Source organism: Urocitellus parryii, chromosome X (assembly GCF_045843805.1).
Source record: "Urocitellus parryii isolate mUroPar1 chromosome X, mUroPar1.hap1, whole genome shotgun sequence".
NCBI classification, from domain to species: domain Eukaryota; kingdom Metazoa; phylum Chordata; class Mammalia; order Rodentia; family Sciuridae; genus Urocitellus; species Urocitellus parryii.
This window is the reverse complement of record NC_135547.1, coordinates 42,007,119-42,129,014: the sequence shown is the minus strand read 5'-3', so window position 1 is coordinate 42,129,014 and position 121,896 is coordinate 42,007,119. Positions and strand designations below refer to the sequence as shown.

General features: G+C 36.7%; 2 protein-coding genes across 4 annotated transcripts; one reads left to right on the top strand and one right to left on the bottom strand.

Moving 5' to 3' along the window:
- The first annotated feature begins 5,579 nt into the window (after window positions 1-5,579).
- Tbc1d8b (TBC1 domain family member 8B) lies at window positions 5,580-79,194 on the top strand. The gene is made up of 21 exons (XM_026402668.2): window positions 5,580-5,807; window positions 29,486-29,596; window positions 31,834-31,952; window positions 33,094-33,319; window positions 34,027-34,267; window positions 37,917-38,124; window positions 39,068-39,229; window positions 48,452-48,601; window positions 49,087-49,237; window positions 49,745-49,959; window positions 58,652-58,769; window positions 60,040-60,325; window positions 61,234-61,363; window positions 61,943-62,041; window positions 67,787-67,855; window positions 67,997-68,237; window positions 69,015-69,080; window positions 70,524-70,607; window positions 71,516-71,572; window positions 74,833-74,930; window positions 76,752-79,194. Exons 1-21 carry the CDS (start codon window positions 5,678-5,680, stop codon window positions 77,145-77,147), a joined length of 3,357 nt encoding a protein of 1,118 aa, XP_026258453.2. The 5' UTR covers window positions 5,580-5,677; the 3' UTR covers window positions 77,148-79,194.
- Window positions 79,195-107,575: 28,381 nt separating this feature from the next.
- On the bottom strand, window positions 107,576-111,247 carry Ripply1 (ripply transcriptional repressor 1). Of its 3 annotated transcripts, XM_026402665.1 has the most exons (5): window positions 110,940-111,247; window positions 110,322-110,462; window positions 109,548-109,623; window positions 108,872-108,936; window positions 107,576-108,312 (listed from the first exon to the last, which is right to left on the bottom strand). In XM_026402665.1, the coding sequence occupies exons 2-5, from the start codon at window positions 110,459-110,461 to the stop codon at window positions 108,036-108,038; spliced, it is 558 nt and encodes a 185-aa protein (XP_026258450.1). In that variant the 5' UTR covers window position 110,462; window positions 110,940-111,247; the 3' UTR covers window positions 107,576-108,035. The 3 variants fall into 3 exon arrangements, with proteins under 3 accessions (XP_026258450.1, XP_026258451.1, XP_026258452.1); XM_026402666.1 differs by having other exon boundaries at window positions 109,569-109,623; window positions 110,322-111,247; XM_026402667.1 differs by lacking the exons at window positions 108,872-108,936; window positions 109,548-109,623 and having other exon boundaries at window positions 110,322-111,247.
- Between the last annotated feature and the right edge of the window lie 10,649 nt (window positions 111,248-121,896).

Here is a 121,896-nt window from a genome sequence, read left to right as displayed (position 1 = left end):
TTTGCCCTTGTTGAAATTTTAACAGCTGTATTGATATGTAATCTACATAACAGTGTACTCATTATAAATGTGTTTAGCAAATGCATAGAGTTATACAACTCTCATCACAATCCAGTTTTTAAAGATTCCATTGTCCCAAGTTCCAAAATGCCATTTGCAGTTAATACCTGCTCCCATTTCCAGCCCCACACAATCAATCACCAATTCTGTGACTGGTGAGAGACTTCTGTTCTCAATAGATTTGCCTATTCTGGACATTTCATATAAATAGAATCATACAATATGTGGCCTTTTGTGACTGGCATCCCATTGGCATAATGGTTTTGAGGTTCCTCCATGTTGTAGCATATATCAGAAATATGTTTGTTTTCATTGCTGAATCATCTTCCATTACATGGATTTACCACATTTGGTTATCCACTCATCAGTTAATGAAATGAACCGTTAGATTATTCCAACTTTCTGATCATTATACATAATGCTACTATGCACATCCACATACAAGTCTTTGTGTGTGTGCATATGTGTTTTGGATTCTCTTGGGTATATAGCAAGTAGAAGAAATCCATGCCACCTTGAATTTTCTTACTACCTCTCTTTTATCATTTGATATACTTTAGCTTGACCATCAGACTATTGTATACTGTCACATAATACTCCAAGTATTAGCTGATTCTTTTACCTGTGGCATTAGATAATATTTTCCTGTATAGGGAATTGCCAATTTAAGAAACATGGGGTTTTTTATTTGTTCATTTTAAATATACACGACAGTAGAGTAAATTTTGACATTATGCATACATGGAGTATTAATTTTTCTAATTAGGATACAATTCTTGCGGTTGGACATGATAAGAAAAAACAAGAAAGGGTTTTTTTGATTATCTGTATGTTTAATGGAACTCACTCAGGTTTTGTTATCTTAAAAACACACATGGTTTCCAGGTCATGCAGTAAAAGTATCTATATAGAGACAACTGGAATGCTTTGAGCATTCCTTATTCCCCCTACATGTAGTTTTTATTCATTTATGAAATATTTTAAAGAACTTAAAGGATCTTAAAGAACTTAAAAAGATATATTTTTTTAGTTTTTTACTCTGCCTATTGCTTCTATGTGAAGTAACTTTTTAGTATTTTAAACACATTAAACAATATAAATTTTTTTGTGGTACTAGGGATTAAACCCAGGACTTTTCATATTCTAGGCAAAGAACCCTACCATTAAGCTACATCTCCAGCCCTTTTATTTTTAATTTTTATTTTGATATTGTCTCACTAAGCTGCCCAGGCTAGCCTCAAACTTGGAACCCTCCAGCTTCAGCCAGCCAAACAGCTGGGGTTACAGTTTTGCACTGCATGCCCAGCTAAAATTTATATTAATATACAGCATGAGAGTAAAAAATTCATTATTATGGTGAGTACTTTGACCTCTAGAGATATTCATTAGCCCCTAATATCACAGTTAATTTGGTTAAAAGGTCAAGAAGCACTTACTAGTTCTTAACTTTTTTCTATGTAAACCAATCTCATGAATGTGAGACACTCATAGGTACACCTATGAATTTTAATAGCTAGAGAATATTATAAACAGGTTTTGGTATGGTTGGTTAGTGTCAATTTCCCTTTCTAGCTGTTTCCAACTGATATCCCAGGTCATAACCAATGCATTGTAGAACTTTCATGAACATGTCCTGATATAAACTTTTTTTAAAAAGCAATTCAGTCATCTAAAATTTCTTAACAGCTTATTTTTTACAATGCCTATGTGGGTCTTATTGGAAACATGATTATTACCCACAATTTGTTGGAGCTTGATTTTCTAATTTGGCTTAACTCAGTGCATCTAAAACTTTAGTGTTCCTACAAATTACCTAGAGACCTTATTAAAATGTACATTTTGATTCAGCAGGTCTTGCACAGGGTTTGTGATTCTGGATTTTGCGTTAGCTACTTGGTGATCAGATGTTGCTGCTCTAAGATTCTTAGCGAAGCTTTGAATGGCTATTCACTAGCAGTACTTAAACACTGAAGTTTACTGCTTCTAAATCTGCTGCAGACTATAAAATAATCATAAACTAAGCTAGCTAACTTCATTTTAAATAGGAAGCCAGTAAACCACCGAATGACAGACTCTGCCTAATATGGGTTTGGAATTACTATTTGGGGTTTCCTTACACCTTTCCTCATAGGTGATTGAGCTGGATGCAGTCGCACATGTCTGTAATCCCAGCAGTTTGAGAAGCTGGGGGAAGAGAATTTCAAGTTCAAAGCCAGCCTCAGCAAATTAATGAGGCCCTAAGCAACCTAGCAAGACCCTGTCTCAAAATAAAAAAAATAAATAAAATAAAAAGGGTTGGGAATGTGGCTCAGTGGTAAAGCTCCTCTGGGTTCAATCCCCAGTTCCAAAATAAATAAAAGACTGAATCAACTGGAAGACTGACCTCTGGATAAATGAGGTGTTATTCATCTCCACATGGGTACTGAGCCCATAAACATTTGGCTTAAATAAATCAGAAAACAAGAATGGAGGCAGATGGACGAGTTGGGAAGCCATTATAATAATATAGTAAGGAAGTGCTGTCAGGCTAACCTAAAGCCACAGTAGGAAGATGGCATGGATTTTTTAAAAGAAAGTGGGGATTGGAAGAGAGAGGTTGGTGGAGGTAGGGGAAAAGGAGGTGATGAGAGAAAGTCTAAGATTATTCCAAGATACTTGGCTTCAGCAATTTGGTACACAGTAGTGCCCTTAAATAAGAGAACCTAGTAGGGAAAACATCAGTCAGGTGGGATTTCAGAGAAATGAGTTTGGCTTTGGACATGTTATGTTTGAGGTTTCTGTGGACCATATACACGGACAGGATAGTGTTTTGGTTTCTAGTCAAATATATCTAGGTTCAGATTCCAGCTCTGCCATGTGTTTAACTGTATGCTATTAATCCAGTAAATTCCAAGGTTTTTTTTTTTTTTTTTTTTTTTTTGTACCAGGAATTGAACTCAGGGGCACTCAACCACTGAGCCTTGTCCCAGCCCTACTTTGTATTTTATTTAGAGACAGGTCTTGCTGAGTTGCTTAGCGCCTCACCCTTGCTGAAGCTGGCCTTGAACTCTGATCCTCCTGTCTCAGCCTCCTGAGTCTCTGGGACTACAGGTATGCAACACTGAGCCTGACTAAATTTGAAGTTTTCAAGTCTGTGACTATTTCAATGAAATTGACATGGGTGCATTAAAATAGGTGAACACCAGTAATCCCAGCGGCTCAACATCAAAGCCAGTCTCAAAAATTTAGGTAGGCCCTAAACAATTTAGCAAGACCATGTCTCAAAATAAAAAATAAAAAAGGCTGGGGATATGGCTCAGTGGTTAACTGCCCCTGGGTTCAATCCCCAGTACCAAAAAAAAAGGTTGGAAATCATAACCTAGAGCTTATATTATTATACTGATTAATATTAATATTACATAATTATATATAAATTACAATTATAATAATTATTGCACTATATTGTTGTATTACATAATCATATTGTTATAATTTTATGATTATATATTATGTAATTATGTGTATATTATATATATATTTAAAGTTTTGTACATGTTTCACATCTGAGACAATAAAACAAAATTGGCTTGGAAAGTATATTTTCTGAACCTTCATCTATAAAGTAAACATAAAGAAGTGTATTATTAATGAAAAAATAAATGATATAATATATATTAAGTATCAGTACAATACCACCAATAATATTCAAGGATGTTTGCAATACAGGTCCTTCTTCTTAACAATTTACATTAACATGCACTATTGAACAATAAGGAGTGATATTTTATTTTCAAAAATGCTTTTGGAAAAAAATATTTATATATTTTGGTGGGTGAGATGTTTATTTACTAAAGCAGGAGCTCTCTGAAAGCTCTGCTGTGAACTGAAAGTAGGCCTGATCCCAAAACAAGGAGTCTGTGGTTATATCTGGAGTAAAAAGTAAAAAACAACAACAACAAAAAAGAACAGAACATTCATTTCTGCTCACTTTAACTTTTAAGGATATTAGAAAAGAATGTGGTTTGATGAGGAAGGAAATTAAAAAGGGAAGGAAACGTAAAAGGGAAATAAGAAACTTCACATCTCTGCATTTGCTGTGTTTGCTGATTTTTTACCAGAAAGATGAGAAGAAATGATTTTCCTTATTAACATCCAAATTGGGATGGCTTTTCCCAAGGATACTTTGCAGTCTGGTCTCTGGGAAGATTGCCTCTTCCCATATTCTCCAGAGAGCTGCCTTAAGACTTCTTAACTGCCTTTTTGTGGAAGAGAATCCCAGATTGCACTTTTTCTCACCCACAAGAAAAATTACTGCTTGCAGCACGCTCCCACATCTTGGGAAGGCTAAACCAGAGACGACGCTCCTTCAGGGTAGAGTTCCTGGGCTCCAGGACTTGGCATCTGTGTATGCCGCACCCCACAGTTTTCTAAGCCATATGGCCTTTGAGGATTCATTCCCAAAACACCTTGCCAAGAACTCTGGTTTGTACATTGTCTCCCAAGTCCTTCCTTCCTGTAAACTTGATTCCCCTTTTAATGCACTCTTTAACTCTGGGGGAACTAACTTATCATAATAAAAACAACCCTCACAAATTCCTCATAGGTATGTCAAGCAGATTACTGACCTCTTTCACCTTAGTGTTGAAGCTATGTGTTGCCAGGATATAATAAAGAGATGAAGGCTGGCCTAAAAGGGTTTTTCCCCCCTTAAAAGAGTATAAGAAAAAAAAACAACCAACAATAAACCTCTTTATAAACTGCTTGGATCTTGAAAAGGAAAAGTGGTCTAGAGAGTTTCTTTGGCTTATTACAGTAATTCAATAAACAAGGTCGGCAGCGAGGAAAGGAAGAGATGCGTGGGAGAAGGAAAATGTGTGGCTTATGGAGATTTTATATTCTTTTAATATGAGCAGTTAGAGCTAGCTCAAGCGGGACAAAATTTTGAACTTCGACGAGGAATCATAGCACTGTGTGACCTTGGATAAGTCACCCACACTTGTTAATGCTTTCATTTATTGATGTGGAAAGAAGATGTGATATCCTGAGATCCTGAGATCGCCTAAGTACACAATACCAAGCAAGGAGCACTACTTGTCAGTTGCTGCTACTGCTGCTTCCCAGAATGAGCCGTTACTACAAAATTCCGGAAAGTTTGTTTTCTACAAATTAAAACCCTCGCTGTAAAAGGATGAGGTGCCCAACATCTTTATACCCAAGGTTAACTTATTAGAACCAAAAACGCTTTAAACTTTACACAGCCAAAACACTCTTAACTAGTGGCGGGACCCACTTTGAAAGCATCCCCCACCCGTTCTCAACCAGTGCATTTTGGGAAGTGTAGTTCCATGCTGAGGTTTCGTGAATACAGACAAACGGGCAGGAAACTACAACTCCCAATAGGTGAGGAAGCGGGACTATTTCCCAGTCGGGCGGTAGCGCTGTGGGAGGGAATTGGCAATCTTGCTGCCTACGTGGGAGAGAAGGGAGGGTTGGGGGAAGTGTAGAAACCTGAACCTGAGCCGTTGCCGCCTGAGGAAGATTTGGTGGGCGGAGAAGTAAAAGGGGGAAAAGTGGGTTGGGGGTGAGGTGAAGAGGGCATATAGGTCGCTGCTCCCGGTGGGGCACAAAGTTCACCGCGATGTGGCTAAAGCCTGAGGAAGTGCTCCTGAAAAATGCGCTGAAGCTGTGGCTGATGGAAAGGTCCAACGACTACTTCGTGCTGCAACGGCGTCGAGGCTACGGGGAAGAAGGTGGAGGGGGTCTCACAGGTAAGCTGTGGCTGGCCCTATTTGCCTCAGGACTCTGTTCACTATTAGTTAAAAGGTGGTAAAGAAAACAGTTACTCGTCGCTTTCCAGATGCCCGATCCTAAACCCTGGGCGGAGGGACAGGGGTTCACCTCCCTCCGCCACTACCACCACCTTACCGCCACCACCACAGAGCCCTGGAGGAGCAGTTGCTTTTTGGGTGGGACAGGGGAGGGGGGGAACGCGTCTTTTAGAGGCGGAGAGAGAATCAGGCACCTGCCCTGTGGCTTCCTATGGGGGAGGGAGCTGATGGCTAGTGTTTAAGCTAGAACAGTCACATTTAGCCTGGTATTAGGGGCCAGTTCTCAGTTGTGGACTTAACTTTTTCCCAAAAATATATACCGATAATCACCACCTGGGGAGTTTTAAGTGTGTGTGTGTGTGTGTGTGTGTGTGTGTGTGTGTGTGGGAGGGGATGGTATGGGGGCACGGGAATGGCGAGGAGAAAGAAGCGCCCCCATCGCATCCTGAGAGGTAGGCATCAAATCGGGGATTGAATTGGGGAGAGGGATGTGGAAGAGGTCTAGGCATTGGGCTCAGAATTGCTGACCTCTCCCAAATTTAGCGTCCTTTACTTGTCTCCAAGTTTTCAGTCCTTGGGAGCTCCTCCCAGACTGTTACAACGTCGTAATACATTTCTCTTGAGTGTTTGAAGCTGGCTCTTCTCTCAAAGCCATGATTCTAAACCAAACCCATTAGAAAAATGGAAATTCAACGCTTTCTGCTTAACCCACACTGCCGTCCCCTCAATTCTTAGATTTAAAAATTAAGAACTCCTCCTTGGTCAAGTATCTGAAGTCTCCAGAGAATGTTATTTTGAGGTCACTAGTCTTGGGCAGGGGCATTCAAACTTTTGGACGTTGGGGAGAGGAGAACTCTTTTTCATGATCTTTTCTGGTCGGTATTGTGACCTTGCAGTTGATAGACCCGGCTTAATTTAGGCAGTATGATATACAGGAAAGAGAGAGGAATCTGAAAACCTGCATTTTAGTCCCATCCTTGTCTCTTACTTGTTGGATGATATTTGTTAAATTCTTTCATTTACTCACCCTCACAGGATCACTCTATGCTACAGTGAATGTTCAGATACAACGACTGTTAAGATTCTGTTCCCCACCTTTAAAGTGCTCATTATCTGGATAAAGGGAGAGGATGGAGTAGGAGAGGAGGAAGATCAGGCAAATTATAATTAGAATGAAATGATTGAAAAATTGAGTGAAAATTAATGGGGGAGGTGACATTGATTTTCTTCTTTTGTAAAACAGTGCCTACTTCAGTTGAGAGGATAAAATGAAAGATAAAAGGTACCAAATCAATGTATGTTGTTAAAATGGTGATAAATGTGTGCTATTATTTTCCATTTTTAAAAGCCACCTCCAAAGAGAATTCTGAGTTTCTACAGGTTATATATAGATATAGATAGAAAATCTTACAACACCTATTTATTTTATCCAGCTTTTAAAAAAGCTCTTTTGAAAATATGGCAACGAAAAATGCCACTATAAACTTGGTAGTTTGTCATTTTCTGGTTTTTAGAAATTATGGGTGTTATTTTGCAGAAGATTTGCCATTTAGTAGATAACAGGTATTTTCTAGATTAAAATTTGAGAATAAGTTTTAATTTGAAAACCAATTACTCAGTCATGTAAATTAACCATTTGGGTCCATTGATAATAGGTCAGGATATATTTGAAACAGATCTTATATCCCTGTGTTAACAGCCTCAGAGGTAGTTGTCTACTATATTTTTAAATGTTTTTTAATTGTAGATGGACACAATACCTTTATTTATTTGTTTCTATGTGGTGCTGAGGATCAAACCCAGTGCCTTATAGGTGCTAGGCAAGTGCTCTGCCAGTGAGCAATAACCACAGCACTATCTACTATATTTTGATTTCTCATAATTTTACTTGACCAGAATTTTTACTGATCTTCTGGCCTGTATTTACCAAATAAGTGTATTTCACTTCATACAACTGTGTTTCTGAAAAATAATAGTCAACCAAATGCTGAAGAATCAAGTCACAATAATATAGTGTTAGGTGGTATTTTTCTTGTTAAGTTTCCTTTATAAAATTGCTACTTATTTTCTGTGTTTGAGTTTTCATTTTTCATGTCTTCTTAAACCATAGACCATTTGTATCAGTTTCTTCTCTCCATCCCACCCACCTCTTTAATCATTCCCTTCTCTCTAGTATAAGAGGAAATTTGTCTGAAGAAATAAACCAAGATTTCTGTCACATGGTACATGTTGTGACTAGTGATAAGCCTATTGACTTGGTGGTCAGTTTGTATCTCTGCATGATTATTTTACCCATGGTATTGACAGGATGCCTTAATTATTGCATGAGAGCTGCCATTATAAGACCATGTAAATTAAACAAAATGGACCAGAAAGGAGCAAAGAGCTATTTCTAAATTTGGTTCTTTTTGGATCAGAGCAAAAGAGTATGCTTATTTTCTTGTATACTCAATTATAGTATTCTTACTTAAAATTGCACTTTACTATGTAAGTCCATATTAGAATTAGCCTCCTACAAGTTTGTGTGCCAGCATAAGCTTGCATTTGACCATGTTGTTTGCTAAAACCTAGTGATATGTGCTATCCACTTATAAAGTTAGCTGATACATTTTGTTTAATGAAGGAAAGATAATTACCATCCAGAAGTGTTAATGATTGTATTTTAAGATTTCATTTCTTTGCCATATAGTAATTGGCAATTGCCACCAGCCATGTAATGACTTTAGGTAATGGACTTAGTGAAGTTAGTTGACTCAGTTTTTTCCCCTGATAATGAAGTAGGAGCAACAGAGAACCCTAAGATGGTTATAGTAGGAGACTAGTTTGGAAGTTAGAATTTTGAGGTCCTGGGCTGGGGTTGTAGCTCAGTGGTAGAGTGCTTGCCTCATACGTGTGAGGCACAGAGGTCGATCCTCAGCACTACATAGGTAGGAAGGAAGGAAGGAAGAAAGGAAGAAATCGTGTCCATCTACAACTAAAAATATTTTTAAAAAAGAATTTTGAGGTCCCTTTTCTAAATTTGTAAACACTTGTAGTGGGTGTCTGGTAGATTGCTGATCATTTGCCTAACTTTTTCTATCTTAATTATCCTGGCTCACAGTGCAATGGAATTTTTGTGGAAACATTTATTATATATAAGGTTGTTATGCAGATAAAGTGGTTTTCCTTCATTTAGAGAAGTAAATTACTTTTCTGGATTTTATAGTTACCTTACTGTTATCCCTTGCTTCTCCTGGTTGATAAGGGTAATGACTCTTCTATGCCATTTTAATTTAGCACCTGGCATGCATATTTTTATTAAGCATAAATCAACAGTTTGCTCCTCTTGGCAGATGGGAACCATAACATGGGCTACATTTTATTAAGTACTCTAGTGTATGGGACTTAAGGAATATCTGCCAGTGAGGAAGCCTTAACTTGGGTAAAACTGCCCAAGGTGAGAAACTTTTTCTCTTGAAATTGTTCATACCTGAATAGTTAGCAGGTTCTTGGGTGTTGGATCAATAAATTCCACTCAGTAAGCTTTTTTTTTTTTTTTTTTTTTTGGTACCATGGGTTGAACCCGGGGCCACTTAACCACTGAGAAACACCCGCAGCCCTTTTTTGAATTTTATTTAGAGACAGGGTTTCACTGAGTTGTTTAGTGCCTCACTAAATTGCTAAGGCTGGCTTTGAACTCCCAATCCTCCTGTCTCAGCCTCCCAAACCAGGATTACAGGCATGCACCACCATGCCCAGAAGTAAACCTTGTTTTTTGTGGTATAGAACAAAACTACAAAATAATACTTATTAAAATGGAAGATTTGAAGATACTGTTTCCTTATTCCTCTTTCATCTTAGTGTACTATACTTTGAAATGAAATCATCTGTAGAAACTAGAATATGATGACATTTGAAATTAGCTTTCTATTTTAAAGTGTTTGAAATAAGCTTTCCCTTTTATGGTATTTAGGCTTCACAAATCACTGTGTAAATGATTTGTTATAAACATATACATAGTAAACAATAAGTAGTCTTTTATAAATCTCCTCCTGATCATCCCTTGAAAATATAAATGTTTTCTTCTGTTTTCCCCACCCCCCAACTGGAGTCTATCTCAAAATGTTGGCATTAAGTATGTATTAGCAAAATATCCCTGTATTCCATGTTCACAAAGGAACCCTCTTATAAAATATCTGTTGCCCAAACGGTGGGCATGGCATTTTATATTAGGTAAGGAAAGATCTACTGCCCAACACACACACACACACACACACACACACACACACACACACACACAAATAAATTAATAAATTATCATTTTGACTTGTTTGAAAGAAAATCCCACAAGGCAACCCCTAGGGAAGGCAAATCACTTTGTATGTTCCTCTACCTCCCAAGAACATCAAATTTTAAAATTGTCTTTAAGGGTATAAAAAAAGGGAATTTCCTGAAAGCAGAAGGGAGAATAATAGAGTAGAAGCAGGGGATCAAGAGGGAGGGAGGAGGGGAGGAAAAGGGGAAGAACTTGGGAACAAAGTTTCCAAATTATGCTATGTGCATGTGTGACTATATCCCAGTGCATTCCAAATTTATATATAACTGTAAGGTACCAATTAAAAATAAATAAATAAATTGAAGGAAGATCAATAAAGCAGAGTACAGGGATCAGGGGATAGTAAGGGGAATTAAAATGGAGAAAACTATGTTCTATGCATTTATGAATATGTTAAAATGAACCCCTCTATTATGTATAACTACAGTGCACTAAAAATAAATTTAAAAAAATAAAAATACCTTGAATTATCTCTTTCAATCAGAATGGGCAGCCTTATAGGAAACTTTGAGAAATGAAGAATGGTTGGTATCACTACTTTTTAGTCTTTTTTAAAGTCAGAATGAAATCTAATTGATTAGTTTTCTAATTACATTATAAATCTCTTACTCCTCCACAAACGTTTTGCACATAGTCTACATAGTTATGACTTTAACTCTTGAGGTTTGAGGATTCATGGCCCTAAGCTGAACTGGAGTAGTAGTTTCAGTCTATGCATAAGGATGGAATGGACCCCATGGCAAAAAGGGGAGCTGGGTGCAGTGGCACACACCTGTAATCTAATCTACTATTCTCCCTCAGCTCAGGAAGCTGAGGTAGGAGGATCATGAGATCAAAGCCAGCCTCAGCAAAAGTGAGGCACTAAGAAACTCAGTGAGATCCTATCTCTAAATAAAATACAAAATAGGGCTGGGGATGTGGCTCTGTGATCAAGTGCTCCTGAGTTCAATCTCTGGTACTCCCCAAAGAAAAACAGGGGAGAGGAAAGTTTGAGAGACTGTATCAGTGGGTACCTAAAAAGGCATGGGGCTTTATAAGTAGGCAGTCAATAACCCTTCCACTACCACCAAGAAGTATGACTGTATTGATCATCCTTCATTTCTCAAAACCTCCTGCAGGCCTTTTTCATTCAAGTAGATCTTTAAAAATAAGTTTTTTCCTTATTACTGGGATCAAGGCCATCCCAGAGAGGGAGAGGAGCACAGTATGATTTGCCCTCCTTTGATGTTGCCTTTGGAATTTTCTTTTTTAACAGTTCAACTGTAAGCTAATATCCATAAGTGCACAAATGTACTACCAAATCCAATGACTTCACTTACCCCATAAGCCCTGCTTCTTTTATCTTCCTTGATTCATTAATATTTTTAAAATATTAAAGATTCTTTAATATTTTTATGATCTCTTTTCAGCTGTGTCTATAGTTTAGATATGAAGTCTCAAAGACTCATGTGTTGTAGCTTGGTCCCCAGTGCAGAAATATTCAGAGGTGGGGCTTTTAGGAAATGAAAGGTTCATGAGGGTTCTAACCTCATCAGTAGATTAATCCACTTGATGGATTAATAATTTGAATGGACTGTTGTGATGGAAACTGTAGGACAAGAGACATAGATAGAGGAATTAGGTCATTTGGGCTGTGCCCTGGAAGAGTAATTTCTTGTGATTTACACCCTAGTGCTTCCTGGCTGCCACGGGCAGAACAGCTTTTCTCTATCACATCCTTCTACTATGATGTTTCTTCCTTGGAGCCAGCCAATCATGGACTGAAACCTTTCATTTCCTAAAAGCCCCACCTCTGAACATTGCTGTACTGGGGACCAAGCCTACAATACATGAGTCTTTGAGACTTCATATCTAAACCATAGACACGGCTGAAAAGAGATCATAAAAATATTAAAGAATCTTTAATATTTTAAAAATAGTAATGAATCAAAGAAAATAAAAGAAGCAGGCTTATGGGGTAAGTGAAGTCATTGAATTTGGTAGTACATTTGTGCATTTATGGATATTAGCTTCCAGTTGAATTGTTAAAAAGAAAATTCCAAAGGTAACATCAAAAGAGGGCAAATCATACTGTGCTCCTCTCCCTCTCTGGGATGGCCTTGATTCTAGTAATAAGAAAAAATATCTTTAAGATCTATTTGAATGAAAAAGGACAGGCTTGCAGGAGGTTTTGAGAAATGAAAGATGATCAATACAGTCATACTTCCTTGGTGGTAATGGAAGGGTTATTGACTGCCTACTTATAAACCCCCTTTGAAACAGCTAAAATAAAACTGTCTTCTTTTACATTGTTAACATCAGGCATTTTGGTCATAGTGATGAAATGCTAACACAGCTGTGATTATTTTATGAAAGTTTAGTTTCTTCACCTGCAAAATGAGGATAACATTGTCTTCTCTCCCTCCAGACCATTGTTATATTGGCCCAGTGAGTTTTGACTCCTATAAGCAACTATTTGACATTCATTTATATATTAAAAAAATTATAAGATTTTTAGTGCCATTTTATGGCTGGAAGGAGGATGTGTGTGTGTGTGTGTGTGTGTGTGTGTGTGTGTGTGTTTACACATGGTATTGTCTCTAGTAATTATTTTTCTCATGTTGTATATAGAAATTAATTTGGAGTTAACATTGAGTAGGTCCAAGATGTAAGGATATCACTGCAAACTCAAAATTGTGATAGTTAATCATTGAAGAATTTTGGTACTGTACTATTTATGCATGTGCATATATATTTTACAAATCAAGATAATGTACAAGAATTAGAATATCAAGACAGCATTTCCTTTTGATCATTGTTCAAACCTAGAAGTACTCAAACAGTACTTCTACAAATGTAAGCATTACTTGTTTTGCTGAATGGTAATAAAGAATACACATAACTTTGGTTACCCTATTAGTATTTTTCAAAACAGTACTTGAAGAAGAAATACCCGTCCAAGTGATGAAAGCCTCATACTACTTTGTGGATAGTTGTGGAAGAACTATGGTTATAAAGTAAGCTGAAAATAAGAATAAAAGGCACATTGCTATAAGCTATCACAGATTTTATATTGCCTTTATCTTAGAAAATTTTCCTAATTTTCTTCCTTTTGCCACTGCTATATAAGTAAAAGAAGTAATGCAATATGTTCATTTAACAGGTACTTACTAAATTCCTTCTAAAAGTCAAGGACCATTTTAGGTACTGAAGACAAAGCAATGAAGAAAACAAAATCCCTTCTCCAATGGGTGTATCATTCTTGTTGAGGGAGGCATATGTTTGTGATATGACATATGATATGACTGGTGGAGTTAAGCAAAATGAAGAAGAGAATAAGTTATCCTGATAGAGATGGGATGGAGTGGTGTTTTATATAAATTGATCTGGGAAGGCCTCCTAAGGTAACCTATGAGTGGATACCAGAGACACTATAGTATATGAACCAAACACATATTTGGGAACAGAGTAAATACAGGTAATTCTAGGAATTTTGCTGTGAAGGGATGCAGAGCAATAGAGTGGTAGCTGGCCATTTTTTTCTGGGTATGAGTAAAACATCTATTTTTTCAGAGTTTATTATAGGACAGACAGTTGATAAGCAAGTACATAAATATATTATTATTAGAGTAGTCAATAATAATATGAGCCTGTGGGTTGTTTTCTCTTGGTGGTGGGGATTATGCATGAATAAGGAAATGTTAGAAACCTCCAAAGCAGTTTTCCAAAGCCAACTCAAGTATAATGAATGCTAAGGTCCTGTTAAAAGATACAAAAAATTTTCTAAAAACTGTGACTAATGGGGCTGGGGTTGTGGCTCAGTGGTTGAGTGCTTGCCTAGCATATGTGTGGCACTGGGTTGAATTCTCAGTACCACATATAAACAAATGAATAAAATAAAGATCTATCAACAACTTATAAAAAATGTGATTAATAACAAAAGGTGGGCCTGGGGATTTAGCTCAGTAGTAGAATGCTTGCTTAGCATGTGGGAGGCCCTGAGTTCATTCCCCAGCACTGAAATAAAGGTATACGGGTGGCAGAATTCCAGCATGGCATCTGTGGAACCTCTCGCCAAAAACTAGTTTGGATTTTTTTAATTAAATCATCCGTCTATTAGTACTAACAATATCTGGGAAGTGATTTGTAGAGAGAATGGGGGAGGACATTCTAAGTGGGAAGGATAACATGATAGTACAAAAGCAAAAGACAACAGTTGTTGGGAGCACAGCAAGTATTCCAGATTGGTTTATTTGAGGTTGAAAATACAGACTCACGATATAATGCACATGACAACTAGAAAAGGGCTGTTGAAGAGTCACATCCATATTTATACCAGAGAAAGACCTGAGCTAGAGAATTAAAGGGACCTAATATATAAACATTTTTTTCTTGGTTTTCTCAGGTCTTTCAACCCAAATCTACATTATTGTTTTTTCTCCCTTACTCTAGTGCAAAGAAGTGAAGTTTAAACGCAAGAGATAATCACACTTTTTTTGTGTGTGTGGTGCTGAGGCTTGAACCCAGGGCCTCACACATGTGAGGCAAGCTCTCTAACACTAATTATTGAGCTACATCCCACACTCAATTTATCACTTCTTCTGGTTTTTATTATTATCTTAGTTGTCCTCTTATTTTAAACTAATCAAAATTATGGTCTGATTTAGTTCTTCTAAATCATGTTGCAAAGCAGTACACTGTATGTAAGTTTATTCATTTGCTGCCATACATTTTGCTTTGCACTTAGGAATTCAGGTGTTGTGTTTTCTTTAATTTTCTGAGGGTTACTATTTTTGTACATTGGTGCATAAATCTTGAAGTGTAAGGCCTTGCTATAAGTAAAGACAGTAACAATTTACTTACATTTTAATATTAAGAAATTATGTAGCTAGGATTGATGGACCATTCATTTCTTCTTTATTTTTCCTACAAAACATTGTAGTTTTCAGTTTTCTTCAGTTGCCTCTTAGTAACTAAAGGTCACTAGTTGCTTCCCTAAAAAAAAAAATTCTAAATCCTTTAATGAACAAATATTATTTCAGTTAAGGAAGTGTGGAAGTGTGTGTGTGTGTGTGTGTGTGTGTGTGTGTGTGTGTGTGTTTACTCCAGTTTTCAAGTAAATGCCTTTAAAATAATGCCAGGAGATGGAAAACAGGATGAAAAAAAATATTTTTATTAACTGTTTTCCAAAGCTCTTAGTATAAAGTTGGCAGCTTCCAAAATGTCAACTGTGGCTATTGGATTATTTTAAAATAAACATTCACAGTCCTGTTTTAAAGACTTAGATCTGGTATCAAAAGTAATAGAATCAGGAAAACTCATAACCTCTGTTGAGTGCACTACTTTCTCTTATTTGATTATATTTTTTACTAAGTATATTGGCAGATGACTAATTAGTGTGTTCATTAATATTTAATGAAGTTGAGATTATAAAAAATTCAGTAAAGGAGTACTGGTTTGACTTTGTAAGCATGAAAACTTATGACGAGATAAATTTTATCTGCTGTAAGGTTCTAGCAGTTATTACTATGGCCAAAATTTGTAATTGAACATTTTACTTAGAATGAAATAAATCTTGTTTGTACTTAGGAGGTTCATTTACATGACTCCTTTGCATCTACAGCAGTATTGTTTTACATTGTGCCCTCAATCTAGAAAGAGCCACTTGTCAAACTAAATTACACTTTAGTTTGTGTACTAAAGTGGAACATTGACAGTGAACACAGCATCTTCAGGCTGTGACTGTTTTTTTTTCTTCTACTTTTGTTTTTATTTAATTTTTTACCGATTTTTTTCAAGCTATGGTTTTTAAATGGTGTCTGCTTCAATACTAAGCTCTTGGTCCTTCTTGTTCATCATTATCATTGGTCTCCAGAACAAAAGAAATGTTTACAAATTTTCAAATGTCCCAGAGTAAAGTGGACAATTAATGCCATAGAATTGTATTCTGCCATAGAATAGTAACACTGGCTGCATGGTAGATTCATCTGAGGGCCTTTTAAACCAAATTAGAATATTTGTGGATGAAATGATATTATGTCTGAGGTTTTATTTAAAATACTCCAGAAGGGATAAATAAAAGTGTTGATAATTATTAAAGCAGGTGATAGGTACATAGAACTTAATTACCATGTTGCCGCAGTCTGGCTGGGCACAATTCAGGAGCCACTTATCAAAAGAAACTAACTTTATTTTTAGAACTACAAACGCCAAGCAAAACAGCTCCAAAGGAAAAAACCCTCAGAGCCCAACTGCCACCACCGGCTTCCACCAGCCTCTCACCCCACAAAAACCCCCCACCTCCCATAATCCTCCTGCTCTTGAGGCTGATTGGCTGGGTCGCGTGGGCGGAGCCAAAGAAGTCCCCCAATGAGCAGTTCCATAGTCTGAAGGGCAGGGAAACAGCCCAATGAACATCACCGCAGAGGAGCCAATCAGCTAGATGTTGCTGGGGCCGCTGTGAGCCAATCATCAGCTGGCAGTCTGAAGGGCAGGGAAACAGCCCAATGAACATCACCGCAGAGGAGCCAATCAGCTAGATGTTGCTGGGGCCACTGTGAGCCAATCATCAGCCGGCAGCTGGAAGTTTGCTGGGGCCCCTTTGGCTGTGGCTCTCAACATCTCCCCCTCTCTGTTTAAACAACAAGCATGTGGCTCAGGGACCGTGCCTGCCTTAGGTTGTCCAATACTACATATGGTCCTTACCCGTCTTCGGATGAGCTGACCTCAGGGCATCAGCCTCCTGTCTTAGGTTGGTACCATTGTAATGGATCTTACCCGTCATTAACTACCGGTCCAGTATACAGCCACACCTGTGGAGAGGTACCAGCGGGGGGGTGAGGTTCTTTGCCTCACCTCTGTTGACCCCCAAATAGCTGAACGATCATGACAAGCAGAAGGGAGGAAGATATACCAAGCCAATTGACAGCTCTTGTTGGAAAAATTGTACCACCGATGACATCATCAGCAAAAATACTCCAACACTACCACAAGTCGCTGCACCAACAGATAGTTCACAATGCATACAAGTGAGTTTACAATGCATACAAGTGACACATAGTTTAGGCAAGTTCTGTAAGCGGTTCAGTGATGGCTATTGCAGAAACTGTAGATTAGTTTTATCTTTGTCTTCACTGGCACAGGGATGAAGATAGGAATTCTGGCAATAATGGCTAAAGAAAAAATTATATAACATTCTAGAAGGTACTAAAAGAAAACAATTTTCTTAACAATTTACATTGTCTTCACTGGCACTGGGATAAAGATAGAAATTCTGGCAATAATGGCTAAAGAAAACATTGTGTAACATTCCAGAAGGCACTAAAAGAAAACAATTTTCTTAACAATTTACATTATCTTCACCTGCACTGGGATGAAGATAGGAATTTTGGCAATAATGGTTAATATTAATAATTGTGTAACATTCTAGAAGGCACTAAAAGAAAACAATTTTCTTAACAATTTACATTATCTTGAAAAGAATTATTAAATATAATGAAAAGGATAGGTGAAAGTAAACAAACAGATCTGTTAACCTCCTTTTTTATATATTAAAATAATTCTTAACAGTTATTTACCCAATTTAAATTAAACCATTTAAATCACGTGAATAAAAAAAATTTTTTGGATCCATTTTTTTTATGAGCGCTCATCATATATGATATATGGACATACGTACATTCAAACATATAACACAAAACACAAGTGTGCACACATAATATAAAACATACAACACATAACATAATGGTAAAGGCCTTATAACTTTTTACAGGTGAAATCTCCATTGCAATGTTTAAAAACTCTATAGTCAAAAAAAAAATAGAACTGATCAGCAAAACATTAACCTAGGTCTGTATGAGCTCAAAAAACAAAATAGAAATTCATGATATGGGAAAGGGCAATAATAAAACAGATATTGAAAAAAGCATCCTGGTTCTGTCGCAGATGTAAGGATAGCCAAATTGGAGTTTTGGATATCAGCTGTTATTGATTTGAGCCAAATCATCTTCTTTTTGGTCTGTAGAATTCGCTTTAGTTAATCTCTCTGGAATCCAAATTGGCTGCTGTTCTCCCTGTGGAAACACACAAACAGACCCCCGACTCCAGACAATCACTGGGTCAGGATTTTAGTTAATCTCTCCGGAATCCAAATCGGATGCTGTTCTTCCTGTGGAAACATATAAACAGGCCCCCAACTCCAGACAATTACTGGGTCAGGACCTTTCCATTGTCCTGTTAGAATATCTTTCCAAAGTACTTTGGGCTTATGTACATTTTTTGGACACATATGCCTTTCTGCAGCACTAAGTCCTGATGAATCCAAATTTAAAAAGTTTAGAGTAAAAAGGGTTATTTTAAGTTTATCTTTGGGGAATATATACCCCTTCCCAATTCCGTCTTTTTGCTTTAATAAGTACATTTTAATAGTTTGATGAGCTCTTTCAACTATGCCTTGTCCCTGTGGATTGTATGGGATTCCTGTTACATGAGTAATGCCAAATGATGAGCAAAATTGTTTAAAAGAAGTAGACGTATAACCAGGGGCATTATCTGTTTTTAACTGTTTTGGAATGCCCATAGTGGCAAAATTTTGTAAGCAATGAGCTATAACATCTTTAGTTTTTTCTCCAGCATGAAGGGAGCCCATCAAAAATCCAGAAGAAGTATCAACTGTAACATGCAAATATTTTAATTTTCCAAATTCTGGCAAGTGTGTGACGTCCATCTGCCAAATATGGTTAGGTATCAATCCTCTAGGATTGACTCCAAGATTAACTTGTGGTAAAAAGGTCACACAATTTTGACATTGTTTTATTATTTGTCTAGCTTGTTCCTTAGTTATTTTAAAACGCTTTTGTAAAGTATTAGCATTGACATGGAACCTTTTATGAAAATTTATAGCTTCTTCTAGTATAGAGAAAATATGTACGTCATGTGTAGTTTTATCTGCTAAATCATTGCCCAAACTAAGGGCTCCAGGCAATCCTGTATGTGCCCTGATATGTCCTATAAAGAATGGATCTTTTCTGTCCCAGATTAAACTTTGTATAGTGGAAAACAAACAGAAAACAGTAGAAGAAGGGGAAATCCTACCAGCATCTTCAAGGGATACTATAGCATTAACTATATACTGACTATCAGAAAATAAATTAAATACAGAATCTTTAAACATCACAAAAGTTTGTAATACTGCATTAAGCTCTACCTTTTGAGCTGATTGTTTGGGTACTAAAAATGTAAAAGTTCGATCAGGTGTAACTATTGCTGCTGTACCATTATTTGATCCATCAGTGAATATATTTGGAGCATTCATGATAGGTGTTTTTCTTGTCATTTTTGGAAAAATTGCAGGATGCAATGACCAAAAAGATAATAAAGGATTAGATGGTAAGTGGTTATCAAATGAAACATTAGATTTGCACATGATTATTGCCCAAGTATTTAACTCATTAGCTAATTCATCAATTTGATTCATAGTATATGGAGTAATAATTTTATTAGGAGAAATTCCAAACACTGCCTTTGCTGTTTTTATTCCTTTGAGTATTAATTGTCCTACAGCCTCAGGATACCTAGTAAGAATAGTGTTAGGAGAATAAGATAAATGTATCCATAATAATGGACCTTCTTGCCAAAATACTCCTGAAGGAATATTTTTTGTTGGTAGTACAATAAATAATAAAGGCAAACTTATATCAATTCTATCCAAATGCATATTTTCCATATATGTTTCAATGATTTTTAATGCCTTTCTTGCTTCAGGCGTTAACATTCGGGGTGAATTTGGATCTGATGGACCTTTTAGGATATCAAATAAAGGTCCCAATTCTCCTGTTGGAATACCTAGATAAGGCCTTATCCAATTTATGTCTCCTAATAACTTTTGAAAGTCATTAAGTGATTTGAGTTGATCTACTCGTATTTGAATTTTTGGTGGACGGACCATGGTTGAGGATAATAGAACTCCCAAATAATTAATTGGAAAATTTAATTGTACTTTATCTACTGCTATCTCTAGATTAAAATTTTTTAATAAGTTTGTAAGTGTGGCATAACATTTTAGCAATGTGTTTTTAGCTTTGTGTGCTAATAATATGTCATCCATATAGTGAAATATTTGTAGCTCAGGATTTTGATTTCTAAGTGGCTGGATTACTTTGTTAACATAAATTTGACACATAGTTGGGCTGTTAGCCATCCCTTGAGGGAGTACTTTCCATTCATATCTCTGATCAGGACCTTCATGATTTAGTGCAGGGATAGTAAATGCAAAACGTGGACTATCCTCAGGATGAATTGGAATTGAAAAAAAACAATCTTTAATATCTATAACTAAAACATACCAAGTTTTTGGCAAAGCAGACAACTGAGGAATCCCCGATTGAGCATGTCCCATAATGACCATTTCATTATTAATGGCTCTTAAATCTTGCAATAATCTCCATTTACCAGATTTCTTTTTGATGACAAAAATGGGAGTATTAAGGGGAGATACAGAAGGTTGTATATGTCCTTCCGCTAATTGTTGTTTGACCAGATCATGGGCTACTTATATCTTTTCTTTAGTCAAGGGCCACTGAGGAACCCATACTGGTCTTTCTGATTTCCATGTAATTTTTATTGTCTCAGTGGCCCTTTGTGAAAATCCAACCCATGTCTGTCTGTTCCTTGATTTATTTGTATTGGTGCTGCTATACCTTGTTCTTGTTTTTCTAATCTTTTTCCATTCCTAAAACCTTGTCTAGCCATAATAGAAGGTGCATTTTGATTGATATTATTTGTTAATGTCAAACCTAATTGATCTAAGACATCTCGTCCCCATAAATTTACAGGAAGATGATCCAATACATATGGCTGTATAGTTCCTTCACATCCTTCAGGATCCTTCCAATCTAATACCATTGCACTTCTATCGGGATTATTCGCCACTCCTAGGCCTCGAAGCGTTTGAGTGGCTTGTTGTAATGGCCAATGTTTTGGCCATTCTTGATGAGAGATGATGCTAAGGTCTGCACCTGTATCCAGTAGCCCATTAAATTCATGTCCTTGAATATTTAGTTTTAGCATGGGGCGAGAATCTAAATTTAAAGAAAGCATAGCCCAATCTACACCTGTGGAGCCTAATCCCTTGGAACCTCTTTCTACAGCATGACTGGAAAATTTATCATGTAGGCTTGGTATTATTAGTAACTGTGCTATTATATCTCCTGGTGAAATTACTGATATACCCTTTGGAGAACTGGCTATAATTTTTATTTCACCTTCATAATCGGGATCAATTACCCCAGGACTTATCAAAAGTCCTTTTAGAGTAGAAGAGCTGCGTCCCAATAATAAGCCTACTGTTCCTTTGGGAAGAGGTCCTTTCACCCCTGTGGGAATGATTTGAACTCCCATCTCTGGAGTTAGTACTGATCTGGTGGAGGCGCAGATGTCCAACCCTGCGCTCCCTCTGGTTTGTCTGATGAGGGATCTGATGTCCTGGGCACTACCCTGATGGGGTTGCTGGGGTTGCTGGTTTCCTCCAGTGCTCCGTATATTTGTGGTTTGGGGCCCCGGAGCATTGGGGCCCCCTGTCCATTTTTTGGCAATGGAGCCTGATGCCTTTGTCCACGATATTGTGGATAAACACCTTGTCCTTGTTCGTTTTTTGATAATAGAGTACCCTCTATGGTGGTTTGAGAACGGCATTCATTAGCCCAATGTCTCCCTCTACGGCATCGTGGGCAAATACCCGGTATTCTACTCCTTTGATACCTAGTTTTGTTAAACCCTCCTCCTATGGGGCAATTCCTTTTAAAATGTCCTGTTTGTTCACAATTGTAGCATGTTCTTGGCCTGGAATCTAAAGCCTGTTTTACTGCAGCTGCCACAATTTGCCCTTGTTCATTAATGTCTCTGGCATCTAAAGCCTGTTTTACTGCAGCTGCCATGACTTGCTCTTGTTCATTAATGTCTCTACATAATTTAATATATGTGTTTAAATCTTCCTGTTTCCATGGTCTAATGATATCTCTGCACCAACGATTTGCTTGGTCATAAGCCAGTTGTTTTATTAATGGCATTGCTTGTTCTGTATTCCCAAAAACTCTGGTAGCTGTTTGAATAAGCCTATCTACAAATTCAGCGTAAGGTTCACTAGCTCCTTGTATTATCTTAGATAATTGACCTTGTAAACCTCCATGTCCTTGTAAAGTCTTCCATGCCTTAAGTGCATCTACAGCAATTTGTAAGTATACACCAGGATCATATGCAAGTTGTTGCTGCCGATCCTCATAAGGTCCCTTTCCTAACAACATATCTAGATTTCTCTGAGGATAACCAGCTGCTGCATTTCGCCTAGCCATCTCCTTGCAAAATTCCTCATTGGCAACCTTCCATAACAGGTATTGTCCTCCAGTTAGCACAGCTTTACAAATATTAGCCCAATCTGCTGGTGTCATGTTTAAGTTGGTAATGGATTCGACCAAGCTTACAGTGAAGGGTGCTTGAGGACCATAGGTTGTTACAGCCTCTTTTAGCTCCTTCACTGATTTGAAATTTAAACCCTGGTAAATTCGCTGCCCTCCTACCTCAAATACAGGGCATACTTGAGATCCTGTCTCAGGATCCCAACTATCAACTGCAGGGGTTGGGAGTCTCTTAGCATATGGAGGTGGTGCTGTTGATTGGACACTTATGCCCTCTGGTGATAGAATGCTGTTAGTAGCAGTCTCCTGTAGAGGTGGTGCTGTTGGTTGGAGACTTTCGCTCTCTGATAGAAAGGTGTTATTAGCAGTCTCCTGTTGTAACTTTTCCCCTGATGGCTTTTTCTGCTCTAAACTTCCTTCCTCTGTCTCACTAGCTCGAAAGACCTTCTCTTGTACTTGAATCTTTTCTTCATTCTGACTAACTTGAGAGACCTCTTTTACTTGAATCAATATGTCTTCTCCTTCCTCTACCTTTGTCTGATCTGAAGGCTTTGGACTAAGCAAACTAGATACGTTCGTCCACAATGGCAATGTGCCAACTGGCAGAGTCCCTGGGTTGTTCTTTTCTATTCTTTTTAAATCCTCACCATGATGGTTCCATTGTGATATATCTAACAACTCCTCCTTAAAAAGCCATGGGCTATATTTTTGTATTATATCAACGTATGCCCTGACTGCTCTTGATTTTATTGGGAAGCCTCCTTGCTCTAACAATTTACTTAACACTCTTTCGGTTTGTTTTTTTACTAATTGCTGATCCCGTATTTCTACTATAATACAACCCAGCAAGATAACACCAAACCAAACCGAGACAGAATGAAATAAAGTTGGAACAACACAAAATCATTATAGCCTTTCTATCCTCCTGACATGTCCATCCGTCCTTTCTCCCTATCTGTTCCTCACACGCAAATAGTTTTTCCTCAGTTGTGAGCGGCTTTTCTTCCGTCTCACTCATCTCCAGGGACTGAAATGTCCATCCGACCTTTCTCCCTATCTGTTCCTTAGATGTGAGCAGTTTTCCTTCCGTCTCACTCATCTCCAGGGACAAGCAACTTAAAACAAAAATGAAGCAAAACAAAAGAGGAAACTTAGAATGGCTACCCATCCTCTCGCCCTGCCCTCAGGGGCGAGCAGTTTACTTACCCTCAGTCGCTCCCCATGCGAGCCACCAAATGCCGCAGTCTGGCTGGGCACAATTCAGGAGCCACTTATCAAAAGAAACTAACTTTATTTTTAGAACTACAAACGCCAAGCAAAACAGCTCCAAAGGAAAAAACCCTCAGAGCCCAACTGCCACCACCGGCTTCCACCAGCCTCTCACCCCACAAAAACCCCCCACCTCCCATAATCCTCCTGCTCTTGAGGCCGATTGGCTGGGTCGCGTGGGCGGAGCCAAAAAAGTCCCCCAATGAGCAGTTCCGTAGTCTGAAGGGCAGGGAAACAGCCCAATGAACATCACCGCAGAGGAGCCAATCAGCTAGATGTTGCTGGTAATTAAATTTTTATGTTTAAAAATTTTGTAATACAAAATTAAGGAAAAAATAGTATATACAGGTCCTACCTCATATCAATTAAATCAGAATTTTGGGGCTTCAGTATTTTTAAAACTTAAGTTTTAAAAACTCTTCCAAATGATTCCGTTTTCTAGTTTAGACTGATAATCACTATCTTGGAAGATTAAAAAAATCAAGATTCAGAAAGCTGGATAGGGCTGGGGTTGTGGCTCAGCGGTAGAGTGCTCGTCTAGCATGTGCAAGGCACTGGGTTCGATCCTCAGCACCACATAAAAATAAATAAATATTGTATTGTGTTCAACTACAACTAAAAAGTAAATATTTTAAAAAAATAAAAAAGAGCTGGACAAATTGGAATGTTCAGCTGAAATTGGTAAGATGAAATTTAAATGGGTACATGTAAACTGCATTTTAGTTTTTCATAAAAAGTTGTCAGAACAGGTCAGGTTGGTGCTTATGTTTATCAAAAGGGTCAAAGTATCTCTGATCACAGTTTTAGTATGATAATATGAGGTAGTGGCCAATAAATCTAGTATAATAATCTTAGACTGTATTAGAAGAACTATGGAGCCCACAGTATAAAACACCTGTTTTTGTTCAGACCTTATCTGATATTCAGGTTTGAATGACACATTTTAAAAGAACCTTTGACAAACAAGTACATTAAGAGAATAGTGTAAGAAATAATAAGAGACTTGGACAATCTCATAATCAGTTGAAAGAGCCTGGTATATTGTACACTAGAAGAAAAGAATAAGAGAAAATATGATATCTATATTCATAATATTTGAAGACCTATTACATTCAATAGAGTATGTTTTGTATTATCTTGAGGTTGCAACGAAAAAGAATTTTATTTATCTTAACAAAAGCCTTCCTTTTCCTTTTTATTTATTTATTTTGACAAGTAAACATGGCTGGCTTTGTTTTTCTATCTTAAGTGTTAAAAAGTATCTATTGTAAAATTTTCAAAAAATATGTATAAATACAAAAAGTATTGATCACCCATGATCTCAATGCCTAGAGAAAACTGCCTAATCAGGCCTGGCTAGCTAATGTGTGAGGCCCACTGCAAAATGAAAATTAAATCTCCTTGTTCAAAAATTAAGACTTTTGTCAGGTATGGTGGCATACACCTGTAATCCCAGCTACTTAAGATGCTGAATCAGGAAAATTGCAAGTTTGAGGTCAGTATGGTGAAACTTAGTAAGACCCTGTCTCATAAAATAAAATATGCAGGAGTTGTAGCTCAGTAGTAGAACTCCCCTTGGGCTCAATCCCCAGTACCATACACACAAAAAAATTTAAGAATTTCAAGACAGTAACAACAGAGCATTAAGCCATGTACAGGGTCCTTCTCAGCACTGGGCCCTATGCATAAATCATAAGCCCTAGAAGTTATCATATTTTGATATATAAATATTTCCATATTTTTGAAAGGATTTTCTAATTAATAAAAATTCTCACCAGTGTCATAGGCTGCCTTGGGAAATGTAAAGTCTGGAGTTACTCAAAGATAAAGCTAGACTTTCTGTCAGGAATGCTGTAGAAGAAATGAATGTGATGAAGGTTGGATTACATGAACTGTTGGCATATTTTTCTTCTCCAAAGTCTACAGTTCTTTATTCAGCCTAAAAAATGGTGCTTGAACAATAATCATTGTTTATTTTAAAAAAAGTGCCAAAATTTTTAAGAAACATAGAACCTGTATTTTTGTTATGTTTCTGTGACATTTAATAAAAAGTATTTCACATCAATTATGGGGGTGAGTTTCCTCAAGAAGGTGGTGGTTTTAGTCAGATTTTGTGTCTCTGACCAAAATACCTGACAAGGATAAATTAAAGGAGGGAAGGTTTATTTGGGAGCTACAGTTTCAGAGGTCTTGGTCCTTTGACTCAATTGCTCTGGCCCCAAAATAAGGCAAAGCATTATGGGGGAAGGGTCCAGTGGAGGAAAGCTACTCAGCTTATGGCAGGGTTAGGAAGCAGAGAGGGGTGGGTGGAAGGGGCCATAGGGAGATGCACCCTTTCAGGACATGTCCCCATGACACATCTTCTCCAGCCCAACTGCCTACAGTTACCATTCAAACTAGGATGGTGTGATTAGATTATAGCTCTCATAATCTAATCACATTGCTTCTTAATATTCCTGTGTTAACACAGGAGCTTTTGGAGGACCCCTCATATTCCAGTCATAACAGTGGGTGTCACTTGTAATGGCAAGATGCTACCAAAGTTTCATAGACCTTTACCAGGATCTAGAGCATTGATTGCTACCTTAGTTATAGTCAAAGGCTGATTTAAATTGATATTTTTAAGATCTCTTGTTCTGTTATGCAGTGGACAGACGGTATCTATACTCTTCCCAATTCAGTATAGCCATAGGATTTCCCAGGTGCAGGCTGGTTAGTGACCTTGAATAATCAGGTTGTTAGATGATAAACCTCTCTGTATATGGAAAAGCAACCCAATGTTGTCTGCTTATCTTCTTGTACTTTTATAACAACATTGGCACATATTAATTCCTGAATGACTTGCAGAGAGTTGATGATGATTACAGCTTAATGAGCTGGAAGTATTCCCTGAGTGACTGGAAATGTATTCTTATGCTAGCTTCCAAATTATTTGTTGCATAGTTTATATTAACTGCCTACTTTCATGCACTTACAAAAACGGAACATTTTCCTTTTTTACATAGTCTAATGCCCATATAATCTTGTAAACATTTCTGCTGCAAAAAAAATGGCCTTTCTTGCCAGTGATTTTGACCACCTTATCCTCAGTCTCAAAACTTATCAGAGTACTAATTGTTATATCACTCAGGAATGATTCCATGCCTCCTCACACTTCCACACTGCCACTGTTGTCTTTCACCTGAGCCAAATTTTTATTTACCCCTTTGTTTTTTCTCCTATTCTTCTAATACTACTTTTTACAGTATGTGTGAATACAGAAATAGGTGTGAGCTAGTTTTGTTACAAATTGTGTAAAATAAATATATAAATGGTTTTCCTTATAAATTTGAAATTTTCTTTTTGAAACCATTTTTTAGAATTTAAATTCTTGGAAGAGAAAATTATCAACAGCTAAAACTGTCCAGCTTTAATTTGAAATTATAATTCCTTTATATTGACAATTTTGTCTATACATTTATATATACATTTATTTATACACACTTGGTTCTATTTTTCAACCTGGAGACATTTACCTCTTTTAGCTTTCTTTCATTGTCACTCTTTTATCTTACTTTTTAATGTTTTCACTCTCTTGCCTTTTTGTTGAGAACATTCTCCTTTTCTCCATTTCTTGACACTCCATTTCAAACACTTTCTCTTAGGACACTGCCCATATATGTTAAGTCCCATTTGTCTTTTCCTTGATCAAATCTCCAGTTTCTCTTAGTCACTACTTAACCACTGAAAGTGATAAGGTTATTTTTCCTTTTATCCCCAAATCCTTCAATAATTCTCTCATTATTAATTGAAGTATCATCATTTCCTCTGTCCTGCCTCCTCATTCCTGTTCTCTCTTCCCCAAATCTTCCTTTTCTATAATACTTGTTTGGGTCTTCTGATTTCTGTTTTATAAACAAAATTTTCAGTTCATAATTTCACTTTCTTTTTTTCTTTTCTTTTTTGCAGTGCTGAGGATTCAACCCAGGGCCTTCTGTATGCTGGCCAGAGCTACAGCACTGAGCTACATCTCCGGCCCATATCCTAACTTTTTATTATCACATAACTTCTTTTCTATATCATCTATATGTTGCCATTTCAAGTGTTTTCTCTCTTGATACTTTGTCCCCATTCTCAAAATACTCTGTCAGATTTCTAACTCATAGTATGCTATATTTGTGATCCATTTTCACTTTTTAAAAAATCTATTCCTACATCCACTCTTTCTGATCTTTTTAGCTGAGCCAAATTTCCCTTTATCTCTTTGTTTATCTTCTAATCCTGTAATTTACTTTCCTCTATGCTTATAATAACTTTCTATCTCACATCTATCAACCTACATATATTCTCATTTAAAGTTTTCTTGAAATCTTAACTCTGCTTAAGTGGGAAAAGAGCCCAAAGCCTGATTTATATATTTTTTCAAAAATCTGTATGCTAAATTAAAGGGAAATACCTCATGGAGTAAAATCAAAATCCAAAAATCAAAGCTTCTGGGAAAGAAAGTAGATTTAATATGTCAAGGCCATCCCATTAACTTTGCTTAACTTTGTTCACAATTAAGTGAACAAATTATGTCCTTATTGTGCCCAGCATATGTTGAAAGCTAAGGATACAGACCCAGAGGTAGAAAACATGGTTATTGTCCCCAGACCTAATAATCTAGATAAGGAGAAACAAATAATTATGCACCTTAGAAAGTAGTTGTAATAACCAGTCTAATTACCTAATGCTAGGTTGTGTAATGTGGAACTGAAGTGTTATAAGTGTTCAGAGAAAAGGAAAGCATTAGTGCTTGGGGTTGCTAATGAAGATTTCATGTGGGAAGTGTGTCTTAAAGAAAATATAGAATTTGAATTAGCTGGACTTGAATAGAAGAATTCTGTTAGCATTACTTAGTAAAAAGATAATTGTTTAGCAAAGACCCTAGGGGGAAAATTAGCTATTCGTTTAAGAAAATATCAAACTTTGTTCTAGGAAGTAGCAGGAAATATAATTAGATAATTAAAGTTGGACTAATTGAGTGAGAGCCTTGAATTCCAAATAGAGGAATTACAAAATGTTAAAAAGAAAATCCCTTCATTAAAGTATTGTTAATCAAGGTTTTGTCTTAAATATTTAAGATTTTCTTAAATAATACTACATTTAACTAATATTAAGTGCTTTGCTGTGTACTAAGCATTGTCCTAAGTGCTTTATATGTAATAATTCACTTAATCTTTACAGCAACCATTTGTGGTAGGTTCTTTTTTACTCTCCTTATTTTATAAATGTGGATAAATGCAGGTACTCAAGTGGACACAAGTAAGTGACAGAGGCAGGATTCATATACAGGTAGTCTGTGGTGCACAATTTTATATTCTTACCTATTATACAAACAACCTTGTGGAGGAGGTGTATATAAATGCTGCAGATACACTGTGAGAATTGGACAATTGAACTGAACTTACTCGCTAATTGAAAGATATTTTTCTCAAACACTACTCATATTAGCACATGATAATCTTTTCATCCCAAATATATTTTTTTCTTTAAAAACATTATTAAAAAGGCTCTTTGGGCTAGAAAAGTTGAAAAACAAATTCATTACTTTTGTCACATGAAGTGGTATTGATTTTATTTGTCTCTTGGAACGTTTAGTTTCAGCAATCTTTCTATTACAACAGGGCTTCTGGTTGGGACTCTTGATTCAGTCTTGGACTCTACTGCTAAAGTAGCTCCATTTCGCATCTTACACCAGACACCAGATTCTCAAGTTTACTTGTCAATTGCATGTGGTGAGTATGATTTTTAAAATGTATTACTCAAATTGTATTACTCAAATTTTTTAGGATACTAAAAAAACTGAATGTTCAAATTTATTTCTACTCTTCAGTTGTTTTGAGATTTAGAAATTAGTTAAGTGTGCAAATCTGCTTTGGGAGAGTATTAAGATCTCTGTTTATTTAAGGATAAGAGAATATTAGGAATTTTTAAATCTAGTGATGTTAATCCCCAGCACTGCAAAAAGGAAAAAAAAAATCTAGTGATGTAAGAAACTAGAAACATGTGATCCAACAGTGCTGATTCTGAGCAGATTTTGGTCAGTACTACTGCTGGATGATTCATTTTTTCAACTTATTTCTGCTTCATTCAACTGTTAGAAAGAAGGAACCTTCCCCGTGAAATATTTATTTCATATATTTCATTTCTAATAACTCAAATGAGGAAAATGTGAAGTTAAATATGATCCCAAAACTTAAAGCTTGTCCCATAAAGAAGTATAAGACTGAAAAATGGAACTTTTTTTTATTCATACACCTACTTTTTCAAAAAAGGCATCATATCCTTAAAATGTAAATATTCTTTCCTGCTACATATTCTTTCATGCTGGGGTAGTTCAGATCTTTCCACATATATATTGTGGGTAGGAAAGGAATTGTGATAATTATTTTTAATAAAACAAGTCAAAATAAGTTTTTAAATACCCACAGTGACAGTTTGTTCTTGTTTTTTGATGCTATTGTATTGCTGGTCCAAATTAGAATCTCAAATTTCTAGATTTATGGCCTTTTTATGTTGAAGTACTGCCTTTTTTCTTTTTTTCTTTTACTCTCCTCTTCTAATATAGATACACTTTTAAAAAACAAAAGCATATGAATTTCTAGACATGTCATATGTATGAATATACAACGTATAATTAATTTTTGTCTCCTGGTTCTTTTAAATTGAATGCCACTTGAACTAAATAACGAGGACATTACAAAAATTCTATAACCTCAACTCTAAATCTGATTGGTTGAAATTATTTAGAAACAAATGTCCTTTCTACTTAACAAAGTAAAGGATGATTATATAACATATTCTCCCAAGTTAAGCTGATGCAGAAATATAGTAATTACCTGTGAGTGAGCTTTCATGTACATAAAAGATCAAAATAAAGGCTTTAAAATTTCCTCATGGCTCTTATTTATAGATCATTTCTTGGTATGGCAACTTTAGTAACATGATTGCAATTCTAACTGAATTTTAGAAAATAAACAATTTGGCAGTTTCAATAACTATTTTAATGTGTCAGTCTCCATATATTATAAAATTTTCTAGCTGGGTGTGGGTGCATGCCTCTAATCCCAATGATGCAGGAGGTTTAGATAGGAGGATCGCAAGTTTGAGACCAGACTTAGCAACTTAGTGAGGCCCTAAGCAACTAAGCAAGGCCCTGTTTCAAAATAAAAAATAAAAAGGACTGGGGATGTGGCTCAGTGGTAAAGCACCCCTGGGTTCAATCCCTAAAACAAAAAAAATAATATTCTAAGAGGTCAAGATACTTCTTTTTAATGATATTTGTATTATCCTTGATTCTGGGAAGACCTTAAAGGTAAATGGGGGTAAGGGGAGACTGACAGACATTGCTAAAGCAATTTAGAACTAATATTTAATCTGATTTTCAATAAGTCACCTAACACTGATTCAGTAAGTCACATGAATTTAACCTTGCTACAGGTTTTCTAACCTCATTCATGAAATTGCTGTAAGTTTACTAAGTTATTTAACATATGGGGTAACTGAACAGAGGTTTCATAAGTTGAGTGGCCACAGTTGAAATCCAAATTTACACAGTGTTCCTAGGATCATCATATGCATGCTGTTTTCAGCCATACAGATGGGCAACATATGCTAGTTGTTATTTGAAGATCAAGGATTAAATTATGTATGTATATTTTCTGGTATTTTACATGTCCTCAAAAGATAATAAACATCAGTTACTGTTATATTGTTTACAGAATTTTATATCTTTTTTGTGTGAGCTATAATTAATTTTCCCCTTTCATTATATATTATTTCTATTTATAATGATAAATATATTCATGCCCACATATAAAGAGGAAATAGAATTAATGTAATACCTTTATTCATTTATGACTATCATTTCTGAAAGTGAGCAGATACATTCCTTTTAAAGTAAGCTTGTAAATATCAACAGCCATTTTGTTGTGACTTCCCTTGAGTCATATTCTCTTATGTTATTAATCAGGAGCCAACAGAGAAGAAATAACCCAGCATTGGGATTGGTTGGAGCAAAATATCATGAAGACCTTATCTGTGTTTGATTCAAATGAAGATATTACTAATTTTGTACAAGGAAAGATACGAGTAAGTGGTATAGATACATTTTGTAAATGGAATACTAAAACCTTTGACCATCTTTTATGAGGATCAGAAGTTATATGGAAGATCATTCTTTTTTTGTGTATTTTTTATTTAGAGACAGAGTCTCACTGAGTTTTTTAAGGCTTTGCTAACTTGCTGAGGCTAGCTTTGAACTCGTAATCCTCTTGCCTCAGCCTCTGGAGCTGCTTAGATTCTAGGCATGTGCCACCATGCTCAGCAGGAAGGTCATTCTTTTACTAGCACTTTTCAGGATTGGTAGAACCACACGTATGATTGCCAGAATAATGCTTAGGAAAACTAAAGCTGAGCTGGAGGTATACCTCAGTGGTAGAGTGCTTGCTAGCCTAGTATGAGGCCCTGGATTCCATTCCCAGCACCACCAGAAAAGAGAGAGGGAATATTAATTGTAAAGTCAGTGGTTTGTCATTGGTGCCCATGTAAGTATTTTTAATGATATTTTCATTTCAATATCTCTTGAGTTTACAGTTTGAGTAAAACCTTTGTTCAAAAGAAAATGAAAACATTTTTTTTAAAAAAGGCATTTTCCTATATAATCACAGTAATATTTTTTTTAAAGAGAGAGCGAGAGAGATAGAAAGAGAGAATTTTTTAATATTTATTTTTTAGTTTTCGGCAGACACGACATCTTTATTTGTATGTGGTGCTGAGGATCGAACTGGGACGCAAGCATGCCAGGCAAGCGCACTACCGCTTGAGCCACATCCCCAACACAATGAAAACATTTAATACTTTTTTTGTGGTAGCTTCTTGAGGCATTAGAAAAAACCTAGTACAAAACCCCCCAAAAAAATTCTGCTTACCTCTATCCTAAGGGAAAAAAAAAAAAAAAAATATATATATATATATATATATATATATATATATATATATATAATTTCTTTTAGGATAGCGGTAAGCAGAATTTTTTAAATATATATGTTTATATTTTATATATATATATATATATACATATATATATATATATATATATATAGTGTGTGTGTGTGTGTATAACATTGTATGTAACTATATGGATATGTAACAGTTGTATTCAATCAAACATATAAAGTTTATTTTTTGTACATGATGATGAATTTTTAAGAAAATATTTTGTCTCCTCTAGGGATTAATTGCTGAAGAGGAAAAACATTCTTTTGCAAAAGAAGATGATCCTGAGAAATTTCGAGAAGCCCTTTTGAAGTTTGAAAAATCTTTTGGTTTACCAGAGCAGGAGAAATTAGTGACCTATTATTCATGTAGTTATTGGAAAGGACGGGTTCCTTGTCAGGGTTGGCTCTATCTTAGTACCAATTTTCTGAGCTTCTATTCTTTTTTGTTGGGATCAGAAAGTAAGTGGTTTCTGTTGATTATCACGGTTTTGAATTTGCTGGCTGACCTATTAACTCTGTGGTGGTGTTAGGTTATATAAAAAGTAATGAGATTGACATTAAAGGTAATTAAACTGTACATCAAAAAGTTCTCTTCATCTAGAGAAAGAATCCTTATAGGACTGGTTGCTTAATATAGGAAGCTTTTAGAAGTGTTTATAGAAAGCTTCACATATTGTGAGAAGTGAATGAATATTAAATCATGATGGCAATCTGGCATCATTATAACTACTTTCTTTCCCTTGTTATAAATTACCTGCTTGCTTCATTCCATGTTTTAATCCGTGTTTTAAACATACAATATGAATCTAGTAGCCATTGTACTTAATGACTCACCCCTCACTTTGTAGCCCCAAATAAAAATCAAACAGTACTGTGTATAGTATATGTACAGCTTTTACATCAGGGATTATATAATTAAGTAATTATATAAAGAAGCATTGAAATATCAAATCAGAAGCATTTTAATTCTTTAAAATTATCTGTTACTAGAATCACCAATTATTGCATATTCATGGTGATGTTTCAAGTTTTTAACTAATCTGGAACTCAAATATTTTAGCTGTTCATAGCATTTTTCAAGTGGTTATTATTTGAAAAGGTCTGATTTGTGAGCATAAGTTAATATTGAGAATTTAATCATGCCTACTTACAATTCTTATTTGCAGTAAAACTCATTATCTCCTGGGATGCAGTCTCAAAACTTGAAAAGACTTCAAATGTTATACTGACAGAGAGTATTCATGTATGTTCTCAAGGGGAGAATCACTACTTTTCAATGTTTTTGCACATTAACCAAACCTATCTTCTTATGGAACAACTGGCAAACTATGCCATAAAGAGACTTTTCGATAAGGAAACATTTGATAATGACCCAATCCTTGATGATCCTCTACAAATTACCAAAAGGTACTCAAGGCTTAATATTCATTTCTTTAAGTATTGTTTGTAAGAATAATAGCATTGATTAGCATTAAAAGTTGACTGTTATATTATAATTTTGATTTGGAGTTATCATGGATATGTTTTTGTATGAGTTTATTCATATGCATTTTCACAAATTATTTAATTCTCTGTGAAATTTAATCCAAATAAGGAATAGAAGTTAATTTTTGAAATTTAGACAGGATTTTTCTGGACTGTTTCAGAAATGTAGAAATTTGTGTGTATGTGATTAGTCTAACTTCAAATTTCTCTGTGAGGAGTTTAGATGATTTCAGGTCTGAAATTGGTTGTTAAACTTATTGTTTATTTTTTTAAATAATCATTTTTATATTATAGACAGCATAGTATTTTCATAGTACTGGAATTGAACACAGGACATGCTAGGCAAGCCTTCTACCACTACATCTTCATCCCTTTTAAAATTTTTCTTTTGAGAGTCTCACTAACTTGTCCACCCTGACCTACAACTTGTGATCCTCCTGCCTCAACTTTCCAAGTTGAGCTAGCCCAATAGCATGATTTTTTTTTTTAATGAAGAGGCAAGTTAATGTAGCTAGTGATGCCTGGGCTTTAGTATAAAAATAGAGCAATTCTTAGATAAGTCATACACTTAGGATCTCAGTTTTCTCATCTTGTCTTTTCTATCTTAGAGGGCACTTATGTGGAATGAATTAAACATTTGTGAAAGCACTTTGTAAAATAAAAACAATAGGTAAATAATAATCATTATTAGTGCCTAAATCAGAAGTATCTGACATATAGCTATTTGCCAGTAGATTCAGTTTGTTGATACTGAATAGAGCCCTTTCATTCCTGCTCAATATTCAAACAGTTGACTGGAAGAAGCTTGCCAAAGCGTAGGAGGAAGGGAGAGATTTAAGAAATAGCTTGTGCAACCAGTTTCTAGAAAGGAAGATGAAGGTAGTCTGTATGGAAAAGAATAAGAGTAACCTAAGCCAAAGTTATATGTATACATCAGAATATCCCTAATCAAGTACAGTTGTTTCTTTTGAATATTTCTAAACCATTACTAAAATCTAGATGCATAAGGATTTCTTTGTAAGACTGCTTGCCTTTCTGGAAATTAGATTAGAGGTGAATTTTTTAATACCTTATTGCCAAAATTAGGTCTCAGTGTACATGATTTATGAATAGTACTCTATAGGATTAAGAGTCCTATTCATGTTATATTTTAGTTGGACATTTACTTTTTAGTTTTTTCCTTGATTGGCTGCTATAAATGATCTTTTTAGCCATTTTGTTTCCCTTGAAATTTTCTATAGAAGGTCTTCTATTAATAAATTATTCATTATCAATTTGTATTTAAATAAGCTGTAGTAAAATCCATTTTGTCTGTGTATTTTTAAGAACCTATTGAAGAGCTGGGGTTGTAGCTCAGTGGTAGAGCACTTGCCTACCATGTGTGAGGCACTGAGTTTGATCCTTAGCACCACAGAAAAAATAAATTAAAAAAAAAGTTATTGTGTCCATCTAAAACTAAAAAAAAAAAAAACATTAAAAAAGAAACTATTAAAAACCTTATATATCTAAATCTTTATTTCTAGAAAGTTGAAAAGAACAATAATTGATAGCTATAGTCTCCAAATCACTTTTTCTAAAATGGAATGTCTTTACTGACTCTGCTTATTATTTTTACAAATATGTATTACTTCTATAATTACTCATTTTATTATTGTGATTCTGAGGATTGAACCCAGGGCCTCACACATGGTAGGCAAGACCTCTACCACTGAGCTATATCACCACCAGTGACTACTTCTATAATTTTAACAATACAGAAGCATAATAATATTTCTTAGTGTGTATCCATCCATATATATATATATATATATATATATATATATATATATATATATTTAGTTAGTTAGTTTTAGGAGGTTACAATATCTTTATTTTATTTTTAAGTGATGCTGAGGATTGAACCCAGTGCCTCATGCATGCTAGGCAAGCCCTCTACCACTGAGCCACAACCCCAGCCCCATCCATACAGTCCTTTTAATGCATTCTGTTTTTTAAACACAATACCTTTATTTTATTTGCGTGGTGTTGAGGATCAAACACAGGGCCTCGCACATGCTAGGCGAGTGCTCTTCTGTTGAGCCACAACCCCAGCCCCAAATGCATTATTTTTTTTAATTTGAAAAAAATATATATATGAATGGGACTGAACGTGACATAGTTTTTTCTCTTACTATAATATGTCACAGACCCCTTTCTGTTCATATAAATGAACCACAATCATTCTTTTAAATAATAGTGAAGTAACCTGTCAAATTACAATTTACATAATTTAAAAATTAACATGGTTCCTGGTCATACTTGTCAAGAGTATTTTGAAGACATGTTAAAATACCATATTCAAATAGTATATGTGGGAAGGATGAATATAGTTTTAACTTGGTTGGATTTGAGTTAGAACTTTCATAATTTACTTATTACTCCAGATGGCATTACTGCTTAGCACAAGTATTTAGTGCCCCTAGGAAAATTATACTATTGAAAGCAATTGCTTTTTTATTTATATATTTATGTATCAGTTAACAAGTCATTTGTATTTATTAACTACTATTCCGTGCACAACCCGATACAAGCAATGTTGTTTTAGCCTGCCTCTATTTGGGGTATTTTTAAACATTGGTTTAAATTTCCATTTCACTTAATTTCAGTACTATTTCAGTACTTAATTTCAGTAATTAAATTCAGTACTATTCAGGACTATTCTTACTCTCTAAATATTTTTTTGGGGGGGAGGTACTGGGGATTGAACTCAGGGGCACTCAACCACTGAGCCACATCCCCAGTCCTATTTTGTATTTTATTTAGAGACAGTGTCTCATTGAGTTGCTTAGTGTCTCGCCATTGCTGAAGCTGGCTTTGAACTCGTAATCCTCCTGTCTCAGCCTCCCAAGCCACTGGGATTACAGGTGTTCGCCACCACACCCAGCTTCCTCTCTAAATTTTGATGCCATAAATTTTCTTTTGTTTGAAATGGGTAAGTCTTGATTTTCTGATGACCAAATATGTAAATTATTGTCTGCTGAGAATGGTTTTAGTCAAGTTGCATATTATGAATATATAATAATATAATGATAGTCTTCCAGCAAAGCACTCTACAATAGATGTGTTTAAGACTTGTGCACATATCAATCTTCTAATAAAATAAACTATAATAAATAAGAAGTGAAATGCATTTGTTAAGAATCATACTTTTTTCCATTTCAGAATTCATTGAAGAATACAGCATTTTGTATTTAATCTGTCTGCTTTGTTTTATTTTTATTTTTAGTACTGCGGAATGAACTCAGGGGTGCTTCACCACTGAGCTACATCCCCAGCCCTTTATATTTATTTATTTTTATTTTGAGAAAGGGTCTCAGTAAGTTGCTTAGGGTCTTTCTAAATTTCTGAGGCTAACCTTGAACTTGTGATCCTCCTGCCTAGGCCTCCCAAATTGCTGGGATTACAGGCATGCACTACTGCACCTGGCTACTCTGTCTCATTTACAGTGTATTTAAATTAATCAATACAGGCATGTCATATACTTTAGAATCATCATTTGAGCCACTATCCCCCTTTTGTTTCTTTCTTACAGGGGTTTGGAAAACAGAGCCCACAGTGAGCAATTTAATGCCTTTTTTAGGCTGCCCAAAGAGGAGACTTTGAAAGAAGTACATGAATGTTTGTTATGGGTACCATTCAGCCACTTCAATACTCATGGAAAAATGTGCATCTCAGAAAATTATATCTGCTTTGCTAGCCAGGATGGCAATCTATGTAGCGTAATCATTCCTTTACGAGAGGTAACATTAATTTGGTTACATATCAATTTTTAGTTTGTAAAATGTCATGTAATAACAAAAATTAATAGAAACTCAAAATGCAAAACCTTTTAGTAATTTAAAATAATCATTTTCTGTGTTCAGTATTATTCTTCAGGATAAAAGTACTAGCTTTTGAGATATTCTCAATTCCTTTTAGTAACACCTTATAGTTATTACTGAAAGTAAAACTAGAAAAACAAATTAAAAACCACAAATGGGCTTGAACATTCAGATATTTAAAACATGAATATCAAAATTTAGAATGTCACATTTGATGAACTTGCTCAGAAAGAATAGAATTGATGGCTTTTGTGTAAGCCAGAAATAAATTTTCAGTGTTCAGCACTGAATAATTTCCATTATTATTGCCAATCTTAAAGGCCACGCATTACTTAAACCTCTTCTTTGAGAATGAATTAACTTGCACTGAGGTTAATTATATCATTTATGCAACTAGTCTAGTCTCTTTCTTTCTTTCTTCTTTCTTTCCTTCCTTCTTTCCTTCCTTCCTTCCTTCTTTCTCTCTTTCTTTCTCTCTTTCTCTCTTTCTCTCTCTCTCTTTCTCTCTTTCTCTTTCTTTCTTTCTCTCTTTCTCTCTCTCTTTCTTTCTTTCTCTTTCTTTCTTTTTCTTTCTTTCTCTTTCTTTCTTTCTCTCTTTCTCTCTTTCTCTCTCTCTCTTTCTTTCTTTCTTTCTCTCTCTTTCTCTCTCTCTCTCTCTCTCTCTCTCTCTCTCTCTCTCTCTCTCTCTCTCTTTCTTTCTTTCTTTCTTTCTCCAGTGATTGAACAAAGTCTGTTTCTTAGTAGATTGTACCATGGACTAAAACTTTTAGCCACAAAAGAGTAAGCCAAACACATTTTATCTGAAGGTGTCACAATAAGGGGAAAATATGAATCTCTTATTTATCTTTTCACTCCCCTCCAGGTCTTAGCAATAGATAAGACAGATGATTCCAGTAAATCTATCATCATTAGCATCAAAGGAAAAACAGCATTTCGCTTCAGTGAAGTTAAAGACTTTGAGCAACTGGTGGCAAAACTCAGCCTCAAGTGTCGGGCAGCTTCAACTCAGTATATTAGCACAGAGGTAATTAATATAGCAATTAAATAATTTTGGAAAGAAAGCATTGTGTTTCATATGTTCTTTTCTTTCAGAAGAAATTCATAGTACCTTTACTATTCATACCTATGTTTATTTTTTTTCAAGACTGAATCTAGAAACTCATACTTTTAAAAATATTATTGGATCTTTCTACTGTATTTGCTGTTTTTCATAGAAATACACCTTCTATGTTTACATAATTTGTTTTTAATGTATCTATTAATTTTTTTGTAGTTGTAGACAGAAGTATGCCTTTGTTAATTTTTGTTTATTTTTATGTGGTGCTAAGGATCAAATTCAGTGCCTCACCCATGCCAGACAACTGGTCTGCCATTGAGCTACAGCCCCAGCCCTCATAACTTTTTTTTTTAACAACTCATACTACACTGGAGAATTCAACAAGGCCTTGAAAAATGATCTTTCTCTTATTGCTGCAAAGATCTCGATTTTAAACCAGTCTGAATATCTTTTATATTTTAACTACCACATTTGCCTCATTTACATAATCTAGCCCAAAGCAAAATAGTGACATATCCCTTTACTTGCAAACTATTAGAGCAGACAAATATTCTTGGCAAAGAGTGGTTACGTGGTTACGAGCCTGATTTTGATGTTTAGTATGTTCATGGAAATGTGAACAGATTGAATTCAGATGAATTTTTTTCAGTTCCCAGAAACGTCATGTTTTAATAATTGGGTAAAGCTTAGCAAATTGTAACTATTTATATTTTAATTAAAGATTCAGAGAAAAAAATTAATATTGGCTTTGCTCGTTATATTTTATTTGGACTGAAATATAGAGCCTTTTCCCACTTTCTGCAGAGTACAAGCTGAAAATAATATCCTAATTTAATTATAATGCAGTATTGATAAGACTAAATTTCCCTTTGAAAAACCACAATGAAAAAAATATAATTTAAGAAATATATATCATCTCAGTTGCAGACACAGAAACTGTATGTTGGCTGTCAGGAGGTTTTCTTGCCCGACTTTCTCTCTCACTCTTTTAGTATGTACCCAAAGTATTTCTTAGTTTTATGTGAAAACACAAGTAAAATCTGATCAGTTTGGTAGTTTTTCTCCCTGTGCTCCCACTGCCCAATATTGTCCTTGTCTTATTTCAGATAGTCTTTATGTTAGATCCAATGTTCTGCTTATGTTTCCATTTCCTTTAATTTATCTGCCTCCCCAGAACCTAGAGAACTGGAATTTTCCCCTGACAACTCATGTGTCTCTAGTAGCTGAGTATGCTCGGTTGCCAAGAAAGGATTTTGTTTCAAAATGTGTTTACCATCTTTCCAGATATGTCAAAAATATAAGGTTTTCTAGTTTTTTCTTGCCCATTTTTAGAGGTTTTATAAAGATGTGTACAAAATACCAATCAGTACACTGATTTGCTTGGAATTATCTCTTTTTTGGGGAGAGGGGTACCGGGAATTGAACTCAGGGGTACTTGGCCACTGAGCCACATCTCCAGCCCTATTTTGTATTTTTATTTAGAGACAGAGTCTTACTGAGTTGCATAGCACCCTGCTTTTTTGCTGAGGCTGGCTTTGAACTCGTGATCCTCCTGCCTCAGCCTCCTGAGCCACTGCCACCATGCCTGCAAAATATATCTTTTTTTTAAATATTTTTTTTTAGTTGTTGATGGACCTTTATTTCATTTATTTACTTATATGTGGTGCTGAGAATTGAACTCAGTGCCTCACACATGCTAGGCAGGTGCCCTACCACTGAGCCAAAACCCTAGCCTGAAATATATCTTTTAATTGTCCTAATATTCTTTTTTCACTGAAGATTTTTTCATAGCAATGACAAGGAATATTGACTATTTTAATATTGTCTCTATACATCTAGCTTTATCAATAGTATATTTTAAATATTAGTGAAGGAAAGCTTTTTAAAACAAGAACTATTTTTATTTGATTTCTAAATAAAAGAAATTGTAGCTCTATTATTTTAGAGTTACACCCAGTTTACTGAAACAAAAGAATACATTTTATAATTTTAACAAACCTGGTTAAATTTTATAAGAAACATTAGACTTTTAAATCTTAATCTCAAAGAATTTAAATAAAATAAAAACATGAATGTAGGAAGGAAGTTAGAAATTTCTTCCTATGAGTACATCAAAGATGTGGTACAAAGAACAAATGCTCCCAGAAGTAATTGGGATTATGCATAAACTCAGTTCTGACCAAATTTGAAATAGGTATCAACTAAAATGTTCCATTTTTATGAGTTATGATAAAACCTGGATGCATCAACAGGTTTTGTAAAATTCTAATCGAATGTTTAAAAGATATTTTAATCTTTTATTTTTTATATGAGAGGTGGGTACTGGAGATTGAATCCATAGCTTTCACATGCCAAGCAAGCACTTTACCACTGACTATATGCCAATCCCCTGCTTTTTTTTTTTTTTTTTTTTGAGACAGGGTCTCCAAAATTGCCCTATCTGGCCTCAAACTTGAAATCCTCTTGCCTCAGCCTCCCAAGTAGCCAGAAATACAGGCATGTGTCACCACACTTGATTGATCTCTTACTTTTACTGGCATATATAATTAAGGAATATTATTGGATAATTATTTAAAACTATTAGATGAAGAAGTATGGGCTTCTTTAACTTAGTTTTTGACAAACTGACCTAAGAATAGAAAGCACTATTGAAGATCTCTTACTTGAGGCTTTTATTTTTTTTATATTTATTTTTTAGTTATAGGTGGACACAATACCTTTATTTTTATGTGGTGCTGAGGATCAAACCCAGTGCCTCACACATGCTAGGCGAGTACTCTACCTCTGAGCCACAACCCCAGCCCCTGCTTGATGCTTTTAAACTGCATTACAAGTGATCGTAGGAACTATGGAATGTCAAGAAAGGTTAGAAAACACATTTATGTCTTAAAGTGTTTAGATAGGCAAATAAATACCTTCTACAGATTATCCAAGCGTATGCAAATGTGTTTATTTTATTACTTATCATAACCAGCATTATCCCAGTTTCTAAGTTTTTAATTAGAAGTAATATGCTCCAGGAACATTCATTCTACTTGATAGAAGGAGGTATTTCCTGATTCTAAAATGAGGAGTTTTTTGCCTTTTTAAATTTTAATATTTATTTTTTAGTTTTTTCGGTGGACACAACATCTTTGTTTGTTTGTGGTGCTGAGGATCGAACCCGGGCTGCACGCATGCCAGGCGAGCACGCTACCACTTGAGCCACATCCCCAGCCCTAAAATGAGGAGTTTTAAGTTATAAAAAACCAGTAGTGGTTTCCTTATTCTATGTAATCAGATAGGAATAGTAGTTTAACTCACATAACTAATTTTTGTTTTCCTTTATAAGAATAAGGTAATGCGTTTCCTGTAACTATAATATAAATTAGAAATAGATACTGTAGCTGTGGGAAGTAATAGATTTATTTCTAGGGTAGGAAACCAGAAAGATTTTTAGAAATAAAATTAGCATCCCATTTTCAATTATGTATTATGAATGGGAATTTATTTAAGATAAGCTTCTAATATTTGAGAAAAGTGGGGGGTTGTATATTTTTGTCTTAATTTTTGTTTTTTCAGGTTAACTCTGGATCCAATCATCATTTATTGTGCCAAGTTTATGAGATAGTCTAATTTAAATCTGATATTTTGTAGTAAGCTTACACATAAATATTAATCTGCCCTATCTTTCCTTTACTGTTAGAGGCATATGCTACTTCTAAACTCTGTCATACACCAAAAATCAAACAGGTTTAAGAATACCTGCCATAAAATTAGCAACCTCTGTTACTTTCTTTTTTTTTTTTTTACTTTTTTTTTTTTTTATTGTTGGTCGTTCAAAACATTACATAGTTCTTAATACATCATATTTCACAGTTTGATTCAAGTGGGTTATGAACTCCCAATTTTACCCCGTATACAGATTGCTGTATCACATCAGTTACCCTTCCATTGATTGACAAATTGCCTTTCTAGTGTCTGATGTATTCTGCTGTCTGTCCTATTCTCTACTATCCCCCCTCCCCTCCCCTCCCCTCCCCTTTTCTCTCTCTACCCCTTCTACTGTAAATCATTTCTTCCATTTGTATTATCTTGTCTTACCCCTCCTTTCCTCTTATATGTCATTTTGTATAACCCTGAGGATTGCCTTCCATTTCCATGCAGTTTCCCTTCTCCCTCCCTTTCCCTCCCACCTCTCATCCCTGTTTAATGTAAATCTTCTTCTCAAACTTTCATCCCTACCCTGTCCTTGTTTACTCCCCTTATATCAAAGGGGTCATTTGGTATTTATTTTTTAAAGATTGACTAGCTTCACTTAGCATAATCTGCTCTAATGCCATCCATTTCCCTCCAAATTCTATGATTTTGTCATTTCTTAATGCAGAGTAATACTCCATTGTGTATAAATGCCACATTTTTTTTATCCATTCATCTATTGAAGGGCATCTAGGCTGATTCCACAATCTTGCTATCGTGAATTGTGCTGCTATGAACATCGATGTAGCAGTGTCCCTGTAGCATGCTCTTGTTAGGTCTTTGGGGAATAGACCGAGAAGGGGAATAGCTGGGTCAAATGGTGGTTCCATTCCCAGCTTTCCAAGAAATCTCCATACTGCTTTCCAAATTGGCTCTGTTACTTTCTTGCTGTGACTCAGTTTTGCTGAGGCAATAAATGTTTGATGAGCGCCAAGTTTATTCCAGTCAGAGTTACAAGAACCTAAATAAACAGATACATAGAATTGGTCTGGATGGATCTGAGGTAAAATCTTCCATTCAGAAGAGCCAGAGCAAAAAAATAAATGTTTAAAAAAGTAAGCTTTATACCTTAAACAATCTATTAAACCCTTTAAATAATTTTAAGTATGAGGGCTAGGGTGTAGCTCAGTGGTAGAGAGCTTGTCTAGCAATGCATTAGGCTCTGGGTTCAATCCCTAGTACCTCAAAGATAATAATATGTCAAGTATGAAGTTGTTTTAAGCCACATCTTTGAAGGTGAATATGTTAATTTGATTTTTCAATACTTAGGAGATAATTATGGATACAACTAGCATATTTGTCATCACTCTTATAAATTTATGTGTAGGGTTTCATCACTTAAGAGATTATTTGCTTCTCCTTCTTACACATTTTCCCTGTAGTTTGGATATACTACCAATAGATAATTGGTGCCTCAGTCATATAATGTACCTTGCTTGGGATCGAGACTAAAACTATGAATTTGTCAACATATATTTGCAACATTTAATTCCTCAATAAAACAGCTAATTTTAATCTTAGGAAGTAAAGTTTGTGATGCAGCAAAACAGTTTTTTTTTTTTAAGGCAACTGTTGTAGTTTGTGCCCTATAACGATTAAACACTAATTTTCCATTATTAGTCTCTTCTGCCATACCCTTGTATTCATTCAGACATTGATTTGAATCGGCCTTTCTAACTTTACCTAGATCCTATCTTAATGTCCAACCCTCCTGGGTCTATTACTGACTTTTCTTGGTTTTAAGCTAAAATTCCACTGGACTGCTGTACTAAGCTGCCACTTTTCCTCCACCTCAATCATGGGCAGTCTTTTCATTTTGCTTAAACTACTAAAGTTTGAGTGATGACCTTGGTAAGCCTTTTTAAGTACCCCTACTAGGAACTCAAGACTTCTGGTATAGTTAATCCACAGAATTTGAGTAATTTTAAAATTACAACTTTGATGATCAGAAAATTCATCTAGAAATGCAAGGGTCTCAAAAAGGACTCACATGCTTTTCATTTTAAAACTTACTATACAACCCTAGTAAAGTGTGATACTGGCAAAAGGATAGACATATAGATCACTGTAATAAAAATTGAAAGTCTAGAAGTTATGATCACTTAATTTTTCACAAGGAAGGCAAATCAATTCACAGAGGCAAAGTATATTCATTTATATTCATTTAAAAAAAAAACAGGGATTGAAACCAGGGGCACTTTACCACTGAGTTACATTCCAAGCCCTTTTTATTTTTCATTTTGAGACATAATCTCATTAAGTTGCTTAGAGCCTTGCTAAGTTGTTTAGGATGACTTCAAACTTGTGATCTTCCTGCCTCAGCCTCCCAAATTGCTAGGATTACAGGCATGTGCCACCACACCCTGCTTAGTGTGTAGTCTTTTCAACAGACAGTGGTGGTACAGTGGATGTCCACATACTACATATTAACTCAAAACACACCAGACCTACATTAAAGAGCTGAAACTATAAAACTTTCCAGGTAAACATAGAAGTAAATCTTTATGCCTGTGAATTAGGCAGTTATTTCCTAATTGACAAGATTATGACAAAAGAAAAATGGGTAAATTTGAATATATAAAAAATAAGGACTTTTGTGCTACAAATGATAGTATCAACACAAAAAAAAGTTCACAGGATGGGAGAAAATATTTGGACGTTTTATGTCTGATAAGGGACTTCTATGCAGAACATATAAACATCTCTTCAATAGTAAAAGGTAAACAACACACTTTCTAAAAATATGGAAAAGGGATTTCAATAGCTATTTGTTCAAAGAATATAAATGACCAACAAACACATGAAAGGTTTTTCAGTATCATTAGTCATTAGAGCAATGCAAGACAAAACCATAATGGAATAACATTTCATACTCATCAGAGTGAGTATAATTAAAAAGCCAGATAATAACTGTTGAGGAGGATGTGAAGAAATTGAACACTTCATACATTGTTGGGAGTATAAAATGGTACAGCCACGTTGGACTACAATTAAGCAATTCCTCAAAATGTTGAGTGTAGAGTTACCATATGACCCAGTAATTTTACTTCTAGATATCTGCCCAAGAGAACTGCAAATAAATGTTCACCCTAATACTTACTCATGGATGTTCTTAGCCGGATTATTCACAATTACCAAAAAAGTGTAAAAAAGCCATCAAATGATGAATAAAGGAATAAAATACGACATACAGTAGAATATCATTTGGCAATAACAAATTAAATACTGATACATACTATAATATGAATGAACCTTGAAATAACTTCAAAGAAATAATACACAAAAGACTACATATTATATTATTCCATTTATATGAAAAGTCCAGAATAGGTAAATTTATACTGACAGATTAGTAGTTATATAGAACCTGGAATGGAGGGAAGGTCATGGGGGAGGGACTGCAAAGGGATAAGGGATTTATTTTAGGGGTGATGATATCATAATAAACTTAAGATTGTGATGATGGTTGCACAACCCTGAATATATTAGAACCACTGACTTTATGCCATAAATGCATCAATTTTATTATATGTTATTCGTATCCTAATTCAGATGCTAAACTAATGAAAAGAGCTTTAAAGAATCTTTGTCAACATATTTAGCTTAAGAAAGGGAGAAACACCTTTAAAAAAAAAACATGAAGTTTTGGGCTGGGATTGTGGCTCAGTGGTAGAGTGCTTGTCTAGCATGTGCACATGTGCAAGGCACTGGGTTCGATCCTCAGCACCACATAAAAACAAATAAATAAAGGTATTGTGTCCAATTGCAATTAATGAATATGATATAAGTAGAGAAGTTAAACTTTACTAAGTATGTTGATAAAGGTTCCTGAAAGCTTTTCTAAGGAAAAGCATCAAATTAATCCTCTGGAACCCTACTACAGTTAGATGGGACTTAAAAAAGTGCATTAATGCAAAAAATGGAAAAGCTCTCTTACCTTGTTTTCTTTCATCTTTGTGTAAAGGTATAATTTAAACTTCAGACATTTTACAAATTAACCTTAGCTTTCATTTCTTGCTTTCAAAGATGGCTAGAGTTGAGTAACTGGAATCTTCTCTTATCTAGCTTCTTTCCTTGGGTCACTTGCAACTCTGCATATGTGTGCATGCTTCTAGATCCCTAAGAATTTGTTGAAACTTTTCAGCATTCCATATGGTCATCTGGTTCTCCATGTATTCCTTTTAAATCTTCAGCCAGGCTTTTGTTTGCCCCAACTGAAATCACAGCCTTAAGCAATTATGATGTTACAAGAAGATTGCTGTTATTTTCTATAATGCCCTAGAAACAGGCTTTTTTTTAACTTAGCAAAGCTGTGAATCAAATGATAACACCTTGCAGGTGGAGATTTTCCAGGGAGCTACTAGTTTGGTTTAAACATTGACTGTGCTATGGGATAGGGATGGGGTTTTTTAATGATGATCCTAGAGTTTCACTAGCTGTCATAGTGTCAGTTTTCATGCCTATCATATTTCCAAGTTTGGGAGGGAGAGAAGATAGGAATGGCCTCAAGTTAAAACCCCACAGACTGCTGTTCTTACTGAGACACTTTAGTTTTCTGTTTGTTTTTGTTTATGGTGCTGGGGATCAAATCAAGGGTCTTTGGCTGGGGTTGTGGCTCAGTGGGAGAGCATTTGCCTAACATTTGTGAGGCACTGGGTTCTATTCTCAGCATCACATAAAAAAATAAATTAATTAGGCCTGGAGATATAACATAGTTGGTAGAGTGCTTGCCTCATATGCGCAAGGCCCAGGGTTCAGTCCCCAGCACCGCAAGTAGTAGTAATAATAATAATAATAATAATAATAATAATTTATTAATTTAAAAATAAACTTTTTTAAAAATTCAGAGTTTTACGTGTTAGGCAAGAACTCTACCACTGAGCGGTATCCCCATCCCTCATTGGTTTTCTTGAATAGATGCTTTTCAATTCATTCTGTGCCTTTGGTTAATTTCTGGTGTTTTGGGCGGGGGGAGGTTGTTTGTTTTGTTTTTGATACTAGGGCTTGAACCCAAGGATGCTTAACCATTAAGCCATTTTTTGTTTTATTTTTAGGCAGGGTCTTGCTAAGTTGCTTAGGGCCTCATTAATTTGCTGAGAGTGGCTTTGAACTTGCAATCTTCCTGCCTCATGCTGCTAGGATTTAGGCACAAGCCTCTATGCCCACCTAATTTCTGGTGTTCTGAAATGATTTATTTTTAATGTTTTGCCAGTATTTTGTTGCTTGTTGGGTAATGCTTTCACTGAGGTTTTGAGTTTGTTTTTCCTGAAGTCAGTTTGTTGATATTTCTAATTCTGATAGGAAAGCAATGTTTCTCTGAGACATTGCCATAATATTTAATATGTACATAGATTGTGGTTTATAAATGACAAATAAAACCTTAGCAGTTTTTTCTTTCAGAAACTTTTAAGCATGCATTTGTTACAATTGCATTGTTTCTTTGTTTTTCAGGGTGCTATTGGTTCTGACTCTACAGAACCATCTGATAATTTTGAGATTCGATCTTCAACATGTACAAAAGAATGCAGTAAAACTGTGAACACCGAAGCCTTAATGACAGTATTTCACCCTCAAAATTTGGAGACTCTTAATTCTAAAATGGTAGGAAAATAAACTATTTAAATCTATGAACTGGAATCTTAGAGATCAGAATGTACCAGGACTGATAACTCTTCTTTTGAGATTTGGAAAAGTTTACCAGAAAGTACTACTATGTGTGTTGTTTGGTTCCACAACACACAAAGAGTATTGTTAAGATTAAGAAGTACTGGGGGCTGGGGTTGTGACTCAGTGGTAGAGTGCTTGCCTAGCATATGTGAGGCACTAGGTTCAATGCATGATCCCTTTACCATTTTTATTTGAGTTTTAAGAATTATAAAATAGTGAATTAAAGCTGTTTTGCTCACATGAATTTAAGTGATTTTTGTGATGATAAGGTCCAGTGTTTGAATTCTATGTGAATACTGATTTTTATTTTGTAGGTTCTTGATATCCATACATATTGTTTCATGGTAAAGAGGGTGGGCAGTTTATTTTAAAGAAGTTATTTTCTCACTCTGTTTGATTGCTTTGATTTTTTGATACAGTTGAAAGAAAAGATGAAGGAACAGTCATGGAACATCCTATTTTCAGAATGTGGGCGTGGTGTTAGCATGTTTCGAACCAAGAAGACTCGAGATCTGGTCGTAAGAGGGATTCCAGAGACTTTAAGAGGAGAGCTCTGGTTGCTTTTCTCAGGTATTTCAGCTATTAACTTTATTCATTTAGCAGAAATTAGGGAATTATGCCCTAAGCTAAAGAATTACAAACATGAATAGGACAAAGTCTTACTCATCAGGAATTCAGGCTAGTCAAAGAGAGAAAGATATGTAGTTATGTGTACTTACCTATATATTCACACATCTAGTGCCTGAGCAGAATAGTTTATTAGGCAAGATATGTCCAATTGATGGAAATCTCTATCTCTAGTGTCAAAAGAAAGTTAAATGGGGAAAAAATCTCATAAAAATGTTATTCTCTTGGATAGTGTTAGTTTGACATTTTAGATACCAGTGTAAAGCTTTTTCGTTTCCTTCATTTTCTTTGGTGTATGTCTTTGTGTTCAGATATAACTTAATCATAAAGCTAAATTTCAAGGTAATGAAATAATTTTAAAGTACAATTCTTCATATATATGCTAATATGCTACTATATGCAAGCTATATTATATTCCTTTTTTGTGTGTGAATGCAATCATCTATACAGGTGCTGTTAATGACATGGCTACTAATCCTGGCTATTATGCTGAAGTGGTTAAACAGTCTTTAGGGACCTGCAACTTGGCTACTGAAGAAATTGAACGTGACTTGCGTCGTTCCCTGCCTGAGCACCCGGCATTTCAGAGTGACACTGGCATATCTGCTCTGAGGCGGGTACTTACTGCCTATGCATATAGGAATCCCAAAATAGGGTACTGCCAGGTATGACCTCACTATGAACCCAACTGTGTGAATGTTTCAAATGATAAAATCACATTTAAATCCAACTCTACCAATTTGGGAATTTTATGGAGTGGAATTGATAGTGAATATTATTAATGTAAGTATGATAGTAGTAGGAATATTTAAAATTGATATTTATTAATTTATCTTTTTCACTTAACAAGTATTTTTGAGTCCTTGCTCTATAAAAGATATGGTGCCACATGTGTAAGGCTATTTTAAGATATGTCTGGTAGGAATTTTTCCATTAAGGAAAGAAATATATATGTACACACACATATATATGTACATATATATTTATATATACTTATATACATATTAAAATCATTTTCATTGGGAAAATGAAAAACAAGTGAGATAAACTACTAAATGATTATAAAGTCTTGTTGAGATTTATAGTAAAAAGAAATTATTTCATCTGGGAGAACCAGAAAAGGTGACATTTGCAGGTCATGAAAATTGGTGAATTTTGGACATAAAGAGATAGAATGCAAGAATATTCTAAGTGAAAGGATCAGTGCAACCTAACAGAGGTAAATGGAGAGTGTGTATAGGACAATGTTCTGTTTAATAAAGTATATGGTTAATGAAGCAAAGTAGTTGAAGAAAAAAATAAGGTGCATTGAAGCAGGTCAGTCATTTGGAATTTATTTTATAGGTAGTAGAGGAGTCATTAGGAAAAAATCCTTTAGGAGTACTCTGTGTTCATTAGGCTAGACTGTTAATACAAATAAATAATAATAAATAATAGAAGATTGTTTCTTAAAGGAATAAGCAGAAGAAAGTGAGTATTTAGGTTAATAGATAGTTCTTTGTGAGATTAAGGTACTCTTTCGTTGCCATTACCACAGACAGAGGAGCAGGTGGAGGAGATGAAGAAACTGTGAGAGATTTGACAGAGTAGGCCTGGAAGGTTCTTACACCACTTCACCCACATTCTATTGGAAGATGTTTATCACATGGCCACATCTCTTCACTTCTGTGAGTGAAGTGTTGTGGTACATGCTTGTAATCCCAGTGATTTGGGGGGCTGAGGCAAGAGGATTGCAATATCAAAGCCAGATTGGCAACATAGTGAGACCATGTGTCAAAGCAAAAATATAACTCAGTGATGAAGCAACCCTAGATTCAATACCCAGTACTGCCAAAAAAAAAAAAAAAAATCAAAAGGAATTCTATGACATGTAGTGTGAGCTGAACAGACCTGTGCCCAGCTACTATGGAAGAAGAAAAGATTGAATTATGGGGGATAGGAAGTACTCTGTACCATACATTCATTTCTAATAGGTTGAGCACCCATAAAGATTACATATCAATACCATCTATCCATTGAAACTTATTAACTGAGATTTTTTGGGGGGGAGTGGGAGTTACTGGGACTCAAACCCATGGCCTTGCACATGGTAGGCAAGTACTCTACCACTGAATTACATGCCTAGCTCTAGAGAGTTTTTTTTTTTAAAAAAACAATTTAAGTACATTTACTGTCTAAATGACAAGTACTTTTTAGCATATTGTTACATCTATGAAAGGTACAAAAGATGCATAATATGTCTTTTCTCAAAAAGCTTGAACTCACAGTTTAGCTATTGTGAATAGTTTAGCTATTGTGAATTGTGCTGCTATAAACATTGATGTAGCTGTTTCCCTGTAGTATGCTGTTTTTAAGTCATTTGGGTCTATACCCAAATGACCCAGGAGAGGGATAGCTGGATCAAATGGTGGTTCCATTCCCAATTTTCCAAGAAATCTTCATACTGCTTTCCATATTGGCTGCACCAATTTGCAGTCCCACCAGCAGTATATGAGTGTACCTTTTCCCCCCATATCCTTGCCAACACTTACTGTTATTTGTATTCATAATAGCTGCCATTCTGACTGGAGTGAGATGAAGTCTTAGAGTGGTTTCGATTCAAAATTCTCTAATTGCTAATGGTGATGAACATTTTTTCATATATTTGTTGATTGATTGTAAATCATCTTCTGAGAACTGTTTGTTCAGGTCCTTGGCCCATTTATTGATTGGGTTATTTGGGTTTTTTTGGTGTTTAACTTTTTTGAGTTCTTTGTGTACCCTAGTGATTACTGCTCTATCTGATGTGTGAGGGGTAAAGATTTGCTCCCAAGATGTGGGCTCTCTATTCACCTCACAGATTGTTTCTTTTGCTGAGAAGAAACTTTTTAGTTTGAGTCCATCCCATTTATTGATTCTTGATTTTAATTCTTGCAACAATGATGAATGGATTTAAAAATGTGACTATACACAATGGAATATTATTCAGCAATAAAAGAGAATAAAATCATGGAATTTGCAGGTAAATGGATGGAGTTAGAGAAGATAATGCTAAGTGAAGTTAACCAATCACAAAAAAACATATGCTGAATGTTTTCTCTGATATAAGAAGGCTGATTCATAGTGGGATAGGGAGAGGGAGCATGGGAGGAACAGACAAACTCTAGATAGGGCAGAGGGGTGTGAGGGGAAGGGAGGGGGCATGGGGCTAGAAATGATGGTGGAATGTGATGGTCATTATTATCCAAAGTACAGGTATGAAGACACAAATTGGTGTGAATATACATTATATACAACCAGAGATATGAAAAATTGTGCTCTATATGTGTGTAATAAGAATTGTAATGCATTCTGCTGTCATATATTTTTTTTTTAAAAAAAAAAGAATGCCTAGGGAAACCTCCGCAAAAAAAAAAAAAAAAAAGAAAAAGAAAAAGAAAAAAAGCCTGAACTCATGGGGCTGGGGTTGTAGCTCAGTGGTAGAGTGCTTGCCTCACAAGCACTAGGTTGTGAGGCACTAGGTTCAGTCCTCAGCACCACATAAAAATAAAATAAATATTTTTTTAAAAATAGCTTAAGCTAAGTTGGGCACAAGCACACACCTGTAATCCCAGTCACTGGGGAGGCTGAGTCAGGAGGATGACAAGTTCAGAGCCAGCCTCAGCAATTTAGCTAGGCCCTAAGCAACTTAGCAAGATCTCTAAATAAAACATAAACAGGCTGAGAATGTGGCTCAGCAGTTAAGCACCCCTCAATTTAATCCCTGATACCAAAAAAAAAAACAAAAAAGCTAGCCTGGGGTTGTAGCTCAGTGGTAGAGCTATTGCCTCTCACACGTGAGGCCCTGGGTTTGATCCTTAGCACCAAATAAACAAGTAAATAAATAGAAAGATATTGTGCCCATCTACAACTACAAAAAATGTTTTTAAAAAAGCTTACACTCACAAAGCTTGTGATGTTATCTCTATGAAGTAGTTTAGAGATGGTTTCAAAGTAGGCAGCATTAGATTTTGATTTCTAAAAGATGAGAGCAAATTTAAACAAAGCAAGAAGAAAGTTACTCTGGGTTAAGGTAACCATATGAACAGTACCATTCAGGTGAGAATTGAGCCTACCTTAGAGATCAGACTGGCTAAGTTCATGTATCAAGTAGTAAATAAGTTTGTACGTGGAGCTGGGGTTGTGGCTCAGTGGTAGAGTGCTTGCTTTGCATGTGTGATGCACTGGATTATATCCTTAGCACTGCATATAAATAAATAAAAAATAAAGGTCCATCAACTAAGAAATATTTTTTTAAAAGTTTATAACAGACAAGATCATGGAGAATCCTTAAAGTCTGAGAATATAGAGTTTTGAATTTAATATGGTAAACAAGTTATATTGCTTTTGGTCAAAAACCCATGTAAGCTATACAGATATGTTAATGCTTGGCTGGCTTGCATATCTATCTCTATCTGTGTTGAGATATGCCACACACTAACTTCACCTTTTCATGCTTTATAGTATATTCACAAAGTCATACAACTGTCACCAAAAACATTTTCATCCTCCAAAAAGTAACCCTGTATTCATTACTAGTTACTTTCCATTTCTTACTTTCTCTGGTCCATGCAATCATTACTCTATGTCTCTATGAAGATGCCCAGTATAGACATCTTATCTATCTGAAATGATAGTGTGTGTGGTCTTTTATGTCTACCTTCTTTTATTTAGTATATGGTATATCTACTTCATTCTTGTTATAACTAAATAACTTTCTATTGTATGGATATACCACGTTTTGTATATCTCTTAAACAGGTGGTGACCATTTGGATCATTCCCATATTTTGACTGTAAAGAATAGTGCAGTTATTAATATTCATATAAAAGTTTTTGTGTGGACATTTTTTTATTCCTTTGGGTATATTTCTTGAAGTGAAATTGCTAGGTTATTTGGTGACAAAAAGTTTAACTTATTAGGGCACTACCAAAATATTTTCCAAAGAGACTTCACCATTTCACATTCCTACCAGGAATGTACAAGGGGTTCCAATTTCTTCACATACTTAACTACACTTACTATTTCTCTTTTTTGATTTCTGCCAACCAATTGATTGTGAAGTGGTATCTTCATACCCTTGATAAAAGTCAATTGACAATAGATGTTTGGGCTCTTTATGGAATGTTGATTCTGTTCCCTTCATTTATATTTTATCCCTATGCCAGTATCACACTGACTTGATTACTGTGTCTGTGTGAGTTCTGAAATCAGGAAGTATCAGCCCCTTTAACTTTGTTCTTTTCCAGAATTTTTTTGGTGCTTTCATTTTTATTTATTTATTTTTAAGTTTTGGCTCTTTTACATCCCTCATATGTCTATGAATTTTAATATCCACTTGACAATTTCTTCAAGGAAAAAAACCACATAACTGTTGTATTGATTGAACCTGTAGATCAGCTTGGGGAGTATTGAGTATTAACAATATTAAAAGGATATTTTTCCAAGTATTTTAATCTTTTTTAATATTATAGTAAATGGAATTGTTTTCTTGGTTTCATTTTTGGGTTATTTGTTGCCAGTATATAGAAATACAGTTGATTTTATGTATATTGATTTTATATCCTATAACCTTGCCAAGATTATTTATTGTTCTAGTAAATGTTTTGTGGATTCTTTAGGAATTTCTACATACAAAATTATGGAATCTGAATAGTAGTACTTTACTTCTTCCATCCCAATCTGAATGCCTTTTTTGCTTTTTTCTTGCCTCACTGACCTGGCTAAAATCTTCAATACAATGCAAAATGGAAGTATTGATGTTGTTTTGTTGTTGTTGTTTTGAAATGGAGTCTTCTTATGTTGCCCAGGTTGGTCTCAAACTCCTGGACTTAAGGATCCTCTGACCTCAGTATCCTGAATAGATGGAACTACAGGTGCATGCCACTATACCTGGATTAATAGAACTGTTAAGAATGTGTATCCCTAGGTTATTATTTATCTTGGAAGCAATCAGTCTCTCATCATAAAATATAATGTTAGTTATGAAGATTTTGTAGATTTTTGGTTTTGATACTGTGGCTTGAACCCAGGGGCATTTTACCACTGAAGTATAATCCAGTCCTTTTAATTTTTTTTTTTTTTTAGTTTTGAAAAAGGGTCTCACTAAGTTGCTTAGAGCCTCACTAAATTGCCCAGGCTGGTCATGAACTTGTGATCCTTGTGCCTCAGCCTGAACTCTCTAGAATTACAGGAATGCACCACTACACCCAGCTGAATTTTTGTAGATTACCAGGTTGAAAAGATTCTTATATCCTCCTATTTTATTAATTTTTTATCATGAAAGAATGTTGGAATTTGTCAGATGATTTTTTTTTCTATGTACATTGAGATAATCACGTGATTTTTCCCTTTCTTTTACTAAAATGGTATATTTCATTGATTGATTTTCATATGCTAAACCACTCTTACAGTCCCAGAATAAATCTTGGTATTGGTGTGTAATGGTTACATGTTATTGAATTTGACTTTCTACTATTTTGTTCAGGATTTTTACATTTGTATTTTGTAAAATACATTGATATATAGTTGTGATGTTTTTGTTAAATTTTGGTATCTGTATTTTTTAGAATGAGTTGGGTAATGTTTCCTCCTCATTTGTTTTGAAGAGTTTATGAAGGACTGGTGTTAATTCTTCTTTAAATGTTGAGTCGAATATGCCAGTAAAGCCATCTGTTCTTAGAGGTTTCTTTCTGGGAAGTGTTTTTATTATGAATTCAATCTGTTTACTTATTATAGATCTATTTAATTATTTCTTTGTTCTTGAACTGGTATCAGTAGTTTGTGTTTTTAGAAACTTATCCATTTTATCTCAGTTATCTAATTTGTTAGCATATTTGGGTCATCATTTTCCCTTATTTATATTCCTTTATATTTCTGTATGGTTAATAATTATATTCTCTATTTCCTGGTTGTAATAATTTGAGTCTACTCTCCTTGTTTTTTAATGTTTTTGATTAGGCTCCTTAAAGATAAACTTAAGTCTTTTTGTCTTTTTTAAAAATCTTTTCAATAAATCAACTTTTGGTTTAATTTTTTTTCTCTATTTTTTTCTGATTTATATCACTTTCTGCTTGCACTGAGCCTCAACTTTAGCCAGAGGTAAGATTAGGCTTTTCTGTTCTTTCCTAAGCTACCTACAGCTATAAATGTGCAGAAAACCAGGCATATATATGTCCTTCTACTTTCCCAATAATATGTCAGATTTTCAAAGTCCCCAGATCTTTCTTAACTCTCTGTTAGCCTGTTGTTTGGCCCAACTGTAATCTATTCTCTGAGACACACATATTAACAGCTCTGATGGTTTTCAATAAAAACCCTTGGGGAAAAGGCTTTTTGTACTACAGGAGCCCTGTGTCAGGTCAAATAAAGATAGACTTGTGAGTAGAATCTTTCAGGAGACTACCAGAAAGATTAATTAATGATAATTCTCTGGGAGTGGGGCTTTAAAGTAGCTCCAATCTTACCCTGTTTCCCTGGTGGCAGCTGGGTACTGGTTTTCACTTTGATTGCTGGGTGGTGATGTTTTTGTTGTTGTTGTTATTGTTTTGGCATTTCTTATTTTTATTTGTTTTTTACAGTGCTGGGTATCAAACCCAGGGCCTCATGTATGTTAGGAAAGCACTCTATCACAGAGCTATATTCCCATCCGTAGGTGTTGGTTTTTATCCTAAAGCTGAAGAGACAAAATGAGAATAGAACTGTTGCAGCATCAGACTTGCTTGCCAGATCCTCCACCAAGTTGAGGCTCAGAAAAGTGGCTACATGCAGGATTTTAAAGACTGCCAGTTCTTTGTGATCTTGCAGGAACTATCTCAAGGGGTCATACAAAATAATAGGCATGCATTTATTTGGAAAAGTTAAATAAGAGAGATGAGCATGCAGTACAAGTTGCGGAATAGACCTTCGCCAGAGAGAACAGTGTAGTTTCTACAGGACCTAGGTTTTTAAACTAGATGAATTTGGAAACCCTCCCCTTCTGAAATTGGAAGAAGTAGATGTTGGCCCCAGGAAGTCATAAGGAAGGCTCCAAGGACTGGAAAAGAGCCTAAACCTGAGAAATCCTTTCTGAGTCTTGGAATCTTTGGTTGGTATAAAGGTCACAAAAGTTTCCCCTGAGTGGCCTCAAGTATATTGTTTTTTAAAAGAAAGCACATGATGGGGGTCAGCAAAGTAAACCCAGTGTGTACAATTATCCTCTTAACCTCATATACCTGCCATTGGTGTCTGTTATCTATCAGGATTATTGCCACAGAGCTCACTGTTTTTACTGAGACTCAGGCATTTTCTTCAATAGATGTTACCTGCCAGTGTTCTTATTGCTTTTATAGAAGAAACATTTTTGGAAGTCCTATGGTACCATTTTCACTCTGTTCCCTCCCTTATGGCTTCTTACACAACAAAGTGAAGAAGTAGAAATGGCTTGAGATCAAATATTGTCAAGGAATTGACATAGTTAGTATACAAATCTATTCAAAAGGTATCAAAATATTTAAAAAAATGAGCAATGGACAGGAAGGAGGAAATGCAGATTGATAATGAACCTGAAAAAGTAAGTCCAACCTTATAGAATTGAAATTAGAACAATGAGTACCATCTACAGTATCAACTTAATAAGGGTAATTATTACAATTCTCAATGTTAGCAAACATGCAGTGAAATAAACATTCAAACACTATTGGCTAGGAATGTAAATTGGCACAATCTTTCTAGAATGTAATTTGGCAATAATATTAAATCTTTAATAAATAATACCCTTTGGCAAAACAATTTCATTTCTAGATAACTAATCCTGAGAAAATAGTAAAACACTTGAATGAAGAGTGATATACAAAGATATCCATTGCAGCATAATAAACATACAGGGTTTCTACCATAATCAAGATTAGGATAGCTAAGAAGAGATTCCTATTTGATAGGGGAAATAAGATGTTTAGTTTTGGACATAGTGAAGGATGATTGACATCTATATTCTTCTACAGATAGTTGGAAATAGAGACGAAGTTTATTTTCCCTAATTTTAGTATGTTCTTGAAAATTATATGGATATTTTTCAGATTTATGATAATTTTTTTTTTTTACCCATTGAAATTACTCTTAAGTTTTACTACTGTGTTTTATATCTGTGGTATTACTTCTTTGTATTCCTTGAATGTTACTGTATAAAATAGCTAATTAGACTTAAACTTTGTTTTGTTTTGTACTAGCTCATAGTTCTCATGTTTCCATTATTATACTCTCACTTGTTCTCATTACTATTAAACACTACTAAGTTTGAAGAAGAAATGCAATCGTTATCTGAGTAATATTTATTTTTTGTATCTTTTCTATGAACTTTAGGCAATGAACATTTTAACTTCGGTGTTGCTTCTATATGCAAAAGAAGAAGAAGCTTTTTGGCTTCTGGTTGCTGTATGTGAACGAATGTTGCCTGATTATTTTAATCGTCGAATCATTGGTAAACACACACAGACACTATCTTAGTCTGTTTTCTCTTGACATAACCAAATGCCACATACTGTGTAATTTATAAGTGATAGAGGTTTATTTAGTTCATGGTTCTAGAGGCTAGGAATTCCAAGAATATATGCCAGCATCATCTCAACATCTGTTGAGGGCCTTCTTGCTCCATCATAATGTGGTGGAGTGCATCACATGGTAAGATAGAGCAAGCATGCCAGAGACAACTTGCTTTTATAACAAAGCCACTCCCTCGATAACCTATTAAACTATTAATTCACAGATGGATTAATTCATTCATTAGGGAAGAGCCCTCATGACCCACTCACCAAAGATCCCACCTCCATATACCACTAATATATGAATTTTGTGATTAAGTTTTCAACACATTAAATTTGGGGAATCTATTCAAACCATAAAAAACACATATTTCTTTTCTGAGCCCTTTGAGTGTCTATTATATACTCAGTTGCCAGTCAAGTAAAAGAATTGATTAACTACATTGCAAAATATATAAAATGTCAAAATGTCACATTCACTGACTTGCTTATAAAAGAGAACAGCTTTTTTGTACAGTTAGGAGCTCTGGTGGCACAATTGGTTACTGCGTGATATTTATACAGAATGCATCAGGTCTGTTTCTTAATAAAATGAATACTTTAAACTTATAATCATTTAATGATAAAATAATGACACTCTGAAATATCCAGAGATGCAGAGGAAATTTTAATAGTTTCTTGATGGGAGGGGAATTTTATCAGCTTAAAATTGCCATATTTATATTAATTATTTAGGTATTTACAAGGTTTGAAAGAAAGATCAAGATCTTGCTTTGATAACTATATAATATTTTCTTAAAACATCAAGTATTTATAGATCTCTTATCCCCTGTCTTAAAACGTATAAGCTTTAATTATTATGGCTAGGTCATTGATTGTATTGCCTTTGTTAGAGTGACTTGTACATTTATCTTGAGTTCTACTAGATATTAAACTTCTTGAAGATGAGACCATTTTGTTAATTGTACAGGTCTATGATATAATGAGGACTCAACTCTTCAAATGAATTTGGATTGCATTTCTCAAGTGCTTTTAGGTATATGATACTCTACTAGAAGATGCAGAAATATATTAAATATAGAAACAGAACTAAAAGAGTTCATAATTTAAGGATGAGAGGAGATATATCAGCAAGTTAATAGAAGTGGGAAGGTATCAGAAAAATCCTTTTGAAGATGTTCATTTTTAAACTTATTTTGAATTCTCCAGGTGCCTTGGTGGATCAGGCAGTCTTTGAAGAACTTATCAGGGATCATCTTCCTCAACTCACAGAACACATGACTGATATGACATTCTTTTCCTCAGTTTCTCTCTCATGGTTCCTCACACTTTTTATTAGTGTGCTACCTATTGAAAGTGCAGTGAATGTGGTGGACTGTTTCTTCTATGATGGAATAAAGGCCATTCTACAATTGGGATTGGCAATACTTGATTATAATTTAGACAAGCTACTGGCATGTAAAGATGATGCTGAAGCTGTGACAGCTTTAAACAGGTATTGTAGAAACTATAACATTTAAATCTGAAGGGAATCTGAGAGACTGTGGTGTTCAATCCCCTCATTTCACCAATGAGGTTAACTGAGCTCTAGAAACTTCAAACAATTTTCCTAAAGTCACAGAGCAGTTGAATGAAAAAGCTAGACAAAAGTCTAGTCCATTGTTTTTCAATAGAATTAACAAAAGAAAATCACTTGGAAACGAACAATTAGGTTATTTATGCTAATACTGTTGATTCAGTATGCTAGGACTTTCATAATCCCAGTTTGAGCTAAAAAGTGTTTCTGTGTAAAAGTAATTTGACAGGGAAAGTGATAGTTGATAATGCTAAATATCCAGTGTAGGAAGTTATCCTGGTTTCCATGTAGTTTCAGTCAGGTAGGTTGCATTTTATTTTCCTGGTGGTTTTTGTATGAATGTTTATTTTATATTGGAGACTCTGTGTGTGTGTGTGTGTGTGTGTGTGTGTGTGTGTGTGTTATGTGTGTATGTACACATTTGTTTACATTAAATTAACATTTGAATTGCAACTGTTGTAATGCTTCATCAAATCCCATTCCTTCAGAACTCTGTGATGAGGCCTCAATATACCTTTCTTTACTTATTTCCCCTTACTTATCTTTACAGACTCTGTTTCCATTCTTGCTGGGCTGTTCAGTATTTTCTGAGTGCACACTGAGCCTATTTGCTTCCTTCATGTTCTCTTCCCCAACCAAAAATGATATTAACTCTATTTCCCCCACCCACGTCTTCCTATCATTTTCAAATTCCACTTCTTCATAAGGCTTTCCCTTGTATTGTTAGTAGAAATTATCCTCTGACTAAATACGGAAATATTAGTTTTTGTTTTCTCAGCTTTAACAATTTTAGTTCCGCTAATTCTATTACTATCATTTTTGAATAGGTTCTTTGACAATGTCACTAATAAGGACAGCCCATTGCCTTCAAATGTTCAGCAGGGTTCAAATGTGAGTGATGAACAAAGCAGTCATATTAGGGTGGATATTACAGATTTGATAAGAGAGTCCAATGAGGTAAGTTTTTATACTATGAATATGATTACATAGCATATTTTAAATGATAACTGTAGTTATATCTCTAGTGGTATATTCAGAATAAAATAATAATGCAAGTAAAGATACAATTTAAAAGCTACCTTCACTTTTGAATTCTGTGGACAGGTCCTAGGTGGCATGACCTCTTCTTTCTCAATTCACCTTTCATTAAATGAAACTATATTCACGTGCTTTTACAAATGGTGACTTTTAAATATGTATCACTGTAAAAAGATAAAAATTAGTTTGTCCTTAGACTAAGCATTTTATCAATGTTCTTATACTTGGACTAGATACAGAGTAGATGGGATTCTTTTCAGTGTGTGTGTGTGTGTGTGTGTGTGTGTATATGTATATATATATATATATATATATACACACACACATACATACACACACACTGAAAAGTGGGAGGTGAAAATTTGCAAAATCACTGAACAAATCAGGAAAATAACTAGGAAAAGAATCAAGGCCTCTGAGAATTGAATCTGATAAAATTAAAAGAGGAGAAGTGGATATTTATTATGAATGAGTATCCAATGAAATCATTTCTTGCAGAAATATGGTAATATTCGCTATGAAGATATACACAGCATGCGCTGTCGAAATAGGTTATATGTGATACAGACCCTAGAGGAAACAACAAAGCAGAATGTGGTGAGTATCTAACCAATGGGGGAAAACCAGTTAGAGTAACTTTTTTTCCTTCAACTTCCTTTAAACATTATCATTGCATGTGAACTAAACAAAAAGACCTAAATTTTTGAACTAGATTCTTGCCAAGGTTTTGCTTATTGAAAAAAAAATAAGAAAAAATAATTTATTTTCTTCTAGCTGAATTATGTTGCTTTCTCCAACATGTTTTATGTTATTTGACCTTAAACACCACTGCAGTGCAGTACTAAATGCTATGATGTAGGCATTTAAGCATACAATATTTGTGATGTACTGTATCAGGAAGAACAGCTGATCTGTATAATAGTCACTGCTCCAATACTGTTTTCCTTGCATATCTAAGGTAAATTGAATAGGATACAAAACAGTTTTAAGTATTCACCTTTTTAACATTTGGATGACTTTATAAGAAGCTGTTAATATTGATTTCCTCATGTCAGTGAGATGAAGAGATTATTTCAGAAGGGGGAGAATTTTATCTTGCTGTTTATATTGTGTACTATTTGATATTTTATCATGAGTGTGTGTTGTTTTGTAAATCTACTTGCTTAAAGACCAGGTCCTCAGAGAAACAACTCTAGGAAGTTTAACATTTCTGAATATTCCACATTTAGATTTCAGTTAAATAATTCAGTGATGTTACCAAAGCATAGTTAGCAGAGGCCCCTTGTTTCTGTTACATATTTTCTAAAATTTACTAAAGTTATAATGTTTATTGTAAATAATTCAAGCATTACAAAAATGTAAGGAGTAAAGCTTTCCACCCTAGGAGTAACCATCTTAAAATGATTTGATATATATCCTTCCTTTTTCTATATATCTGGACACCTAAGTGTGTATGTTAATGGGAAGGGAACATACAGCTTTTCATTTTGTTTTGTTTGTTTGTTTGTTTGTTTTTATTTTGTTTTGTTTGGTACTGGAGACTGGACCAAGGGGCTTCACTAAGTTACACCCATAGCCCTTCTTGATTTTTTTTTTATTTTGAGACAAGGTCTAAGTTATTTAGGGACCTGTTAAGTTGCTGAGGCTGGTCTTGAATTTACAATCCTCCTGGTCTCAGCCTCCCATTCTGCTGGAATTACAGGCATATACAACTACATATAGCTTTTTAAATAAGATCATACTGCTTTGTCCTACAGCCTTTTTCATTCAAAAATATATCACGTTGCTGGTGGGACTGCGAATTGGTGCAACCATTCTGGAAAGCAGTATGGAGATTCCTTAGAAAACTTGGAATGGACCAATCCAGCTATCACACTCCTCGTTCTATATCAAAGGACTTAAAATCAGCATACTATATTAACACAACCACATCAGTGTTCATAGCAGCTTAATTCAAAATAGCTAAACTGTGGAAGCAACCTAGATGCCCTTCAATAGATGAATGGATAAAGAAAATTTGGTATATATACACAATGGAACATTCAGCATTAGAAGATAATAAAATTATGGCGTTTGCAGGTAAATGGATGGAGTTGGAGAATATCATGCTAAATGAAGTAAGCCAATCCCAAAAAACCAAAGGCTGAATGTTCTCTCTGATAAGTGGATGCTGATCCATAATGGGGAGGCGGGCATGGAAAAAATGGAGGAACTTTGATGGGGCAAAGGGGAGGGAGGGGTAGTGAGGGGACATGGGGGTAGGAAAGATGGTGGAATGAGATGGACATCATTACCATAGGGACATGTACAACTGCACATATGATGTGATACTACATCATGTACAACCAGAGAAATGAAAAGTTGTGTTTCAGTTGTGTACAATGAATCAAAATGCATTCTGCTACCATATATACATAATTAAAATAAATTAGTTAATTAATAAAAATATATCATTGGCCAGGCACTGTGTTGCATGTCTATAATCCCAGCAACTCAGGAGGCTGAGGCAAAAAGATTGCAAGTTCTAGGCCAGCTTTAGCAGTTGAGTGAGGCTAATAAGCAACTTAGACAGACCCTGTCTCAAAAAAAAACGGGGGGGGGGGGCTGGGGATGTGGCTTAGTGGTTAAGCCACTAAGAATGCCTGGGTTCAATCCCATGTATCCTCCCCAAAAAATTGTGTTTGTGTATGTGTGTGTGTGTATATATAGTCATTACATTTAAGTACATTGAGATCCTACTCTCTTCTTAATGTATCAAATAGTATACCATAGTTTAGATATGCTGTGATTTATTTAACTGTTCACTGTCAGTGTACATTTAATATGTCTCAATTTTTTGTTTGCACTTATAGATATAAATTACATAATCATCTCTGTGTGTGTGTGTGTGTGTGTGTGTGTGTGTTTATAAGAGTATTAGCTGGGTAAAAGGGCACAACCGTCTAAAATTTGATAGGTCCTGCCAAATTATCTGCCAAAAGATTTACACCAAATTCAAAACCCACCAATAGGATATACAAATGCATCCTTTTCCACACACTAACAACTAAGATCTTCAACCATTTTTCTATGAGATTATTTTATCTTTTTCTTACTGATTTGTAAGAGCTCTTTGAATATTAGGGATATTAATTCTTTGTCAGTTATGTTTAGGGCCTAATTCTGCCCCCCAGTCTTGGTTTGTTTTCATTATCTTTATGGTGTCTTTCAGAGTAAATATGTTACAATTTATTATGCTGTCAAGTCCTTTCCCTTTTTTCTTACATAGTACTTGGGTTTCGTGTCAAACTTAGTAAGACTTTCCCTATTTAAAATTATACAAAATATAAAAAATACATAGCTTATATTACTGGTATTGCTTTTTTAATGTTTAGATCTTTAATATACCTAGAGTATATTTTTGTGTTTATAGTGTGGGGTAGGGCTCTAATGTTATTCTTTCAGCTGATATCACCCAGTGTCTTATAACCACTTATAAAATAGTCCATATTTACTGTACTCTACTTTTCCATATTCTAAATGCTTATATACGTGTATGGGCCTATTTCTGAACTTTTGTTGTTGTAGTCACTTCAACAATACCACAGTGTTTTAACTATTGTGGCTTATTTTCATTCTGTAATCTATTTAAACTTTTAAAATTCCTTTTTAATATTCATCTTAATTATCTGTCTTTTTAAATGTCCTTTAGTAAGCACATATGGTCTTCATTATGTAGGTCATTACACATTTCTTGTTAGGTTTATTACTTCTATGTATTTTATGGTTTTATCATTAAAAGAATTGAGTTTTTTCCTTTACACTTTTATTTATTATTTATTTTTAATTAATTTTTATTAGTTGTCAATGGACCTTTATTTTTTATTTATTTATATGCAGTGCTAAGAATCCAACCCAGTGCCTCACATGTTAGACAAGCACTCTAACAATGAGCCATAACCCCTTCCCCTTCCTTTACATTTTCTAATTGTGTATTTCTGTGTATGTAAAATCTATTGATTTGGACATGTTGGTTTTCTGAGTGGTCAAGTTACTGACTCATTAATTATAATAGTTTTCACTTGGCTTTCTCAAATTTTCTGAATAGACAGGCATATTATCTCTAGTCTTAGAATTTTGACACTTTCTAATATTTATACCTCTTTGTTGTGTGTTATTATATGGGGCAGGCTCTTCAGCAGAGTATTAAATAATAGCTATAGAAGTAGTTTTCCTTGTCTTATTTCTGAGTTTAATAGGAATGTCTCCAATATTTTATTGCTGTTGACTTCTAAAGTATGCCCTTTATCAAATTAAGGAAGTTTTATTCAGTTTCTAGGTTAGCAGGTTAGGTACTTCTTTTAAAATTAAGATCAAGTATTAACGTTGATCAAATTTTTTTCAAATATTGAGTTTAGTTTTTTTTCACTTTATTAATGTAAATTTTATTAAAGAATTTCTGATCAATATTAGACTTCCATTGCATTCTTGAATAAATCCTATTTGGTCATAATATATTATTCTTTAATAGTTTGCTTTGAAAGTTCTACCAAATAATTTAGCCAGATTCTTTGCATCTATGTTATAGAGATGTTGTTTTAAACTTTTCTTTGTGTGTGTGTGATAACTTTAGTTTTCATATTAGTTGTGCTTACATCATAGAATGAATTTTGTAATAAGCTCATATTTTCCTATGCTCTGAAATATTTTAGATCACATGGAGATTATCCTGTATCTGAAGGTTTGAGAAAACAACCTGTAAAACCATCTGAGAGAGGTCTAATATCTAGATTATATAAAGAACTCAGAAAATCCATAAATAACCCATTTAATAAATGGAAAATGAACTAAATGAAAACTTCTCAGAAGACATAGTAACAGCCAACAAGTATATGAAAAAATGTTCAACATCTTTAGCCAACATGGTCAAAACTACACTGAGATTTCATTTCACTCCAGTTAGAATGGCAGTCGTCAAGAATACAAGTAACAGTACATGCTATTAAGGATGCAGGATTTAGAAAAGGAACTCTTATATACTATTGGTGGGAATGTAAATTAGTATAGCCCCTATGGAAATCAGTATTTAGGTTCCTCAGAAGACTAGGAATAGAATGACAATATGATCTAGCTGTACCAATCCTCGATATTATACAAGAGAATTAAAATCAGTGTATTCTACAGATACATGCATACCCATGTTTATAGCAGCTCAATTCACAATGGCCAAGTTATAGAATTAGCCTAGGAAACTACCATCAGCAAATGAATGGATAATGAAAATGTGGTATATATACACAAATGAGTTTTGTTCAGACATAAAGAAGAAGGAAATTATATCATTTGCAGAAAAATGGATGGAACTGGAGGACACCATGCTAAGCAAAATAAGCCAGACTCAGAAAATCAAGGGTTGTATGTTTCTCTCATATGTGGAAGGTAGAGAGAAAAGGGGGGGGGAATCTTATGAAAATAGATGAAACAAAAATGTTGAAACAGAACATTTTTTTTTAAAAAAAGCATCTGAGTCTGATGCCTTTGCGTGGGTGGCAGTTCCTGGATAACCTTTCCAGTTTTGTTTATTCATATTTTCTTTCACCTATAAGTTATTTTGGTCATTTATATTTTCCTAGGGAATTATCTATATTGAAAGATCTATTTTATCTATTTTCAAATGTATTGATGTAAAGGTTATGGAATTTATTCAACAGATATTGACAGCTACCTTCTGTGTACTGGGTACTTTTAATGACCTCCATATCCATGCTTATAATATCCTTTTCTTCTCAATGATGTTTATTTATAATTTATTTTTCATACTTCCAAGAGATTAAGTTCTATCATATTAATTAAAGCTTTTACCTTTCCTTTGCTTTTACATTGCTTAAATTCTATAATGTTTGTACTATTAGTGCTTATTATTTATGGAGTAGAACAAAATTTTCTATTTTCTAAGCTTATTATTTGTTGGATTATACTTTTTGGCAAAGTAGGAATACATATCTCCTGATACCTTTGAAGTGTTAAATGACAGTCTAGCTTGATGACTTAAAATATTGCTTATGTAACAAGAAAGGAATATATGGAATGAGACTTAGAATACTGTTGCTTGTATTTATAGATATTAAGTGGCTATCCTTTGGCATTGATTTCTGGGTATAAAGAGATAACTATCAAAGTAGTAGTATCAGAGTAGAATTGAACTATAGTTCAAAAGTGTTAAATAAGTGCATTTACCTTTGTTTCTCTAGAAAAGGAAAAGATTTTCTTCTGGCATAGTGAGACTCTTAAGTGGATTCAAAGAGAATTTCTATATTGAAGTGTTAAATTCTAAATTCTAAAGTGCTTTTAATTTTTTTAAAGTTGCGTGTTGTATCACAAGATGTGAAATTGAAACTTCACGAATTGGATGAACTTTATGTCATCTTTAAGGTACTGTTCTTCTTTAAATGAAACAGTAATTCCCTTTTAGCAGAATTTTATCAGAACTAAAATATTTTTTATCTTTTTTATCAAACATCTTTAAAGGAAAAAAAATCTTCTACAATGACTTTGTTTGTTTGTTTTTAATAGAAGGAGCTGTTTTTATCTTGTTACTGGTGTTTGAGTTGTCCAGGATTGAAGCACCATGACCCCAGCCTGTCATATTTGGAACAGTATCAGATTGACTGCCAGCAGTTCAGAGTGTTGTATCACTTGTTGAGTCCGTGGGCTCATTCTGCAAATAGAGACTCACTAGCTTTGTGGACATTCCGATTGTTGGATGAAAACTCTGATTGCCTTATAAACTTCAAAGAATTCTCCTCTGTAATTGGTAGGCTGATGTCCAATAACTGTGTAACACAAAATAAATGCACCCCCAAAAATATTTACTAATGCCTACTATTGACAGTTTAGTTAGATTATATAACCCAGAGTTACATTATCTCCAGCTTTAGTAAATACTAGGACATTTTTTTCGTTTGTTGATAAACCTAAGTGTATCGATCTCATTTTTCCCCAACCACATCAGGAAGGCAAGCTGTTAGATGTGGATGTTTTAATGTTTAAGGTGGAGGAAGAGACTGTCCCAATTTTCCCATACTCAAGTGCATAGATGCTACAGATACACTTTTCCTTTTAGTAAAAAATCCAATCACATAGTCAAGAAAAGTGGTGGAGAAATACCCAACATATATGTCATAAGTGTAGATAGTGTATGTGTATATGTGTTGTGACTGTAAATATTGGCCCTTTGCTTTTTCAGACTCTCCAGCAGTAGTTTCTTATCACAAATTGCCCCTTGAGGAGCAGTTCTTTCCTCAAATGAAGCATAAGGCCTTGTTCAAAAAAAAAAAAAAGGAAATCTTAGGTTGGGGAAAAGGAGGAGATAGTCAGGAGAGCATTTTATTTCCCTGATAGAATATTTTGCTTGTTCACTTGAAGAAGAGAATCTGTCTGACTGGGTGGTTGTGTAATTCTTATTGAAATAACAGAAGGTTTTTGAATCCTAATTCCTGGCTAGTGTCTATCTTAATGAATCTATTTTGCTGTAATTGATTGAATCATCTTTGGATTACATGATTATTTCCAATTGGATTTTGTTAAACAGACATAATGTACAATGGAAGTTTTACAGAGAAGCTTAAACTGCTTTTTAAGCTGCATATTCCTCCAGGTAAGAATTTAATAGTCTTTAATGATGTATGGCAGGAGTTTGTTTCATTTTAAATAGCATAACTACAGATATCATTCCATTTAACAAATAACATAATTTTCAGTGTGATACAGGGTCATTGCTTCATTGTGGCCCTTGAATGACATTACCAACTACTTCTGCTGATGTATGTAGATATAGCAAAATGTATAGAAGAAATTGTGTGTATCTGGTGTGTCCAGAAGTTTCCTTTCTATTAATGTTCTATCAGTTTAATGAGATTTTATGTACCGGAATTACATTTCATTTGAATATTGGTATAATGTTGAATTGTTGTTGCTGTTATTGTCATTAGAATAGAGATTTGATTTGGACAAACTGCCAAGCTTGCATAATACTGCAAATTATTCAGAACAATTAGACAAGGTAGCAGAGATATTAAATATTTGGAAAAGGAAGTAAAATAATAGCTGCCATTGATCAAGCACTTGCTCTATCAGGACATTCACTTTGCATGCATTTGTTTACTTAAGCCTCTCAATATCCCTGAAAAGTGATATTATTATTCCAATTTTGATCATAAGGTAACTCAGGGTGGAGATGATTAGATTATTTGCTAAGGGTCACATAGCTGGGATTCAAAGTGAGGTCTGTCTGACTTCAAAGTTCTGGGTTTTTTTCTACCATACTTCCTCAATTTTCTTGCATAAGTCCAGTTTATATAAGTTTTTCCCACTGACCTTAAGAGGCTACCTTTTCCAGATATCCCTTCTTTGGCAAAACAGTCTTAGGCTTTAAACTGAAGGTACATTGCAAAAAGTAGCTAGCTAGGGTAATTCACAAAAACAAACAGCACCTCTTACTTTGTCTAAAGCTCTACCTGGGATTGCTTTCAAAGTCTTCAGATTAGACATGAAAAAATATTTACCAGAGCAACAAACTAAAAGCCATCTTTAACTCTTCACAAACACAATATTAAAAATAATATTCAAAACACCTAATAATTTAATATAAAAAATTGACATTTTCAAGTTATATTGAATACTGCCATCAAATATACCACTCATATAGGGATCAAAATAGGAAAAATACTATGTACCCATTTAAACACATGTTGGAAGTAAAGCAGAACACTCAACATTATGTTTTCTTTATCATTGAGGAAATTTTTAAATGGCTGTGGTCACATTCAGAGATTTCTAAATTCTAGTTTTTCTTATTTTAACTTGTAATGATTTACAGAAAACTATAAAAAAAGAAGTAGGAGAAATAATATAACTCAAAGTGGCCTAATACTTCTCATTATTTGCTATACAACACAGCAGAATTATTTCCACATTTCTTTACTTACATTTTTTTTCATATAACCCATTGTTTAACTTCATGTTCCCAAATCTACCTGACCATTATGAACCTCATCTCTGTACTTTATTGTTAAATGTGATTTGGGTTATACATTTTCAGCATATACTGAAGTGAAATCTAAGGACTCTTCAAAAGGTGATGAACTTTCCGTGGAAGAATTACTTTATTTCAGTCAGCTTCATGGTAAATATTTGCTTAAAAATTTAGCTATTCATTTAGTATAGTCTATAAATATTTGAGTTATTATCCAAACTGCACTTAAGGGCTTTAACATGTGAAATTTCTTGTTCTTAGAGAATTAAGATTTTTTTTCTAATTATGTTAAATTTTCAAACTGTGTCAGACCATTTTCTTGCCTTGTATAGTACAATGAAAACAATAGAATCTTTGATGATTAAAGGTCATAGCCATTATTCAAACAGTGGATACTTATTATAAAATGTCAGTGAAGATATAGGATATAGGAATAAATCTATGTCCTAAACATAATTTAGAAGTGATAGGAACTTATTTGTCCTTTGTTTTATTTTCTTAATATGCAGTGTCTCACTGAGGGACAAAATTCTGAATAATGTATACTTGTGCTTACTATATGTTGATGTATTTGAACATCAAAGAGTACTTACAAATAATCTAATCAAGTTCCCTTATTTTATAAATTTTATAGATTTATAGCCCAGAGAGAAATGACTTGTGCAAGATTTTACAATTGATTATTGCCACACTCAATACCTGTATGTCATTCTTCTAACTTTGAGTATGTGTGTGTTTTTTTAATTTTTCTGATAATAAAAATAATACAATTTAATTTTTAAAAAATCAAAATATCATCTAGAAATAACTATTTAATATTTTATATACTCCCTTCTAGGCATTTTCTTAAATATGGAAATTTCTCTAGGGATGTTTTTCCTATGAAAGTTCTTGAATACTTTGTCTTCTAGTGACATGAAGTCAGGTCAGCTAAAATTGACTTCCTGAATCAAAGAAAATAACATGTGCTTATAAGTCTTTGTGTGAAATACTATTTTACTTATAAAAAATATTTGTTAAATATTTTACAATATGCATTTGTCCTCTTTTCCTTCTAGTTTCCAAACCTGCAAATGAGAAGGAAGCAGAATCAGGAAAAAATAGCCCTGAAAAAGGTACTATGATCTAAGAATATCATTTAGTTTATTAAATTATTGCTTTTATAGATAGTAATAACTACAGAAGAATGCATTACCATTCATATTACACATATAGAGCACAATTTTTCATATCTCTGGTTGTGTACAAAGTACATTCATACCATTTGCATCTTTATACATGTACTTAGGGTAATGATATTCGTCTCATTCCACCTTTTACCCCACCTGCCACCACCTTTCCCCTCCTGCCCCTCTGCCCTACCTAGAGTTCATCTAATCCTCCCATGCTCCCTGTCACAACCCCCATTATGAATCAGCCTCCTTATATCAGAGAACACATTTGGCATTTGTTTTTTAGGAATTGGCTAACTTCACTTAGCATTATATTCTCCAACTCCATCCACTTACCTGCAAATGCCATGATTTTATTCTCTTTTGTTGCTGAGTAATACTCCATTGTGTGTATATACCACATTTTCTTTAAAGAGTGGATTGCTTTTGAAGGATATAGATTTGTTCTGATAACTTTTTCAGTTCGTTTGCATTAGTTTAGCAATTTATTATTTTTTAAGTCTCAGAAGTTATATAAAACAGTTAAGTGACCCATAATCATTTATTTTAATTACTTTAGAAATATGTATTCTTAATTACAAAAGTAATAGATAATCCTTTAACAGAAATTCATATGGTATATATCCCTTGTACCCCCACCCCATCCTACCAAGAAGTAGAAGTTAGAAATACTTTTGACTATATCCATTCCAGACATATTTCTGTGTATACACAAACATACCTAGACATTTCTCTCTCTTTCTTTTTAAATTTGGTAATTTTTTAAAAAAAATTATTAGTACATTATAGTTATACATAGTAGTTGGGTTCATTTTGACAAAATCATATATGCATGAAGTTTGATTTCAATCCCTTTCCCCCACTTTCCCTCCCCTCCTTCCTCTCCTATTCTCCTTCTTCTACTTAGCTGATCTTGCTTTTGTTTGTTTGTTTATTTTTGATTAGTACTTTCTACATATACATAAAGGTGAAATTCCCTGTGGTACATTTATATATGCACATACATGATCTTATTGAATTCATTCCATATTTCCTCCTTTTTCACCTCTCCTCCCTCCCTATTGAACTCCTACTCCACTGATCTTCCCTATATCTTTGTGATATCTGATCCATCCACCCCCACCTTCTTTCCTTTACTTTGCTTTAGCTTTCACATATAAGAGAAAATATTCACACCTGGATTTTCTGAATCAGGCTTATTTCACTTAGCGTGATATTCTCATTTCCATCCATTTACCGATAAATGTCATAATTTCATTATTTTTTTATGGCCGAGTAAAACTCCATTGTGTATATGTACCACATTTTCCAGAAATTCATTTATTGAAGGGCATCTGGGCTAACTCTGTAATTTAGCTATTGTGAATTGTGCTGCTATAAATATTGAAGTAACTATACAGCTATAATATGCTGATTTTAGTTCTAATACAATGGAGTGGGATAGCTGAGTCATATTGTGGTTCCATTCCAGGTTTTTTGAGGAATGTCCATACTGCTTTCCAGAGTGGTTGTACTAATTTGCAGTCCTACAAAATAAACATTTCTCTTAAAAACAAAACAAAAAAAAATATTCCAGAAACACTATTTTACAATTTTCTTTTCTTATTTTGTGATATGCCATGGAAACTTTTCATGTCAGTACATTTGGATCTAGACATTATACTTTTTAATGGGTGCAGAGTACTTCCTGATTGATTTTACTATGATTTATTTTAATAACTAACCCAATACTAATGGATATTTAGGTTGTTTCAATTCTTTCTATTGCAAAGTGTGCTGCAACAAACATTTTTATATTTTAATATTATTTTATAAATATTTATTTGGGATTGGTTGAATTCATAGAAGTGTGGGAATAGTGAGTGAAATAGTATGTACAGTTAATAATTTGAGAGATATGTACATGTATGACTATGAAACACTGAATCCCACTATTATGTATAATTAAAATGCACGAGTAAAATTATGGAAAAATAATTTGAGAGAGGATATCAGATTATTCTTTTAAATCCTTTTAATTTTGGGAGGTACCAGGGATTGAACTTGGGAGCACTCAATCACTGAGCCACATCCCCAGCCCTATTTTGTATTTTATTTGAAACAGGGTCTCACTGAGTTGCTTAGTGCCTTGCTGTTGCTGAGGCTGGCTTTTAATTCACTATCCTCCTGTCTCAGCCTCCCGAGCTACTGGGATTTCAGGTGTGCACCACCATGCCTGGCTCTTTTTAGATTTTTGAATAATATTTAGTTAAAAAATAGTTGCATCTTGTTTAAATTCTTTAAAGGAATTAATGAATAAATAGCATTTTGAGTTTTTTAATAAGAGCTACCATAGACCATTTTTGTATGTACATATGATATAGAGCTGGGTACAGTGGTCCATGCCTGTGATCCCAGTGACTCTGGAGGCTGAGGTAGGAGGATCACAAGTTCAAGGCTAGCCTTAGCAAGTTAGCAAGGCCCTAAGCAACTTAGTGAGACCCTGTCTGAAAATAAAAAAATAAAAAGGGCTGAGGATGGACTGGGGATATAGTTCAGTTGGGCCCTGGGTTCAATCCCCAGCACCACAAAAAATAAAGTGCTAGGGATGTGGCTTAGTGGTGAAGTGCCCCTGCCTTAAATCTCTAATACCCACCCACAAAAAAAAAAATGATATAGAGTTGGTGTGGTGATGAATGCCCTTAATCCCACCAACTCAGGAGGCTAAGAAAGGAGGATCACAAATTTGAGACCAGCCCCAGCAACTTGAGGCCCTAAGTAAATTTTGAGAAAAAAATAGAAATTTTTAAAAGGGGCCTGGGGATGTAGTACAATATTTCAATCCCTATTACAAGAAAAAACAAGAATATAATATCGAAGCTGGTTTAAACTTGGTTGTGTGCATGTGTAACAGTGACTACAGAAAAGTTGCATTGTTAAGTCCCAGTATACTGTTTCATTTAAAAACATTCTTTTTCCCCCACTCTTCCTACATTTTCCCTAATCCTCAGCTTTCCCAAATTAAAAGTTTTAGTCTAAATGGGAATGGAGAAAGTATTCTGAGAACCAGTGGGGTAAGATCAAAGGTAAATTCAGATTATTTCCTGGTTTAAAGAGATGGAATTTTATATCAGTGTAATGTCTTTTAATAATAATTTTTCTTTTAAGATTTGGAAAATTTAGAGAGCTATTCATTATGATATGGTTTTACTCCCCTCATTCAGGCAAAGGAAAAATTGATATTCAAGCATACCTAAGTCAGTGGCAAGATGAACTTCTTAAAAAAGAAGAAAACATTAAAGATTTACCAAGAATGAACCAGGTATAGTATTTTCAAGAGAAAAACTCTCAGTTCTTATATTTTTGTATGAATATGAATGTAACCAACTCCAAAATAGCTAATATACTTTTACAAATTAGTTATATAATCTTGTATGTATCATCTCTTTAAGTTTCAGGTCAACATGGAAGAGGAGAACATTTTTCAGTGATTTTTTTTAAGAACTCAGACTGGCATGATGGTACATGCCTGTAATCCCAACAGCTCAGGAGGGTGAGGCAGGAGGATCTCAGTTCAAAGCCAGCCTCATCAACTAAGGAAGGCCATAAGCAACTTAAGAGAGACCCTGTCTCAAGATGAATTATAAAAGAATGGCTGGGGATGTGGCTTAGTGGCTATATATACCTGGGTTCAATCCCTGGTACAAAAAAATACTTACATTTTTTACTTTAATGAACTTAAATGTTTCAGATAGGACCTTTGCTATGACAAAATTTGTACCTACAGGGAAAAAATGTGTAACATGTTTTCAGCTTTTTCGGAAATGTTAATTTATCTAGTAAACATGATTTTTAGTACCTACTATATGCCAAGCCCATTGCTACTTACTGGGAATAAGAAATTACAAAAATATGTCACACATTGGTTTCTAATGATCTTGTATTTGAACATTCCCTAGATAATACTAATGATTACTTTTGATACAATTTTAAATTCATCTCTTTCTTATTCACTGTTTAGCCAGAATGTTCTTATATTTTTAAAATTAAAATCTAGTTGATATAGATATTGGAAATCCCCAGAACTTTACCAAAATGAGAACTATCAAATAACTTAGTGTTTCTCCATGGACTACATAATCTGACCATTAAATAAATACTTTTTTTAAATGAGTCAGTATGAGATATTTATTCTAAAATTACTATAAATAAATAATATTGAGGACTAAGGAAAACAAGCATTTGTTACAATATATTTTTATGAAGTGTACCCTTTGTGTTTGCTTTTTGTTTACAGATGAACTTTTCTGGTTAGGTGATTGACTTACAGGACATTTGTGTTGGAATAACTTTTTTAAATTGATGAATGTTTCCAAGGACTGTTTTTAGATGTTCTAGGGACAAATAGCAGACCAACTAGTTTCCCTCCACTTTGGCCCTATCTCAGCATTTAAAGAGAAGTATGGGGCTGGGACTGGGGCTCAGTGGTAGAGTGCTTGCCTAGCATGTGAAAGGCACTGGGTTCTATTCTCAGCACCACATACAAATAAATTAAATAAAGGTCCATCAACAACTAAAAGAGAGAGAGAGAGAGAGAGAGAGAGAGAGAGAGAGAGAGAGAGAGAGAGAGAGAGAGAGAAAGTATGTCCAAATAGGTTCCCTAGAGCCACTAGATAGGTTCTAAAAGTCATTCTTCCCTAAATTGTAGTTATTTTAGCTAAGCTTCCCACTCTTGCCCCTTGAGGAGATCAAAGGGAACTTGTTCTTAATCCTTTGGTTAAGATTGGTTAATGAATTAATGATTTACATGTAGGGAAATATGGGACTTTCTTTGCCTAATGAAAAGTGCTTTTTAACAAAGTAATACTGATACACAAACTCTTAGGTCTAGACATAATATACTGCTATTATACAATAATCAAGAAGGCTTAAATGAAATTCTTTTATGGTTCATATCAGCTTTCTAGAGTCACAGTTTATTTTGGGATTAATAATCAGTTCTAGAGTGAAGGATACATGCTATAAATTCTGTATAGGAGATTATCTAATGATTACTTTTGACACAGTTTTAAGTTCATCTAAGTTCACTTTATATTTGCTAACCTAACATTAAAATGTTATATGTCTAACTTGTGTCTTCTAGTCACAATTTATTCAGTTTTCAAAGACCCTCTATAATTTATTTCATGAAGACCCTGAAGAAGAGTTATTATATCAAGCCATTGCTGTTGTAACCAATCTTTTGCTCAGGATGGAGGAAGTTGGAAGGAAGCTACATAGCCCTACATCACCAGCAAAAGAATTCCCTGGTACAGTCTATTCTTCTGGAGGACCCATAAAGGGAGAAACAGAGAGCCACACGGAGAAAGATCCCTCCTCTCTTAGGGAAGAACCTCAGTGGTCATTTGCATTTGAACAGATTCTTGCGTCTCTGTTGAATGAACCAGCCTTGGTGAGGTTTTTTGAGAAACCCATAGATTTCAAAGCCAAACTAGAAAATGCAAAAATCTCTCAGTTAAGGTCTAGGACCAAAATGTAATTTTGTCAGCATCGTAGTCAAGTTTACCAAGATTCCTGTAGCTATATCCCTTAGCTAAATTCCTGGGAGTTGAGATCAGGGATTTATTGTTGTTACAAATATGCTTGAAAACAAAAAAGAGAAAGATACTCAGAAGCACAATAATATATTCCTTTGTGATCTCAAATTTTGATATTCTCAAATATAATTATTCTTTTTATATTTCAGAAGATATGCAATATAACCACCAGAGGGCACCATAACATTTTTAGTAGAAATTACTAGCTGGTACTGCTTTATACATGTAATTACTGATGATTTTTAAAAGGTGGTATTATGTTTATTGGTGATTCTGACATATCATTTTGATAAACCCTGTTTTCCAAATTGCCTCAGTACTATTAGAATTCTTTAGAAAACTGGGCTTTTAGATCTATAACCTTAATTATCTACAAGAATACCATTTAGGGCCCTCATTTTCCAGCTGTCTAACTAATAATTAATATGTCTTTAAAGTTTATTACATTCAATTTGAGTGATTTCATTCAATCATTCATAACAGTATGATTTGTTAGTAACTTCTACATTCTCTCTACACGGGGTGGGTATTCAGAAGCTGCTGATTCATACCACTAACTCTATTACTGATCAAAACAATTTCAAGGATTCTAAACTCTGAGCTAATATATAAAGAAAAACAATTGTATTTGGATTTGAACTGGATAAAGCCAGCCTTTAGAAAAGGGTTAAGAAACAGGTCTCTCATTAACCAGAGAAATTACTAGAAATTCTCCAAAATACTGCTGTTTGTGGCATTTGTTTCATAATAGTTTGTGATTATTTGGTTCTAGCTATGGATTTTGAATTTTTCAACAGTCGTGTTTTAATTTATGTTAGATAGTAAAGAATAATTACACTAAAACTGAACTGTCGTATTAATCTGGCAAGCATATAAGTATACTTGCTTGCCAAAATAATGTATGGAATTACCAGTGTCCATCTAAAAGGTTTTGACTATCTAATGTAAATGTGCAATATCTATATACTTTATGCTGCTTAAATTTCACTACATGACAGTCCATTTAGAGACATAATGGACTTTGTTAGCACTTTAAAAAAACAAAACAAGCAAACCACACTTGTCCATTCTTCTGTCCTATTTATGACAAGAGCAATTTATTCATCAGTTGGCTTAGGAAGTGGAGAAATCAACCAGTGGAGCTTATTTCATTGGTTTTAAACTCTTTGACTTTTCTAGATGTGAAACAATAAAAGGGCAAACCACTTTTAGAGTGCCCCAAGAAGTCTCCCTTTCTCAAAAGGAAATGGTAGAGTCAGTCTTTGGCAAGAGTCCACTGTGAACAAAACCTAACAAAGAGGAGTTTGTCACCATAGAATTTGTTATCTTCAGAAAAGTTAAATAATTTTCAAGGTGAGACTTTGAAATTCATAAGTTAGTTTTGGCCAGAAGTTTATTAGTAGTGTCTTTTATTACTATGATTTGATAACTTTGTCTTTTCAAGAAAATTACCAGTTAAAGAGATAGTTGGTAAATAAGCATATATGCTTTTACTCAGAAATTATTTGAAATCTGTCCAAAATTTAAAGCTTAGTAGTTTATTTGAAAACTCACACATCTACTATTATGCAATGATTGTTAAATTATACTACAATAGCTCTAGAAAGACAGTCTATGCTTATATACAAAGACAATATTATACATACTTTGTTGAATATTTTGTCAGTTATATTTACAAAAATACTTTCTTAAAAGATATGTTATTAGTATTTGATATTATTTTAAATTTAGAATAGTGAAGATAATATTGAGTATTGTATTTTAGCATAGATTAATCAAAATGAATATTTAAAGAGATTTTTAAGTTGAAGTAAGAGTATAAATTAAAGTTTAAAAAATTATTTTCTGAGTATGCAGGAGAAAAAAGCTGAACCCATAGTTTTATAGCTAATGCCTTGTTAAGAAAATGGGTTGTTCTTAATATTAAAAAATCTTATGTAGTGTGTCAAACTGAATCAGTGCATTATATCTTTTACATCAAATGTGATAAGGTGGTTTTACTTGTCTTTATAAAAATAAATATTATAAATCTATTATATTAAACATGAAAATGGTTTACTTTTAGAGATTAATATTATTTACTATGATGTGCTTTATTTACATTTAACTCAAATTTATCACTTGAGGACTTCCCTGCTGAATCTATTAGGGTCAGTCTCAAGAACAGAATTCACTCTTAGTCTAAGCAAGAAAAGATTTATTATTGGGCATTAAATGACTTAAATAATTATTCAAAGTACTGACTAAATTGAGCTTTTAAAAACAAGTTTCAAGGGGTGGGATTGTGACTCAGCGGTAGAGTGCTCGCCTAGAACATGCAAGGCCCTGGGTTTGATCCTAAACACCACATAAAAATAAATAAAATAAAGCTATTGTGTCTAACTACAACTAAAAATATATATTTTTAAAAATAACAAGTTTCAAAGCCACACCACTACCATGCCACAGGGGAGTTACTAACTCTTCTATCATTAGGAAACTATTGCTTCTTACTGCCAGAATGAAAAGCCATCACTACTGCTACTACTACCAATACCATGCTCCACCTGCTCTGATTTACACCAGTGAAATAGATGCCTATCCCCTGTCTCTCAGCACCCACAAGCCAGTGACTATACTACAGTAGGGCAGCCAAACATCATCAACAACAGAGATGGCTGAAGCATAGTCCCCATCTCACTTTTGCTACTCGAGTTTCACATGTAAACATCTTTTTGGCCTGTAATGAATCCAAAATAATAATTACCAAGGAATCTGAGAAATGCAGTTTTAGCACTTTAGCCTCTGCAATACAAGAAAGCACACTAAGAGGATAAAGTGAAGATATAGAGAACTGTTTTTTTATTGCTGCATAAAGAATTAGCATAGCACATTTATTGTCTCACCATTTCAGTGGGTAGGACTATGGGCTCAGCTTAGCTAGGTCCTCTGCCTAGGATTTCACAAGGCTGCAACCAAGATGTCAGCCAGGCTAGTTCTCATGTAGAGGCTCAACAGGGGAAGAATGCACTTCCAAACTCACTCATGCTGTTGGCAGAATTTACTTCCTTATTGTTACGGTCTGGAGGCACCAGCTTCTTACTAGTGGTTGAGTGAAGGCTGCTTTCAGCTCCTAAAGCCTTCACTCAATTTCTGGAAGTTGCCCTCAGCTTCTGCAAGCTGTCCATACTTATTTACCATGTGGGCTTTCCCAAAATGGCCACTTCATCCAGCCAGCAAGGAGAGTCTCTCAAATAAGTCCATCACAAGAGTATTATAATGTAACAGTCACAGTGGTGAGACACCATCCTCTTGCCCTCTTCCATTGGTTAAAGACAAGTTACAGATCTCCCCTCACTCAAGGGGAAAGGATTATAGAAAAGTATGAACATTAGGAGATAGAGATCATGGGATGAGTGGTACATAGAGTCTTATTAACCACAAGCCCCGATCTTCGTCATCTGATATTCACCTTTTCACCTTACAATACACTTTTTTCATGCTTCTTTTTGGTTTTTTTGTTTTGTTTTGTGAAACGGGGTTTCGCTACATTGCCCAGGCTGGCCTTAAACTAGTGATCCTCCTTTCTTAGCATTCTGAGTAGCCAGAATCACAGGTGTGCACAACCACGCCCCACTTATTTCCCAGACTTCTAAATAATAGCTAGTAGCAACAGCAAGCAGCTTATTCCTCTCATAACATAGATCCCCCTCCTGTTAACAAAAGTACACTAATCTCTCCTAAGGAAAGATCCAGGTTTCTATAAGTTACTTGAATCCAACCACAGATGTTCATTCTTCCTAATTTAGTCTCAATCCCATCTTGGTATCCTATAATGTGTGGGCTAAATTGCAAAGTTAATTATCATCAACTCACCATATATAAAATAGTAGAGGAAAAGCAAATAAGCAAATTGATTATCATAAATAAATATGTACTTCAAAGAAACAGGAAGAAATGGTATCTTCTACAGTTCTCATTTTGGCAACTGATCATGAGGCTCTCTCAATGTGGGCTTTTTTCTTAATCATACCTCAATTCAACTTTTTGGTGTACATTTCTATGAATTTTAATGCAGGTTTAACCATCACAGCAATTAAAATACAGAATAGTTCCATCATCCTGAAAAACTGCCTCATGCCATCCTATTACATACTCTCTTCCTAATCAACCACTGATTAGTTCTTTGTCTTCCTTATGAAAGACCAGATGTTTGCTTTCCCTACATCCCTGATCCTTACAGCCATGTGACCAAGGAATGGTTAATCATGCACTTCTACCTGGAATTTCTCAATCTGTAGCAAGCAGGGGAACAATAGAGAATATAATATATTCTGGTAACTGTGGTGTTATTTGCACATCAACATTCTAGTTCTGAGGTAGGAGTTAAGAGTGGTTTGAACACCAAGACTTAATCCTCTCTCCCTTTTTTTAGGAGGAGTATTTTAGTATTTCAGTAAGTGATAGAGTCAGTGAAGTGTTTGCTTTTATTAGCTGGCATCTGTTTCTTTGGCTTCAAGTATACTGATACATGTGACACTGGGGACTCTGTAGCACCAGATCCCTCAAGGCAAGGTAATTTTTTCTAGTAGATACATTCCCAGGCATATAATCACCAGAAAAAGTGCATTTTAACTTTTAGATCACATTATGCTTCAGTTTTCATTTTGGTTCCCAGAACTACATCTTTCCTCCATCCCATCAAGCAATAGATTTTCTAGGTCTTAATTCTACTTGTCTTCCTTTGCAGATAATGACTTTTCTTTATGGATGCTTTTAAGATCTGGACCTTCCCAGTGTTCTGAAGATTATTATGAATTGTCTAGCTTTTTAAAAATCTTGTTTGGGATTAATAATTACATTTTGATAATTGACTATCATTCCCCAAGATCTGTCCACTTTCTGCACAGCCTAAATAGGCAAGTTACATGAAGATGTGGTTCAAATCAACCCCACCTCCCATACATACATTTATTCTTTGGAGATTCAGGGTGCACACATGTTTTTTGGTTTTTTGGTATGAGGGATTGAACTCAGGGATGTTTTACAACTGAGCTACATTCCCAGCCATTTTTATTTTTTTTATTCTGAGACAAGTTCTCACTGAATTGCCAAGGACTACTCTGAGTTCTGAGGCTCATCTCAAACTTACAGTACTCCTGCCTCAGCCTCCAATTTCACCAGGGATGTAATATTGGCAGATACAGTGAATTCTACTTGTCCCTTCCTGTCATAAATAGCCCTTACTGTACTGATCAGAAAGAAAATGTGGTTGATCTGTCAGTGAATATTGAACTAAGTTCACTACCCATGAACTAAGAAATGACCATATAATGTATTTGCAGATCAACTGGACCCAATGACATCAATTCAAGGTAAAACTATGTCTCTTGACTCCATAAACTCTGACTCTGATCAGTGGATGACCCCACTCCCAGTGATAAGTGTAAATTCAGTGTCCAATAATTCTGAAAATCTGAGTATATTAATTTTCCAAAAGTATATCCAGTTTTTTCTAACCTTTCCAGTTAGAATAAGGAAAGCTAGAAGAAAGATATACAGTGTGTGCTCAGGGCATTGAAGTGTTCTTCAAAGGCACCTGACTTCCCTTTGAGAGCCTCTGGCAGGTCTACAAATGAATCTTCATCCTGACAACAAATAGTCCTGACAAGGTAGGTCTATTCACCAGACAGAAATATTTTGGCTCTAAAATATGCTGCTCATTTATATTGATCTAAGGGACCTGAAGAACAATTAGACACCACTATTTTATAGGTTAAAACACTCAGATTACTTCTCTGACAATGCTCACTTAATTTCTGGTGATTATGTGTTGACACTTGGTTTCTACCCTTCCGTGTTCTCATTATTCTCAGTAGATTAGTAAAATTTGTCAATGGCAACATATAACTTACAGAAGACAGGCACTGTAGCATATCTTAAGTATACACAGGCTCCTTTTACTAATGTAATTTTTAATGCCTTGGGGAAGAGAGCATCATCTGGGATCTGTAGGGTGACATGGTTATAATGTAGGTGAGTGGGCCATCTATCATAAGTACACCCTGATGTTCCTATCTCCTTAATCCTTTAGAGTACTTCCTCTATATAATACCAACAAATAAGTTGGCATATAAACTTCATTTAATATGGGTTACTCTTGAGACTTGGCTTCAGTGAATCAATTAAGCAAAGAGAACCACTTCCAATTAGGTGAGCTAATAATTGAGTGCAGAATATCTAGTAAGTGTATAGATGTTAATGTATTCAGCCTAATCTAAAATTACATGCCTTCTTCCATGGTTTAACATCCTCAATACATTCTCACAGATCTTCAGAGTTCTGCCATTATAAATTATTAAAATCTTGAAATTCTTATCTACTTTCAGTTCATGCATACATATATATGAAATACACACGCGCGCGCACGCACACACACACATATCATCTCCATCTATTCTTGGGGGCATTGATCTAACTCTAGTTGTATGTCTGGGAGTAGTGAGAGGTGGTAGGGGTGATACATGAAGAGAGTTGACATTCTCCTGAAAATAACTTCAGCTGTTCAAGCAAGCCTCATCAAACAGGCTGCTTGTGCTGGCAAGGAAGCTCGTTATTGGAGTACTTAAGTCACCTGAGTCCAACCAAATGATTCCATTACTATTCTTGGGCTCTCACTCTATTCTAATAATTATACTTACTTTGCAAAAGTGACCCAGTGGGGCTTTGAGTTCAATGTATATTGTAATTTAATAATGCATTGGATCAGACTCTAATTTTCAGCTGTGTCAACTCTTTGTCAACAAGAAATAAGAATAACTGGACAATATGCCTGCAGTCCCAAATGCTTGGGAAGCTGTGGCATGAGAATCATTTGAGCCCAGGAGTTTGGGGCCAGCCTAGGCAACATAGTGAGACCCTGTCTCCTATGAGAAAGAAGCAAAAAGAATAGAAACTCAGTACTCTGTTTCTTCAATGGGTAATTTAAATCCTGAGATTTTCTTTTTCTTTAAATTCCAGAGCTTAGTTAGGAGTTAGTCCACTTTACAGTTCTTGGTTCCATCATTAATGTCAAAATAATCTATACTAGAAGCTACTTGGTTCATCTAGTTTTGCCTTCAGTAGACACTTCATTATGAATGTCCATTGATAATATTTGATGGGTTTACCATTGTGTGCTGTGGGTTGCCAGCATCCCATCTAACACTAACAGAATTATCACTGCTTTCCAACTCTGCCAGGTTATCTAATCAGTCACATTTTTTTTTTTGGAATACCATTGCCTGCAGTCACTCTTGGTACAACATGCTCTATTGGTCAGGCTTTAGTCTCAGAGAACAGAAACTACTCTAGCTAGTTAAGGAAGGAGCAATTTACTGCAGTATATCCAATGGCTTACAGAATCACTTAGGAGAGCTAAAGAAACAGGTGTCAAAATGAGCCTTCAAGAATGACTTTCAAAACCAGGTCCTCCAGAGCTGTCTTTTCACATAATCAGGAAATTTCTGGATCCAGAACCATGTTACTATTGCCATAATAAGGAAGTCATTACTACTGCCAGCTCCACAATCACGCCACGTGTTGTATATAACCTACACCAGCAAAATGGGTGATGCATTCCTTACCTCTTGACTCCCATATAGTTATTAACTGGATCCTGAAATCTCTGGAGAATAACCAAACACCTTAAGCACTGTGATTGTAGTTAGAGGCAGCAAAAGCCATACTCTACCTTCCAAATCTTGTGCAAGTGTATCTGATTGGCTTGATCTAAATCATGAGGAATCTGGGAAATGTATGTGTATATATATAATTTTCACGGTGTGGAATGGCACTAAGGTGAGTGTGACATGGAGTTGAAAACCAAGCCATAATATTCATCCTTCAGTGAAGACTTAGTATATTTGCCTTGAGCCTCAATTCCAGGATCACAGGAAGCAGTTTTTCTGTGGTTCTTTCCCTACTTTTATTGTGTTTTGTTTTGTTGGTGTGTGTGTATGTGTGTGTGTGTGTGTGTGTGTGTGTGTGTGTGTATTTCTCTGAATCATTCCCTGCATCTAAATGCAGAGGGCTTTATTATAAGATCTCTAATAAGAACGTATTCAAAAACACCACCTCACTATCTTCTAAAAGAAATTTAAAAACAATGATTTTGTATTTTAATACAAAAAATGAGCTTACAATTTTTTTATTTACTCTCAAGATTTGTGATGTTGTAGAAGAGGAAGGTCACATCAAGGAGCACATCCACCAAGGAGAATTGCCATCTCATTGGTCCCCAGGCTTCTTCCTCTCTTTTTCTTGAAGTTGATTCCCTCAAGTTCATGTTCTTCCCAAAGTCCACACTCTCCATGCCATACAAATCCCTTTAAGAAACAGTGCACTTCTCTCTACTCTAGGTAACTTCTGTTGTGTGGAGCCCACTAGCCCTATGTACATTTTTTTCCATGGTCTCCTGGAATTCTGATGAACAAAGGTGCTTTTATTAATTTTGCTATATGCATTTCAAATTTTGTTTCTAATTAACTTACCTTGTTAATGAGATTTTATGAAAAGTGCCTTGTTTTCTCCTGTTTTCAAAAGGAATAAGAAAAGGAGAAGGAAGGAAGGACTAGTTTATATAAGATATAAGAAATATCTTGTTTCTTCCCATCTCAGGGAATTGGCTTTTTCATGTCCTGTTATTTCTAGAACCTAGTAGAGATACTACTTCTTTCCTAGTTACTGATTAATATTATGCTAAGCATCACACTCTAACTACTGAGACTTGTTCATTTTCTTGCTTACCACTCCTGGAGGAATGTTCTCACTTAATTACAATTAAAAATTGAAGTTAGCTATGGATCTTTTCTTCCTATTTAGAAATTCTCAGAGGCCCAAGGTAATTGTTCCTCTCCTAAACCAAGACCTGAATGAATACATTGAAAGTGATTAAAGTCTAAATACTGGCTTGTGCTAATCACTGATTTGTAAAGAAGCAAAGAAAAATACAGCAGGACTGAAATTAGCATCCAGAAATTTTCTTTTCCTTCTCAATATTCTCCATACTTTTTCATATCCCCTTAACAATTTTCAATAGAGTCAGGCATGGTGGTGCATGCCTGTAATACCAGTGACTCTGGAGGGTGAGATAGGAAGATTGCAAATTTGAAGCCAGCCTCACGACCTACATGCTGTGGGGTCGGGCTCCAAATTCCTCAATAGGACACCCATAGCACAAGAGTTAACATTTAGAATCAACAAATGGGACTTACTTAAACTAAAAAGTTTTTTCTCAGCAAAAGAAACAATAAGAGAGGTAAATAGGGAGCCTACATCATGGGAACAAATCTTTACTCCTCACACTTCAGATAGAGCCCTAATATCCAGAATATATAAAGAACTCAGAAAATTAGACAATAAGATAACAAATAACCCAATCAACAAATGGGCCAAGGACTTGAATAGACACTTCTCAGAGGAGGACATACAATCAATCAATAAGTACATGAAAAAATGCTCACCATCTCTAGCAGTCAGAGAAATGCAAATCAAAACCACCCTAAGATACCATCTCACTCCAGTAAGATTGGCAGCCATTAGGAAGTCGAACAACAATAAGTGCTGGCGAGGTGGGGAAAAGGGTACACTTGTACATTGTTGGTGGGACTGCAAATTGGTGCAGCCAATTTGGAAAGCAGTATGGAGATTTCTTGGAAAGCTGGGAATGGAACCACCATTTGACCCAGCTATTCCCCTTCTGGGTCTATTCCCTAAAGACCTAAAAAGAACATGCTACAGGGACACACTGCTACATCGATGTTCATAGCAGCACAATTCACAATAGCAAGACTGTGGAATCAACCTAGATGCCCTTCAATAGACGAATGGATAAAAAAAATGTGGCATTTATACACAATGGAGTATTATTCTGCAGTAAAAAATGACAAAATCATAGAATTTGGTGGGAAATGGATGGCATTAGAGCAGATTATGCTAAGCGAAGCTAGCCAAGCCCTAAAAAACAAATGCCAAATGTCTCCTTTGATATAAGGAGAGTAACTAAGAACAGACTAGGGAAGAAGAGCACGAGAAGAAGACCAACATTAAACAAGGATGAGAGGTGGGAGGGAAAGGGAGAGAGAAGGGAAATTGCATGGAAATGGAAGGAGACCCTCAGGGTTATACAAAATTACATACAAGAGGAAGTGAGGGGAAAGGGAAAAACAGTACAAGGGGGAGGAATGAATTACAGTAGTGGGGGTAGAGAGAGAAGAGGGGAGGGGAGGGGAGGGGAGGGGGGATAGTAGAGGATAGGAAAGGCAGCAGAATACAACAGACATGAGTTTATCAATATGTAAAGCAATGAAGTGTAACTGATGTGATTCTGCAAGCTGTATACGGGGTAAAATGGGAGTTCATAACCCGCTTGAATCAAAATGTGAAATATGATATATCAAGAACTATGTAATGTTTTGAACAACCAACATTAAAAAAAATAAATAAAAAAAATTTTAAAAAAATTTAAAAAAAAATTTGAAGCCAGCCTCAACAATTTAGCAAAACCCTGTCTCAAAAAAATTAAAACAGGGCTTGAAGGTATGTATCTTGGTGGTAGAGTACCCCTGGGTTCTATCCACAGTATCTGAAAAAAAATCAATAGAAAATAAAATGTAATTTTATATTTAGTTGATAATAATTGTATGCATTTGGGGGATAGAATGTGATATTTTCATATGTATACATTGTGGAATTATTAAATCATGATAATTGGTATAGATCTCCTCAAGTATTTATTTTTGTGATGAGAACATTTAAAATGTACTTTTCTAGCAATTTTCAGGCATAATATTAATTATGGTCACCATGATGTTCAATAGATCATTAAAACATTCCTCCTCCGAGATCTTTTAGTCTTTGACCCACATGTCCTTTTTCCCCATTTTCACTGCATCCCTCAGGTCCTGGTAACCCATGTGCTCCTTGATGAGACCTTCCGTGTGTGTGTGTGTGTGTGTGTGTGCGCGCTGGGCATCAAACCCAGGGCCTTGTGCAGGCAATTTAAGCACTTTACCAACTGAGCTATATCCCCAGCTGACAACTTACCTAACAAATCCTGAGGAAAAATACAAACCATTCTACTCTCAACTTCTTTTGACTTTGACTTTTTAAATTCTACATATAAATGAGATCATGCAGTATTTGTCTCTCTGTGCCTGGCTTATTTTGCTTAGCATGATGTCCTCTGCATTCATCCATGATGTCCCAAGTGATAGAATTTTCTTCTTTTTAAAAGGCTAAATAGTATCTCATTGTGTCTATAAACCACATTTTCTTTATCCATTCATCCATTGATGGACACGTACATTGTTCACATGTCTTGGCTGTGGAATAATGTGTGCAGCATTGAAAATAGGAGTACATATATGTCTTTGACCTTTGATTCCTTTGTGAATATACCCATCCATTGGATTACTAGATCATATGGTACTTATATTTTTAGTTTTTGGAAAATGTCCATACTGTTTTCCATAACGGCTATACTGATTTTACATTCCCACCAACAGTGTACAAGTGTTCCCTTTTCTTCATCTTCACACCAATACTTGTTAACTTAGTCTTTATGATCACAGCCATTCTAACAGGTGTGAGGTGATATCTCATTGTGGTTTAAATTTGCATTTCCCTGATGTTTAATGATGTTGAACATGTTTTGCTGTTCTTATTAGTCGTTATAGGATGAGTTGTGCCCCCTCAAATTCATACATTGAAGTTTGAACCCCCAGTGCTTCAGGTATTTGGAGACGGAACCTGTAAAAAGGTGATTAATTTAAAAATGGCATCATTAGGTTGGGATTTTAATCTGATATGAATGATGTCCTTATATGAAGAGAAAGATACCAGAGGTATATATGCAGAGAGACTACCATGTGGAGAAGCAATGAGAAGGCAACCATCTACAAGCCAAGAAGAAACGCCTCAGAATGAAACCAACAATGCAGACAACCCTGGTCTTGAGCCTCAAGCCTCCAGAACTGTGAAAAAATGTCTATTTGGAGCAGCTTTAGCAATTGAATACAGATGGTGATATTGAACATCTTTTCACATGGATATTTGCTATCTATATACCCTCTTGGGTGAAATATCTTTTTCTGTCTTTTGCCTGTTATAGTTGAATTGTATGTCTATTTAACTGTTGAATTTTGCCTTTATAATCTAGATATGAGTCCTTTGTCAGCTATGTGATTTGCAAATATTTTCCCAGTCTTTAGCTTGTTTTTTCATCTAATTCACAAGCTCTTTCTCAGAGCAAACGCTTTGAATTTTGATGAAATCTAGTTTATCACTTTGTTTATACTGTCACCATTATGTTTTGTTTTTTAATTATTTTTTATTTATATATGACAGTGGAATGCATTACAAATCTTATTACACATATAGAGCACAATTTTTCGTATCTCTGGTTATATACAAAGTATATTCACACCAATTCATGTCTTCATACATGTACTTTGGATAATAATGATCATCACAGGCTGGGGATGTGGCTCAAGCAGTGGCGTGCTTGTCTGGCATGCGTGCGGCCCGGGTTCGATCCTCAGCACCACATACCAACAAAGATGTTGTGTACGCCGAGAAGTGAAAAATAAATATTAAAAATTCTCTCTCTCTCTCTCTCTCTCTCTCTCTCTCTCTCTCTCTCTCTCTCTCTCTCTCTCTCTCTTTAAAAAAAATGATCATCACATTCCACCATCATTAATAACCCCATGCTGCTTCCCTTCCCCTCCTACCCGTCTGCCGTATCTAGAATTCGTCTATTCCTCCCATGCTGCCTCTCCCTACTCCACTATGAATCAGCCTCCTTATATCAGAGAAAATATTCTCCATTTGTTTTGGGGGGGATTGGCTAACTTCACTTAGCATTATCTTCTCCAACTCCATCCATTTACCTGCAAATGCCATGATTTTATTCTTTTTTGTTGAATAATATTCCATTGTGTATATATGCCACATTTTTTTATCCATTCATCTATTGAAGGGCATCTAGGTTGGCTCCACAGTTTAGCTATTGTGAATTGTGTTGTTATAAACATTGATATGGCTGTGTCCCTGTAGTATGCTGTTTTTAAGTATAGACTGAGAAGAGGGATTTTAATCTCCTCCTTGATGTCTTCTGCAACCCACTGTTCATTCAGTAGCATATTATTTAGTCTCCAGGTGCTGGAGTGGATTTTATTTCTTATTTTATCATTGATTTCTTTTTAAAAAATTCTTTTTAGTTGTTGATAGTCCTTAATTTATTTCACTTGGTGCTGAGAATCAAACCCAGTGCCTCACACATGCCAGGCAAGTGCTCTACCGCTGAGCCCCAGCCCCAGCCCTTTATCATTGATTTCTAATTTCATTCCATTATGATGTGATAGAATGCAGGGTAGCATCTCTATGTTTTTATATTTGGTAAGAGTTGTTTGTGGCATAGTATATGGTCTATTTTAGCGAAGGATCCATGTGCTGCTGAGAAGAAAGTGTATTCTCTTGTTGAAGGATGAAATATTCTATATATGTCAGTTAAGTCTAAGTTGTTGATTGTATTATTGAGTTCCATAGTTTCTTTGTTCAGCTTTTGTTTAGAAGATCTATCTAGTGATGAAAGAGGTGTGTTAAAGTCACCCAGAATTATTGTGTGGTAGTCTATTTGTCTCTTGAACTTGAGAAGAGTTTGTTTGATGAATGTAGATGCTCAGTTGTTTGGGGCATATATATTTATAATTGTTAAGTCTTGTTGGTGTATGGTTTAGCAGTATGTAGTGTTGTTCTTTATCTTTTTTGATTGACTTTAGCTTGAAATCTACTTTATTTGATAAGAGGATGGAAACCCCTGCTTGCTTCTGCAGTCCATGTGAGTGGTATGATATTTCCCAAACCTTCACCTTCAGTCTCTGAATGTCTTTTCCTATGAGATGTGTCTCTTGGAGGCAGCATATTATTGGGTCTTTTTTTTAATCCAACCTGCTAGTCTATGTCTTTTGATTAGTGAGTTTAGGCCATTAACATTCCAGGTTATTATTGAGACATGATTTGTATTTCCAGCCATTTTTGTTTATTTTTGGTATTTAACATGATTTGGTTTCTCCTCTGATTAGTTTCTCCTTTAGTGTAATACCTCCCTCTGCTGATTTTCATCATTGTTTTTCATTTCTTCCTCATGGAATATTTTGCTGAGGATGTTCTATAGTGCAGGCTTTCTAGTTGTAAATTCTTTTAGCTTTTGTTTATCATGAAAGGTTTTGATTTCATCATCAAATCTAAAGTTTAGTTTTAAGGGATTTAGATTCTTGGTTAACATCTATTTTCTTTCAGAGCTTGGTATATGTTGTTCCACGATCTTCTGGCTTTGAGGGTCTGGGTTAAAAAATCTGCTGAGATATGAATTAGTCTCCCCCTATATGTGATCTGACTCATCTCTCTTGCAGCTTTTAAGATTCTATCCTTATTCTATATGCTAGGCATTTTCATTATAATGTACCTTGGTGTAGATCTGTTGTTATTTTGTACGTTTGGTGTCCTGTAAGCCTCTTGTATTTGGTTTTCCAATTTGTCTTTCATGCTTTGGAAATTTTCTGATATTATCTCATTGAAGAGATTGTGCATTCCTTTGGTTTGAAACTTTGTGCCTTCATCTATCCCAATAACTCTTAGAGTTGGTCTTTTGATTCTGTCCCATAATTCTTGGATTTCTGTTCCTGGTTTCTTACTATCTTACCTGTGTGATCAACTTTATTTTCCAGATTGTATACTTTGTCTTCATTATCTGACATTCCTTCTTCTAAGTGATCTAGTCTGTTGGTTATGCTATTGGGTTTTTTATTTGATTCATTGTGTCCTTCATTTCAAGGATTTCTGACTGTTTTTTTCAGAGTCTCCATCTCTCTCTTGAAGTAATCTTTTGCTACCTGTATTTGCTCCCTTATTTCTTTGTTGGAGTGATCAGTTTTTTGCCTGTATTTGCTCATTTAGGTAATTTTTAATTATGAACCTTCTGAACTCCTTCTCTGACATTTCATCAACTTCACTGTTCATGGGTTCTGTTATTATAGTATCCTGGTTTGTTTGGGGCACTTTCCTCCCTTGTTTTTTCATGTTATCTATGTGTCTTCCTTTCTTGCAGTGTGGATCTGAGATACTACAGTTTATTCCCTATATTCTTGTAGTACTCCTGCAGATTGTGTGTACCTCACCTTGATGTTGGGCTTCCAGACCCTGTTAGTGTCCATCAATGTATGCTACTGCATCTAAAGTTGGTGGCAGCAATAGCTGAGGTAACTCAAGATAATAGTTAAGGTGCCCCAAGATGGAAGCAATGTCTTACAGAGATGGGGCTGAAAGGGTGGGCCTCATACTCCCTTTGGGGTGCCTGCTCTGAGATGTAGCTGCTTCTAGGCCCTGTCTGCTGTTAAAAAGTTAAAGGCTACTGTGTGGGAAAGGCTATGGTGATGACTGCAGTGTCCCAAGATGGAAGTGGGTTAGGCTTAGGCTCCCAGGTGTGTGTGTGTGTGGGGGGGAAACTCGGACCTACCCTGTACCTGCCCAAGTCGGTATGGGCAGCTCTGGGCTGGGCCTGGGCTCCCGCAGTAGTCTGCTAGTCAGAAGAGGCAGTCCTATGTTGGAGGCTGGGCTCCGGTAGGTGCCTGTGGGTGGAGGGGTGGAACTGGGCCTACTGTGAGCCTGGGTCCCTCACAGGCCAGTGTGGGTGGATCTGGGCCACTGGACTTGACCTCTCCCAGTAGTCTGCTGGTCGAAAGGGCTATAGTGTCATGATTTTGGAGTCATCTTAGAACTCCATGCCAAGTTGCAGATTCCAAAGATATTTTATGTGGATTTCTCTGAAAGTTTTATGATTTTACACTTGTCTATGATCCATTTTGAGTTAGGTTTTTTCCCCTTTTATTCTTCTTTTAATCTTAGGTTTTAAATTTTTTTCTATTATTTCACTTTTTACAAAATGTGTAGGGCTGGGGGTATAGCTCAGTGATAGAACATTTGTCTAGTACATATAAAACATTGGGTTCAATCCCCACCATTGCCCAAAAAATTCCAGAGATAAAATTGTATGTATTTATCATGTGTAGCTGGATGTTTTAAGGTGTATATGCATTATAGAGTGAATAAATCTAGCTAATTAATATATGCATTACCTCACATAGTATTTTTATGATGACAACACTTAATCCTTAGCAGTTTTAAAGAATACAACATATCATTAACTATAGATACCATGTTGTACAATAGATCTCTCAAAATTATCCCAGCTATTTAACTGAAATTTTGTATCCTTTGACCAACACTCCCCCAACTACCCACAACCATCTTAGCCTCTGGTAACCACCACTCTACTTCAATGAGAGCAATTTTATTAAAAATGATATCAGGGCAAGATGCAGTGGCGCATGCCTCTAATCCTAGCAACTTGGGAGGCAGGAGGATGGTGAATTCAAAGCCAGCCTCAGCAGATAAATGAGGCACTGAGCAACTCAGTAAGACCCTGTCTCTAAATAAAATATTAAAAAGGTCTAGGGAAGCTGGGCACAGTGGCACATGCTTGTAATCCCAGTGGCTCATGAGGCTACAGCAGGAGGATCACAAGTTCAAAGCCAGCCTCAGCAAAAGTGAGGCGCTAAGCAACTCAGTGAGACCCTGTCAATAAATAAAATACAAAATAGGGCTGGGGATGTGGCTCAGGAGTCGAGTGCCCCTGAGTTCAGTCCCCAGTACCCACTCCAAAAAAAATGGGCTGGGAATGTGGCTCAATGGTTAAGTGCCCTTGGGTCCAATCCCAGGTACCAAAACAAAATAACAACAACAAACTGAACTGCTATCAGTATGTTGAAGAGACATCTGTACTCCCATATTCATTGCAGCATTATTCACAACAGCTTAGAAATGGAATTTACCTAAGGGTCCATCAGTAGATGTGTGGATAAAGAAAATGTGGTAAATATACACAATGAAATGCTGTTAAGTCTTTAAAAATGAAATTCTGTCTTTTGTTACATATAGGTAGAACTAGAAATAATTATGTTAACAGAAATAGGCCAGGTACAGAGTGTCAAGATACTGTATGATGGCATTTTGTATTAATTTTTGTATAAGGTATGAGGTTTAATTCAAGGATTATTTTTGCCTCTTCCCATCCACTTGTTCCAGCACGATTTTTTGAAAAGTCTCTTTATCTGTAGAGTTGCTATGTATCTTTGACAAAAATCAATTTGATGTTTGTATGATGTATTAGTCTTCATTTTTATTTTTTATTTTTATTTTTGGTACTGGAGATTGAATCCAGGAACACTTTACCCCTGAGCTACTTCCCTAGCACTTTTCATTTTTTATTTTGACACAGAGTCTTCCTGAATTGCCCAGGCTGGCCTTGAACCTGTGATCCTCCCACCTCAGCCTTCTGAGTTGCTGGGATAATACGAGTGCCTTGCTGCACCCAACTAGCCTTCATTTTAAAGTTTTTTTTCAAGATATCAAGTTCTAGACTTTGTTCTGTTTTGTTCTTGGTACTTTGTTTTATTTTCTAGCACTTTTACAAGATCATAACATTCTTTGACTTCTACAGGTTCTATTAAGTTGTTGGTTTTATTGTTCCTCTTTTGAGATTAAAATGTCAATTTTCTTTGGACTGCCTTAATCCTTAAAAGTCTAAAAACAAGCTGGGCATGGTAACACATAATACATGGGCAGTTGAGGTAGGAGGGTCACAAAGTTATAGCCAGCCTCAGCAATTTAGCAAGACCCTGTCTCATAATAAAAAATAAACAGGGATGTTGTTTTAGTCTACTTTTTTGCTGCTATGACCAAAAGACCTGACAAGAACCATTTTAGAGGAGGAAAAGTTTATTTGTCACTCATAGTTTTAGAGGTTTCAGTCCATAGATGACTGGTTCCATTGCTCTGGGTCCAAGAAAAGCAGTTTAGGACATGGTCTCCAGGAAGCAAAGAGGGAGCTCCCTTCAACAAAGACAAAATATATACCCAAATTTCTCCCTTGTGGAACAGAAATGTTTACTCTGTACCATTATATAGAATGTATGTAACTTGATTTTGACTTTTACAGGACCTCATGCTGTGAGTTTGCCTTGAGTCTTAGAGGAGACTGGATTTGGATTTGGGGGCAATGCTAAAACTGTTGACTATGGGGACTCTTGGAAATTGACTAAATGTCTTTTGCATTTTGTGATAGGCATGAGTTTTGGGGGGCCAGGGGTGGAATGTTATGGTTTAGATATGAGGTGTCTCCCAAAATCTCATGTGTGAGAAAATGCAAGAAAGTTTAGAGGTGAAATGAGTGGGTTAGAAGACTATTAACTTAATCCGTGCATTGATCCATTGATAGGGATTAACTGGGTGGTAACTGCAGGCAGGTAGGGTACAGCTGGAGGAGGTAGGTCCCTGAGGACATGCCTTTGATGTATGTGTTTTGTCCTTGTTCAGCAGAACTTTCTGCAAATCCTGGTGCCGTGTCCTCAGATACTTTCTTCCTCCCCACGATTCTTCCATGATATTCTGCTTCACCTCAGGTCCAGAGCAATGAAATCCGCCATCTATGGACTGAGACCTCCAATACCTTGAGTGCAAAATATACTTTTCCTCCTCTAAAATGTTTCTTGTCAGGTCTTTTGATCATAGTGATGTAAAAGCTGAAACAGATGGAGATATAGCTCAGTGGTAGAGGGTCTCTGGGTTCAATCCTCAGTACTGAGGAAAAAATAAAAAAAATAAAAGTCCAGCTGGGCATGGTGTCACATAACTCTAATACCATTGGCTCAGGGAACTGAGGCAGGAGGATCACAAGTTCAAAGCCAACCTCAGCAACTTAACAAGGCCTTAAGCAAGACTCTGTCTCTAAATAAGATATAAAATATGGGCTGGGGATGTGGCTCAGTGATTAAACATCCTGGGTTCAATCTCTAGTATGAAAAAAAGTCAAAAAAAAACCAATGTAAGCTCTTTAAGAAACATTTGAAAAAGAAAATAATGTGAAATTACATCTCATGCCAACAACTCAACATAGCCACAGATTTGCCCTCTACATACAAATTTTCTATGAACATTTTTAATATGGTTAATTCTTTAGTCCTCTGCCTATTTCTTTCTTTTTAATCCTTTTCTCTGGTTTCAGTTCTAGTATTTTCAATTGCATACAATTTTTTTGAATTCACAAAAATAAATGTAAGTAAGCATTGCAAACATCTATTCTTCTGATTCTTACCTTCTAATCAGATAAGAAGAGCAATATTGTCCTTTCTGCTAACTCCTCATGGGCCTACATATAGTTTTGTATATATACAAGAGGGAAAGGGTACACAAAAACATAATACGTTACATAAAGACTAGTATCTCTGCTGTTCACTCTCTTTTTTTAATATGTAGTTTTTAGTTTTAATGGACACAATATCTTTATTTTATTTTTATGTGGTGCTGAGGATCAAACTCAGTGCCTCAAGCATGCTAGGTGAGCACTCTACCACTGAGCCACAACCCCAGCCTTTTTACTTTCTTAAAAGTAAAAGAAACTTCTGCCACTGATCATTTTATTCATATTCCCACGACTCTGCCTTCAATTTACTTCTTATTTTTTAGCAAACATTTTGGTCAGTTGGATTTCTCCTACCATTTTTAGTGTGATTTTTGTGCCAGTGGTAATTCTCTTATGGATTGTTCGTACTTTTTCAAACAATTTTACATTTGAACATTTCCTAGTACCTTTTTGAAGTTTAAATAGTATGAATTCTTAATGTGGTTTCTAAAAAAGTCTATTTTCCTAACATGTTGACCACTTTCACAGTAACATAGTATGTTCATTTTATTTATTTGCTTATTTATTTTAGTTGTAGATGGACACAATATCTTTATTTTGTTTATTTAATTTGTTTATGTGGTGCTGGGGATCGAATCCAGTGCCTCACGAATACCAGGCAAGCGCTCTACTACTGAACCCCAAATGCTCAGGTATTCTAGCTTTGGAGAAATACCAAAAAATATGAACTGTAGTTTGTAAGCCATTGCCAATGGCAACCACCAGATGTCACCACTTTGAACACTCAAGCAAAGATACTGCTCCCATATTCAGTTTCACATAAAGAACCTCTTGGACAGTTTACTCAAGTTAACTAGGAAATGGGGTATCCAGGAGAAACTGAAATATTTCAGCTACCTCTAGGAGTGAAGCCATGAGCTTTAACTTCTCTGGCAATTTACCAGAATGGCTTTGATGCCAGATCTCCAAGGATTTCTTCCAGATATTTCTTAAAGTTGAGCCTGCATTTATTTATTTTCCTTCCTTCCTTCCTTTCTTTCTTCCTTCCTCTCCTCCTCCTCCTCCTCCTCCTCCTCCTCCTCCTCCTCCTTCTTCTTCTCTCTCTCTCTCTCTCTCTCTCTCTCTCTCTCTCTCTCTCTCTTGTTCTGTTATTGTTGTTGGTAGGGGGATTAAGCCCCTAAAGTTCCTTTCATAGTCCCTATTAAAATACAACTTTATATAACCTTTTACAGTTTTCAGATTGGTTTCATCATATAAGCGGCAACACAAACCTCATTCCCAAGGAACTTATGAGGTTGGTAGATTAAAGATTATCCCCATTTTAGAGATGAGTATACTATATCACTTATCTAAGATATTATATAGATAATAAATGACAACTTGAAAAAGTTCCTAAGTCTTGTCTCCTGATAATCTGGCCTCTTTCCTTCCCACCACATAGCCCTCAACTCATAAAATATTAAATATCCATTAGTAAAACCTACTAAATTTACAAAGAATAACTTTTTATTTTAAGCCTTTCTTACATATGGAAATTGTCAACAGTTTTCCAAGAATGTTTTGGTAATGAAGCAGGTTTCCATGGTTATGTTTGAGCTGGGGGAATTTTCACTGTCAGCCCATGGCAAAGACTCTAATCCCAGCCTAATAATTTCCCAATATGGGTGTGTCAATGCAAGTGCTACACACAACTGGAAGTGAAATATAGCAGTTGAATTTAATAATAAGTCAGGCATAGGAAGGCAAATACCACATGTTCTCACTTAACTGTGGAAGCTAAAAAGTTGATCTCATAGACATATTGAAAGTAATTGTAGTTACTATAGGCTGATGAGGATGTGTATGGGCAAGGGAGTGCAGCTGGATAAGAGGAATCATTTCTAACAGTAGGGGGGTAACTGTAATTGACAACAATTAATTGATTCTTTCAACATAGCAATCAGGATTTTGAATATTCCTAGCACAAGGATATATGTCTGAGGCTACAGAAATGCCAATTACACTGATCTGATTGTTACACATTGTATACATGTATTGCAGTGTCACTCTGTACCCCATACATGGATAATTACTTTGTGTCAATTTTTAAAATATTATTTTTTTACGTTTGAATTTAAATTGAATGTACTCCCCAGGTCCTCAGAAGTCAGTGGATGATGAGGACATTGAGCATGTGTCCCCTTTCTGTGCAGTGTAGACAGGCTGGGATGAAACTCTGAATCTGGGCAAATCTTCCTAGGTATTGTGGGTTCAAGATGGAATTTTCATACTGGAATCACATCACTCACTCTTCTTCCCTAGGTTTCCCACTAAAGAAGCTAAATTCAAAAGGAACCATAGGAGATCAGTGAGCAAAATATTTATAAAGATTGATCTGAGAATTCAGCATAGACCTGGTAACCTTGTGCCTCCTCTTTCTTTCTGTTAGAAAGTCCTCTGGTTTTTTAAAAAAGAGGGTTGTGAAATGCAGTTTAAGAGTACTACCTTCCTTTGAATCTGAGAAGCTGAAGTTTTCAGAACAAATTTCACCTGACCTAATAATCCAGCAGCAAGTGGGACAGACTGTAGAGTCACAGATATGTATTATTTTTCACTGTTATGATCCTAGGGACATGTGGCCCAATGACTGATCTCAGACCAGTCAGATTAGTAACTCCCATGTAGAAAGATTGAAGAAAGGGGCACATTAACTGCCTGAAATTACAGGTGAAAAGTATTAACTTTCTGTAGTGAACAAGGTTGAAGCACACAGAGAGGGTTTAAAATGTTCAGCTCACCTAATATTAGAGAGGACCTACACTTGCTGTTCCACAAATACTTGTTGGGGAGGGGTTGGTTTCAATGCTGGCTTCCACTCCTGGGTTGCCATGGTGATGACAGAGCAAAGAACAAGTGACAGCAAAAAGAGAAATTTTGTGCCACCCAGAGTTCCAGCACTCCAGGAGGAAGTAATAAGATTTCCCTCTTGAGCAGAGCCAAGCTTGCCAGTGCTTTGGTGTCACCTAGGAGATAGGTAGGGGGTCTTTGGACTCAATGATTTGTTATCTCTGCAGTGCTTGTGTTGTTGCTAGTGTGTTAGGATGAAAGCAGACAGTCCCTGGTACTGGCAGTCAAGCCTGCATTCTCTGCTCCCAGAGTCATGTCAAGTGACACTGAGAGCTTTGAGCTATTATCATACTGCTTCCCTCACTGCCTGAAAACAGCTGCTACCATTAGAACCCATGCTGATGACACACATCAACACTTCCCAGTATTTGTAGTGACTAGAGACGGAGTTGCCCTTCAGAGACCCTGACGGTTATGTCCATCATGAGATGAGTGGCTAAATCAAGCTGGCTGTGAAGGCAGCTAATTTCTCAGCAGTACACATGGCTTGGCTGAAGAGATAATGTTCACTTCTCCCCAAACCTGTCATCTAATCTTTGATTGTATTCTTAGCAAGTTTTGGAGATGTAGCTATTTGGGGTCACCAATCTTACCAACATGCTGCCATTTCTTTTATGTGAAGAATCATAATTTGATAATGTACTGGGGATATTTAGGAGAAGCAGGAAATGGGTCGTCAGAGTGCAGTGAGATGGTCTTCAAGAATAAGCCATGTCTAGGGTTACAGATGCTTCTCGTTTAGCCAGAGCATTGGGCTTTGTGTGATTGCAAGGGCTGGTGGAAAGCACTAGATTCAACATTAAGATTTTGGGATCCAACTTGAGAACCAGAGGCAGGAGGGTTGCAAGTTGCAGGCCAGCCTGAGCAATTCAGTGACACCCTTTGCAAAACAAAAAAACAAACAACAACAAAAAAAAAACATGAAAAGAACTGGGGGTATAGCTCAGCAACCTAGGTTTAATTCCCAGTACAAAAGCAAATTCTGGGCTCTAACCTTGAATCCTGTACTGACTTGCTGTGCAACCTTGAGGAAATCAGTTCCCTTCTCATCATACTTGATTTCCTCACTAAGTATTAAGAAAATCATGGCTGGACATAGTAGCTTGTGTTTGTAATCCCATCAAGTCAAGAGGCTGAGACAGAAAGATCACAAATTTTAGGTCAGTCCCAGCAACTTGGCAAGGCCCTAAACAACTTAGTGAGACCATCTCAAAAAAAGAAAAGAAAAAAGAAAAAGAAAGAAAGAAAGAAAAAGGACTGGGATGTGGATCAGTAGTTAAGCACTCCTGTATTAGATTCCTGTACAAAAAAATTATGGACCATTAATGAGAAATGGATATGGATGTAAAGTTGCTCTAAAACGTAGAAAGAACCCAACACCTGTATAAAGCAGACATATTAATATTCACAGGATATTGAAGACAAAGATGCGCGGTCTAAGTTTTTTAAAGTATACATGAAAAAAGCAAATATCTTAGCCTATGTTTGGTTTACAAGTCTTAAGAAAAGTGTTGGCATTGCATTCCCTGAGGTGGGACAGTGGGTTTGAGGTTCACTAGAGATTGAGTTGCCCTTCTGAGATCCTGATGGTTTTGTCCAACGTGAGATGAGTGGCTAAATCAAGATCACCTAATAGAGCTAAATGGGGAAGGCAAAGGAAGTAAAAGATGTGACTACTAATATGATAGCATGTGTAAAAAAACAGAACAATTATTTTATATATGTGCTTATATTGCATATATTTATATATGAAAATGTGCATATAATGTGTGTATATATATGCCATAGATAGATATTACAATCATAATGTGTAATCTGCTAAGCCTTTACATGTATTATCTAACTTAATCCTTATAATAACTCTATTGAATTGGTATTATTATCCTTCCTAAGGCTAAGAGTCTAATGTTTTCATAATCACTTAGATATAAAGGAGTAAAACCAGTATTTCAACCGAGATTTAGTTTGATTCCAGAGCCTTTCTCTGCAACTACCAAGGACTAAAAATTGTTGGCCATAGAATCCTCTGGGTGAATGGGCCTCTTGCTCCAGTGCATAGTGCTGTAAATTGACATTTTGGTCACTAGAGGGCGCAGCCTCTCCAGTTGTTAATATACACGTGGAGCTTGTTCTCAAGTGGAAGACATCTGGAAGAACCCAGAGCCTAATTCCAACTGATTCCTGTGTTGCCTCTCAACCTCAAAATTTGCACTTGACCTCAAGCCTCAGGTATCACCCATGATGGGTATAGAAGTGCCTTTGTGTGACATTTTACACTCTTCTTTTTCCTGTAGATTGTAGGAGGCCAGAGACTGCTGCTAGCCTTCAAGGCTCTCAAGGTTTGTCTGGGGACATGAGGAGAAGAAGAGAAGGAAACTAGTAATTAAAAGCTAGGACTTTGTAGTTACACTGTCCCAGTTCTGCCTAGGCTGTCCCACTGTGTAATTGCTGACAAGTCACTTTACCTGGGTCCCTATCTTATAAGCATGAGGATAATCTTACACACCCTGCTGAGGTTCGGTGAGGCTAATTCTGGATGAAGTGTGTGGGGCACCAAGCACAGTGTCTGGCACACCACAGGAAAGCTCAGCTGTTGATAGTTCTTCTAGGCCTGGACTTTTCAACCATAACGAGGCATGGGCAGCAAAGTCCTGTTCTACTCTGAGGCAGAACAGCACTGAGAGGCAGGAACAAAATTCCCTCATCAGCCCCTTGCCTCTGGTAACCCTGTACTCAAAGCCCAGGTTCCATGAGAGCCTGCCATTGCCTAGCAGGAGGCTGCCAAACATCCCTCCTCAGTGACACCTTTCACTGGCCTTCAGCTTTTCCTGGCCCCTGGCCCAGAGTTCTTCATATCCTCTGACTCACTTCCCTCCAGGCAGAACTGAAACCTTTTTTTTTTCTTTTCCCTCCCACAGATTTAATCCTTCACCTAACCCTGTTGATTCCATCTCCTGAAGGCTTGGGGCTCTAGTCAGAGGAATGTAAATCCTACTTCTGCATCATCAGTGTACTTATAGGCAAGTGCTGCCATCTCTCAAATTTTGGCTCAATCATTAACTACGTGAACTTGAGCAGATTCCTTAACCTCTTTGTACCCAAGTTTCCTCATCTATTATATCAGGACAATAATAGTACTTACTTTTTAGGGTTGTTGTAAGATAATACATGTCAAGAATCTGGCACTTAGAAGATGCCACAGATTACCAACTGTGTGATTTGGAATAATTCTTTTTTTAAAAAAAAGTTTTTAGTTATATCGGACACAATATCTTTATTTTATTTATTGTTATGTGGTGCTGAGGATCAAACCCAGCACCTTGCACATGCTAGGCAAGTGCTCTACCACTCAGCCACAACCCCAGCCCCTGGAACAATTCTTTTTAAAAAAAAAAAACCACTCTATGCCTCAGTTTCCCTAACTTTACCTACCCCTTGGGGATATTGTATTAAAGGAGTTAATCCATGTAAAGTTCCTAGAAGAGTTCAAAATCAGCTGTTGTCTTATCCTCCTGTTCACCCTGTTACCTGCTCTCTGGACAGGAAAGCCCCTCTTCCACCTGAGTGGGTGTTACCACCTCCTGCTTACCCACCCCAATTGTGTCTTTGGGGCTATCTAGTGGACAGACAGTTCGCCTGCTTTCCTCCCTAGTCCCCTGTTGTAAAATAGTGGCCTTCACTCTTTTGACCTGTCGGGGTCCTGGTTGGTTACTGGGTTTGGATTTACCCCCAGCTGGTAAGCCCCATGCAAGCCATAACCCCATGCAATCTCCATGCAAGCACAAACTCAGGAGAAAAAAAAAAGAAAGAAAGAATTATTCATAAATGAAGGTTACTGATTATGCCTATCACCTGATTGTTGTGATTATAGTATCATACAAGATTAAGGGCATACCATCTATGGTAAATGCCTGGCAGAGTGAGTGCTATAACTCTCACTCACTGAGCATTTATTTACTCTTTGCTTAAGTTTTTGTTAGGGTGTGTGTGTGTGTGTGTGTGTGTGTGTGTGTGTGTGTTTGGCAGTACTTGGGATTGAACCCAGGGTTTCATGCCTGCCAGGCAAGAGCTTTACCACTGAGCCATACTCCCAGCCTTCCTTATTGGATATTTTTGTACCTGGGTTTGCACATTTGCATGGAGGCTGCTACAAGCCATGCCAACTGGGGGTAAAACAAAAACACAGTAACCAACACCAGGCTCCTAACAGGTCAAAACAGTCAACTCAAGCCACATAACAACCTGTTTGGGAAAAAGATCGGCCACCATTTTACAGCATAGGACTGGCAAAGAAAGGAGATAACATATCTACCTGATACACAACCACACAGGTACAGTTGTGGGGAAGGGGTGAGAAACGGAGTTGGTAACAGAAGTATGAGTAGGGGACATTCTGTGCACAGAGGCAGAGAATAGGCAACTATTTTAATGAACTTGTGTGGGGTGAGGTGGCGGTAGATATAATAAAGAACTACAGAGATTGCAGTGAGATTAAGAGCAGAAAGCTGAATTTAACACTCCAGGGGCATAGGCTAATGATTAGAATCAACGGGTGAGAAATATGGAATTTGAAACCAGGTACATCTGCTTCCAAAGATCATGCTCTTAATCACTACAGTATTAACACTGGGCATATAGTAGTGCTTAGTAAATGAAGAGGTACTCCTTTACCTGGAAAGTTTTCTCTCTCCATCTATATCCATGTCCATCCTTCAAGGTCCGGTTCAAATGCAACTTCACTCTCAACAGATATGCCCTCTCTGTTGCTATGTGGTTGGGGAAAGGAGGCAATCAGTGGTTGGGTGGAAAGGTATTGTGTGACACTGGGATGGGACAGCTGAGCAGAGTTGGAGGAAGGACTCTGGGACTCTGGGTTTTGAACAAGATTTTTTTCCCTACAATTGTGCATGGGAGTTGAATACACTGATACCAAAGTAACTCACACTGGGCTCTGATTAGTCCAAATGGTGAGTTCCAATCACTTAGCAACCATGTGGAGGGGAGGAGGATTGGAAGCCATTTCAGGACATGGTACTGGAAGGAAAGTGAGACAAAATGTCTACTCAGTAAACAACAGCACGTGCACAGTAAGAGGGAGGTGTGGGGGAGTGAGAATAGCTCATTCTGAGTTAAGAATTACTGTTCCAAGGGTTTTAGGGTCTTTAAACCTCTGGGGATTTTGGGATTTGTAATTCTATGCTATATAATACTTTAAAACCAAGGATATTGGGATTCCAAGGATTTTAAATCCCTATAACCTATGGTATAAGGACTCAAGCAATTTTTGAGATATGAAAATAGAACCCAAAACAAAGGATTTTAACAAAATAGGACCTAAAAAATAGGACCCAAAACAAGGATTTTAAACGGAACACTGGTCATGTTAAAATACTAATTAATCCCCCCTCAGCTTCATATCATTCTTGATTTTAACCCTTATGACAGTGGTTTCATGACTGTCTTCCCCACAATCTGGGGATTCCCAATAGTGCTTCACAAAAGAGGGTGGAGATTCCAGTGAATCTGGAGGCTAAGGCAGGATGATGGCAAGTTTCAGGTCAGCCTCAGGAATTTTGTGAGACCATCAGCAACTTAGCAAGACCCTGTCTTAAAATTAAAACATAAAATGTACTTGCAAGTATAGGTAGTATGCTACATGAGGGGCAAGTTTTTTGCTAATACTCCATTCTGACCCAATGAGTAGAGTTTGATAGTAATCCTTGCTACAAGTAAAATGTAAAAAAAAAAAAAATTAAAACAAAAAACATTAAAGGACTGGAAATGCAGCTTAGTGGTAGAGTGTCCCTGGGTTCAATCCCTAGTACTACAAAAATAAATAAATAAGTGGGAGTAGAGAGAGTTTAAAGGAGAGTAGAGGACACTAGGGCAGGGATTCTGGCTTCCCCAGGGCAGCTCCATTTTATCTGACTTATATATTAGGCTTCTGCACTTGATTCAAAACACAATTCCAAAGAAAGGTTTTCCTGTGAAAGCATGAAAATAGGTTTGAAAACCGCTGTCTTAGGACAGGATCCCAAAACCTGTGGGCTGCCATTTGAATGTCAAGAGTGGTCCAGGAAACAGTACTTGACCTCTGTCATTTAACTTTTGGGTTTTTTGTTTGTTTGTTTGTTTTTAATGGAGATGAACACTGCAAAGATGTTTTGACTGGTTAGACAATCAAATGGTACTTAATAGATCAGTCATTAGTTGACTCAACCCTATAATCTCATTTCTTTTATAAAATTAATAATATCAGCTACCACAACTACTATTATTATGACTAGTATCACCTACTGGATGGTTTTCCTATGTGCCAGGACCCAGACTAAATACTTTTTACATACTATCTTGTTGAATCCTCACAATGACTCTGAGAGGAAGTAACATTATTATCCTCATTATACCGATGAAGAGAGGGCTCAGAGTGGATAAGTAACTTGCCCAAGGTCATACAACAAGCACATGGTAGTTTCCATTTTACTTAAAAGCAGAAACAGAATGGAATAAAAGGATTAAAGTGGTCAAAGATCAACTAGCAACTTTAATTAAAGAACAAGGTTAAATTTTGACCAATAGATGGCACCAGTGTGTGAGTTTGTTGGCCGGCTCAAGGCTCTATCTGAATTTGCAAAGTCCCAACTATAGCTCAGAACTGAAGCTGATTATCTCAGTTTGAAAAAGGAGGGGAAAAAAAGTAGCCATCGTTCTCCCTCTCAATAAGATGTTATCTTGTCCTCTTTGTAGCTAAGATATAGGGAAACAGGCAAGTAAATGGAAGTTGGTTCTACCAAGAGCTGCTTTAAGAAGACTTGAGAATTTTGACTTTCAGCATTTCCTAAGCAACTCCTTTGTGCCTGTCACTTGCTGTGCTATAAAGCCATATGGGGATATCAAACCCTGCTATATCTTACGCATAGGATAGGAAAGGAGGCAGGTGCTATGGTAGGAGAGGCACTGAGTGGAGGGGGTCAGTCTGCTTGGAGTGGCTTCTCATAGGAGTGGTTGGTGGACTAGTCATATAGCAGGTATGGGAGTACAAGATATGCAAAAGTGAAAAGGCATTGCAGACAGAAGTTTAAAGCCACAGAGATGTTAGAAAGTATGCCATATTCAAGGACACAGTATAAATTGCAAGAGTTGAGGGATGAATCTAAAGAGACAGAAATCTGGGCTTGGGATATAGTTCAGTGGTAGAACATTTGCCTAGCATATGTGAAGCCCTGAGTTCAATCCCCAGTTCTGCAAAACAAGTAAATAAGCAAGAGAGGCAAATCCAGATAATTGAAAACCTTAGAATTTTACATTAAGGACTTGATTTGGAAATACATAGCATTGTATGTGTGTATACACATGTATTTTTTTCTGGGTAGGGAAGCCCTAGATTTCCAAGGGATTCTGTGATCAAAAACAAACAGAAAACCTAAACCAAACAGAACGACCATAAGCCTAGCTATTGGTGAAGTAAGGACATGACCTAGCCTGGTTCAATAGCCAGTTCAGAAAACAAATTGCAAAGGACATGCTGGAGGCAACAAAATTAGCTGAAGAGGAACTGGGGCAAGGTCAACAACCAGGCCTGAGCTGTGGGGGACACAAAGGGAACTAAGGACAGAAAATTGACAGGATAGGCCAGGCATGGTGACACACACCTGTAATCCCAGTGGCTTGGGAGGCTGAAGCAGGAGAATTGTGAGTTCAAAACCAACCTCAGAAATTTAGTGAGGCCCTAAGCAACTCAGTGAGACCCTGTCTCTAAGTGAAATAGAAAAAGGACTGGGGTTGTCACTCAGTGGTTAGTGCCTCTGGGTTCAATCCTTGGTGCCAAAAAAATTGACAGGACTTAGTAGCACCCCAAATACCCCTCCTCACACATGCACAGCCATTTCCAACACTCCCTCCTTCCCCTGAAGCCCATCCCCTACTCCCAATTTTCAAGCTACCCTTTGAGGGCTTTCTAAACTATCCTAGAAATTTAAACAAGCCTGATTTCACAAATTGAGAAGCCTTGGCATCATGCTGGGTCCCTAGCCCTACATCCCAAAGGAGAAAAATCTGTCAACTGACCTCAGGTACAACAATGAATTGGCCTTGAGCTGGTCTCTGACCCTCCACTCATGGCTTCACAACATGGGCAGAGTTCAGTTAAGAAATCAGCACAGTTCCAAGAAAAAGGCAAACATCATGTAGTTTATTTTTCTCCTGATTCATCTCATGCCAACACTCAGATTTCAATGGAGAGCAAGCAAAATGGGGGAAGGAGTCCCCAGAGCAAGCTGATTCTCTAGATGCCTCCTTGTCTTCCTACAAGACTCATCAGAAAGGTGCCCCAAATTTGCTTGGATTTGGTATTGGTGTCCCTGGAGGTAAAGTCAGAAGTCAGGCTTCCCATGGGAGAGACTGGACTTATGTGGCCACCTGGGAAGTTGTCAAAGGCCCTGAGAAGTGACTGTTCTCCTCCACAAGGGCATGCCCTGCCCTGCTCTGTTTCCTGGGGGCTTCAGAAACAGGTTTTCCTTTCCCTAGAGCTCCTAGGAATCCTGTCAGAAGCCCAGACAATGAGATGCCAGGAGCCTGAGTTCACCAGCTAGTTGGGTAAGCCAGGATGAGCTGGGCAGCTTGAGGACCCAGTTTTTAGTCCAGAAAGCTGTCCCTTGGAAAGGCCCTAGGAAACTTGCCAATCAGTGACTGCTTCAGTTTGGACAGGAGGAGCTGTGGCCCTGTGTGGTGCAGGCCCTGGTACTCTCACACACCCTTCTGGCCCCTTTTTATTAGCCTCCTCTTTCTCCTCTTCATACTCCTCCTCCTCCTCCTCTTCTTCTTCATCTTCACTGTTAGAATCCTCATAAAGGTTGATAGTGGCCTGGACAGGGAAATTCTGCAGTAAAATTTCCCCAGCACTATACAGGTAGTCAAAGGAGCGTGATTTCGGCCAGAAGAGCCTGTGGGCAGAGAAGAAACATGGCCTCAAATGTAGACTAGTTGAGTATACAGAGGCACCAGTAGGGCCAAGAAGGAAGTCAGCCGATAAACCCCTTCTCTTAACTGGATTAATGGGGTGAGAGGGAAAGGTTGAAAGAGAGCTTTGTAATAGAAGTTTTTGAACTGTTACAAAATGACCCTGGCAAGAAGGTCACCTTTGGTGGACCTACAGCTGTGGGAGGACCTAGCCCCACATCTATCAGTTCTAGCCCTTACCCTACTCCCCTTCCCAGGAGACTTCTAGCCAAGAAATCTCTATTGCTGTGCTTCCCATCTTTTTTATCATAGATTCCTTCACTGCTGTGTGTACAGGGGCTCATCCTTAGGGAAGAGTGACAATGCCTCCTGGGAAAGCAACCTTGGCCAAGAAAGTCCCTTAACCTCTCTGGGCTTAGTTTCCTTGACTGTGAAACAATGATCATACAAATGCCTCCTTCCTCCTGCTTCTCAGGACTGTTGTGAGGATTTAGACAGCTAATGTATCTATATAAAGTTCTAAGCTTGGTGCCAGAAGCTTACCTGACGGGGTGATGGAATTCAGAGTCAGCCTTGGTGGCCTCAGCGGCCGTTACCCCACCAGCAGCCTGTCCAAAGCAAAAGCTAGCATGTGGCTCAAAGTGCATGGCCAGATAACTGCCCCCCCCCTCACATCAGAGGTCAGAAATCTGCAGGTAGGACGATCTGGAAGAGATCTTAAGATGTTTCCAGGGTCTACTTCCCCAGCCCCCTGTCCTACAACAAGTGGGTCTGTCCTGGTTCTGGTTGAAAAACAAATGGACAGAGTCCTGGGGTTGTTTGCTTTCCCGCCCCTGTTCTAACACCTGTTTGGAGGCTGTCCAGGGGACAGAGTTCTACTGGAGCAGCCAAGATTCAGGGAGGTAGGGTGGGAGAATACAAAGGCATTGTGCCAGGGGACTGGGATTTGGGCACCAGCTCTGCTGAACACTGGCTATGGGGCCTTCCCAAACATTTTTCCCACTCTGAGCCTAAGTCTCTTCATTTTTCCATTGGACATGGAAATCTTGGGCCTCCCAGAGCTGCTGTGGAATTCAAATGTTAGCAAAGCCAAAAGGATGAGCTCTCAGATTTGCAGCCTTGGACTGAGGTCAAGAGCTCTCTGGGAAGGGACTTGGCCAGTGTGAATGAATGTGGCTGCATGTGCCTATAAAGATATATCACAAGGACCCAAACTCACCCAATCCACCAACTTCCTCACCTGCCTTGGGGGGTCATTTGTGGAGGACAGCCAGGGCCTCCAAAGACAAGCTCCTCTAGGAGAAAAAATAGATCAGTTGATGCTGAGTTTCTTAGGCTCAATGAAATGTTTGAGCATATCTAAATTCTCAACACCTAGCACAATGCCTGGGACATAACAGGTGCTTTAGTAAAGGTTTGTTGAATGTGAAATATTTGGAGGAGTAAATGAGGGTTGGGAGGAAACTATTTTGCCTCCTACCTCCTGCTCCAAGAAGTAGAGCTCAGAACCCTACCATCTTCCTGGGCTGGGGGAAGGAACCAGAAATATTCCCAGGCCCATTGTTTCCCCACCAGACTTACAGAGGTAGGAAAAAAAGCAGATGAGAGTCATATGGTATGTTTGGGGAAAAGACAATTGCCCCAGTCAAAGGCTTCTTTAGATGTTGGCTCTTTCCCTACATCCTCAGCCACAGTCTAGGCATGTTAGGCCCAGTGCCACTCAGTGGACTCTACACCTGGCCTACAAGGACCTGGCTGCTTGACCTTCAGCTTTGGCAATGCCCACTGTCCCCCAATTCCCTCCTGCCACCTGGAAGCATTAGTGAAGTGAAAAGCCAAATGAAATATTCCAGGCCAGAGATGTGACGCAGGGGTTGTGAGGCCATTGCCTCTTCCCTTTACAGAGCAGAGGTGCTCCAATAGCTCATCTCCCCTCTCTCCTAGAAACCCCCTAAGCCTGAGTTCAGGTTGCCAAATGCCAAGTTCCACTTACCTTTCACTCCCAGGTATTTCTTGTCCAGAAGAGAGAAGGGATGATGGGTGTAATAGGCCAGGGAGTTCCTGGGAAACTGGTGGTAGGGCCAAAGCCAGGTCTGGGACAGGCACCAAAGCAGCAGGAGCAGCAGGGTCCATCCTTAGGACACCAAGGTCAGGCAGACAGTGGGCTCTCCTACTTCTCAAAACTTTCTACACACTATTGGTCTTTCTCTAGAGACCCTTTTATAAGCCCTGCCTAGACTTATAAATTATTCAGGGAGTGCAGGGCTGGGGGCTTGGGAGGGGGATGAAGATTTGGGAAAGGAGCTCAGAGAGGGGAGCTGGGTTCCTGGGTGTTAAATCTCTCCCAGTTGAATAAACAAGATGTCAGTGGGGGTTGAGGGGTTTGCTTTAGCTCCAAGTCAGAAAGGAAAACCCAGAAGGGACAAATTGCACACCATTTGTGTGAATTCCCCAGCCCATAGCAAGGCCCAAGCAGGGAGGGAGGAGAGCTCATTAGCACCCAAAACCACAGAGAGCTGTTGGGGACAGAGGGCAGGATAGACAGGCCTTTTTAGCAAAGCTGGTTCCCAGTACAAACAGCTGACCCCTCTAAGGAAAGGGAGGGACTCACCTGCTATTTCAGCTTAAACCCCAAATAGATTTGCCAGATGGACCTTACATAGGATGACTGCCACTAAGCCTATCACCTGGGTTAGGGAAAAAAAGGGGGGATTCTGGGTGGAGCAGGCCCAGTTGCCTGTGGGGTAGCCCTCCAATCTTCTTTCAACACCCTCCACCCCCTTGCTGCTCAGTTCATTTGCAAAAGTGCCTGAGTCCTCTGTCTCCAGCCTTAGCAGTAAATGGTCCAGTGAAGGACAGCCGGCAGGAGTTCCTGGGGCCTCTGGGGCGGATTCCAAATCTGAAAGCAGATCACAGCTTTCTATTCAGGAGCCAGGGGCTGGGGTGAAGCAGAGTTCTGCCCAGTGCTAAGCTGTCGAAGGACCAGCCCAGGCCTCCGTTCTCTCACGTGTGAGATAAGGCTGCCAGCCCAGTGGTCCCCAAGGTCCCTGCCAACATGAACACTATGTGATGGGAGCTGGGTAATGGGTACTGACCTCAGGCAAGCCCAGAGGCTTGACCATAGTCCTTGGCCTTAGCCAGCCTTCTGGGTCTTTGCCAAAAAGCTTCCAGTTACAACTACTGGCAGGCACCTTATTCTTTAGAGGTCTTGAAAATATCCCTACTGACCTCAGTGTCCAGCACCAGCACATATTTAGCTTCTTGGATATTCATCACAGCCTGGTTTGTAATCATCAAAAATTAGAAATTGTCTCAGTGTCCAATAATAGGAAACCAGTTATATTAATTTGGGTAAATCTTTGCAACCAAATACTAAGCAGGCATTCATGGTCGTGTTCTAGGAAGTATAATTATAAACATTGAAAATGGAAAAAAATCAGATGCTAAAGTCATATGACTAATTGATTCAAGGGCTTGTCTTTCTGCATTCACCTACTCCCTACCCCATTCCACTTCAAATTCCAGTGTTCTTTGTAGTAAAGAAAAATTGAAAACAACCTAAGTGTCTTGCCTGACAAAGTAAGTTAAATCAATTATTAAACAGTTAAAGAATTTCATATGAAAATTAGCCTAGTAGAAGAATGAGGGAAAAGTTAATACCTTCAAGAGTGAAAGAATATAATCTTCTAAAATATTATGTAGAAAAGGATTCCATTTTGGTTAGAAAACAGTGTAGAATGCACAGTATGCAGAGGAAAAAAGACTGGTTACAAGAAAGAATGTTACAGTTGTTGGTTCTGAGAGGAAGAATATGGCAGATTGCTACTTCCTTCTATATGCATTTCTGGATTTTGAAGAAAGATACACAACCAAACTGCTATTAAAAGTAAAGACAGATGGGCACAGTAGTGTATACCTATAATCCCAGTAGCTCAGAAAGCCTAGGCAGGAGGATTGCAAGTTCAAAGCCACCCTCAGCCTAAGCAACTTAGGGAGACCCTGTCTCAAAATTTAAAAAAAAAAAAAGGAGGGGGGGATGTGGCTCAGTGGTTAGGCTTCCCTGGGTTCAGTCCCTGGTATCAAAAAAAAAAAAAAGTAATAACAACAAAAAAAAAACAATTGAAAGAAAAAAAATGCTTATCTGTGGCAGAAAGAATATTCTTAGGGGAAACAACAGCCATTTTCAAATATTTGAATGAGTTTACACGTGTTCTATGTGAATTAAAAGGACAAGACTGAGGCCCAAGGATAGAAGCTACAGGGAGACACATTTTGGCTCAATCGAAGGGAAACTTTCTAACAGCTCAGTCACTACCTAACCCAAGGCCCTGGCACTGTACCAGCCCTCAACAGTTTTATTCTATGAGATGAAATGAGTGCACTGCCTAGGGCTGGGGGGGAGAGCTCTCTATTCCTGAAAGTGTATGCTAGACCCTGGATTCTGAAGAGAGGAATCCTGGAGGGGAAGGAAGGGTTACTGGGGAGCTCCAGCTTCTACCAGTCTCTGAAAATTCTGGTTGAATTAACTTCCAAGAGATAGAAATTTGCTTGTACTGCATCACTGGCTGAAACGAGAAGTGAGACCAAGAGAAGTGACGCTAAAGAGACTGGGTGCCTTGCAGATAGCATGTGCAGGAGAAAGAAGCTCAAGAAATATTGTAACACCCTGGAATTTTTTTGACCTCTAGGTGGCCTCTGACAACAGGCAGGAGGAACACATAAACATTTCTCCTGAGCCCTGTAATACTGATGAACTAGACTTAGTTGTGCAACACATGCCACCTTCCACCTTGAACTTGTGCTCCTTCGGCCACTCCTTTCACTTCCCTGAGCAGGAGGCCTCAGGGTTCCCCTTACGTCTTACTCCCAGCATGCTCTCCCAGAGTCCAGGGAACCTTCAGTCCTGTTTTCATGGCTGTTTATTCTCCTTACACAACTGCTATGTCTCGCTGACTCCTAAGAATTGCCATAGTCTCATTCAGGTGTGGGACATGAAGCCACTGAACCCTCTTATTGGCTTCTCCCCAGCCTGTAGGATTAAAGGTCTGTTGCTAGGCAAAAATGGGAGCCAGGCCATTCTCTTTCACATTTAGCAGAGAACAAAATTAAGGTGGTCAGCAGGGTAGCAGAAAATGCCTAGATCAACTAAAATGGAGAACTTCCTATCAGGGCAATCAAGATCTTGCTTCTTGTTTTTTCTAACAGCCTTATAGTTATTCTGGGCTTTGTCAGGCCTTTCTGAGAGGACTGGGTGCCTCCTTGGGGCCACTTTGCTGGATATTGCTTAACAAGGGGATAGACTAGAAAGAGGAAGGTGCTGTGGACCCTGCCTCACAGCCTAGAGAGGTAGACCAATGCTGCTTGGGGAAGACAAAACTTGGCCTGCCTATGCATGGCTGATATCTCTCAGCCAATCCTCAAGCATGTTCCCTTGTCAACTCCCCTGCTCCACCCTCCACGTTTCCCTGGGCCACATTCCAAACTTTTTCAGTTCCCTACCATGTTCTTACCCCACACCTCTCCCTGCTAGGAACAACCTCTGCTCATACTTCCCTGAGAAAACAGAGCCCTTCAAGCATGAATTACCTCAGTGCCCTGCCCCCCCCCACCTGCAATTGGCCTGTCTCTCCAACTTCCTTCCCCTCCAGCCCTCTCAGAGGACAAGGTGCCCCTTTCGTTAAAGGCTAATCCCTTCACCTGGGCCTTGGCTCATCCACCCTCCTTTTCTGGGCCCTTCCTCAGACATTATGCTCTTTCCCTTCAGGAAAGTTCAGCTGCCCTATAACACCACTTTCTCTTCTGAGTATAAAATACCTGACTCTCTTACCTCCAAAATCAAGCGCCCTCCCCTCTCCACATGTGTTATCTTGCTTCCCTAAATTTCTTTTTCTCTCAAACTTTTTTTTCTCTCCCTCCTGCCTTCTCTTTCTTACCTTTCCTTCACCCTCAAGTTTGTTTAAAGTAGACTCTACAGCCTAGACTTCAATATTCTCCAGCTTCCCATTCACACTTCAACCAGTTTGGCCCCAGTCCCATCATCCCAGTGAAAGAGCACTGCCAAAGGTCACCAATAACCTCATCATTGCCAAATCCAATGACCTTTTTGAACTCTGGATAGCAAAAGACATTGTTGGTCGAGCACTCTCATTTCTGAAACTCTCCTTCCTCTTTTGACTTCCATGATCACACTCTGCTTGTTTTCCTCCTATCTCTGGAACCATTCCTTGAACTAAATATTCTTTCATTCTCAGTCATATTCTCTCTCTGTTTCCCTGTCTCTCTCCTCTCTTTCTCTCTCTCTCTCTCTCTCTCTCTCTCTCTCTCTCTCTCTCTCTCTCTCTCTCTCCCCCTCCCTCCCTCCCTCCCCCTCCTCCTCCCCTCCTCCTCTCTCTCCCCCTTTCTCTCCCTCCCACCCCTCTTCCCCCTTCCCCCCCCTGCTTTTGGTGCTGGAGATTGAACCTTACAGTCTTGACCTCTCTTTCTCTGCTCATTTCTCAAATCAGTGGTTCTGAAATGGCTGTTTCCAGATCAGATTGAAACACAGTGACACTTTAAATGGGTCATAGTGAAATGAGAAAAGCTTGCCTAAGAGGGTGCTTCAACAATCTAAATCTATTCAATTATAAACAACTGTCCTTCATTCTGAGATTATGCCCTTCCTATTTTTTTCTTTCCTCCATCTTTCTCTCTCTCTCTCTCTCTCTCTCTCTCTCTCTCTCTCTCTCTCTTTCTCTCTCTCTCTCTCTTTTGTTTTTGGTACTGGGGGTTGAACCCAGGCGTGTTCTGCCACTGAGCTATATCCCTAACCACCACCCTCACTTTTTGGTAATGAGGATTAAACCCAAGCATGCTTAACCAGTGAGCCACATCCCCAGCCCTTTTTATATTTCAATTAGAGACAGGGTTTCCCTAAGTTGCTTAGGGCCTCACTAAATTGCACCCTACACCATCCCAAATTCTTGTTATTTTTTTAAAATTTTAAAACAGGGTCTTGCTGAGTTGCCCAGGCTAGTCTCAAACTTGCCATCCTCTTGCCTCAGACTCCTGAGTAACTGGGATTACAGGCATGCACCACTACACCTAGCTGCCCTTTCAACTTTTGGTGATAAAATTTATCTTTTTCAAAATTTTGGTGATAGTGAATGTTAGTTTATTTCTCTAATGTTTCCATTTGGTGAAATGTTTCTCTATGTCAGTCTCACAAATATTTATTGAATAAATGAAAGAATGATAGTTACATTTCCAGCCTGAAATTTTCCACATAGCCATCTCAAATTCATTCCAAAGGTGAACAATTTTTCCCCAACAAACCTCTTCTGTACTTACCTCGGTAAGCAGCATCATATTGACCTAGTCACTTGAGCTAACAACCTGAGCCCGTGAGTCCTATTGATTTATTCTTCAATGTTCCTTGTGTTTGTCTTCTCTATGCCCCCTACTCTCCTGGTTATTTCTTTAATGATGGCTTCCTTTATCGTCTCTCACCCAGTATGCCCCAAACAGCTTCCTGATTCTCCCTAACTTAGCGTTGTTGCCTATGTATTCTCTCTGGTGCCCCAGATAACTTTATAAAACACCACTGAGTGTGCTCTTCCTCATCTTAAAAACATCCAGTGAGCTGGGTGAGGTGATACACACCTATAATCCAAGACTCAGAAGGCTGAGGCAAGAGGATTTCAAATTTGAGGTCATCCTCAGCAACTTAGCAAGACTTTGTCTCAAAATTAAAAATAAAAGGGCTGTGGTTGTAGCTCAGTGATAAAGTGCCCCTGGGTTCAATTCCCTTGCCCAAACACACACACAAAAACCACATTCCAGTGATTCTGGATGCCTATAAGAATAATCCAACTCCTCTGTGTGGCAGCCCTCCATCATTTCAACCCATCCTGCCTCTCCAGGCTTCAGCTTCCCCTGGTCCTTCACACACTGTCCACAGCAGCTTCCTGTAAGCAGACCATTTATCTGTTATCTTTTCAGGGTTTAAGGTCTCTGAACATCTTAATCCCACCCTGAATAGAGTTTATCACAGAGGAGGGGAGATTCAGGGTCAATATTGAGGCAGTGTTTTACAAACTGTGTCACAATCAATCTAGTGGTTGAAACCAGAATTTAACAAAATGAATAGAAAATATAAGAGTGAATCACATGTGGTAATGGTATATATTATTCTGTGAAACTTTTGTTTCGCTCCTGAATATATCTCTATGTATAGATATGCCAATACACTGGATCTTGCTGTAAAATGTATTTCTTAACTCTGGGTCACAGTCAAAAAAACTGACAGCACTAAAGGGCTTCGTGCGATTATTATTCTGTGATTCATTTGTTGGTGGCTTTCATGTCATAGTCTTTCACTTCCATAAAGGTCCTGGTCTCCTTGGGGAGTATAACAGACTTCAGGAGAATGGATGAGGGAGTAATTGAGTTGAGCTGGGTTTAAGGAGGCAGAAAGAAGGGAGAAATGTAATCTTGGCAGAGAGAACTGGCACAGAAGCAGATAGTAAGAGAAGAGAACATTTGTTAAACATTTATGTGCAGGCATTGTTCTCAGCACTTTGCATGGGTTAATTTTAGCCTCACAAACAACCTTATGAGAAAGATACTACGAAAATCTTCATTCTACAGATTAGATTAAGGAACTTGCCCAAGGTCACCGAGTTTAACTGACAAAACTGGGATTTGGGTTGAGCTAGTGGCTGTGCTCTTAATCACTGCACCACACTGCTGTCACTGGAGATCATTGAGGAGAGTGAACTGCCCGGGGAACAGGGAGAGCTTAGGCCCGCGGACACTGGTGAAGTAGAATCTTGCAGGCTGGGCAGAAAGTACCAGAAACAGGCTCTTTTCTCCCTTCAGAAGATCTTTCTCTTTCCCTCTAACCTCTGCCTTTTGAGCCAGGGCCCTGGGTTCGTGGCAGAAGGCCTAAACACCCAATGAGGGTGCCAACTGGAGACAAGGCATGAGGCAGCAGCTGCTCAGAGCAAGAAGGAAAGGAGAAAGTCCTCTCTCCCAAACCAAAAATAGCAAATGGTGCCTGGGGCCTCTGTCCTCAAGTCCAAATGTCCCAAATGTGCCAAGTTTTGAAACCAGCCTCTCGGGTCCTGGGATAGGCAGTCCCCTCTGGAGAGCAGTTTGTTGCTAGATCAGCTCTCTGTCTGCACCCTCTGCCTCTTGTCCCGCCATTTGAGTCTAGGGCTGGGCCATGTGGTGTGGGCTCTCTTGGCAGAGTCTCTCGCAGCTCCCCATTTGCTCCTCATTTGGAGTGCAGAGGCTTAGAAAAACAAAATTCTGAGGAAGGAGGAGGGAGGGAGGGAGGGTGCTCAGAAAGGTCACTCCCAACTTAGCTCCTTCCCTTCACCATTCAGTCACCCAGAGCCAGCCCTGGGTCCTCCCACCAACCTCTCCAACCCCTCTTCTCTGAGACTGCCTCCTTTCCCAGTCTCACATTAGCTTTGAGAAGATAGAGAAATACTGAATTCTCAGCAGTGTAGTCCTTTGTCTTTACTGTTGGTGTCTTTATAATCTTGGCTAAAAGCAAAAGGTGGCAGATACTTTCCTGGGAGGTAGACCCTGACTAGCAATAATGACAACAATAACATTAAAACAGCTAACAATTATTGGGCACTTACTATGTGCCAGGTACTGGGTTGAGTACTTTATTGCTTTACTTCATTTATTCCTTACAAAAATCCTATAAGGTGTTATTTCTTCCATTTAAAGATGAACAGAATCCGGGCATGGTGGCTCACACCTATATTCCCAGAAGCTTGGGAGGCTGAGGTAGGAGAATCACAAGTTCAAACCCAGCCTCACCAAAAGTGAGGCACTAAACAACTCAGTGAGACCATGTCTCTAAATAAAATAAAAAATAAAGGTGGGGTTGTGGCTCAGTGGTCAAGTGCCTCTGGGTTTGATTCCCAGTACCCCTCCCCAAGAAAAAAGATGAGCAGAAAAGTGAGACACAGAGAGATTATATGGTTTAGGAAGAATCAAATTGCTATAAAGTGGTATGGCTGCCACTCTACCTCAAGCCCTTATTATCTAATGCTTGTGTTTCTGCAGAAGCCCTTAAAGTTGAAAATCCTGGACTCTAGACTGGGCTTTGTGGAATAATAATGGGTTTTACCCAAGAGGGTTGTAGTGAAGATTGGAATGAAATAGTTTTTAGATTTTGATTAAAGCCTAACATATATTTAGCACTCAGTATATGTTGGCTTTTATCATTATTATAGTTATTCCCCTGACTATTGAGTATGTTGTGCTTATTCAGGGCATAAACTTTGGAAGCAGGCCTAAGTTGAAATCCCTCCTCAGTAGTCATCTACCATCCAGGTGAACTTGAGTATAAGTTCATATAAGTCTCAAATACTTCAGAATGAAAATAATAGTACCTATCATGCAGGGCTGAAGTGAGGATGAAATAAAACATTGAAGGTAAATTGGTGTTAGTCCTTTTTGTCATCTATATTAATGGGTTTAAATTTTTTTTAGTTGTATTTGGACAGAATACCTTTATTTTTATTTATTTTCATGTGGTGCTGAGGATCAAACCCAGTGCCTCACACATGCTAGGCAAGTGCTCTACCACTGAGCCACATCCCCAGCCTCCTAATGGGTGTTTTCTGCGTATTGGACCAGATTCGGCTTCCTAAACAGTTTCCATCCTTCTCACATCCCTGCATTGGCAACCCATGATCGATGGAAATCAATCAGACATTCACCTATTTTCCTTATATTTTCAGCCTCACCTCCAACTCCACCCAGTTCTCCTGTCACTTCCAGCAGGCTTGTTACTACATTGTGCCTACATGTGACTGTCTTCACCCCCTGCTCTAGATTGCTTTCTGTCTCTCTTATAGAACACGAATTCTACCCCACCTTTCATGTCCTCTTTGAACCCAAACCAATTCCACGGAGCCTCCAAACAGTGCTAACATTTGCCTCCTACTGTACGTCTCTCATCTGAACTCCCCTTCCATGAAGAGATGCTAGCCTTTTTTTTTTTCCAGTTACCTTTTCAGATGCCAAACAAGCCTCACCATTGAAGTGATCCAGGAAGGGGTTGTGGTTTTGTCATGTCTCCTTCCTCCCATTAGCACCTGGCACAGGACTGGGTACACAGCAGGTGTTCATTTCATGAATAGAATGAATAGAATTTGACAATTTGACATAGGGTGCTAGGAAGAAGACAAAGAGATTTAGTCTAGCAGGGTAGGGTGTGGGTCTCCAGTGTAGAGTGACAAACAGCCATGACTGGTACCTGGGCCAGGAGGGGATTGTTGATATTTTGGCCTTTTAAGAAAAAAACATCCCCCAAGATCTCAGAATGAGGGCAGTTTCAGAGGGTAGCTCAGTGACAAGGCAGATCAGGAGCCAGATGGGGCATAGCACAGGTCCTTGGGAAAAGATCCTCCACCTTCTCTCCCTTTCTTCATTCCCAGCTGCCACCACTGCTGACAGGACGTATCTAAGCACGATTAAAATTTCATCTCCAGCAGGGCACGGTGGCGCACACCTGTAATCCCAGGGGCTCAGGAGGCTGAGGCAGGAGGATTGCAAGTTCAAAGCCAGCCTCAGAACTTAGCAAGGCCTTAAGCAATATAATGAGACAATGTCTGAAAGTAAAATATAAAATGGGCTGGGGATAGAGCTCAGTGGGTTCTGTCCCTGATACCAAAAATAAATAAATAAATACATACATACATACATACATACATACATAAATACATAAAATAAAAAAATCTACACCCTCTTTAAGCCTCTTTCCTACCCTTCCTTAAAAGTGTGGCCCAGAGAATTCAGGAGGCCCCTAAGATTCAGGGGGGTTCTATCTATTTTCATAATTTTTTTTAAAACTTTATCTGCCACTGTGAGCTTTAGAGATTCCCAAACACTTAATGGCCTTCTGATAAGATTAGTAATGGTATAAATGAACATGATTTTTAAATATTGTATAATCAGGAAATGAGTCAATAATTGGAAGATCTGCATAACTGGATGGATTGATATTTTACACATGACTAATTCATGATGTTTCAAAATCATTTATGGATAATGGATCTATTCAAAGTGCAAGGTAAACTGATGGATTTTAATATAACAGAGTACAAAAGGTTCATTGATATGGTGTACTTTCAACACTGCAAATAAATATTAAGAAACTACCACTGTGGAGTTTAGGTGTAGTTATCAAGAAGAGTCACACAGTTTATTAGTCTTCTATTGCTGCCATAACAAATTACTGCAAACTTGACAACTTAATCCAATACTCACTATCTTACACTTGTGTAGGTCAGAAGTCCAGGTGGGTTCACCTGTGTTCTTTGTGTAGGGGCCCACAAGGGTGAAGTAAAGTTGTCAGCTGGGCTGGGCTGTTATCTGGAGGCTCTGAGGAAAAATCCCTTTCTGAGCCTACTCAAGTTATTAGCAGAATCTAGTTCCTTCTGGTTCTGGGTCTGAGGTCCCCGTTTTCTTTCTTCCTCTCTGCTCTGAGGGACTGTCCATATTCCTTCTCACATGGTATCCTTAAGTTCCAAACCATTAGTAGCATATCAAGTATTTCTCACTGGGGGGAAAAAAAGTATTTCTCCCATCCAATTCTGACTTCTACCACTAGAAACCTTCTTTTGAAAGGCTCATGATTATATTAGGCCCACCTGGATAATTTCTAAATAACATAATCATATCTCATTATAAACACTCATTCTCAAAGGGTGGATTTATATACAAGTGAGACTCACTTGGGGGTCAATCTTAGATTTCTGTCCACAAAGGCTATTAAATGCCCCTTTTCTCCAACTACCTTTGTGAGGCTGCAGTTTCTTTATATACTTCAAAATAACATATAGCAACAGCTTACATGCAAGAGTTAATATAAGAATCCAGCTGCCTTTTATTCAGCCAGATATTAAAGAGATTTTTTTTTAAATGCAGCAATGCCACTTTTCTCGTCATTTTTTCTTTGTTTTGGAAACTTTAGTCATTTTAAAAATACATATTATTTATTTTTATCATGTAATAGATTTATGATTATGATTTCAAATTAATAAGGTATTAGTTTTATATGCATTTATTTTAATTTCTACTATGTTAAGTATGATATATGCCATACAAATGAAAGCCCTTTGGAGTCATCAATAATTTTTTACTAATGTCTTTTTTTTTTTCTTTTTAAATATACATATGTTTTTATATTTGTGTGACAAAATATAGAAGGGTGGGGGCTGAGGTTGTAGCTCAGTGGTAGAGTGCTTGCCTAGCATGTATGAGGCCCTGGGTTCAATCCTTAACACTGCATAAAAATAAATAAAATAAAGGTAAACATAAAGGTAACATAGGAGATTGTCTCTTCCTCTGGAGATAGCCTGCATTCTAAAAACCAAAAGAACTGTGCAAGAAGTTCATTCTTTTTGTTGTGCAGCTCTATGAAGTTGGACAAATGCATAATGATTGACCAATGCTAAAAATAATCATTATGGGCAACCTCTTCCCCTACTTCAGCCCCATGCAACCACTAATCTAGTCTCCTTCCTTACACTTTGTCATTTTGACAATGTCATATAAATGCA

What these genes read in the sequence shown, in the direction of transcription:
- Tbc1d8b (XM_026402668.2), top strand. Translation starts at nt 5,678, where the DNA reads ATGTGGCTAAAGCCTGAGGAAGTGCTCCTGAAAAATGCGCTGAAGCTG. An exon ending in TTATTTCAGTCAGCTTCATG is followed by an intron (nt 70,608 to 71,515) that starts GTAAATATTTGC and finishes TTTTCCTTCTAG; the next exon opens with TTTCCAAACCTGCAAATGAG. An exon ending in ATTTACCAAGAATGAACCAG is followed by an intron (nt 74,931 to 76,751) that starts GTATAGTATTTT and finishes TGTGTCTTCTAG; the next exon opens with TCACAATTTATTCAGTTTTC.
- Ripply1 (XM_026402665.1), bottom strand. Translation starts at nt 110,461, where the DNA reads ATGGACCCTGCTGCTCCTGCTGCTTTGGTGCCTGTCCCAGACCTGGCT. An exon ending in TGAGGAAGTTGGTGGATTGG is followed by an intron (nt 108,937 to 109,547) that starts GTGAGTTTGGGT and finishes TGCTTTGGACAG; the next exon opens with GCTGCTGGTGGGGTAACGGC. An exon ending in GAATTCCATCACCCCGTCAG is followed by an intron (nt 108,313 to 108,871) that starts GTAAGCTTCTGG and finishes CTCTGCCCACAG; the next exon opens with GCTCTTCTGGCCGAAATCAC.